Here is a 116,127-nt window from a genome sequence, read left to right on the forward strand (position 1 = left end):
ATTGATATTTCTCTCCCTGTCTTTCTCCCTCCCTTATCTTCTCTCTAAAAACAAATAAATAAAATATTTTTTTAAAAAAAGGAAAGAAAGCAGTCCTTGACATCCAGGAGCTGACCTGGTGCTACCAGCTGGTGGGCCTTGGAGTTGCTGGGAGCTGGCCTGGCACTCACAGCTGGGTCTCCATGTTCCAGCAACACCAGACATGGCCAGTCTGTGACCACGGTGGATTAAGAAAAGAATAAACTCGTTCCAATTATATCTGAAAACAGACAAAACAAGAACACTGTCCAAGCTGTAAAATACCAACTATCCCCCTAAACCAGCCAGTATGAGTGACTGGTGCTGTTTAACTAATTATAGCTTTAGGCTTGCTTTGGTTTGCCCTCCCCGTGAATAAGATTTATTGAGATACTCATAGAATTCTCTCCACTTTCTGACAACACCTAACCTATAGTGAACCCTCTCGTTCTATACCTTCTCCAAAATCACTCAATCAAATCTCAATTCCTGTAAGTCCTTTCTAATACTTTTTGCTGAGCTGCCCCACAGTTCCCCATGGTATATGTTCTCTCCTACTGCAATGAGTTATAAACTAAACTTGTTCAGACTACAGGAGTGTTCCTGGTGGCCTTTGGCTGGAAAACACTTCAAATGCTAAAGATTATGAAATATAAATTTGTGTCCAACTGAATTGAATCATTATACTGACAAAGTTTTTATTTCAATAGTAATTACATTTATGGTACGCATGTTTTGTAGTAATCTGGGATTAATTTCCAAATTCTTTACCATAAAACATTGGATTGATATTGATAATTAATGGATAATCACTGAATACCTAGTTCACTTCTAAGTAATGTTGAATATTGAATTGCTGATTATTACTAAGCATGGTTTTAAGTGTATATAGTTTTAATTTTATTTTCATATGCTATAGAGAGGCGATAACTTTGGGTCATGTTAATAAACATGTTCACTTTTGCTACTTTAAAGGAAGTTGAATAAAAGATATATGGCCATAGAAAATTGCATGTATGTATTCATGAGCTTTGCTAGTCTGCTAGCATCTTAATGCTCCTGTACAACAGGCAATTCTCTTTTACCCACCCCTCCAGTTTTCTCTGGGCAATAGAAGTTAATTATTTTGGTTAAAAGTTAGTCAATATAGCCCTGGCTAGTGTGGCTCAGTGGATTGAGCACAGGCTTGCGAACCAAAGGGTCACCAGTTCAAAGCCCAGTCAGGGCACATGCCTGGGTTGTGGGCCAGGTTCCCAGTGGGAGGTGTGTGAGGGGCAACCACACATTGATGTTTCCCTATTTCTCCTTCCTTTGCCCTCTCTCTAAAAATGAATAAGTAAAATCTTTTAAAAAAGTTAGTCAGTATAAATACTGGAGACCATTCTAGGAGCAATAGTAACAGAGAAATACAACTGTGTATGTCTTTTTGTTTTTCAAGAAAAGAAAAATAATTTTTGTCCAAAGCAGAATTTCTCAGGTTTTTGGTCTTCAGATTCCTTTACACTTAAACTTCTATGTTGGAAATTGAAACAAGAAAACTTTAAAGACTTTTTTATTGATTTATTTAAAGTTAGCAATGATGAATCCATTGCATGTTAACATAAATAACATCTTGGTATTATTATAAGATAATTTTGGTCTCATTTACCCAAGAGAGAACCACTGCCCTAAACATTTGTAAGGTGTTAGTTTGTTCCAAAATATTAAAGAGCACAGTACAGGATAAAAACAAAAAATTAATTTTATTTGACTTGTATTTTCTTAGTCCATTTTGGCTACCATAACAAAATACCACAGACTGGGTAGCTTATAAATAACACTTATTGCCTACAGTTCTGGAGGTTGGAAAGTCCAAGGTCAAGATACCAGAGTGTTAGTTCCTTTTATCTTTGAATTTTGATTGTACTCTGTGGTTTGACTTAGCTCATGATTTCACTTAAAGGCTAATTCCATAGCGAAGGAAAATGCCAATCCAATTCATAGTCCCGGAACCCACATCTAAGATGAGACCTGTTGATCAGTTCAAGCATGTCAGTTCAGAAACCGGCTACAGTTCAGTCAGAATCCCAGCCAGTACCATCTCGGTAATATGCGGTAACCAAAAGCTGAATTGACACAGATAGACAGACATGTTGTCTTCAGTGAAAAGACTGACCCAACTCAGCACATGGTTATGTGCCAGTCCAGCTCATCATAGAAACAAAACCTCTTCTGACTCACCCAGGTTATAACCAAAGGCTGGTTTAGGTTGGCTTGGAGCCCAGAATATGCTAGCCTATTCCCAGACCCACTCAGTCCTTAATTTATTCAACAAATATAATATTTCTTGGAGGCCTTCTAGGTTCCAGGCACTGTAGTAGATGTGAATGCTTATCTGAATATGGGAGGATTCCCCAGGCTTGTGTCACCCTAGTGACCCATTTTAAATGCAGGTCCAGCTTCTCTTCCTATTATAGTCAATACTTTCAGGCTAGTGTCATTAGATAGATTTTCGAAGATTTTTCTCATGACAACATAATCTGTTCTATCCCCTTGAGACAACTTTTTATTGCATCACAGCATATCCTGTCATAGCCCCACCCCATAACCATTTGACTTGGCCCATTTCTGTACCTGCTTATGACCATTCATGCAACAAATATTCATTGCAGGCCCTGGATGCACAAAAATGCTGCCTTTAAGAAACTCACATTCTTGAATTCTACCAAAGGAGGTTAGTAAATTAAAAAAGAAAACCTACTGCAGTTTTGTAATAAAGGTATGCATATGAGTTCTGTAATAAACATATATTTAAAATTTTATGAGCCTAGTGGAGGAGTTGTTTGAAATTGGGAAGGTGAGGCATGGGGTTATGCTGTGTTTGGTCAAAAACTGCTGAACACTCAGAGTGGTGTGGGCTCATAACTCACCCTTCATGAAGTGGGCAAATGGATTGAAAGAGTCTTAAAAAAAAATTCACTGAAGCCTAATGCAGCCTCTCACATCAGTGCCAGTTGGTACACTGATATAGATGGGTTTCTAGAGCAGCCCCCCCAGAGGGGGAAGCTTGTACTATAGGGGACTCACCCTCCAGAAGATAATTCCAGTGGTTTTTTTTGGATCCCTCCTGTTCACACATACACACACATACTAATTATTAGGGAAAATAATGGAAAGGAGTGGAGACAAATGACAGCAGATTGAGTGGGTTTTTCTTAAGCAATGGCACTGAGTTCTAACGAATTTCCCAGCCATGTAAAATACAGGGGAAATGGTGTCTACTGAAGTAAGCACAGCTTGGGCAAAGGCCTTGGCTGAGGATAGTTTCTAAGAAGCTGTAAGGAGAAGCGTGGTTTTTTTTAAGGTTTATTTTATTCTCCTTTTTAAAGGTCTATTTTAAAGGTTTATTTGAGAGAGAGAGGAATAGGGAAAGAGAGAGAAAGGGAGAAACATTAGTCAGTTGCCTCCTGCATGTGTCGGAACAGGGTGGCACCTGCATCCTACACATGTGCGCCCTGACCAGGAAGTGAAACTAAGAAGTGAAATGGTGAGGTGTACGGGATGATGCACCAACCAACTGAGCCATGCCAGGCAGGGCAAGCCAGGGAGAGCCAGGGCAAGCCAGAGTGAGCAGGGTGGTTGATGCGGACCCCAGCTCATGGGGTCTGCGACATTGTGGATGGGGGAGAAACATTCACATGGACTACCGAGTCCTGTGGAGGAAAAGGGCAGGTGGCTTCACTCTCAAGAGGAGCCAAAATCCGTGGCCTCTGCCATGACAGGCCTTTATTTCTTTTTCTGGGCACATTACATGATGGTCCTCATATACTATGCACAGGTCCACTTTAGGTGGTTACCTTTTACAGAAAAACAAAGGAACTGATGCCACTAATCACATCATAGAAGGATATTTGCAAATGGAAAGGGAAAAGTAGTTGAACCGGTTACACTCATCCTTGGAAGGTATAGCATGGATTTTAGGGGGTTACTTTGCAGTAAGTGTCGTCAATTCAGGGTGAGGGAGATTTTTAGCAAGAGCAAGACTCAAAGCAGCCTAGGCACATTGCAGGCCTGATTCCCCACAGAGAACCTATCCGTGGGCATGGGTCCTGTGCATCTCCAAGTGGGAGGTGGGCTCATGCCATGTAGAACAGTCTCCTACAGGTGGTATTTTAAAGATTTATTTGTAGAGAGAGAGGGAGGGAGGGAAATATCCATGGGCTGCCATTTGCATATGCCCCAACTGGAGCCCTGCCACAACCCAGGCAAGTGCCATGACCGGAAATCGAGCCAGCAACCTTTTGGTTTGCAGGATGATGCTCAACCAAGCCACATATGTTAGCGCTGAGGAGGGTGGTATTTCAATCCTCATATTAGAGACAAGGAAACCAAGGTACGGAGTTGGTTTGCAATAGAGTCCAGTTTTGCAACACAGGCAGTCTGGTTCCAAAATGGTGCACTGGGCTACTACTACTTTCTATTATTTCTTGATGAGAAGCTACCATTACTAACATATGCAACAGGTTCTGCACTGGTTTTTCTGGAATATTATCTCATGTAATCTTCAATAACAACTGTGAAATAGATGATACCATTTCACAAAGGAGAAAACTAAGGCTCAGAGAAGTGCTATTATTTAGCAGACTTAATCTTTGATACCAGCCTCAGGGCTCCGAAAGTTTCTCGAACCCTCAAGCCACTGAAATCTTTGAGCCTCAATTTCCCCATCTTTAAAATGAGGGTTGTGGAGTAGATGTTTCAGTTCTATGAGGGTGTAGAGATAAGAGCTATGTCCGCAGATGGGTGTGAAAGAAGGTGGAAGGCATCTGTGCCTTTTATTAATGCCAAAAATTGTCAAGCCACAGTGGCCGAAGGCGTAAAGGGGGCGAGTGTGGAAGAGGTCTGGGGCATTAGACCCAAACAGGGCCTGTGGGCGAAAATGGGCCTGAGAGCCCGTCTCTGACCTGTTTGGACGCTGCCGGCGCGAGTCAGCACCAAGGGAGGCCCGCAGAGAACAGCACCTTACCCGCCCAAATCTTGCTCAAAATAGCCAACGAAGGAAGGGGCGCGGCCTCCCCGCTGGAGTAGCAGAGCGCCACGTCCCTCTTGGCTGAACCTCCCCCGGGCTCCAAGGCAGCTCGGCCGCCTCCAGCCCAATCTTTTCTTCGTCTCCGCCAATGAACGCCTTCCGAGATCCAGTATAACCAATCAGCGGCTTCCTGGGGGCGGGGGCTGTCGCCATGGCAGCGAGGAGGCGGGAGCGCATCTTGGGCAAGGGTACTAAGCTGAGCTGAGAATTGGGAGCTGGCTAGACAGGTCTGTGTGCTGCAGGCCCTGCAGACTTTCGGCGGGCGGAACCTCACGCGTCGAGACTGGGACTCAGGAAGGCCGGTGACCTCGAGGTGGGTGCAGATCAGTACTGCGGGAGGTTGGGGCCGGTCCTGAGATCAAGGCTTAGATCTGCTCTGTTTGCCCGGGCAGTGAAGGTGGCTGGGGCTGTACTGTGGGCGGGCATGTGTTGGAGGGGGTTCCAGCTCCATCCCGAGGGCGGGGGGGCGGTCCTTTCTTTCACTCGCTGCGGGGCACCCAAGCTTTCTCAGGGGTCGGTGAGAATGACTGGCTCTAGGCGAGGAGCTGGCGAGGGTGAGTGCAGAACTGAGACCCGGGTGGGGTTACAGCCTGGTTTTGGCAGGTCGATGGGCAAAGGAGTTGCCAACTGTTGAGGAGGGCGTACCCACCAATTCCTGGCTGATATTCACCCCCTCACCCCTTATCCCCCACCCGCGCTGCCAAGCAAAGCTCGGCTGGTGAATCCTGCTTTGCTCATTCTGTTAAGCTGGCAAGCCCTGACACTGAGAAGAGGTGAAAGTTCGTGCCAGCTGTTATTGTTTTCCCTTAAGTAACAAATCATTGAGTGTGAATGTGAGCTTTTTCGATTTCAGAGTTTAAGAAACGGAAAGAGCTCATCTATTTGCAACTGCTAAATGGTAACTCAGTGAGCAATTGTGGTTATTGTGGCTGGTGCTGCCCACTAAACCCCTACATTGGGTAATGTACGTTTTACACAACTGAATAAGTAAGTGCTGCTTGCCATCTGTGCCTTTTATTAAGGCTGTTAAATTCATGGGTGAATATGAACACCAAATGATAAATACCTTGTTTTAAAAAACATGGAGGGACTACAGCATTTGAGATCTTGCTTCCTGGTTATGGCACTCAGTTTAGCTCAAAAAAATTCATAAACATGTTAAAAACTGTGGAGGGAGTGCAAGTTTAAATGCCAATATTTCTGATGGGTTGGAAGGAGATTGTGGATTTAGAATTGATGAGACAGTTGCTTAAAGGAATTCTTAAAGTAATATGACCAGTGGTATTACAGATTTACATCAGAATATCTATAGTTTCTTTTACAACTTACATAAATTATTTGTTTCTTAAGGCCTTCTCTGGTCAATTCGGTTGAACGGAGTCAGGCAATATCCAGATTCTAGCATCTTGCCTCTCATAGAAATTGTCTCAGGATTCATCCTACTTTAAGCTAAGTGTGAGTTCTTGTTTTATAAAATTTGAACAAGTTCAACAAAGTTGAACAAAAACAAATGTTTCAACAAACATTCCTCAATTAATAGGGTAGACAATGGAAAAAATGGACATTTAGAATTAGAAATGAAATCTCAAATAACATCACTCTTATTATTAGGATACACATTAAACTTATATTTCTCATTTTGGTCTTTAAACTCTCAGTGATCTGGTCCAACTTTGTAATATGAGTGAAAAATTTATTTCTGTCTCCTTGTGCTTACTCATGCTGTCCTCCAGCATCTATACTAATGTTACCCATCTTGCAAGGGTTGGGCCCATGCTGTGTTTACATTTCTCTGATTTCCTTGAGATAGGTATTATTCATATCACACATTTTGTGTATACCTATTCAATATGCTTTTTGCCAAGATTGTTTGTGGTCTTCAAAGACTAGTTAAAATGTAACACACAATTAAAGCAATGAGGGTCCCTTTCAAAACACTAGTTATTGATTATGGGCGTTAATATAGAGTATCAGTAACATGATTAACAACAGTGGTTTTTTGTTTTGGGATATGTTTGTATATTTCTATACTAAACCAATTTTGTGTTATTTAGAATAATATCTAAATTGCTTTCAACTTTTTGAGGATCCTTTGGATGACTTAGGTGTGTATAATACCCTTCTAAGTATTGGGTAACTACAGGAATCAAGTGTAGGATTTAAAAATGTATTTAAAATAATCCGTAAAGTAGGTAATCTTTTAAGTATTTTGAGTAATTAAGTTGACTATATTTAGCATGATAGATGATTAACTTTTTCTAAATAATGAAAGGTCTAGAAGGGGGAAGTTTGTTATTTTTATGTTTAATACATGCAACTAGTTTATAGACTTAAAAAAAAACAGGCTCCTAACAATTTCAGATAATTTATTAGGAAAAATAAAAATGTCAATCACTTTAATATTTTCATTGTAAAAAAAAAAGCTTAAAAAAGCCACCATGATATGGCAAAAGTATACTTAATTAGAATTCTATGGCCAGATTTCAATCCTGGCTCTACCAAATGATCTTGGCCAAATCAGTTAACTTCCCTGTGTTTTATAAACTTTTATAAAAGTAGGGTCTCAACCAAGCTACCTCTAAGATCGTTTTTGGTCCCAGAATTCTCTTGTTTTAAAAATTTCAAAGCAACCTAAGGGAAACTGAGAATGCAGTTGCATGCCTCTTGTATTTTTGGCAGAGCTTTTTGACATGTTGTATTTTAGTTATCTGAAGTAAGTATATATAAATAATGAAGACATTGTGATTTTTTAAAAAGATTTTATTTATTTTTAGAGAGAAGGGAAGGGAGGGAGAAAGAGGGAGAGAAACATCAGTGTGTGGTTGCCACTTGTGTGGCCCCTACAGGAGACCTGGCCTGCAACCCAGGCACATGCCCTGACTGGAAATCAAACCAGTGACCCTTTGGCTCATAGGTGAGCACTCAATCCACTGAGCTACACCAGCCAGGGCTGAAGACATTGTAATTTTAATAAATTTGTTTATTGAGTGATACAGATGAACAACAGTATCTGCTTTTCTTAAGCCTATTACTGGTTTTGCCATTTACTGGTTTTCTTGACTGATGTTTTTTTCTACCGATATAAGCATCAGAGACACTAACATCCATACTGATGTCTTAATACAGGGAGGGGTTGAAGTTCAACTCAGCTGGTATTCTATTTTGAATCTCACTTTCCCATTGACTCTCATTTTCACAGGGAAAAATGAACTGGCGTGTCAGGTTACCAGTTGTTGTTACCACTGCAGTTGAGAAACCTGGAAGTGGTTATTTTTCTCCACCCCACTCCTTTTTACTGTTAGGATTATGACACCAACAGCACGAAGCAGCAACCCATGTTTCTTGGCTCAGGGCAATGCCTTGGAGAAAGAAACCTGAGCCTCTTGGAAAAGATCTGTCTTATTGCCAGGGTGGAAGAGACTGTATTCCTCTTTGGTTGGATGTATTCTTTTCATTGGCCTGTAGCTGCATGAGGACTTTGGTTGTGGCTGTGCTCAGAGAAGAGCTCTAATGTGGCCCTTCATAAAATGAAATTTAGCCCTGGCGGGGTTGCTCAGTTGGTTGGAGCGGCGTCCCCGTACACCAAAAGGTTGCAGGTTGTATCCCGGGCCAGAGCACGTATGAGAGGCAGCCAGCTGATGTTTCTCTCTCACATCCACTTCTCTCTCTCTCTCTCTCAAGTCAATAAAAGATCAATAAAAGCATATCCTCAGGTAAAGTTTTTTTAAAAAAGCTATTAAAAAGACATTTAAAGGTTGTATGTCAAACTGGTTTATTGCTTTCTAACTTGGGGTTTACTGAACAGATTTTCATTATTTCGATATTTATAGCTATTTCATTTTCAAGACAGGAAGGACATGACTTTATCGAGCATTTACTATTGCCATGCACTGTGTTACTCACATTCTATTCATTCTTATTTTCATCTAATGAGAAACTTATGAGGAAGTATTAGTTTAATTTTACAGGTAGGGAAATTGAGACTCAGAGAGGCAAGTAAGGTTCTAATAAACAGGTGTGGTTAGGACTCAAGCTGATGTTTACTTTTGGCCATGCTCTGTTAATAAAAGTCATATGCCTTTCCTGCATATAACATGTATACAATCACTCTCCTACTATTTTTTATGTTAAATATACAATAAAAGGAAATAAATAAATCTGTTCTTAAAATTTGAAGATATTTTATTTGCTTATTTCCTTACAGACTGCTTAGAAATACTGGTAATTGATTACATTCACCAGTGAGTTTGGACATGAGCTAACTGCCATGTATTTTATACTGAGGTAGTGGGCTTTCAAAAAAGAATCTGAGATGCTTTGCTTTATTACTAATCTCTGAGACTGAAACTGAGACTGATGTGACAGACTGGGGCCAAGGTTAATTTATTTTTTTCATCCTTACCTGAGAATATTGATTTTAGAGAGAGAGGAAGGGGGATGGAGACAGAGAGAGAGATTCACTGGGTGCTTCCTGTACATACCTTGACCTGGGATTGCACCTACAACCTTTAGATGTATGCGCCAATGCTCCAAGCGAGCCACCCAGCAGCCAGGGTGCCAAGGTTAATTTTTAAAAGTAGTGGTACCGGCGAAGAAAGATTCCAGTTAAGGATTTAATGGGAAGCCCTGATTGGTGTGGCTCAGTGGATTGAGTGCTGGACTGTGAACCAAAAAGTCGCTGGTTTGATCCCTAGCCAGGGCACGTGCCTGGGATGCAGGCCAAGTGCAACCGATCAATGTCTCACACATCGATGTTACTCTCCCTCTCTTTCTCCTTCCCTTCCCCTTCTCTCTAGAAATAAATAAATAAAATCTTTAAGAAAAAAGGACTTAATGGGACATTTCACCCTATATCTTGAAGTCTTATTGTTGAGCAAAATAAGTGTTTAGTTGGAGTTCTTCTTATTTACTTAAAAGGGGAGCAACAATAAAACCTGGGTACAACAATCAATATCTTTGTCTGTTCTGGCTTTTTTTTTTTTTTTTTAAGATTTTATTTATTTATTTTAGAGAGGGGAGGGAGGGAGAAAGAGAGAGAGAGAGAGAAACATCCATGTGCGGTTGCTGGGGGTCATGGCCTGCAACCCAGGCATGTGCCCTGGCTGGGAATCGAACCTGCGATGCTTTGGTTCGCAGCCGGCGCTCAATCCACTGAGCTATGCCAGCCAGGGCATGTTCTGGCTTTTTACTCTGTTTATTTAATGTATCTCTCTCCCCTCACTACTAGAATATGATGTAATTTTGTTTTCTTCCACATCATAAAAACTCGGTAGTTTTTCACAGGATGTGACAAATTCATACACTGTCATGTGCCATTACCAATATAATAAGCTTACATTTATGTTTATATTTAACGTTTTTATTTTTGTTTACATTTAGAACCCATTAAGAGTCCAGTTTTTAGTGAAAAAGCATTGAGCTCAGAGCCAAGACCTACCTCCTTATCAATTTGATATTGTGCAAGTCATCTTACCTCTCTGGATCTCAGCTGCCTCATCTGTAAAAAGAAGATAAAAAATTTTAACCTATCTGAAGGTAAGTAATTAGGTAAGAAAGAACAAAACAACTTAATGATGGCTTAAACACACAATATTTATTTTCTCAGGTGAAATAATTCCTGAAATAGGCAGTCTCAGTTAGGTGTGGTAGCTTCATAAAGTCATCATGGACCTGAGCTTTTTTTAGCTCTTTGCTCTGTTATCCGTAAGGTGTGCCCCTGGTCCTTGTAGTCCAAGATAGCACCAGAGCTCTAACCATCACAGCCAAGTTGCAGGCAGCAAGGCAAAGATAAAGGATGTATTCTCTCCTTTCAGGGAGATGTCCTGACCCAAAGTTCAGGTTACCGGGGAAGCAGGAAAATGTAACTGGAGGCATGGTTGCCCTGAATAAAACTGAGCTTTTGTTATTGAGGAGGAAGAGAAGATTTGGATGTTGGCAAACAGAATTCTCTGTCACAGTACAGATATTTTTCTCTGTCCTCTCTGAGAACTCTATGCCATGATAACCACTCATAGAAGCTTCCCTACTTTTCCAATAGTAGAGCTTTACGTCTGATCACGTCTATAGAAGAAAATAACTTTCATTTAATAAAAGGGTTTTTTTTTTACCTTTATCCCATGATTCATTATACAAGCCTTTCTGTCTTGATTGGTTATTCTGGTTATTTTTAAAATTACTCATAAATGCTAATAGATTTTATTGTACAATTTATGGATATATTAAAATAGAGCTACTTTTTTTTTTTAAGCCACTTGCTTTATGCTAGGGACTAAAAAGACAGATAAGTTATCCCGGAGTATTATGTAATAAATCATCAGGAAGTAAAATTTTAATGACAAGTATAATCCATCTCAAGATAATTGAAGTTCAGTATGCTCATACGAGCCACACTTTTCCTTCCTTATAAGTCAGAAGTTGTGGGGTTTTTTTTCACCAGTTAACTGTTACTTGTCTTGAAATTTCTTTTTACTTAACAACTAGTCCTTGCTTAACTTACTTAGGTATATCAATATTTTATTTCATTCCAGACTTTTACTTGCAAATATTATATGAATATACCCTCTACTTGTTGTGTGAAATGGTTCAGCTGCCTATTCTGTCTGCGAAGAAAGTAATCTGAAACAATGTTTGAGAAAAGAAAACGGAAATTCAGGGAATGTAAATTGGACGGGGGCAGAATCAAAAGATTCAGTCAGTCTTTTAGGGATGTTAGAAGGAAGATTAGAAGCAAATTCACATTTTCTTCTACAAAGTATATATGTGTTTTTGCAAGGTTTTGAATTTTTCCTTGTATCGCTCAGGGACAAAGTATAATGATTCTGTTGCTACTAGTACTTTGGTTCTCTTTTTTTCCAGTTGAGAACCATTGACCTCAAATAAACAAAATGATCAGGAGCCTTATGAGTTTTTCAGAGCTATTTAGTGTTATGAGTTAGCTGACTGAAGTATCTCTTTGCTGAATACCATGTTAATGCCTTTAAAGATTTTTTAATTAACAGAGAAAGAATCATGCTCTATGCAATATTTCGTAAGCAGCTTTTATCAAGTTGCAGTTGTTTATTTCACAGGCTGCCTTGAACACTACACTGAGAGTCCTGTGAGGGTGTGAGGGCAGGGACTATGTCCTTCTCACTTAACTTCGTGTCCTGCCTAATAGCTGGTACACCATGGATGTGTACTAAACATGTGTTAAATGAACAAGTATATAACGTAGATGAAAGGAAACATACTTTAATTTTAAATTTAAAAGGAAGAGGAGTCAAAGAACAGGAATGAAGGAGGGAGTAAAAGATAGATGCGGGAGGAATAGAAACTATGGCAAGGAGGGATGAACTACCGTATTTGGCCGTGTGTAAAGTGCATTTTGTTGCCCAGGTTTTTGAGGGAAAAATAAGGATGCGCATTACATGTGGGCAGTGCCCGAAATACATTGTATCTGTTCTTGTGCTTTGTAATTATTTGTTCCATAAAGTTTCCTGTACCATAATATGTTCCAAATTAAATGCTAAAATTCCCTTATACTACAAAAAACAGTATATAAATATAAATAAATAGAAAATTGAATTAAAGTAAAATGAAAGATTTTCCCTGAAAGCTTGGCCCAAAAACTCAGGTGTACATTATACACAGGAGCACATTATACATAGCAAAATATGGTAGTTTCAGTTTTCTATACTCCATTTTTCTCACCCATGACCATTCTATTTTTTTTTTGAAGATTTTATTTATTTATTTTTAGAGAGAGGGGAAGAGAGGGAGAAAGAGAGGGAGAGCAACATCGATTGGTTGCCTCTCACACCCTGCCCAATGGGGACCTGGCCTACAACCCAGGCACCTGCGCGGACTGGAGACGGAACCCATGACCTTCGGGTTTGGAGGCCAGAGCTCAAACCGCTGAGCCAACACCAGCCCCAGCGACCTTTCTTTTTAACCACTTCCAGGATATCTCTCTCTACAGTCAAAACAGGAAACTGATAAACACACCCACCCATGCACCTTCCCACCAAGTAAAAACTTAATCTGGGTAACTCTTGGTATGAATCAATAATTAAGAAATCTGCCTTTGTGTGTAAGTGGGGGTTTTGATTTGGTGGAGACAGGGGAAAAGAGATAAACTTCCTCTGGGACTTGGAAATTATTGTGTACCTATGGAATGCTAGGAAAGGCTAAGAACTCGGCTTACTTTGTAATTTTGCCTGAAGCTCCGAGGCCCTTGGGATCAGTGATTTCCATGTAGTCTTGGGATCGTTGCCTGATTTAGAATTTCAGACATCCTAGTTAGGATCAGAATACTGTTTCAGCCAAGTTCAGCCCAGTGTCTCCTCTTTAGGTCTCTGTTCTTATGGAAGAAGAGGGTGATAAAAGAAAGAAGGCCATTCTTATTGACCCCATTATGGAAGAAAAGTAAGCTAGTCTTCCCTTTGCCTTATCCCCCTGCTTCCTTTTGTATGGATATTTATTTTTATATTCCTGGGCTTATGAAAACCTATAAACCTTTGACACATTTGACATATCTTGTTTTTTTTTTTATATCTTGGTATTTGAAGAGATTTTTATGTCATTACTTTTCTACCTAATGTGCTAGAACCTTTCCATTTCTTTTATAAGTTAACTTTTATTGAGGCCTTATTAAGGAGTAGAGTAACTGTTTTACTTAACTTTAGACTTCAGTAAGTTGTTTTAATTATTTCTAGAACAAACAATAAAAGATTAGAAACAAGTAGAGGGGGAAATATGTTTTAAAAATTCTCCATCAATCAAAAAATGAAACAAAAAAAGGCAAGAAAGGAGAGGAAGTAAATATAAAAAAGGCAGGATAAAGAGAAAGCCCAAACAAAGATGGTACATTTAAAACTCAGTGTAAGGTATTTCACTGACTCTAAAGACTTCAGATTTTTTACACTCTGACCTTAAGACACATCATTATATACCACACAGAAAAAAATACTGCCAATTAAACTATGACACTATGCTTAAACTTACAGTTTCATTTTGTGTTTACTGAAAGTGCTTTTTAAGATGCATTTAGACATACAGATTTTTCTCACATCACTTTTGTGCATACATAAATGAATTACAAGTAAAATAAATTCATTAAGGTATTTCTAAAAATGAGAAAACAAGCAGGAAAAGTCAGCTGATTTGTAGTCACATAGCAAGGGAATGGTGAAATGAAAATGTAGAGCTAAATTTAATTTTGCCTTATTCTTAGGTATGACACTTGTTTTCTTTTCCTTGAGGATTTCAATTTACTTTTCAGATAAGCATTCTTTTTGTCTCTTATTGTGTAGAGGACGTTCATGAATAATAGAGCAAAGGGAGACATGTTTTCAAGTGTTAGCGTGCATCAGAGTCACCTACAGCGCTGGTTAGTACAGATCATGCCCCCATCCCCCCTGCACCCCAAAGAGACTCTGATTTAGAAGGTCTGGAGGAAGCCTTGAGAATTAGCGTTTCCACCACATTTCCAGGGGATGCTGAGGCTGCTGGCCCAGGGACCACACTTGGAGAACCACTGCTTAAACACAGACACAGGCTTTGGGTTGTCACTCCCAGGACCGAACTCTGGCTTTGCGACCCGGATCAAGTTTTTTAACTGTGATGCCTCAATTTCCTGTGCTTTAAATTGGAGATAATAATATGTGTTTCACAGAATTAAAAATTAAATTAGTTAATATATAAAAGCAGGTTTAGCATGCTGCTTACTTCATAGTAAACACTCAATAGATCTCTTCTATTGTTATTGATAATAAACCGGGGGCCCAGTTAAAAGTGTATGAGCCATAAATTTAGCCCGTGTTTTAGAGTAGACATCCGGAGACTTTTTGTAACTTTGTTACTTGGACCTGCTGTCGGGACCCACACACATGCACACTCGTGATTCTTTCTTGACCTGCCTTCCTGTTTATGGCGGGCATGGCAGAAGAGTGAGAGAGTGAAGCAACAAATTAGTAAAGCAATTCCACTTCCAAAATTGGATTTAACTGTACTAGTTTACTTTTATTGATCCCAGGCTTCTATTGTGTACTGAAGGAGAGGTGGACCCTGTAAGAAAGCATATTTTAAAATATGTGACATAGCTGCCAATGGCTGAGACAGAATGCCTATTAATTGCCCTACATATGTGTGTTGTCTGGTGCAAGGAGAGCTGAAGGGACATTGGAGATAACTCGGGATGGAGGGGAGGACGCTATGTGAAAGATTCTCTGAATCTCTGGATGGCCCATTTCAAGGGATAGTCACAGTTTCTGATGAGGTCTGCCGTGAAGTTACAGAGGTACATCCCTGGGCTGACCTTCTGTGTGCACATTGTAGAAAGACTGTTCAAATCATTTTAACACTTATTCATTTTCTAACCACATGTGTACCACAGTAGGAGCCTGGAAGGAAACACAATCTACAGAAGTATGTATAGAAGACATCAAAAGTGATTTGAACAGTTGTCATAACTTGGGCTTTTTGGCCATGGCTACACTTAAAACTATTATCCTTCATGGGCATGAAGCATGAATGAGTAATAAATGTTTGCTGTCATAAAAAATAGTTGTGCAACAGGAGGTGATTCACGATAGGAAGACATTCTGTGCACAAACAATGCATTAGAGATTCATAATGCGTAGTAGCCCACCACAAGTGCAGGAAGTCTTGCAAAAATGAAAACCTACTTAGCGTCATCGAGCCATTGTCTCTTGTACACATATTTCATCCTGAGAAGCATTTAACAACAACCAGGGTGAGGAACCACTGTCCTAGAGAAGAGCGAACCTTGGGCTTGAGCTTATGTAGGTGGGACCCACCTGGAAAGTTTATTAAAACAGGTTCCTGGGCTCCACCTTGGAGATTCTCTGATTCAAGAGGTCTTGGGTGCAGCCTGAGAATTTGTATTTTGGATAAGCCGTCAGGTGATTTGGTTCTTTAGGTTTGAGAACTAAACTCTGAAAACTATCTTTACAGAATAGACACATCCTCTACCTTCATTAGGTGAATTTTACACAAGTTATATCTCAAAAAAAGTGTTAAAATTTTGATAGGTTAGAAATAGCACTAAAATGTGAGTTCTAGTGATTTTGTTAATGCATGAAAATGCTCTGTGAGTGAACTATTTTGATTAAAAATTTCTTCATCTGTAAAATGTATCACTGAACCATATACTGTCTAGGGTTGTGTTAAAAATGAGGGAGTGTACTTTTTTCCAAATTGTGTTCTGGGGATAAAAACATTATTTTAAAAAAAAAAGTTCATGGTCAGGTAAGTTGGGGAGATGCTGAATTAAATAATGTGTTTTCCAGGTTGATGGTCAGACTATTATTCTTTTTTTTTAATTTATTAATTTATAAAGACTTCATTTATTTATTTTTAGAGAGAGGGGAGGGAGGGAGAAAGAGAGGGAGAGACACATCAATGTGTGGTTGTCTCTTGCATACCCTCTACTGGGGACCAGGCATGTGCCCTAGACTGGGAATTAAACCAGTGACCCTTTGGTGTGAAGGCTGGCTCTCCATCCACTGAGCCACACCAGCCAGGGCTCAGATCATTATTCTTGATGTGGACCCTAACATGAGTCCATATGCATAAAATCAATTAAACATGAGGTTTTTATTCATGTCAGTTCTTGTAGTAGATCCTCTGGTGCTACTAGTATCCGTATGGAGTGGAAATTGCATAGGCAAAGTTGAATCATACTGTGGTTGGGAGCAGGGGTAGTTGCTCCTTGTTTGTTTCAACCCTGTTACATCCTGCGTGATATTTATTGACCTATTTGTTTGAAAAATCATTGACCCCCAAAATTTTGGCAAATGACTATTGGCTATGATAATGTTTAATAAGTTAAGAGAATATTTGTAGCTAGTCATTTCTCTCTTTTAATCAACTTTTATCCATAGAACACCTTATTTTCAAAATTAAGTTGAAGCTAATTAAATATTATATCTGGAAGTAATTTTGGCTCTCTGATATTTTAATTGAGAAAAAATACATAGTTTTTTTCTTATTCTCCATTTCTTAAACTTGGGCCATTTATTTAAAAAAATTTTGAGTCCTTCATTGTCATCCTTATTTGAAGTTCTTATGATAAACCAAATATTTTCTTATACTATACAAACTTTTAAATTTTATTTCCTTGTCTTTTTAATGTTAGCTAAACAGGATTTCTCCCCTGCTTTTCTCTTTGTTTAAAAAATATATAGTCTTTATTATATTTTTTCCATTACTATTTAGTCCCTTTATGCCCCCCTCCCCTCAGCAATCACCACCCCCTCCTGATTTTCTTCAGTGATACATTGTTTCTGTGTTATGATCTACTTTAACTCTTTTCCTAGAATTCTTTTGTTGTATTAAACTTCCTGAAATTTAATATATTATTAATGTGGCTTTGGGAATGCATATATGTATAGTTTGATAAAATCTTTTCAGTACTTCGCTATAATGCTACCTTTGTTTCAGATGAGGTGGAGGACTGTGCTACTGCGGCATTGTTTTCTCTTGGTTACGTGTCTACTCACTGCTCTCGAAGCTGTGCCTATAGACATAGACAAGACAAAAGTAAAAAATCCTCACCCTGTGGATAGTGCAAAGATAGAGCCACCAGTAAGTCCAATGGGGAATATAATGTTGTGGGAAGAATTTTAACTAAAATATTGCTAATATTTATTATTATAAAATTGGACATTTCAAAATTATTTCTGAAATAGCAGTGAAAATAATGTAGTGTAAGCATATGTTGTTTAATATTAGACAATATGTATTTAATGTAGTTAGTGTACTAGATAGTATATAGAAGAATTGATCACAATACATTTCCAGTGTAGAGCTAACCAGCACCGCCTCCCCACCACCCCAAAATTGTATTATATTCAAAGGAGAGAGAGATAGTAATGAGGAGAAACAGGTAACAATGGGGTAAAACCAATTAATATTTTTAAAGTCTTCATTGTCTAAGCCATATAGAAAATCTACCTACTTTTGTGTAACAGTAAAACAGGACTTCGGTGTGATCCCTAAACCATGATTTCTACAATACAGCCCTTCATTTGAGCTTTTTAACTTTGACAGTCTAAACTATCAAAGTAGGTATGTCTCAATACCATTTTGCTAGATATTTTACTTTTTTAAGAATTGAGATCTTTAGATGCAGGGAAGGAAAAACGATCAGAAGCTTTACTGTTTGTTTCTTAATTTGAAGGACACTGGACTTTATTATGATGAATATCTCAAGCAAGTGATTGATGTGTTGGAAACAGATAATCATTTCAGAGAAAAGCTCCAGAAAGCAGACATAGAGGAAATAAAGGTAATAAAATTAAATTATTTAAAAAAACACTTGAGCATGCCAGACACTGATCTCTCAAGGGAGATTAACCCCCAGAAGAAGATTATTAACATGCACATACGGTGACTAATATATTTTGGATATACAGAGGGTGGACTCGTAATTTGGTAAGAAGCAGTGGGGGAAGGTGGGAAGTTGTTCTTTTTGGTAGAGATTATGTCAGTGCTTGATGATGTGACTGAGAAAAGGAGAGAGACTGGGAGGCATCTGAGGTGACTGTGCGAGGGTTCCGAGACAAGAGATATACAGGAAACTGGAATTAGTAACTGTTGCTGGAACCTAGACTGGGAAGTGGAGGCCATGACTGGCTAAAGGATGGGGTTGGAAAGAGCCATGGGGATGGAGGGCCTGGATCATGATGTGAGGACAGAAGGAAGCTACTCAGAGGTTTAGAACAGGTTATGTTCTGGTGTTTTAACCAGGTCTGGATGAACAGAAGAGGTAAAAGGCCGTATCTTATGTGAATCAGAGAGATTTAACTATTTGCCTTTGTCTTAAGAGCTCCGTAGATATATAATCTTAGTCATAGACATCTCCTCCGTCCTCATGATAAAGAAAGGGATTTGTGAACGATCTGACCAGAGAGATCTTTTACCATTCACCGTTGAAGGGTAATGCATCAGTTTAGCTGGGTTTTTCCACAGTCAGTGGTAAAAATTTCCAATGAGTTAATTTTAAAATTTTAGTTCTACCTCTCAAGATACTATTATTTGCTTATGCTATTTTTGTTTATTGTTTAAACTTTTCCTAAAAAATTTCTCACCCATTTCTAGAATCAGAATTAGAGAGCTTTGTTAGAAAGAACCTTTCTGGGTCAAGCAGCCTTATTTTAGTCTCTGTCCCTCATGTGGGCCTTTTTGAAAGACTGACCGCATCGCATTGAGGCAACTCTCAGAGCCTGTGTGTCTTTTAGTTCACAGTTCTCTGGGAGGCAGTGACCTGTTTTGGGCCAGTAATTTCCCTGAATTGTCTTGAGGATAGTCATGCCTTTACTTTGAAGAATTAATTAGTTAATTTTTAAAACAATTTTTATTTGCTGATTTTTGACACAGAGAGAGAGAAAGAAACAGAAGCACCGTTTTGTTGTTCTACTTATTATGCATTCATTGGTTGATTCTTGTATGTGCCTTGACTAGGGATCAAACCCACAACTTTGGCGTATCGGGACAATGCTCTAACCAACTGAGCTACCTGTCCAGGGCTCCTTTAAATAATTAATTTAATCTTTGGAACTAATTTCCTGGGGTGAATGGTTTTTAATATAGAACTTTGTCTCTTATCTACTTAAATTAATATTAAGAGCGTTATTTGGGGGTGACAGAAAATGTGGATAATGGGAGATACCATACAGGGCAGGCCAAAAGTAGGTTTGCAGTTGTTTTTATGGAAAACAATACAATAATTAATAAATAATAATATGAGAATATACTGTGTGTTTTGCATACTCATAACTGTAAAGCTACTTTTGCCCACCCTGAACAGAGATAATTAGGGAAAAGAAGACAGCAGCTTCCTGGTTTGGCATAGGGAACACCTTTGTAACTGTCTTCCTTTCACAGCCCCTTCCTATTCCCTATTGGGGGTGTAGAAAGTCAAATTGAAGTAAGTTACACAGTTATTCAATGAAAAAGAGGAAAATAGACAATAAAACCCATTTTTCGAAAGAGCTTAGCAAAGACTCTTTTCTCAGATAGAGCTGGAAAAAAAAGTTAGAATTTATCCTTTCCTTGTCAGGCAAGCATGTTGAAAGAGGAATCATGCTACATCTTTTTACTAAGACTTGTCTTTTTTAATTTTATTTTTTGATCACAGTTTATATTTAACACATTTTGTATTAGTTTCATGGGTACAGTAGATATTCCTATAGGTTGTAAAGTGTTCCTTCTAATAATTCAAGTGCCCACCTGGCCCCATACATAGTTTTTACAAAACTGTTGGCTCTATTCCCCATGCTTTACCTCCCATGTCCATGCCTATTCTGTAACTACCAGTTAGTACCCCTTAATCCCATCACCTTTCCCACCCTGCCCCCAGCAATCCTCCCCTCTGGCATTCATCGGTCTCTCTGTATCTATAAGTCTATTTCTGCTTTGTTTCCTCATTTATTTTCTTCTTTAGATTCCACATAGAAGTGAGATCATATGGTATTCACCTCTCTCTGTCTGACTTACTTCATTTAGCATAATGCCCTCTAGTCCATCCATGCTGTTGCAAATAGTAAGATTTCATTCTTTTTTATAGCTGAGTAATATTCCATTGTATGGTCCATTGAGAAATTAGCTGACCGCCTACGGAAGCTCCCTTGTAGGTAACTAACTGTTTTTCTCTTGCTGCTTTTAAATTTTCTCTCTCTTCAACCTTGTCATTTTAATTATGATATGTGTTGGTGTGGACCTCTTAGGGTTCATCTTGTTTGGGACTCACTCTGTGGGCTTCCTGGACTTGTGTGTCTTTTTCCTTGACCAGGTTAGGGAAGTTTTCCATCATTATTTCTTCAAATATTATCTCAATCCCTGCTCTCTCTTCTTCTGGCACCCTTAGCATGTGGATGTTGTTATGCTTGATGTTGTCCCTAATGTCCCTTAAACTATCCCCAGTTTTGAAATTCCTTTTATCTGGGGATTTGTCCTCTTCTTTCATTTGGGGCATGTGTCTTTGTCTCCATACTTTGGCAGCCTCTGTATATTTGTTTCTGTGTATCAGGTACCTTTGCTCTGTTTCTCAGTCTTGGTAGGGTGGTTGTATGTAGAAGGTGTCCTGTGGGGCTCAGTAGTGCAGTCTCCCCGATCCCCTGAGCTAGGTGCTCCAGGAATGTCCCTTGTGTTTGTTATGTGAGCCCTACTGTTGCATTTGCGTATAGATGGCTGTTGGCCCATCTTTGTGTGGGATTGACCCTGAGGCTGGCTGACTATGAGGATTGACTCCAACCATAGTGTGTGAGCTCCTGTGTGGGGGCTGACCCCACAAAGCAGAATTCGCCCCGGCATGGTCGGGTGACTGTCAGGATCTCCCTTTGGGCATGCTGCTTGTGGAGCTAATTGGGTCATGTTCCTACGTGGTCTGAAGTCTGCTACCAAATGTGATGTTTTGGGGCCCCTTGTGAGAGATTCCAGGGAAGGTCAATGTCAGAGGCTGCCTGTGACTGGCCCTGGGCTACCTATTTGGAGCTACAAAGTGATCTGCTATTTGTGGCTACCTCTGCTGGGCCTGGGTATGTATAGCAGGGGACAAGCTGCACACCAAGTCTGTCTTTCACCAGTACCTGTCTTGGGACAGGTCAGCACAAGTCCCAAGACACCCTGAGGGCTGCCTCCACCTGCTGGCTGCCTGTTAAGTTTAGTCACTGAAAGAGCCTCTGGCCATATACATGTTGTGTGAGGTAAGTTCTCAGTGGGTTACCAGGTAGCGGGGAGTGCTGTTCACCAGGCTGATACAGATTGAAACTCAGTGCCAGTGCTGAGTCTGAGGCCATTCAGCAAAAGTCTCAGGGTACACCAGGCCCAGCCCCACCTGCCTGGGGAGCCTTCAGAACTTTGCGGTGGGGTGTGTTCTCAGGGTGTCATCAGAGCAAGGCCAGCAGAGTCATCAGGCCAGCAGAGTCATCAGGCTAAAACAGACCAAATTTGGCTGTGTGGAGGGATGGCTCTGCATAGCAGCAGTGGTGCTGGTCCAGAGTGTGAGAGAAAAGTGGCCCTCACCCTAGAACCACACAGCTCAGTCTCTTCCTTTGCATTTCTGCCATGCCCTGAGTCTCTCCAGGCCTCCTGGAGAGCCCTCCATAAAAGTCTGTACCATGGACCCAGGGTGGAAGGGATGACAGACTACACCACCAGGAGTGGTCCTGGCCGGGCAGGGCCTGCAGGAGTCAGCAGGGAGGGACCAGTGCCACTCCCAGGCTGATGCCTTATGCAGGGGAATGCTTGGCCCAGGAATGATGGCATCTATGGGCAGTGTGGAAGAGAGACCTAGCAGAGGGACACTGCTGCCTCACAGCCATGCCATTCAATCTGTTCCTGCATGACTCTGTTCCCCTCTAAACTGCTGACCCTCCACTAGATCCCAGGGTGAATGCTGTGAATGAGATTTTGAGCACTGGCTCTTTAAGAGAGTGTTTGACCCAGGTGGGTAAAATCCCTGCTGGATATTCATAGCCAGATGCTGTGTAGGCTCATGTTCCTGAATCTGGTTCTGCAGGTTAGGGAGCCTGGCATAGGGCTGAGGCCCCTTGTTCCTCCAGGAGGATCTTCTCAGCTGTAATATCCCTCTGGATTCTTTACTGTCCCCTCCAACCCCCTCAACAATGTGGGTGTGGAGCCAGCCCTTTTGCATCTCTGTTCCTCCTACCAGTCTCAATGTGGGTATCTCTCTATATATCCTTAGTTTTATGACTTCTGTTCATTCGGTCTTTACATGTTTATTCAGGTTGATTGTTCTCTGCTTTGGCTGCAATTCTGATGTGGTCCTGAGAGGCAGTGAGTGTAACTTCCACCTACTCTACTGCCATCTTGCTCTGAATTCAGTGACTTGCCCTCCTCCTCCTCCCTCTTCTTCTTTTACAGATTTCATCTGAATACATATTTAATAGATAAATATTAGAAGTTGTCATATCATCTAACTACATACAACTTTGCATCAGTGACTTCTGAATTGTCAAATCCAGTAAACACTTTTTATTCCTCTTCTTACTGAACTCTCTTACTTTGTCCCAGTGGTTCTCAGACTTCAGGGCTCGTTAAAACACAGACTTAGGGCCCCACCTCCAGACGTCCTGATACAGTAAGTCTGGGGCCTACACTTCCAAAGTTCCCAGGTGACGTGGATGCTTCTACTTGGGGAGCACAGTTTGAGAACTATTGTTTTTTATCTAATAATAATGATCATGCTCTCCTTAAAAGAGACTGCTCTTTCTGCTTCTATAACAGCATATTTTCTTAGCTCTCCTTCTCTTTCAGTCTCCCTTGCAGGGTTTCTTTTCCTTCTCTTCTCTGGCAGGCCCCATTGACTCAGTCCTAAATGGTCTGCCTGCATGAATGTTAGTTAGACTTGCCGTCTGTGAATGCAAATGCATTTAGACACAAGAGAAAGGAAACCACTAGCTGTTTTGTTTCCTTAATCTTGGAACATGTATCTCATTACTCATCTATGAAAAATGTTATCAAAGGAGACACCCTAAAAAAGATGAATTTTGAAGTTACTTATATATGGGATAACTATAGCTAAAGTAGGCCAAGCTACTTAAAAAAAACTTTATGGAAGTATAATTCACAACCATAAAATTTGCCCCTTTATTTATTTATTTAAAAATTTTCCCCTTTAAAGCATACAATTCAGTGGTGTTTAGTATATACACCAAGTCTTATAACCATTACCACAAATTTCATTTGCTCCCAAAAGAAACCCCATATCCATTAAGCAATCACTACCCGCTTCCTTCTCTCCTTGGCCCCTGCAACTAGTAATCTACTTTCTATCTTTATGGATTTGCTTATTCTGGACATTTCACATGGATGCAATCATATAATATGTATCCTTTAGTGTCTGGCTTCTTTGACTTAGCATAATGAATGAAAGCATGTTTTCAAGGTTCATCATATTGTAGAATGTATTAGTACATTGATTCCTTTTTATGGCTGAGTAATTTTATGGTATGGATATTCCATATTTTGTTTATTAATTCACCAGTTGATGGACATTTGAGTTATTTCCACTTTTTTGGCTAGTATGAACAATGCTACTATGACCATTCATGTACAAGTTTCTTGTACATGTGAACATATGTTTCAATTCTTTAGGTATACACCTAGAAATGGAACTGTTGGGTCTTATGGTAACTGTGTGTTTAACTTTTGTTTATAAGAGAAAATTTATTTAGAAAGTCACAGAGATAGGAGAAGTGAGCTGTAGAAGAAATGAGCTTAGGAAACCAGTTACAGAGGCCAAAAGAAAGGTTTGGAGTTTAGGGGAGAGAGAGGGAGGCAAGGAAAATGCCCCTGGGTGAAGGGAGTGGGGAAAGGTCGGGTTTGCTCCAGAGAGAGAGCCACTGTGTTCAACTTTCCGAAGAACTGCCAAATGTTTTCCAAAGTGGATGCACCATTATTACAGTGCGTCATAATACAGTGAATTATTTTGTAACTCATCACTTTTTGAGTTTCTCCTTTGTGCTTTAATTATGCTTTTATAAATTTTATGGATTTTAGATATCTTGATTTTAGACTTACAAATTAAATATCTTCTGAAAGAAATGCTTTTGTAATATCAAATTTATCTAAGTTAGTCAAAAGTATCTAACACTACTTTATTGTAATCCTATTTTTAATGTATGGTATCTGTCCTAAAAATGCAGGGTAATAGATAAAACTAACTTTTTATTTTGTCAACAGAGTGGGAGGCTAAGCAAAGAGCTGGATTTAGTAAGTCACCATGTGAGGACAAAACTTGATGAACTGAAAAGGCAAGAAGTTGGAAGGCTAAGAATGCTAATTAAAGCTAAATTAGATTCCCATCAAGGTAAGTGTTAAATAAAAGGTAGGAAGATTTCAATATCTGGTGTTGTAGTCAATTTACATTAGTACATGCCATGCTCTTCTAGTCAAAATTTAATGTTAGTATTAATTTGGCTTCTCTTAATTATTAATATTTAATATTTGAATAGGCAATACCTTCACAGCATTCAAAATTCAAATGATTAAATTTAAATAATTATATCAATAACAAGGAACAATGAAAAGTAATGAATGAAACCACTGATTTAAAAGAGGAACAGTAAACTGTCAGAAAATTGAAATGTATGAAAGTCCCACAACCGAGGAAATAAGTCACATTCATTCAAATGGGGAGGTGGGATGGAAATGCAGAGAGATGGAGCTGGCTAGTCCCACACCCACATGTGTTGGATAAAAACCAGGAGTGATATCTCAGGAGTGAGGGATCCCTGCTCCACATCAGACCACCCAGCCCAAGGTTCCAGTACCAGGAATATAAGTCCCAAAACTACCGGCTGTAAAAACCAGTGGGGTTTGGGGCAGTGGAAGAAACGGTGGGATTCTCAGGCATCTCCTCTTAAAGGGCCCACAACAGAGTTAGGGCTTACTCAGACTCACTCCCTCTGGGCTCCAGCACAGGGGCAGCAGTTGGAACACCTGTAACATACAGGGAGGAACTGAAGTATCTGGCATTGGGGTAAGTGCCAGGAGACAGCTTCCTCCCAGACAAAACTCCAGAGGCCAGGCAGTGGCGATTGTTCCTTTTCTGAGTCCTCCCCCACACAGAGCCACATATCTGAGACTCCATCAACCTGGTTCACACCTGGTTGCTCCTCTCTGGCAGTTGCCTAAGGCTCTTCCCTATCCAACTTAACGGAATTCATCTTTACCAAGCCATTATTATGTGCAATGGTAAAGGGACTTATTTAAGAAAAAGATAAAAATTATTATCACTACAATGGCAATAAATTCACTACAAATGAATCTAAAAAACAAACTGAGCAAACAAGCAAAACAGAAACAGAACCATAGACATGCAAATCATTTGGAGGGTTACCAGCTGGGAGGAGGAAGGGGGAGAATGGGGGAAAAGGTTCAGGGATTAAGGAGTACAAATTGGTAGCTACAGAATAGTCAGGAGGATGTTAAGAACAGTATAGGAAATGGAGTTGCCAAAGAACTTATATGCATGACCCATGGACATGAACTAAGAGGGGGGGATTGCCCGAGGGAATGGGGCGTTGCTGTGCAGAGGGGGAGCAAAGGGGAAAATTTAGGACAACTGTAATAGCATAATCAATAAAATATATTTGAAAAAAATAAAAGAGGAAAAATAGCATCAAAACTAACCAAAAGAAAACAGAGGGAGAAAATCTAATTGGAACAATTTCCATAGATGAAATAGAAAATTTGTCAGAGAGTTAGGTCAACAAAAAACAGCAGGCCCAGAGAGTGTCAAAGGCAATTCTGTCAAACCATGAAAGAGAAGATTGTGAATGCTGTTTAAACTATTGTAGAACACAGAAAGAAGATAACCTTCCATAATCTTGTTATGTGTTGATGTCAAACGCAAAATTATTGTATGTCAAAAGAATTCTGTATCCTAGCAAGTGGATTTATTTCAAGAGTGTAAAAAAATCTAGTACTATAAATCCTCATATGACTAGAAATAAGGAAAAAAAATTTTAGCCTGACAAGAAATCATAAAGTCAAAGGACAAATGATAAATTGGGATAGTACTTTGAAGCTTGTATTTTTTAAAATTTAAGATTTTTTTAAAGCCCAATATAAGATTTCACAGCAGAATTGAGGGGAAGTACAGAGATTTATCATATTCCTTCTTTCCCTAAACATGCATGGCTTCCCCCATTAGTAACATCTTCCACCGACTCCAGTAACACCGGCATTGTTACAACTGATGAACCTACACTGATGCATCATAATCATCCAAAGTCCATACTTTAGAGTTCACCCTAGGTGTTGTACATTCTATGGGTTTAGACAAATTTATAATGACATATCTACCATGATAGTATCATACAGAGTAGTTTCATTGCCCCAAGTCTTCTGTACTCTGCCAATTCATCCCCCTGCCCCCACATTCTTTTAATTTTAGACTGTGGGAAGAGTAAATAGCTATGAAGTAGATTTTTAATTTATTTTTATTTTTTAACTTTTTTTTGCCGATTTTTAAATTAATTATGCTCTTTCAGTTGTCTCAATTTTTCCCCTTTGACAATCTCCACCCTGTACCCCGACTCCCTCAGGCAATCCCCACACCATTATTCATTTTCATGGGTCATGCATATACATTTTTTAAAAAATTTAATCTTTATTGAATTTTTTCCATTACCAATTAGTCCCCTTGTACCCCTCTCTACTGAGGAATCACCATACTGTTGTCCATGTCCATGAGTCCTTTTCCTTTTGTCTCAATCCCTCTACCCTCTAAACCCTGCCCCCTACTAGCTGTATCGGCTCTCCATCTATGAGTCTGTCTTTTTTATGATTGTTACATCAGTTTGTTCATTAAATTCTACATATGAGTGAAATCATATAGTATTTGTCTTTTTCTGACTGTCTTCTTTCACTCAGCATAATGTTCTCCAGGTATATTCATATTGTTGCAAAGGGTGAGATTTTCTCCTTTTTTATAGCCAAGGCATATAAGTTCTTTGGCTACTCCATTTCCTATACTGTACTTTACATTCCCATAGCTATTCTGTAACAACATATTTGTACTTCTTATCCCCTCACTTTTTCACCCATTCTCCCCTCCCCCCTCCCATCTGGCAACCTTCTGTTAACTAACTTCTTTTCTATTGCTGCTTTTAAGACTTTCTCTTTACCTTTAAACTTTGGCCTTTTCATAATGAGGTGTCTTGGAGTGGCCCTTTTTGCATCCATCATAATTGGGACCCTCTGTGCTTCTTGGACTTGCGTGTCTATTTCTTTCACCAAATTAGGGAAGTTGTCTTTCATTATTTTTTCAAATAGATTTCCAATTTCTTGCTCTTTCTCTTTTCCTTCTGGCACCCCTATGATGTGAATGTTGGACCTCTTAAAGTTTTCCCAGAGGCTGCTTATACTATCCTTATTTTTTTTGGATTCTTTTTTCTTCTTGTTTTTCTGATTGGTTGTTTTTTGCTTCCTTCTGTTCAAAATCATTGATTTGATTCTCAGCTTCATCCACACCACTGTTGTTTCTCTGTAAATTGTTCTTTATTTCAATTAGTGTACACTTCATTTCTGACTGGAGCTTTTTTATGCCATTGAGGTTCTTCCTAAGTTCCTTGAGCATCCTTATAACCAGTGTTTTGACCTCTGCATCTGATTGCTTATCTCCATTTTGTTCAGTTATTTTTCTGGAGTTTTGATCTGTTCTTTCATTTGGGCCATATTTCTTTGTCTCCCTATTTTGGCAGCCTCCCTGTGTTTGTTTCTATGTATTAGGTAGGGCTGCTATGACTCCTTGTCTTGGTAGTGTGGCTTAATGTAGTAGGTGTGTCCTGTAGGGTCCAGTGGCATAACTTCCCCTATCACCCAAGTTGGGTACTCAAGATGTGCCCTTTGTGTGAGCTGACAACACCCTCTTCTTATAGTTGAGCCTTGGTTGCTGTTGGCAGGTCAATGGGAGGGATTTACCCAGACCAGTCAGTTGCAAGGACTGGCTGTGATCACTGAACACCAACCTCTGCCCTCATGGAGGATCAGCTGTGCAGGGACAGGGTGGTAGTGCTCCAACATGGTCTGTAGCTGTCCACTGAGTGCACAGGTTCTGGGGTATCCTGGGTCATGCAGACAAAGGTCAGCCAGGACCTGTGTTCTGCCAGGGATCACCCTGCATGAGCTGTAAAGCCATCTGAGATGGCTGCTACTTGTGCTGGGCTTGGAGATCCAAGGCAAAGCCTAGGTGTGGATCTAGGCTGGCTGCTGCTAGTTTCAAGCCTGGGACCACGTAGCAAGAGGTATTGGGGCTGGGAGCTTACTAAGATCAGCTGTTGCTTGTTTGATAAGATTTAGGGAGTCGTACAGCATGAGCCAAGACCAGCCATTTATATGGAAGAGTCACAGTTAACAGCTTGGATGAGTCAATTTGGGTAAGACAGAATCTCAGGGGATCTCCAAGGTGGGCCAGGTTGATGGAGTTTCAGTTATGTCACCCACCTGCTGGCTCTGTAGCTCTGTTGGGGAGGGCTCAGAAAAGGGACAATGGCCTCTTCCTACCTTTCTGTCTGGGAGAAAACTGTCTCTCAGTTTCCACCTTGATGCCAGCCAATTCAATTCCTCCCTGTATGCTACTGATGCCTTTCAAACTGCTATCCCAGTGCTGGAGCTCAGAGGGAGTGAGTTTGAGTAAGTTCCTGTGTGGGTTCTTTAAGGGGAACTGTTTGGAGTTCCAGAAGTTTTTTCCACTGACTTAATCCCCACTGGTTTTTGCAGTCAGAAATTATGGGCACTTATATTCCTGGCACTGGAACCCTGGGCTGAGGAGCCAAGTGTGGGGCTGGGTCTCCTTGCTCCTGAGATGTCCCTCCTGAATTCTTATCACCACACATGGACGTGGGACAAGCCTGTTCTGTGTCTCTGTCCCTCCTACCAGTCTGGATGTATGTGGTTTCTTTAATTCTGTAGTTATCAGAATTCCATTCAACTTGATTTCTGATGGTTTTGAGTGATGGTTGTTCTATATTTTAGTTGTAGTTTTGATGTGGTTGTGAGAGGAGATGAGCCATATTTACCTATGCCACCATCTTCACCAAAGCCTAAGAAGTAGATTTTTTTAAATGAGGATATTTTAAAGAAAGTAATCACAAAGTTCAAATGATCCTCTTCATATATACAGAAAAAGCATTTGACAAAATTTAATACCCTTTCTTAATTTGAAAAAAGTAGTAAGATAGCAATCAATAGATACTTCTATAACATAATCAGATATTTTCAACTCAGCTACATTATACTTAACAGGGAAACACAAGTCTGTGTCATAACTAAAATTGGGAACAAGACAACTGATGCTCACTATTGCCACTACTAGTTAACATTATGTTGGAGGTACTAGCCAAAGCAATTAGACAAGTGACAAAAAAATATTGAGGAGAAGTAACTGGAAAGAAAGTGAAGAAACCCATCTCTATTTGTAGATGATGTGGTTTGGAAAACCCAAAATAGTTGGCTGAAAACTTAGTATAAACAGCAGGAAAATTCATCAAGATAAACTTGTTGTACAGAAATTAATATATTTCATGTGTACAACCAACAGCCAGTTAGAAGATATAAAGGAAGAAAAGACTCCATTTGTAATATCAACCAAGATAAAGTACCCAGAATAAACCAGTTAAGAAATGTACACGACTTACATACAAAAAATTTAAAATACTCTTGAAGGACACAAAAGTAGACTTAAAAAATGGGAAGACATACAAAGACTGAACATTAAAAACATATCAATTTCCCCGGCTGGCATAGTTCAGTGGATTGAGCTCAGGCTGCGAACCAGTGTCGCAGGTTCAATTCCCAGCCAGGGTTCATGCCTGGGTTGCAGGACATAACCCCCAGCAACCCCACATTGATGTTTCTCTCTCTCTTTCTATCTCCCTCCCTTCCCTCTCTAAAAATAAATAAATAAATAAATGAATGAATAAATAAATAGAGTTCCATTAAAAAAATATCAATTTTCCATAGGTTAATTTATAAATTTAACATAATCCAAATAAAAATGTGTACTTTGTTTTCTGGGACAGTACTAGCCAAGTTAATTTTAAGACTCATATGAAAAAGGAAACAAAAAAGGACAGCTCCATACCTCTGAAAAAGAACAATGAAGAAGGACTAGATATATTAGCTATTAAAATATGTCACTAAGCCTCAGTCATAGAACTGTATGTTTTTGACATATCAGTGGAACAGAATAGAAATTCCAGAAGTAAAATTAAATATACATGGAATCCAGTTTGAATTAAAGATGGTATCTCATTTTTATTGGGATAGATTTTTAAAGATTTTATTTATTTATTTTTACAGAGAGGGGAAGGGAGGAAGAAAGTGAGGGGGAGAAACATCAATTGGTTGCCTCTCGTACCCATCCCAACCAGGAACTGAACCTTCATCCCAGGCATGTGCCCTGAGTGGGAACTGAACCAGCAACCTTTTGCTTTGTGGAAGGATGCCCAACCAACTGAACGACACCAATCAGGGCTGGCATAGTAGTTCTTAATCTTCATGTTGCATGAGAACCACCTGGGGAGCCAGCTAAAAATGCAGATTATTAGATCTCACCTCCAGATTCTGATTCTGTGTATGAATAGTCTGCATTTCAAACATGTACGCCTGGTCAGTGGATTGCATGGGGGAAGGGATGCTTATGTAAAGCATTAAACTCCCTGCTGGTGAACAGACTTAAAAAACTAGAACCAAATACTCATTATCCTGAAATTAAGGATATCAATGAGATGTAAGTTGAGCTCACACCATACTATTTAGGTCACCAGGCATACAAGTTAATTTTTCCATCCTGGAAAACAGGCCCTAAGTTGTTTTGAGATTTCCTTCCCCTTAGACAACCTCCATTTCCTCATTCTTAGCAATATTTTCTTTATTTCTAGATAGAGACTGAATTTCATTATCTAAAGAAAGCAGTCTGATATGTTTAGAAAACTTCTGACTATTTTGTCATTGATTCACAATTTATGAATTGAAATTTCTGATAATTTGAAGGGTTTTAAGTACTTTAGTGAGGGGGGGATAATTTTTAAAGTATGTTTGATGTTTACATCAAATACAGGTAATACATTCACGTGGTTTAAACCCAGAAAGTATAAGAAGGAATATAACAAATCCCCCTAATATTTTGGAACCTGACAGTTCCCACTGCCCCAACACTGTACTTCCTGAGTTTCTTTATTCTTATATGAGCAAGTACAAATAAAAGTTCTTTTTCCTCACTCTTTTTCTATGAACGCTAGCATACAATACATAGTTTTGCCTTGTTTTCTTCCTTTAACAATGTATTTTGGAGATCTTTCTGTATTTAATACACAGACATCATCTGCATTTTTTAAAAACAGCTGCATAAATTTTCATGATATGGAGATATTACAATTTATTTAACCAGGTCTCTGTTAGTGGACATTTGGGTTTTTTCTAGCAAATGTTCTTGTTTATATGACAAGGTCTGTCCAGAAAGTATCAAGCCACATACTATGAAAAACACAGACATTTATTGAAGAAGATACAAGAAACATTGTACATAGGACAATGACACTTCAGTCCCCTTCAAATGACACCTGAGTCCCCTTGGGACCTCACACAGTTCTCCCAATTACCATCAGCTGCCCTGTCATGTTTTCCTGAATTTCACTAATAGTCTGAAATCTCTTCCTTTTCAAAGGTGATTTTAGTTTTGGGAAAAGCCAGAAGTCTCAGGGTGCCAAATGTGGGGTGTAGGGAGGCTGAGTCATCTGGGTGATTTGACATTTCACCCACAATCTCTGCTGGACACAGGATGAGTAACCAGGCACACTGCTCTGATGAAGCTGCCAGTCACTGGTTGAAGCCTTCTGAAGCATCTGGATAATTACTGCAGAGCAGTGCTCAAGCTTAATGCAAAATCTGATGCAGATTCATTGCTTCACTCACTCAGTACACATTCTCATCAACAGCATGTAGTGCCCCCACTGACTAGTACAGTGAAGTCATCATTGTTCACACATACACATTCCAGTCCACTCTCCTTGGCTGCCAGGTTACATCGATGTTGTGCAAACCATTCTCTATATTTTTAAAAAATATTTTATCTATTTTTAGAGAGGGTGGGTGGAGAAAGAGAGGGAGAGAAATGTTGGTGTGTGAGAGAATCTACCAGTTGCTTTTGTCATGTCCCCAGCTGGGAACCCAGCCCACAACTCAGGACTGAGGTGCCTCTTCCCTGGCCTGGAATTGAAGGAGCAACCCTTAGGGCCATTCCACTGAGCCACACCAGCCAGGGCTGAACCGTTCTCTTCATGTTAACAATGGCAGGACTTTTTCTGGACAGACCTTGCATATAACCATACATCTGATTAAGATTACTGGAAGGATATGTCCCATGCAGTGAAACTGTTAAACTAAAAGATACATGTATATATTTGTAATTTGGATAGATCCTGCCACCTCCACAAATGTTGTATCCATACTCATTCCCACTGGCAATAATTTCTCTCACAGTCTTGCTAATAGTATGCATCTTCAAACATCAGGAGGGTTTTTTTTTTAATACTTGTTAATTTTAACTAGTAATGCTTTAAAATATTTTGTTTATTTATTTTTAGAGAAAAGAAGGGAAAAAGAGAGGGACAGTAACATCAATGTGTGGTTGCCTCTTGCATGCCCCCAACTGGAGACCTGGCCCACAACTCATGCATGTGCCCTGACTAGGAATTGAACTGGTGACCCTTTGGTTTGCAGGCCAGCACTCAACCCAGTGAGCCACACGAGCCAGTCCCAAATGTTAGGAGTTTTGCCCTGGCCAGGTAGCTCAGTGGATTAGAACATATATGTTCTACATATGCCAAGATTGCAGGTTCGATACCCAATTGGGTTACATAGAAAAATCAACAAATGAATGCATAAATAACTGGAATGACAAATCGATAACACATCGATGTTTCTCTCTCTTTCTGTTGCTCTCCCTCTCTTTGTCTCTGTCTCTCTCCTCCTTTCTCTCTGTCTCTAAAAATCAATAAAATAAAAACTTAGGCATTTTATCATTCGTTACATGGTATACTAGTGAAGTTTTAATATTTATTTCTCTTATCTTGAGTGAGGTTAAGTATCTTTTCATGTATTTCACTGTCTGGTCATATCCTTTAGGACTAAGTCATATAACAGATCTTTAATTGTAAGTAAAACTCCCAGTACACTGTCATAGCAAGTATTCAGTGAAAACTTGGTTGAACTCACTTTAGCAGTCCCTTCTTAGCACAACCAAATGCCCTGGGCTTATCCTGTACCTCCCTGCCAGCCCAGGAGCTAGTCATTTATGGGACCAGTTCTTTTCTTAGGTGGGGGGTGGTATTACAGCCCAAGGGCTGGCACTAGCTGTGCTCACTGCTCCTGGAATATATATTCTTCTCAGCATTTTCATCAGATAGAGTTAGGAAATATGTACATGTCTATACACACATACATGTATGCACATTTGTGTGTGTGAATGTGTTACGCATACACACATGCATACGCACCTGAAATATATGTGTACATATACAAGTTTTGTAAATGGTAAGTTCACACTGATAGCACTAATTCCTGTCCATTTCCATTGGTTTCTTGCCTTCTTTCATTCCAAATTTGTATATTCATTTTTTCCTAAGTGGGAAACCTGATTTCCAACAGATCAGCACACATACTTCTCTTGTTCAATCCTATAATAAGACACAGTGCAGAATCACTTCACCCTTTCATTTACACTACAATACTTACTGTAGCTTGGTTTTTAAAAATGTTTTACAGAGGAAAATAATTGATTTTTTAATATTTCTTTAAAAATCAGTTATTATTTAAATGAATTTATTGGAATTAGACTTTTATTTTCTAAAAGATTCATTGGAGCATCAAAGAAAGATTTTTTTTTTAAATTTGAGTACAGGGGTGGGCTTTACTTGACAACGTTTGCTTGCCTTTTCAGCTCAACTTTTCCAAATTCCAGTTTTACATGGGTCAGTAATAGTTGTGACATACATGTGAACAGCTATAAAAAACTCAAAACATGGTTTCAGCTGTTAGAAAATATGTCACCTTCTTAACACACACTTGGTCAGCGTCACATTGGGTTGAGTACCACGTGGGATTCCAAGTTGTCTTAGGAGGGGATGGAGTTAGAAGTATACACTTGACCAGCCAAAAAGGACAAGTCAAAAACTTACCTCACGAAAATCCCTGAAGTACAAAGAATCTTTCATATAAGCTTTAGAGCACTTCTTTTCAGAAGTTCTACTTAGACCTTTCATGAGGATAGACTATTAGAATTTATCTAATGAAACATAGGACATTTGGTAGTAGTTTCAAACTAGTAAAAAGTTTTTGCTATTATACTGGTCAGCTAGTCTCTCTAGAAGTAACATTAAAATGTGCACATTATATAGTATTCCACTCTATAGTCAAGGACATTGCTTTTGCCTAGAATAACAACATGTAAAATATCCTACAAGAAAATATGGACCCTTAATCTAAAACTTTGAATTTTGTTGTAAATACCAGTAGGAATCAGTATGAATGCTTATTGTTGTGTGTTATTTATATTAATGTTTTTAGCTTCTAGTAATTGATCATTCATAGTTTTCTCTTTTCTGTCAGACACAGGCATAGACCACCATGCTCTGCTGAAGCAGTTCGAGCACCTGAACCACCTGAATCCTGACAAGTTTGAATCTACAGACTTAGATATGCTGATCAAAGCAGTAAGAATAATTCCAAAAATAGTGGCTTGGAGGTTTTGTAATTTAATACACATATGTAATGGTTACACAGATCTTTAATTTCACAAGTCAATTTCGATGAGGTGGTAATGTAACTACTCTCTTGTGTCTCTTTAAAGGGAGGTGGCTTAACCTTTTATAGTACAGATAAAAATTTGTACATGCAGGTCTTGTAATCTAAACACAATGGCAAAATCCACGCCCCCTCTGCCCCCACCCCCAAAAAAAACAACCAACTGTAAAACCTGAAACCTACCTTGATTTAGAGTAGGGCTACTTACATTTTTTATTTAGCCTACTTAGTGTGAGTATTCATAGATTTTGCTACAGAAGCACTATTCTTTTTTATTACAAATTCTGCAGGGATGTTACATAATGTGGCATATGTGCCACATTTCTTTTCTTAAAAAACTTTAGAAAATCCTTTTTTTTGTTTTGCTTTCAGTTTTATTGAGATAATTGGCATGTGACAGTGTGTAACTCTAGGTATACTGCATAATGCCTTGACATTGCAGAATGATTACTGAAATAAGTTTAGTTAACATCCATCACCTCATACAGTTACCAAAAATTTTTTTTCTTGTGATGAGAGATTTTATGGTTTATTCTCTTAGCAACTCTCAGATATACCACACAACACTGCTAACTCTGGCCACCGTGCTGTACCGCCATCCCCAGGACTCACCCACCTTATAACTGGAAGTTTGTGCCCTTTGGCCATGGCCACCCAAGTGCCCACCCTCTGCTCTGGCACCCATAACTCCCATCTCTTTTCCAGTGAAATAAGTTTTTTTTTAAAAAAAGATTCCATATCTAAGTGAGATTATACAGTGTTTGTTTTGGTCTGACTTATTTCACTTAGCATGAGGCCCTCCAGGTCCACTCATGTCATCACAGACGGCAGCATTTCCTTCTTTCTGTGGTCGCATTGATGGACACAGGTTGTTTCCATCTCTTAGCTATTGTACATAGTGCTGCAGTGGACATGGGGATGCAGATACCCCTTTGCCACAGTGCTTTTGTTTCCTTGGGATGTACACCCAGAAGTGGAACTGCTGGATTTAGGGTAGTTCTGTCTTAAACTTTTGGGGGAACCTCCTTACTGTTTTCCACAGTGGCTGCACTGATTTACAGTCCCACCAGCAGTGCACAGAGGTTCCCTTTTCTCCACGTTCTCACCAGCATTTAGCTCTTGTCTTTCTGATGACAGCCATTCCAAAAGGCATGAGGTACTATCTCACTGTGGTTTGGATTTGCATTTCCCTAATTATTGATGTTGAGCACCTTTTCATGTACCTGTCGGCCATTTGAGTATCGTCTTTGGAAAAATATCTATTCAAGTCCTTTGCCCATGTTTATATTGGATTATTTGTTTTTTTGCTCCTTCCCATGTTGTTTTTGACCATGGGTCCTTTATACATGTTCCTCGATGATCCTTCCCCTTCTTTCCCCTGTTATTCCCCCACCACCCCGGTAGCTGTCAGTTTGTTCTTTATTTCCATGTCTCTGGTTCTATTTTGCTTATTTGTTTGTTTTGTTGATTAGGTTCCACTTATAGGTGAGATCATATGGCATTTGTCTTTCAGGGCCTGGCTTACTTCCCTTAACATCATGCTCTCTAGGTCCATCCAGGCTGTAAAAGTCATTGCTGAAACCCATGTCATGAGGCTTTTTCCCTATGTTTTCTTCTAGGAGTTTTATGGTTTCAGGTCCTATATTTAATCTTTAACCCACTAAGAGTTACCTTTTATATGTGGTGTAAGGGGTTTAGTTTTGTTCTTTACCTGTGAATATCCAACGTTTCCAGCACCATTTATTGAAGAGTATCCTTGGCTGCCTCGTCAAATATTAGTTGATAGAAAATTCTGAAACTCATCTAGCCTCAAGGATTCCATCTAACGGTTTATCTATCTATCTTCTATTTATGCAATTAGAAACTTTTGAATTGTTTATTCCTGGAATTTTCCTTTTTTTAACTTTAATTTTATTGTGGACACTGTTACAGATGTCCCCATTTTTCCTCCCTTGCCCGCCTCCCCCAGCCTCCCACCCCTTGCCCCCAGCCTCAGGGATTTTAGATAAGAGTTAGCATACCCTTCATGCTGTGCTGTACAAGCTACCAAACTAACAGTTCTTGCCTGGATGTTATGACACTGAGTTAAGTGGTTAGAAACTTATCTAGTTTTCTCCTGTCAATTTGAGACAGTCCCTTCCTTCTTCTTTTTTAAATCAATGTATTTATTACTTATGAGGAACTTGCTAAACTTTTAGTTTCTTTGAATGCCTGCATTTCTGATAATAATAATGACTGAAATAAAGTGGTAGAATCAAAAAAGAAGGGTCCACTATATATTTTTTGGCCCTTCTATAGTGTATTCTGTTAGAAAAGATGCTATGTGTAAGAATGGCTTTATTTGTATTTTTCAAAGCATACCTTTTCATTTAATTTAAATTTTACATTATAGGCTACTAGTGATCTGGAACACTATGATAAGACTCGACATGAAGAATTTAAAAAATATGAAATGATGAAGGAACATGAAAGGAGAGAATATTTAAAAACGCTGAATGAAGAGAAGAGAAAAGAAGAAGAATCCAAATTTGAAGAAATGAAGAAAAAGCATGAAAATCACCCCAAAGTTAACCATCCAGTAAGGACCATGACTTTTTGAAATCATAATTAGAGGAAAATATTTTGTTCCAAATAGAATTTCCTCCTAAGTTACTGGTACTTAACTCTTGCTTCTTAATTCTGAAAAGTTCCACAAATTTCTGTTTTATTTTGAGTCTATAGTCACGTAGTCTGTGTTTTGTTTTGAGCAGCTTTTTTGTTTCTTCAAAACCGACTCACAGGGCAGCAAAGACCAGCTGAAAGAGGTGTGGGAACAGACTGACGGCCTGGACCCCAATGACTTCGACCCCAAGACGTTTTTCAAATTACACGGTAACATGTTTATACACGTATTCATACTTCTGTCTGCCACTTGAAAACTTACAGGTTCCTTTGCTCTTCATATTTCTGCCATGGTCTGCTGTTGAGGCCTATCTACAGTAAATGTTAAGAGCTTTTCTCTAGGGTAGTTTAATGGTCTTTGTTGCTGATATGCAGTATAAAATGTTTACATCAGTAGTTTTGCCTTTATACCTACTTTATTAAAATTTTTTTTTCAAGATTTTATTAATTTATTTTTAGAGACAGGGGAAGGGAAGGAGAAAGAGAGGGAGAGAAACATCAATGTGTGGTTGCCTCTCACACACCCCCATCTGGGAACCTGGCCTGCAACCCAGGCATGTGCCCTGACTGGGAATAGAACTGGTGGCCCTTTGGTTGGCAGACCCATGCTCAATGCACTGAGCTACACTAGCCAGGGCTTTAGACCTACTTTTGCTCTTAAGTCATTATCTGTAAAATGAAGTGTTTCTGTGAGTAGGTAGGTTATATCTAACAGTAATTTTGTTACCATATTAAAATTTACTTTTATAGCACATTGCTTTACTTTATATTTTTTGAAAAAAGTTGTTTGAGTTTTCTAAAAAAACTATGGTAAACTATAAATAACTGAATTGTTATCACTTAGACTGATCTGCGGCTTCATAAAGAAGGCTTTTCTGCAGTGTATTGATGCTTCATGTCAGCACTACTTTTGCAAACCATTTGTAAATAGTTGTATTTTAATTATTTATTTTCTAAGGCATTAAAATCAGTTTTTTGCATTGGGAACTTTAGATGTCAATAATGATGGCTTCCTCGATGAACAAGAATTAGAAGCCCTATTTACCAAGGAGGTAATGAGTTCATTAAGTATTTGGTTGTTTGCTCTCTCTTTCTCCTTCTAGTTTCTTTGTTTTATGGTGTTCTAAAATTTTTCTTTTTAGTTGGAGAAAGTATATGACCCCAAAAATGAAGAGGATGATATGGTAGAAATGGAGGAAGAAAGGCTTAGAATGAGGGAACATGTAATGAATGAGGTATGGTTTTAAAGTTTTAAGATATATTCCTTGTATGGATTATCAAGTTGTTGTAATAAATTTTAAAAATATATTTTATAGATTATGCTATTACAGTTGTCCCATTTCCCCCCTTCACTCCCCTCCACCCTGTACACCCTCTCCCACTCACATTCCCCCCCTTTAGTTCATGTCCATGTGTCATAAGTTCTTTAGCTTGTACATTTCCTATACTATTCTTACCCTCCCCCTGTCTATTTTCTACCTACCATCTATACCACTTATTCTCTGTACCTTTTCCCCCTCTTTCCTCCTCCCACTCCCCTGTTGCTAACCCTCCATGTGATCTCCATTTCTCTGGTTCTGTTCCTCTTCTAGTTGTTTGCTTAGTTTTGGTTTGTTTTGGGTGTGGTTGTTAATAATTGTGAGTTTCCTGTCATTTTACTATACATGTTTTTTTATCTGCTTTTTCTAAGATAAGCCCCTTTAACATTTCATAAAATAAGGGCTTGGTGATGATGAACTCCTTTAACTTGACCTTATCTGAGAAGCACTTTATCTGCCCTTCCATTTTAAATGAAAGCTTTGCTGGATAGAGCAATCTGGGATGTGGGTCCTTGCCTTTCCTGACTTGGAATACTTCTTTCCAGCCCCTTCTTGCCTGTAAGGTCTCTTTTGAGAAATCAGCTGGAAGTCTGATGGGAAGTCCTTTGTAGGTGACTGTCTCCTTATCTCTTCCTACTTCTAGGATTCTCTACTTCATTTTTACCTTGGCTAATGTAATTATGATGTGCCTTGGTGGGTTCCTTGTCGTGTCCAACTTCTTTGGGACTCTCTGAGCTTCCTGGAGTTCCTGGAAGTCCATTTCCTTTGCCAGAATGGGCAAGTTCTCCTTCATTATTTGTTCAAATAACTTTTCCACTTGTTGTTCTTCCTCTTCTCCTTCTGCTACCCCTATAATTCGGATGTGGGAACGTTTATAGATGTCCTGGAGGTTCTAAAGCTTTTCCTCGTTTTTTGAAATTCTTATTTCTCCATTCTTTTCTGCTTGGTTGTTTCTTTCTTCCTTCTGGTCCACTCTATTGTTTTGAGTCCCAGTTTCCTTCCAATCACTATTGGTTTCCTGTGCATTTTCCTTCATTTCTCTTATTGTAGCCTGCATTTGTTCATCTAATTTGAGACCAAAATCAACCAATTCTGTGAGCTTCCTGATCACCAGTGTTTTGAACTGTGCATCTTTTAGGTTGGCTATCTCTCGGTCGCTTAAAAGGATGGTGCTTTGATTTGTCCTTCTGTTTGAGCCATCTCTCTCTCTCTCTCCTTTTTTTTTGGTCTGGTTGCACCTGTTATAGTAAGGGGTGGAGCCTTAGGTGTTCACCAGGGCTGGGCACCCCAATCTCTGGGTTATGGGGTTGTATGTGGGAGCGAAGTCAAGAGGGTACAATGGCGCTTGCTTCGCTCTCCGTGTGACCTCAGTCCCTTCTGCTGCTTCCCCAGAGCAAACTGGGCCCCTCTCATGCCAATTCCTGGGTGGGTGGGCTTGTGCACACCGTGGGACCCTCCAAGGACCTCTCCTGTGAGGCTGGGTGTCTCTCCGTGCACCTCAGCTCCCACAGGTGTCCTCAAATCAGTGTTCCGAGGCTCTGTTTCCCAGCGCTGGGATCCTGGGTTGTGAGCACTGCCTTGCTTTACAATTGCTGCCTCACAGGGTCTGCTGTTTCACACCCCTAGGCAGGGGTCTGCTAGCTGCTTTTTTTTGTGCGCAGGGTCCACCCTCTCCTGTCTTGCCCACCCTGATTGCCTTACGTGCCCCCAGATGCCTTACTTGCTGGGTCCCAACTCTGTCTGCTCTCCAGGCAGCGAGCGGTGCCTGGCTGCCTGACTCCACCCCTCCTACCGGTCTGGATGAACCGGGTGTATTTCAACTTCTTGGTTGTCCGACTTCCATTCAGATCAATATTCTGTCAGTTCTGGCTGTTTTTCTGTTTTTAAATTGTTGTTGTCCCTATTTGGGTTGTACGTGGAGGCACAGTGCATCCACCTATGCCTCCATCTTGGCTGGAAGTCCAAGTGTAATAAATTTTACCACAAAATTGAAGGCAAATTTACAGAATTTGTTTTTACTTGGATTTTGCATTTATGATCCAAAATATTCAGTAGGTTCCCCATACTATAAATACGTTATTTGTAGCTCCTTTAAAATATATTTTTTAACTTTATTGATTTTTGAAAGAAATAGGGTGGGAGGGAGAGAGACCGAGTGAGAGACAGACAGACAGGCAGACATTGATTTGTTGTTCCACTTATTTATGCATTCATTGGTTGATTCTTGTGTTTGCCCTGACCAGGGATTGAACCCGTAACCTTGGTGTATAGGGATGGCACTATAACCAACTAAGCAACCCAGCCAAGGCTTAAAAGATTAAGATGCTGTTGCATATCAGCTATAAACATCCTTTTGGAAATAAAAAAATAATGTAGTCTAATATTTGGTATATTAAATGGCTGTTTTAGTTTTTGGTAAGAAAATCCAAATACCCAGTACCTAAGTGGTTTATAACAAATATTTACTTCTTGTTTACATCACTAAGCTGAAAAATCTCATAGAGACATCAAAAGCAGGGTTTTGCTTGAGTGATTTTCACCTGATATTGATGAGTTGGGATTTCTGTTGACTACTGGCATCCCAGGTAGCAAATGAATTCCTTTTTTTTAGATTGCATTTACTTATTTTTAGAGAGAGTAGAAGTGAGAAAGAAAGAGAAGTAGAGAAATATCAGTGTGTGAGAGAAACATTGATGGGTTGCCTCTCAGGCTGCAACCTAGGCATGTGCTCTGACTGGGATTTGAACCAGTGACCCTTTGGTTCACAGGCTGATTTGTGATAGTTTACAAGAGCCACTGGAGGGTTTGGAGAGGTTGTAAACTTTTGTTTTGATTTACTTAGTTGTTTGTTGTTAAGAGAAAATGTTGACAGCATTTTCACTTGACTCTGGCTAAACAGTCCTCTTACTGGAAAGGTTATTTTTCTTGCCCAAACACTTGGCTTCAACAGAGATTATACATGGTGTAGTGAGGGAGGAAGACAGAAGTTGCCTTACCAGTCACATCAGCAAGTTCAACTTAGTGATCTAATGGGCTATCAGGGATACAGATATTTCATAGTGTTTTTAAATTTGAAGTATATAGAAGAGAAAAATAGATATTTTCTGATTCTAGTATAATGCCGAGTGTTCTGTTCTGTTTTTTGTTTTCCCCTCAGTGATTTGTGGACGTGAGGCTAACCCTAACTACTGTATGTTTATGTAGTAACATCTACTGGAAGACAGTTTCCAGTGTCTTAAGAAATATGAGAAAGAGTTATTTGATTTTACTACATTTTCCTTTAACAGGTTGATTCAAACAAAGACCGATTGGTGACTCTTGAAGAGTTTTTGAAAGCTACAGAGAAAAAGGAATTCTTGGAGCCAGATAGCTGGGAGGTAATAGAACCAACTTGAAATGGGCTGTATGGTTCAAGAAATTCTACATCAGTCCTTTCTACTTTTCACTTTTATTCCCCATTTATGTATGCATGTATCATCTTATTATTTTGGCTTTTCATATAAAATGTCACTTGAAAATAAGGAACTTGAGTTCTTAGAAAGCTTGTAGCAATTGATCTCTTATTTGTAATAACATTGCATATTAATAGAAGTCTTTCAGGAGGGGAGATTTCTTTCTTCTTTTTGCTTTCCTTTTTAGATTTATTTAAAAGCATTTTTTTCTTTACCATAAATATCTGATTGTTTGGGGAGGGGAGATTTCTTTAGAAGTGTTTTAAAAATTGTAAAATAATGTTCATCCTTAAAAATTAGAAATACAAATACATTTAAAGAATAATTTAGAAGCTACCTAGAGGTAGACACTAAAATTAGATATTGTGTCATGCCAATATAGAAATAGTGTATGTATTTAGTATATGCCTTTATACCATACAATGTATAAATAGTGTGCAGTCTCATCTTTAATTTACATATACAATAAATTCATAACTATATACTGTGTCCATAAAGTATCCAGCCACGTACTATGAAAAAGAGGTATTTATTGAAAAAGGTACAAGATACAAGAAACATTGTACATAGGACAGTGATGCTTCAGTTGCCTTCAAATTAGGTTTCCTGGGACCTTACACAGTTCTGTTGATCATCATCAGCTGCCCCATCATATTTTCCTGAATCTCATTGACAGACTAAAATCTCTTCCCTTTCAAAGGTTATTTGAGTTTGGGGAAAGGGGAGAAGTCATAGGCTGCCAAATCTGGGCTGTAGTGGGGCTGAGTCATGTGAGTTGATGTTTCTCTAAAAACCTCTAAACAAGAGGTGATGCCTGATGGGTACATTGTCATAACAAAACGTGAGAGAAAGAGAGAGGAAAGGACAGGGAGAGAAACATTGCTTTGTTGTTCCACTTATTGATGCATTCATGGATTGATTCTTCTGTGTGCCTTGGCAGGGGTTGGGGGCTTGAACCCACAACCTTGGCACATGGGGATGATGTCCTAACCAACTAACCCACCCAGCCAGGGCCTTAGGTTATATTTCTAAGATGTTTTTTCTTCCTTTTTGTTTCTTTTTAGACATTAGATCAGCAACAGTTATTCACAGAGGAAGAACTGAAAGAATATGAAAGTCTAATCTCCCTACAAGAAAACGAACTCAAGAAAAAAGCAGATGAGCTTCAGAAACAGAGAGAAGAGCTACAGCGCCAGCATGACCAGCTGGAGGCGCAGAAGCAGGAGTACCATCAGGTTGTGTCGCGTAACAGGACTGTGGCGTGAGGGCCTTTCCCAAAAGCCCACGTCGTCGTAATATTTCAGCGTAGGATTAGCTATACTATTCTGAATGCTGGTATTTTTAAAAATTGCTATGTTGAATATTAACCTAAATTGTAGATTTGAAAATCCCATTTTGGAAAATAATGTTCTTTGTGTTGTGATTTATCAAAAGTCACACGTATAAGAGAAAAATCAAATAATACTGCCCTTTAAAACATTCTTTTTCCACTCCCCAGGTTGTACAGCAGATGGAACAAAAAAAATTACAACAAGAAATTTCTCCATCAGGGCCTGGTGGACACTCTCAGTTCGAGCCACGTATGTGATTTTTTTTTTGCTTATTTCTTTGCTTAAGGAAATAAAAATGCTGAATAAACTGAAACCCACATTTGTTATGAATATAATTTCAAATTATTAATATCTATGCTATTTTCTATACATTTGTGGAAATAAAGCACCTTATATTACAAAAAAATGAAAAGGCTTCTATAATATTTTTATGTATCTGTACATTTATTCCAACAGCTGTATAATTTGATATCCATATTTATGTGAACTGATGTATTTCAACATTGTTTATAATTCTTTATCATGTATTGATATCAGAGAACGTTTCTTTCCTATTTATTTAGTTATTTATTTTACTATAGCCTCCATTCTGACTTTATTAACAGTTTTAGTTTTACAACACTTGGTACTGTAAGCTTTCTCCAGGCAGACAGAGTATCCATTTCCATAAAAGATGCAGGTAAAGAAAACACAGGTTATTTGCATAAGCCTGTTTAAACATTCCAATGTGCATAATCCCATCACCCATTTTGGTGGGCAAACAAGTTTTCTGATCTCTCAGTCTAATCGTAGCCCACACCAAGCAATCACCAGTGGGGCTCTCATGTCAAAACGTCCAGAAACTTCTATTCTGCACCTCCTGACCATCTTACCCACTCTGGTGCACTCCTCCTCAAGGAGGGGTCGGGCCAGGGCACCCTGGTTCTTTGGTCGGCCTTCATCTATATTCACCCCCCTAACCATTGCTCAACACAGTTTCAGGACACATGGCTCATCATCATCTTTGAAGCGTGGCTTTCAAAATGCCTCTCAATCAGGATAAGTAGAGCAGCCTTGTTTGGGGCCCTGGAGGTCCTGCAGGAAAACCGAGGCAGGGCCGTGAAGCCACTCTTCATTACTGACCCATCCAGCTGAGCAGCTGCAGTTAAGCTCTGCTGGGTCCCCCAGGGTGGGGGTGTGGTCTTCACAGACGCATCTTGCAGTCTTCTAAGCTGTTCGTCCCACTCTCAAAGTTGTGTGGCATTGGCGAGCAGACCTTGCCTTTTCTGATCCATTTAATATGGAAGATTTATGTCGGAGGCCCTTTTCCTTCACACAGATACATGCTCAAAAAGTCCAGCCTGCTGTCTAGTCACCCAAAATGTGAAGAGAGGAGGTCAAACACCCAGATTTCACTTAGTTTTTCAGCGTCTGCCATAATATCTTTCAGAAGTAGAATGATCTGCTGTGTGTGTTTCTGAGCTCCTAAATTGGGTTTGTGTTCAACATGGTTTTTTTAATCATGATCTATCATTAGCTAAGTGTATTAAAAACCAAATATTATTTATAAAAGGACATTCAGAACCAAGGAAGATACCTTTAAAGTGAGAGTATATGTTTTTTTTTAACAGTCATTTAACGTCCGAGGTCTACCAGAACTTGTAAGAAAAGTGTAACATCAACATCTGTGTCATCTACTTACCTCTCTTCCTCTTTCTCTACTCAATAAATATTTTGAAGCATATATGGAATAAAGGAGGACACGTTTTGTAGGAGAACGCATGTTGTTTTGGATGCACATATTTAAAGGTTGAAGTCCGTCAGAACCAGGAAGGAAACTCCGTATCTGCTCTCACTTTCATACCTCCCCCTTTTTCCTTTGTTCTCCTTTGGCGCTTTAGTTAAGGGGCCTTCTGCCATAATGTAATGGAACTCTCAGTAACTGTTTAAGTGAGAAAGCTCTGTCTCTTGCTTTGGGAAGAGATTGCCCTCACTCATGAAAATAGATATTCTTTTATCAGTGCTTATCATCCCCTCTCTTAATAAAAGTCTCTTGGATGTTCATAATTCTCCTGAGAAGGCCGTCACATCCCCCAGTGTTTCCTGGTAACTTCCTTCTGACTTCCTCAGCTAGAAATTCTTCTACGGAGTGGCGCTTGCTACCACTTCAAATCATTTTTCATTCACAGTTTTGCTTCATACTCTACCAGTTAAGATCAAGTTTGCTACATATAACCAAAACCCAAAGATAACAGTGGTTTAAACTAAGTAGGAATTTTTCCTTTTTATATAAAAGAAATCTGTAGGTAGGTGGTATCCAAGTTCCTGCCTTTCTGCTCTGCTCTCTTCCGCCCATGGGTTTTATCCTGTAGTTACCCCATCCGCACTCTCCAGCATTGCTCTGGGAGGCAGTCGAGGAGGAGGGCAGGAAAGGAACTTTCTCCAGCTGAACCAGCTTCCTGATGCAGTTTTCTGGGGAACCAGGCAGCATTTGAACTTCCATCTCATTGGCCCAAACTGAGTCACATGGCCACCTCACTGCTAGGGAAGCTAAGAAATCCTTGTGGCAATGTGACCAGCCAAAAGTTTGGATTTTTTGACTGAAAAAGATGGGAAGGGAATATTTGGTAGGCAACTTTTAGTTCTAACCTAGACAGCCTTATTGACTACCTAAATATCTGTGTACACTCCTCTGAAACATAGGAAATGCTTCCCCCACCTCAAAAGGAAACCACCAAAACCCAGCCCATTATTACACACAGCTCAAAGACTAGGATATCTCTGGTCATCTACAAAACTGAACAGCAAGGTGCCTGCCTCATGAGTGCCCTCTGCATCATGGCGGGATAGTTACAGGACAGCTGCCATCAAATGAAGCCTTTTGAAAAGGGGAAGGTGGCAAACGTGCAATCACTGATCCATAGTAAGGTCTCTCTGCTCTGTCTGTAAACACATTCCCTGGCTTTCCCATGAGGCAACTCCTGATTCACCTTCCTGGGAGGAACTCCCTTGTCTGATGTCCTCAGGGGGCCGAGGCATTGCACTCTTGGAAGTCTTTATTGCCCGTCAGTTTTTAAATGCACATCTGAGTGGGCGTTGGCAAGAGCGCCTTTCTTGGAGGCTAGACAGTTCTACTTCCAAATAACTTCCCGTTTTTTGTGTTTGGGGGCTTGGGGATTGCTTTCAATAGTTCGAGGCTCTTGTAGGCTAGGTTTAAGGTTTTTATTTTGATTTTTGACAAAACTTGGCCCTAATAAGGTAGTAAGTTTTTGGTCTGTTTTCTTCACTTATTACCATGAGTAACCACCAAGATGGTGTAAAGGCATAGTTTTTTAACAAGAAACCATGTTTACTTGCTGCCTTCTGTGCTCTCTCTCTCTTCAGGGGTCTTAAATGAATGGCCCCTACTGGCGACCATTTACATGACAGAGTTGGATGGGAGGACAACAGGCTTTATTTGATCTTTTTCCTCAGGATGGCTCTCCTTACTGGGCAGGAAATTCTTAAGGGAGGGTCTTGAAAAGTTTAAGGAAGTTTTAGCTGCTTCCTCAGCACCTTTACTTATGGAGTATGGTAGTCCTTGGCTTTATCAGTTCTTCAGGGCTCCAGATTTGGGAGTCTGTCCATTTGTCTTGTAGACAGACAAGTCCCTCAGCAAAGCTCTATGCCTTCCCATCTCTGCAGACTGGTTAGCCTTAGCCTGCCTGGCATCTGCCTGGTAGGACTGTGCGGAAAGAGGCTGAGGCAGCTCCCTCATGCCAGCGTTCTACCGCCACCTTCTCTGGTACCTTGACTTAGGTTGGCATGAGGTCTCACGGCCCAAAGCCCGACCTTCTCAACTCAGCATGCTTCATGTGTCAGATCCTTTTGCTTGCCGCACCCTCCTCCTAGCTACCAAGTTCTGTATCAGTCTAGATTCTGGGTGGTGGGTAAGGGAATCTTCCTTAGCTGTTAAACCGAATGGCATTGGTGAAAGCAGTGGCGGAGGGGGGCAGGGGGATAGGTAGCTCACAGCGTCTTCAAGAGGGCTGACGAAACAGAACCTAGGCTGAGCTTCTAGGAAGTACAAGTGCAAGAGAGGGCTCCCAAAGAACCTACTGCTTTTGGAACAATCGAGAAGCTGCCTGCCATCTTGGAAAGCTGCCTGCTGCATGAGGAAGATGTGCGCAGTGGGCAGCTCCTGAGCCGTCACACCACGGCCGCCCTGCTTCGTGTGGGCAAAAGCAGACACCTTGTGTGCCGCCTCTCTCCCCGTGACTCTGTTCCGGGTGAAAGTCTCGAGTGAGTGCATCCGACTGTTGGGCCAGTCAGGCCTGGAGCCCTAGCTGCAAGGCAGGTTGGAAAATAATAGTGGTTAATTTTCCTACCTCTGTAGTACAGGAGCACATGTTTCAAGTTTTGAAGTGAGCTAATCCACTGCAACACCTCATAAGGATACATTGTTTCAATTCACATTAATAATGTTTAAACTTAGTCCTCATTTCACAGTGTTTTTTGATAATTATTGCATATTCCTCCAAACATATTTCAGACTTTTTCCTTCGATCATGGATCCTAAAATTGAGTATAGCAATCTAGAAAAGTTCTGCTTATATTCAGCTAAAAAAAAACCCCACAGAAGTCACTCAGCCAAGTAATGCTACTATTTTTTGTTTGTTTTTTTTTGAAATGAAGAATTCCTATCTTTATTGTTTAAATTGTAGGAAATATTAAAAAATGGTCTGGAATGTCCTCGTATTGACTACTGTATCTCCTGCGGTACACTCTTTTAGATGGCAGACTGTGGTGAAATTGGAAAGTTGTTGAAGAAGAACTTAGAGAAATTTCTCAGAATGCATTTTTCACATGAATAAATGATGGATATTAACCTAGCCATACCTCACAGTTTTCCAGCAGATTACTATAATTTATATTATTTTAAAAAGAATTGTTAGCTAAAATTACTTATACACTTAAGGAATTGTAGTTCTGTGAGTCCTGGGCATTTGTGAGTGAATATTATTTCTTAGAAAGTAACTAATGGTACTCTCTCTGGTCCTGTTAGAAAACATTGGTTCTGTGTTTAATTTATACCATTCTCCTTCATACCTTATTAGATATTAGTCTTTGCTTTAGCTGATTTAGTGGTATGTAGAAGCAATTTGGGTTTTGCTTCATATATGAATTTTCATGAAACATGTAAATTTTATAGTATACTTAGGTCTATATAATTAAAATTTCATTTTAAAAGATGATGGTCCACTATAATTTTTAACACTCACTAAAGACAACTGCAGTGTAGAAAGAACAGTAAAAATCCTTTGAGATGTGTCTATACATTTATTTTAACCAAGACTTGTTCACAAGAGCATAATTTGAAATCACTAAATGTGTTTGTAGAGTTAGGCAGAAAAACAGCTCCATTTCATTTTTCCTGACATCCACAGTTTTCCTCGCAGAGCTTTTAGCATTCAACTGATGTCAGGCATGCTCTTGACCATGAACGTCACCTACCTGCCTGGTCATCACCGCCCCTTGCCTGTACTCACCTTTCGTGCTCGCCCTTCTGATGGCCTTCAAAGCTCTGCGTGCTCGTGAACGAGTTTTCCATTGTTTGTAATTTGTATGCAATCTATTGTAGACAATAGCTTTGACTTTTCCTGTGCACATTTTCTTACCTCCTTTTGTTTTATCCTTAGTGATATTTCCCAAGACTTTCCAGGATTGTGAGAATGTATTTTGTAATTAAAATGTTAAAATGTTTTATTTTTATAATTCTTAACAATTTTGCCATGCCAAGGAATTTTAAAATGAGAAATGATTTATCTTCCCCGTGATTTTAAAGTTACGACTTTTTGAGTGCTTTAAAATTGAGAGAAAAATAAAACTTCATTGAGTTCTCTTTGCCATCCCCCTGTGAACCACTGTCTTAAAATATTATTTTTGTTCAATTTTGGTCCATTGTAATGTCCCCTTTTAGCGACATGAGAGGATCTGTCACTTCCTGCAGCCCCCAGCCTCACTTGGGACCCCCTGGGTGTGGAGTGGGAGACCCGTGTGCGGCCCAGCCCCTGTCTGTTCTGTGTCACTCTTGTCACCTGTTTCGCTGTCTGCTCCTGCCCCCCTGCACTTGTTCAAGGGATCCGAGTTTGTTTTACTTGTGCATTTTACTCTTTCTGCTTAGGGGTTTGATACTTTGTAAATATTTCCTCTCTAGAGTATTGGTCTTGGAGATACTTTCCTTTAAGAAAATATTGATAATTTCCTTAACAAAGATGCCAGCCCTTTGATGTTTTAAACATTTTGTAACCTTGAAGCCTGTTTGTCACATGCAACAATCAGAAACTGTCATTTTTGTGTAGTGATTGCTTCTTATGCTATGGAATTGAGTAACGTTAAATAGTTTAACAAATACATTGTGTACCCCAGAAGAGGTTTTCTATCTCATAGATGTTAATAAAATTTTTTTTTAATAGACCAGAACATGAATCCAGCAGTCTTTTATTAGAAGAGAAGGGGCATAATTTGTTATTCTTTCAATACTCTTGCCTGGATGATCTGAGTTTCCACTAAGTTCTTTCCTTTCTGTGTACTCTCCCATTTTCCTACTTCCATACTGACTTCTCCATGATTGTATTTTTTTAACGTATTTTTTGAGAGAGAGGGGAAGGGAGAAGAGAGGGAGAGGAGCATGGATCAGTTGCCTCTCACACTCCCCCAACTGGGGACCTGGCCCCACAACTCAGACCTGTGCCCTGAATGGAACCCCTGACCTTTTAGTTTGCAGGATGATGCCCAGCCCACTGAGCCACACCAGTCAGGGCTCCATTATCGCATTTGTAACGCACTGCCCTGGTCACTGGAGAAAGCTCTGAGGGTGTAGGATGTTGTAGCTCCCTTGCTGGCTGTCTTGAAGTTCCATGGCCACCAGCTTCGTGGGGCTTATTTTCAGGTCTTTCCAATGAATTTTCCCCATCCTTCATAATCCCGAACTATCCGCCTTTTCTCTAAGAGGGTCTGTTGTACTACTAATGATTACTAATTGAGATATTGATGCAACATTATTAAAATAGCATTAATTTCCAAAAGGTTTCTGTCAAAGATACAAAAAGAGGCTAAGTGCTTTACCTGAAGGACATTTGGAAGCCAGTTAATGCCCCAAGTGCCTGTTTCACTCTTTTGGGATGGCTGCGGTGACGTCTGGGTAGTCCTGTCGGCACCCCTGTTTAGTTTCAGGGTCCCAGGATGGAGGCTGGAATCCTGCCGTCAGGGTGGATGAAGGAGCCCCTTCTCAGGGAAGGTTCTTCTTTCTCTGAAGCTGTTAGTCCAGCATCCACTAGCCCCCACGGAAGTCATAATAAACTCTTTCCAATTTCAAAGTGTGTATCTGTGTTCCAATTAATATAGACTCTAAGTAAAATATATTTTTGGAAGGCATGTGTGTGTGTGTGTTTGTATGTAAGCTGGTGCCTAAAATAGGTCTGGAGGGAAGACTTAGTTATTGCATGTCTTCTGGAATGTAAACATGAAAAATCTTTTTTATCATTATTGCTTTTCCTTTTCATGAAGCAGACCAATGCTGTTTAATCCATATTGTACCGATAGTTACTATGTCATAAAAACCATCTAATAATGATGATTTATGCCTTTTTATCCTATTTTAAAGTCAGGATTGTGCCCTGGCTGGTGTAGCTCAGTGGATTAAGTGCAGGCTGTGAACCACACAGTGGCTGGTTGGATTCCTGGCCAGGGCACATGCCTGGGTTGCAGGCCAGGTCCCTAGCGGGGGCCACATGAGAGGCAACCACGCATGATGTTTCTCTTCCTCTTTCTCCCTCCCTTCCCCTCTCTCTAAAAATAAAAAAAAAAAATTAAGTCAGGATTGTAAAGACCTCTTACTGTGTTGTTACTAATTTGAGGGGATTTCAAAAAATTTTAAATTTAAACGTTGAATTAAAATTTAACCTTTTGTAAATATGTGGCCAAAAATATTCTGTTAATTTTAAACTTTGGAAAAATTTTAGCAGTCTAAAAGTGTACATAATTCTTCGTGGCTTATTCAGATAAGTGGACTATTTTTGGAACTACAACGAAATGACTGGATTTTAGTTTGATCAGGAAGGCACAGACTTACGCAGGTTTGTCATATTTGAATTCATTTGTTGACTGTATGTTGTGAAAATTCTTTCAGTGCAATATTTGTCAGAAAGTACTCTCATTATTTGTATAGGCTCGTTTTTAACTATGTTAAATGTAACATCAGAACAAGGTGTAATATTTGTTGTAATTTTGGGGGAAAAAGACAAATTCAGTAACTGTTGAAAGAATGCATTGTTTGCAGAACACTAACATTACAGAGTGATGGAGTCTCCGGCCTCGGAGACCGTGCATCCAGGAAGGAGCCCCTCACGCAGGGCTTCCCAGGAGACTCCTCGGTCGTGCCCTGCTTCCATTCTTCCAGTGACAGCACGGACATGTAGTCACAGTGGTTCCCAGGTACGTCTGCATAAGGGGATCACCTGAGAGCTTCGAAACATATGGGTGTCTTTGTCCCATCTCCAGGGATTGTGGCTCCATTCCTCTGTAGCGTGGCCTGGGCTTTGGAAGTTGCCAAAGGTCTCCAGGTGATGCTGATGTGAGGATGAATTTGGCAGCTGCTGACTAATCATGTGGAAAACCACATCCACTTTTTCCAACATCAGAGAATCTATCCTGGAAACCTGGGTAGAGGAAACCCGACTAATGTTGTGAAGGTTCTTCTACCAGCATTTAGGTGGCACTCCAGAGGACGTGTAGCTACACACATGCACACTCCAGTGTTTGTATGATATGGAGAAAACATGTATTTCCACTTACATTCAAGAACCATTTAATATGGGACTAGGTGTTAGGACCCTGGCTCTGTCATTTTCTAACTACAGTTGACCCTTTGAACAATGTGATTTTGAACTGTACAGTCCAATTAGGTGTGGGTTTTTTTTCTCAATAAATACTGTAAATGTATGTTTTCTTCCTTGTGATTTCCTTAATGTTTTCTTTTCTCTAGCTGCCTTAATTGTAATAATATGGCACATATAACATAGAAAATATGTGCTAATGTATTGTTTATATTATTGGTAAGGCCTCCAGCCAAGAGAAGGTTGTCAGTAGTTAAGCTGACAGGGAGTCAAAAGTCACACATGATTTTCACCTGTGCAGGAGGTCAGCACCCCTAACCCTTGCATGGTTCAAGAGTCAACTGTGTATGATGTTTTTCCTTATAAAGTCTAGAGGGAGAAGTCTAGGAGTTTTAGAATGTGAGTGTTCAATTTTTTCTCTAAGTTTTCAATTTGAAATCATTTCAGACTCGAACAACTTGCAAAAATGGTACAGATAATTCCCATATCCCCTTCATGCAGTTTGTCCAAATGGTAACATCTTACAGTGTTAATAAACTTAGGCAATTGAAATGAATACAATTCTACCAACTCATCTGCAAATTTTGCCAACTTTCCCACTAAGATATTTTTTTTTCTAGGCCAAGAGCTAATCCAGGATCACACATTGCTTTTAGTTGTGTGTGTGCTTGTGAGTGTTAACTTTGAAGAAGAAACCACACCTAACCAAAAAAATTACAGGAGTACAAATAATCCTACTATGCACATTTCTATATTTATCAGGTGTTAGCATCCTGCCACATTTGTGCTCAAGCTTTCTCTCTTTGTGGAATTCTTTTTTCTTTTACTGAAGGACTTCAGAATTAAGTTGCAGACATTGTGATCCTATACCCTAAATAGGTGAGTATTTCCTAAGAACAAAGACTTTGGCCCTGGCTGGGTAGCTCAGTTGGTTAGAATGTTGTGCCGATATACCAAAGTTGTGGGTTCAATCCCTCGTCAGGGAAGGTACACAAGTAAGAGTAACAACAAATCCATGTTTCTCTCTCTCTGCCCCCTTTCCTCTCTCTCTGCAGAATCAATTAAAAAAAAAAGAACAAAGACATTATTTTGTAATAACCATCTTATAATGATGAAATTCAGGAAATTTAACATTGTTACAATACTATTAATCTAACATATATTAATAGTATCCACCATTTGTCTTAATACTATCCTTCATAGGAACCTTTTTCACGATTTAGGATTTCATTCAGGATTAAGCTTTGCATTTAGTTGACGTGTCTCTTTCATTTCCCCTGATCTGGGACAGCTCTTCAGCCTTTTTTTTGTCTTTCATGACATGGATATTTTTGAAGAGTACAGTCAGTTGTTTTATAAAACCAAGGCTTTTCAAAAATATTTTATTTTATTTAGTTTCAGATAGAGGGTAAGGGAGGGAGGAAGAGGAGGAGAGAAACATCAATGTGTGGTTGACTCTTGTGCACCCCTGACTGGGGATCTGGCCCACAACCCAGGCATGTTCCCCGATTGGGAATCAAAAGGAAGACATGCCCTTTGGTTCACACACTGGCGCTCAATCCACTGAGCCACACCAGCTGGGGCAAAAACAAAGTAATGAGAAAATCAGTCCTAAAAGGGTTGGACATTTCGTTCACAAGGGTTGTTTGTCACAGCTGCTTTCAACGGTACTGGTCTTGATTAGATTTGTGAGGCTATGAAATCTAAAGCATAGTCAAAAGGACGATGCTTTACTCACCCCCGAGAGACCATAGCAGGCAGAGTGCAGCAGATGGTGGCTGTGGGATGACTTGAGGCAGACCAGCACGGAGAGAGCAGGAGCAGGGCAGAGCTGTCTAGCTGGGGAGGCTGCCTTCAGGCACTGGACTGAAGCATCCTGGAGATATATACATTGAGCTGCTGGTTTAAGTAATGGGAGCTTTAAAAAAAAATAAGTTTATCAGGTGAGGCAGGAGAGTAAGAAGCTAGGAAAATTCCTTGGCAAGTGGAATGCAGAAACTGAGACAAGATAATCAAGGCCAAACAATTTGACCAGTTTACAGCCAGCTAGTAAATTATAAGACCTTATTGTTTCTAACCAAGAACACCTGAGAACAAATGGTTTCTACCTCTCCTCCCTGACCACAGAAAAGTTTCAGTCACCCTGCTCAGGGAGAAAGAGCACAGAGACCCACTTAGTGCCATTTGTGCCAGCCAAACCCAAGGATGGATGGAGTCAGGGGAACAAATAACAACTCGACTACAGCCAGACAGACCCAAGATAAAGCGGTGTAGCTGACCAAAGAATAATGCCAAACTCCTCTACAGCTCCATTTTGATGCATCAGCATATTCACTCAGCTGGAAAGCTGATGAATATTCTACTGAACCTCTCCCCTAAGATTCTCATCCACAGAAGATCAAAACCCTCAAGACAAAGGATGCCAGCGGGTCCTCACTCTCTAACACGCCGTGTCTTTTCTTTGGGCAATGAACTTTTTACTTTCTCCTGAACTCTAAGAGTCCCTATGAGACTTGCAACCAGGGGAGAAGTGGGCAGCTACAGCTATCCCAGGCTTATCCCTGAACGTGTCTCCAAGGTAAACTCTTTTCTACTTCTACCTAGTGAACTAACTTCAGCCTGCCTTGGATCCCTTCTTTACTTTGCGATTTTGGTAGGGAGCCAAAGCAGAACCACCGGGCCTCTCTTGTTGCTCCCTCTACCCTAAGCCCTCCCTTATTTCACCGTCCCCAGCTTTCAAATAAAGGAGCTCTCAAACTCACGTGGGGTCAAGTATGAAATCTTTCCTCCAGGAAGAGTCCATATGTTACATGCCAGCCTGGGGAATACCAACTCTAGCAGTTTGTTAATCGCAGCGCAGCACAGCCGCTTGGTTTTGCAATCTGGAGGGGGGCGCGGGGCGGGGCCAGTGATGTCACCGGCAATGGCGCGGCGGGGGGGGGGGGGGGGGGGCAGAACCTCACGTTTTTTTCTAGAAGGAGGTGTGACTTGGCAAAGCTCAGCTGGAGGCTGCTCCGGCAGTGGCGTCGACGTGACCGCCCATCCTTTGAAGGCTGCCCGGCCGGTCCCGGCCAGGGCGGTCCCAGCATGCGATTGCGAAGGTGCCGCTCTCCACAGCGCCCAGCGAGAGGAGATTTCTTCCCCCGCTGCGTACTGCTCATTGCCTATTAGGATCGGGCGTTTCGTTCTTCAGGAAAAACTTGTGAGGCGGCCACCTAGGCAGGGATTCCGGCTGGGGTCCCCGCAGACCCAAACCAAGACCCAAACCAGGCAACCGAGGCCCAAACCAGGCATGGCCGCGGACGCGGAGGCGGCGGCAGCCCGCACACTGTGCGGCTTCGTGCGGACGCTTCTGGTCCTGGTTTTGGAGCTACCGGCGCTCATCGCAGGTACGACTAAGCGAGGTTGGGGAGGGGGCTGGAGGGTTGGAGGATGGGAAAGGTGCGGGGTGGTTGTCGCTAGCTCCTTCCTCTCTGGTCGACCCCTTCCGGAGTCCCTGAGTCTGGACTCTACTTTTTGAAGTTAGATTCATTTATTAATTCAACAATTAGATAATGATGTCGTCCGCGCTTGTAGGACCCTGTGACTGCCTCCTTCTGATTGAGTGCTTTGTGGATTTTTAATTTATTTTTTAAGTATGTTTTATCGATTATGCTTTTACAGTTTTCCCAATTTTCTCCCCTTTATCTCCCCTCCGCCCTGCACCCCCCACCCCTCCAGCATCCCCCCCCCCCCCTTAATTCATATCCATGGGGTGTAAGTTCTTTGACTTCTCCATTTCCTATGCCATTCTTAACTTGTCCCCGTGTATTTTATGCCTACCGATTATGCTTGCTATTCTCTGTACCTTTCTCCCTCCAGCTTTCCCGTCCCCGTCCCCACTGAAACCCTCTATGTGATCTCCGTTTCTCTGTGAATTTTAGTTCCTCTATTACATCATCCTAGATGCTAGAACTCTGTGGGTCAATGAGACATCTAGCGTTTTACTAAAGTCTATACTGAGAGTGAGTGGTGATATTCAGATATTTTTCCTGGAAAAAAAATGCTTCTCCAGACTGTTTTCTTCTTGATTTTTCATTTCTTTTTCTTTTATTTTTTTTATTTTTTTTTATTTCAATCATTGTTCAAGTACAGTTTTCTCCCCCCTATTCCCGTTCCAGCCCCTCCACCCAACACTCCCCCCTTCCCCCCATTACCCCCCACCCCTAGTTTTTGTCCATGTGTCCTCCAAATTTGTTCCTGTAATCCCTACCCATTCCCCCCTGAAATTCCCTCTTCTCTCCCCTCTGGCCACTGTGAGACTATCCCCTATTTCAGTGTCTTTGGTTATATTTTGCTAGTTTTTTGTTTTGTTTTGTTTTGTTTTGTTTTGTTGTTTAGGTTCCTGTTAAAGGTGAGATCATATGGTATTTGTCTTTCACTGCCTGGCTTGTTTCACTTAGCATAATGTTTTCCAGCTCCATCCATGCTGTTGCAAAGGGTATGAGCTCCTTCTTTCTTTCTGCTGCATAGAATTCCATTGTGTAAATGTACCATAGTTTTTTGATCCATTCATTTACTGATGGGCATCTAGGTTGCTTCCAGCACTTGGCTATTGTAAATTGTGCTGCTATGAACATTGGGGTGCAAAGGTTCTTTTGTATTGGTGTTTTAGTGTTCTTAGGATAGAGTCCCAGCAATGGAATTGCTGGGTCAAAAGGCAGATCCATTTTTAGTTTTCTGAGGAAGTTCCAAACTGCTTTCCATAATGGTTGTACCAGTCTGCAGTCCCACCAACAGTGCACTAGGGACCCCCTTTCTCCACATCCTCACCAGCACTTGTTGTTTGTTGATTTGTTTATGATGGCCATTCTGACTGGTGTGAAGTGGTATCTCATTGTGGTTATAATTTGCATCTCTCTGATGGCTAGCGATATTGAGCATCGCTTCATGTGTCTTTGGATTTTCTGTATGTCCTCCTTGGAGAAGTGTCTGTTCAAGTCCTTTGCCCATTTTTTAATTGGGTTCCTTGTCTTCTTAGAGTGGAGTCGTGTAAGTTCTTTATATATTTTGGAGATTAAACCCTTGTCTGAGGTATCATTAGCAAATATGTTTTCCCATACAGTTGATTCTCTTTTTATTTTGATACTGTTTTCCTTAGCTGTGCAAAAGCTTTTAATTTTGATGAGGTCCCATTTGTTTATTCTTTCCTTTATGTCCCTTGCTCTAGGAGACAAGTCAGTAAAAAAGTTTCTGCGTGAAATATCTGAGATTTTCCTACCTACGTTCTCTTCTAGGACTTTAATGGTGTCACGCTTTATATTTAAGTCTTTTATCCACTTTGAATCTATTTTTGTATAAGGTGTAAGTTGGTGCTCGAGTTTCATTTTTTTGCACGTAGCTGTCCAGTTCTCCCAACACCATTTGTTGAAGAGGCTATTTTTATTCCATTTTATGTTGCTGCTTCCTTTGTCAAATATTAATTGACCGTAGAGGCTTGGGTTTATTTCTGGGCTCTCTGTTCTGTTCCATTGGTCCATGTGCCTGTTTTTATGCCAGTACCAGGCTGTTTTGATTACAGTGGCCTTGTAGTATAGTTTAGTGTCAGGTATTGTGATTCCTCCTACTTTACTCTTCTTTCTCAAAATTGCAGCAGCTATTCGTGGTCGTTTATAATTCCATATAAATTGTTGAAGTGTTCGTTCTATGTCTGTGAAATATGCCATTGGTACTTTAATAGGTATTGCATTGAGTGTGTAAATTGCTTTTGGTAGTATGGACATTTTAATGATATTAATTCTTCCAATCCATGAACACGGTATATGTTTCCATTTGTTTGTGTCTTCCTTGATTTCTCTCCTCAGTGTTATGTAGTTTTCTGAATACAGGTCTTTTACCTCTTTGGTTAGGTTTATTCCTAGGTATTTTATTTTCCTTTTTGCTATTTCAAATGGGATTTTTTTCTTGATTTCTGCTTCTGCTGTTTCATTGTTGGTGTACAGAAATGCCTTTGATTTCTGGATATTGACTTTGTATCCCGCTGTTTTACCAAATTCATTTATTAGGTCAAGCAGTTTTTTGGTGGAGTCTATAGGATTTTCTATGTACACTATCATGTCATCTGCAAACAGTGACAGTTTTGTTTCCTCCTTTCTGATTTGGATTCCTTTTATTTCTTTTTCTTGTCTGATTGCTGTGGCTAGAACTTCCAGTACTATATTGAATAGAAGTGGTGAAAGTGGACATCCTTGTCTTGTTCCTGTTCTTAGTGGAAAAGATTTTAATTTTTGCCCATTGAGTATAATGTTGGCTGTAGGTTTCTCATATATGGCCTTTATTATGTTGAGGAATGCTCCCTCTATTCCCACTTTACTGAGTGTTTTTATCATAAATGGGTGCTGCACCTTATCAAATGCTTTTTCTGCATCTATTGATATGATCATGTGGTTTTTGTCTTTGCTTTTGTTTATGTGATGTATTACATTTACTGATTTGCGTATATTGTACCATCCTTGCATACCTGGAATGAATCCAACTTGGTCATGGTGTATGATCTTCTTAATGTACTGTTGGATGCGGTTTGCCAGTATCTTGTTGAGGATTTTAGCGTCAATGTTCATCAGCGATATTGGCCTGTAGTTTTGTTTCTTTGTTGTGTCTTTATCTGGTTTTGGGATTAAGATGATGTTGGCCTCATAAAAAGAGTTTGGTAGTCTTCCATCTTTTTGGATTTTTTGAAATAGTCTGTGAAGGATAGGTGTTAGTTCTTCCTTAAATGCTTTGTAGAATTCTCCTGTGAAACCATCTGGTCCAGGGCTTTTGTGTGTTGGGAGTTTTTGGATTACTGCTTCAATTTCTTTTGCTGTTATTGGTTTGTTCAGGCTTTCTGCTTCCATTTTATTGAGTTTTGGAAGGTTATATTTTTCTAGAAATTTGTCCATTTCATCTAGGTTTTCAAATTTCTTGGCATACAGCTCTTTGTAGTAATTTGTTACAATCCTTTGTATTTCTGTGGTATCTGTTGTAACCTCTCCTCTTTCATTTTTGATTGTGTTTATTTGGGTTTTCTCTCTTTTTTTCTTGATGAGTCTGCTTAAAGGCTTGTCGATTTTGTTTATCTTTTCAAAGAACCAGCTCTTGGATTCATTGATCTTTAGAATTGTGCTTTTAGTCTCTATGTCATTTAATTCTGCTCTGATCTTGGTTATTTCCTTCCTTCTGCTTGCTCTGGGCTGTCTTTGTTGTTGTTCCTCGAGTTCTTGTAGACGTAGGGTTAGGCTGTTTGTTTGAAATGTTTCTAACTTTTTTAGGTGGGCCTGTATCGCTATGATCTTCCCTCTCAGGACTGCCTTGGCTGTGTCCCATAAGTTTTGGGTTGTTGTGAGTTCGTTTTCATTTGTTTCCAAAAACCGTTTGATTTCTTCCCTAATATCATTCTTGACCCATTCATTGTTTAATAGCATGCTGTTTAATCTCCATGAATTTGAGTGTTTTGGGTTTTTTTCCTTGTGGTTGGTTTCTAGTTTCAGTCCCTTGTGATCCGAGAAATTGCTTGGTATGATTTCAATTTTTTTGAAATTGTTGAGGCTTGTTTTGTGTCCTATCATGTGGTCAATCTTTGAAAATGTTCGATGTACATTTGAAAAAAATGTGTATTTAGCTTCTTTGGGATGGAGGGTTCTGTAAATACCAGTAAAGCCCAGTTCGTCTAGGGTATTGTTCAATGCCACAATATCTTTGTTGATGTTTTGTTTGGAAGATCTGTCCATTTTTGATAGAGGGGTGTTAAAATCCCCCACAATAATTGTGTTGCTGTCCATATCTTTCTTGAAGTCCTCTAAGATTTTCTTTATGTATTTAGGTGCTCCTATGTTGGGTGCATATATATTTACTATGTTTATGTCTTCTTGGTGAATTCTTCCCTTGAGTATTATGAAATGACCTTCTGGGTCTCTCTTTATGGATCTTCTTTGGAAGTCTATTTTGTCAGATATGAGTATTGCTACCCCGGCTTTTTTCTCCTGTCCATTTGCTTGGAAAATTTGTTTCCAGCCCTTCACTTTCAACCTGTGCAGATCTTTTATCCTGAGGTGGGTCTCTTGTAGACAGCATATGTGTGGGTCATGTTTTCTTATCCAATCAGCTATTCTATGTCTTTTGATTGGAGCGTTTAGTCCATTTACGTTTAAGGTTATTATTGATAGGTACTTATTCATTGCCTTTTATGTACGTGTGATCCTCTCTCACTCTCTCTTTTCCTTTCTTCCCTTAAAGCAGTCCCTTCAGCATCTCTTGCAGAGTTGGTTTAGTGGAGGTGTATTCTTTTAGACTTCTTTTGTCTGAGAAGCTTCTTATTTGGCCTTCTATCTTAATTGAGAGCCTTGCTGGGTAAAGTAGTCGTGGTTGCAGGCCTCTGGTTCTCATTACTTGGATTATTTCTTGCCATTCTCTTCTGGCTTGGAGTGTTTCCATTGAGAAGTCAGCTGTTAGCCTTATTGGGGCCCCCTTGTATGTTACTTCCTTCTTCACCCTTGCTGCCTTTAAGATTCTCTCTTTGTCTTGAAATTTTGCCATTTTAATTATGATGTGTCTTGAGGTGGGCCTCCTTGGGTTCCTCTTGATTGGGACTCTCTGTGTTTCCTGGATTTGTGTGACTTTTTGTCTCATCAAATTAGGGAAGTTTTCCATCATCACTTGTTCAACTAGGTTTTCTATCCCTTGTTCTTCTTCTTCTCCTTCTGGTATCCCTATTATACGGATATTATTACGTTTCATATTGTCTTGCATTTCTCTTAATCCCTCTTCATTCTTTCTGAGCCTCTTTTCCCTTTCTTGCTCTTTCTGGGTGTTTTCTTCTATTTTGTCCTCTAGCTCGCTGATCCGATCTTCTGCTTCATCGATCCTGCTTTTCATTCCTTCTACTGTGTTCTTCATTTCAGAGATTGTATTCTTCATTTCCTCTTGGCCCTTGTTGAGAGTTTCTATTTCCTTTTTTATGCTGATGTAGTTTTCATTGAGTTCATTGTAGCTTCCCTGTAGTTTCTCGTAGCTCATTGTGAGCTCATTGAGCTTCCTGACAATCACTGCTTTGAATTCAATATCTGATAGTTGAATTGCCTCTGTTTCATTTAGCATTCTTTTTGAGGCTTCCTCCTTTCCTTTCATTTGGGGAGTATTTCTTTGTCTTCCCATTGTTTGTGAGACTCTTCTTGTTCACCTCAGCTTCTTATATTGATCTGTTCTGGCTCCCTCGGTTTATGATGTGAACTTCTTTAGTAGAGTAGCAGTGAGTTTCAGTGGTGCTGTTTCCTTGACCCCCCAAGCTCGCTGGTCTTGGGCTGTTGTTTAAGTTGGGTTTGTGTTTGCCTTTGGGTTCTGATTGTTGTTGAGTCTTTCTTTGGTGGTTCCTTCCCGCCAGCTGGTTAGATGTGGGTCACTCTGTCCACCACCTTCTATAATTTGTTGTGCTGGTGAGGGCAGGTTGTGTTGAGGCTAGTTCTTCTGTGTGTACAAGGTTTAAAGAAATCTTGTTCAGTTGCTTGTATTGGGTACTGTCTCTACTGTTTAGTTGTATTTCCAGATAAGCCCTGGATTGAGGTTTGTGTGGCTACTACTCCCTCCTTCACCTTCTTCTGCTGTTATCTGTTAGTGGTTCCTTAGTTGTTGGGTTTCCTCTTCCAGTGGGTATCCTGGTGTTCACCTCCTCCACCTATTCTTTTTTGTCATCTTGATGCAGCGATCCGTTCTTTGTTCTTTCAGTTCTGCCACAATCCTTAGTCCTCCGTTCTCAAAAATGCTGAAATATGTTGGTTGCTTGCCTTTCCACTCCAAAGATCGGTCAGTACTCTCTCCCCTGAGCAGAGGAAAGCCAAATCTGCTCCTTCCTACTCCGACGCCATCTTAGATCCCCCGATTTTTCATTTCACCATAAACATTACTCCATGCAAACGATGAAAATCTGCTACTGCCTTTTTTCTCCCCATCTCTGCAAAGATTTAGGAGTTATTTCTGGCTTTCCTTGAAAGCTTGAATATACTTTCCAGCACTGCTGAATATGTTCACTAGTGTCACATAATAAGATGGAGCCTTTTAAACAAAGGTCTTCATTAAAAATAAAAAAAGAAGAAAGTAAGAAAATAAAATCTGCTTCTGAAACATAGAGAGCTCCAGCTGGATAATGAAAATGACAAAGGAATGTACTGGGCTGGCCAAAAAGTTTGTTACATTTTTTCTGGAAAATAACATTTTTCATTTTCACCAATAACTTTATTGTTGGATATTTTGAGTATGTTGGCTATCTCTCAGTCTTGGCTTCTAGTGGGTAGAGGCCAAGGGTGCTGCTAAACATCTTCCAATGCATAAAACAGCCCCACAGCAAAGAATTATTTGGCCAAAATGTCAATAGTATCAAGAAACTTTGCAAATCACTTTTAACACATCCGATCAGTCATAGCACCTTCTCCATATACTGCACAAATCTTTTTTTGTGTTCCAGTTGTGTTTTTTACCTTTATTGAAATAATGAAGCATAATACGCCTAAAATGTTGCATGTCTTCTACCATCTTAAGTATTAAAATGGCTGCACAAAAATTCACCAATTTTGACGTTCTTTTAAAATGCACATTGATATGACAGCTGTCACAATACAATCTAATAAAAATGATTCGAATGAAATTGAAGACAACTAAGTACTAGTAGAGCCATCATACAGAAAAAAACAAAATGAACTTTTTGGCCAACACAACATTAGCATAAGATTAAAGCCCTGGCCTGGCAAATGCCTGTCATGGGCACTGCACAAAAGGAATGTCTACCAAGTCCCTTTGTGGTGCCCTACAGCCACCCCTAAGTTACTTTGGGCCCCTGAGTGGAAGGGGTCCTGTAAACATTCTTGCATTCACATCCTCCTCCCTCACCCCATTTCCGTCTGGTTGTCTTCACTTCACCCTCTACCCTAGCCATCTTGTCAAATCCTCCTATCACTTTCTCATTACTCAAATGAATGTCATGTGTGGCCTCTTTGTATTCCTTGAATCTCAGACATTCCTTCATTTTCACTGTAGAGTTTTCCACCTTGAGGTGTTGCCACCTTTTCCTGTGCTGCAGGAGTTCTGGACAGGTCCCTCTAGCCTAGCCAGGTGCTGAGAACAGCAGACTCCCAGACCTTTTCCCTTTCCATGCCCCGGACTTCTTGCCCATTCCAGTGTTCTGCAGGCAGCGAGGAAGACCCTCACGCTGACCTGAAAGAACCGGGAGCAACAGTTAGGAGTTTGCAGACAGTGCAGCGTCCAACTGCAGTGAAGGAGTCTCTTTGCTTTTCCTGTGAACACTGCTGGACACGTTTCTGTTTAATTATTGAACAAGAAACCAAAAGCCTGAAAGGCATATGAGGAGATATTTTAAGTGATTACCAATGAGAGAACAAAAGTTAAAACAGTAGTAAGAAATCATTTGACATTTATTAGACTGGCCCAAACAGGCTGGGGGATGCCAAGTGCTGGTGGCGGTGGTGATACGGGATTCTAGACCGTGTGGGTGTCCATCAGTGGGGCTATAGAGGAGCCAGATGTGGATGCCCACCATGGAGAAATGGGCAGCCACTTCAGGCAAAGGACTAGCTGTGCACCCAGCAGTGTGGACCAGTCTGGAAAGCCTAGTGCCAAAAGGAGAACCAGGCCTGGCCAGTGTGGCTCAGTTGATTGGAGCATCATCCTGTACCTGAATGCTTGAGGGTTTGGTTCTAAAAACAAAGAAAAAAAAAACAAGTCTTGGGGTGAGGATGAAAAAAATAATCATAAAAAGGAGAAACAAAACATATAACTTAATACCATTTCTGTAAGTTTGAGAAACAGAATATGACAGTATTTTTTTAATCCTCACCCAAGGATATGATTTTATTGATTTTAGAGAGAGAGGAAAGGGGAGTGGAAGGGGGAGAGAGAGGGAGAGAGAGAAAGAGAAACAGAGAGAAACATCTATATGAGAGAGAAGCATTGATAGGTTGCCTCCCATATGTCTCCTGACTGGGGATCAAACCCACAACCCTTTGGTGTATGAAATGACAGTACAATCAATTGAGCCACCTGGTCAGAGCTGAACAAGACAGTTTTAAAGAGAACAAAAATATAGATTTTAAACATCTTAGATTGGTTGCCTGTTGGGGAAGGGGAATGGAAATAAAAAAGAATAAATATTTCTATAAACATGTGATGAGAAATCTGAAAATAAGATTGATAACATAATTTTACATATAGTATCACCAAAAAGAATAAAATACTTAGGAATAAATTTAACAAGAAAACCATAAAACTTATACTCTGAAACCTGTAAAACTATTATTGAAAGAAATGTAAGAAGAGCTAAATAAGTGATACAGAAAACCATCTTGTCTTAGTCTTCTCAGGCTACCAAAGCAAATACCTTGGGCCGAGTGGCTTAAAGAACAGAAATTTATTTTTCACTGTTCTGGAGGCTGGGAAGTCCAAGATCAAGGTGTTGACTGCTTTGTTTCTGGTGAGAGGCCTATTTCTGGCTGGTTCCTGAGCACCTTACTCTGTCCCCAGGTGTGGAGAGATAATTTCTTTCCTCCCTCTCCTGCCTCTTGTGAGGGCACTGATCCCACTCAGGAGGGCTCCACCCTTACGATCTAATTCCTTCCCAAAGGCCCCTCCTCAAACACCTCTACACCGAGGATTGTGAATTTTGGAGGGATGCAAACACTTGGTCCATAGTGCATCCCAGAAACACATTCATGGGTTAGAAGACAACCTTTTTAAGACGTCAGTACTCCCCAAAACTGATCTACAGATGCAGTGCGATTCCTATTAGACTTCTTTAGAGGAATTAATAAACTGCTTTGAAAATTTCGATGAAATTGCAAGAGACCCAGGATAGCCAAAACAGTCTTGAACAAAAAGAACAAAGTTGGAGGATCTTATGTGGATCAACGAGAGGTCATGAACTGAGGGCCTCTGTGTGGGAGACCCCCGGCCCAGAAAAGGAGTTTGCTTCCAAGTACATGGTAGTATATGAGAGTACCAGCCCTGTGTTTTCCCCCCAAGGTTCTCCCATAACTGAGTTTTCTTGTTGCCACAGAGTCCTTGAGAGTGGAGATGGCAGGGAAGACTCAGACTGTGTTGCTGAATCACAATGCCATCATCTCCTGCAAGGTCCTTGGTTCTTTACCCCTGAACATCAAAAATGTGGGTGTTATCTGGTCTCGGAAGAACCCAGTGGATGGAACAGATGTCACAGTGTTTGAGCTTTATGGAGACCACCGAGAAGCATTCCGATCAGGAGCCAGCGTGTCTCTTCAGGGGCTGGCGAAGGGGGACGCCTCCCTGCAGCTCCCTGAGGTCCAGCTGTCTGAAGCAGGAGAGTACCGATGTAAGGTGGTGAATACCCCTGACAGGGGCCAGGGGACAGTCCTTCTGAAGGTTGTAGGTGAGTGCCTGGTGGTGGTGTCCTGTGGTTCCCACAGTGGATGGGCCAAGTGGAGCAGAGGTTTGGGGCGTGGGCCTAAGAGTCAGATAGACATGGGTTTGATCCTGGGCTTTCACAGACACCTGGTCAACTTAAGGCAAGTTATTACTCAAGGTGAACCTCAATGTCCTTTGCTCTAAACAAATGTAATGGTACCTACCTAAGAGGATTGAAAAACGCTTAGTGCAGTGCCTGGCCCAGTAGAGGTGCTCGGTGGAGGAAGTCCCTAGTAATGATCACACAGTTCACCTAGTGTGCGGACAGTCAGTCAGGGCTCACTGAAGAGGTGCCTCTGGAAGGCAGCTGGGAGCAGATGTGAATCCTGCTCCAGCTGGGCTGCTTCCAAACTGGGCGATGAGGCCAGCCATTCAATGTTTTTGGACCTGAAATTTTCCCACGTGCAAAATGGGGTGATGATCATACCTGCCTCTTAGTCTTCTGAGGACTGCATGAGACATTGTATGAAAAAGGTGAGCCGAGTGCTGTTCTGAGTCAGGTGCTGGGACAAGACGTGTAACAACAGCAATGTCCTCTAAACGCTAACTTGAGGCCCACTTTACTCTGTTATAAATCGGTCTGGAAATGCTTCATGGATGAGCTCGAGGGGAGGGTGTATTAGTTTGCTAGAGCAGCCATAACAAAATACCACTGATTGGGTGGCCTAAATGACAGAAATTTATTGTCTCAGTTCTGCAGTTTAGATGTCTGAGGGGGAGGTGTCAGCAGGGCCGGTTCTGCTGCCACCTCCCTCCTTGGCTCTCAGACGTCCGTCTTCTCCCCGTGTCTTGGCAGGGTCTGCCCCTGCGCCTGTGTCTGTGTCCTCATCTCCATTTCCTATAAAGACATGAGTTAGATTAGATCAGGGGCCAACCTGATGACCTTGTTTTAACTTAACAACCTCGATAAAGACCCTCCCTTCAAATACAGCCTCGGTCTGAGGGACTGGGGTTAGGACTTCAGCACGGGAGTTTGGGGCTGGGAGACACAATTCAGGCTGTGACAGGGCGGCCGCACCTATGAGCCTTTTGAAATTATACTTAAGACTTTGAGTGTTTTATACATATTAACTTGGGGGATGGGAATGTGTATTAGAATTCATTTCCCCTGCAACTGACAGAAAGCCTAAAATAAAAAACTTTTAAAAAACAATAGATGTCATTTTTTAGAACAGTTGTAGATTTCCAGCACAGTTGCCAAGATAGTGCAGGGGTCCAGTCTCTGCACACCACTTCCCCTACTGCTAACATCTTGCATGAGTAAGGTATATTTGTTATAATTAATGAACCAATATTGATACATGTTTATTAATTAAAGTCCATGGTTTATTCACTTGTCCCTGATAGTTTTTCTTGTTCTGAAGGCTACTTTGAAATTCATAGAACTACTCCAGTTTTCTTTGGATTAGTGTTGGTGTGGTGTGTCTTTTTTAATCCCTTTACTTTTAAATCTATGTGGGTCTTCATATTTTATTTATTTATTTATATTTTAAATCTTATTGTTTTTTTTTAAAAAATTTTATGTATTTTTAGAGAGAGGAGAAGAGAGGGAGAAAAAGAGGGAGAGAAACATCAATGTGTGTTTGCCTCTCGCACACCCCCAACCAGGTTCCTGACCTGCAACCCAGGCACGTGCTCTGACTGGGAATCAAACCACTAGCCTTGAGGTTTGCAGGCCAGTGCTCAATCCACTGAGCCACACAGCCAAGGCTGGGTCTTCATATTTAAAGTGTATTTCTTTTTGTATTGAGTTTATTGGGGGGACATTGGTTAGTAAAATTATAGAGGTTTCAGATGTACAATTCTGTAACACACCATCTGTACACTGTATTGTGTGTGTACCCAAAGTCAAGTCTCCTTCCATCCCCATTCATCCCCCCTGTATAAAGTGGGTTTCTTGTAGAAACATATATTTGAGACTTTTGTTTTAATCCCCTCTGATGGTCTCTGTGTCTTAGTTGATGTCCTTAGAGAGGAGAAAGGAGGGAGAAAGAGGGGAGAGAAACATGGATGTAAGAGAGAAACATTGATCAGTTGCCTCTCATGTGCACCCTGGCCTGGGACCAGACCCACAACCCAGGCATGTGCCCTGACCTTTCACCTGGCTGGATGACGCCAACCAACTGAGCCACACTGGTCAGAGCTGACACTCTTCCTTCCTTCAGGTGGATTCTAGTTTCTGACCCATGCCATTTTCCTCCTTTCTGGAGAACTTCTTTTAACATTTTGTAAGGCAGGTCTATTGGCGACACGGTCCCTCAGTTTGTGTTTGTTTGAGATATATTTATACTTTACTTTTGAAGGATAATTTTTCTGGAAACAGGACTCTAGATTGGTGGATTACTTTCTTTTGACACTTAAAATATTTCATGTCCCTTTCTTCTTGCTTGTATCTAAGGAGTCCAGTGTCATTCTTATCCATGTTCTTCTCTGAGTAACCTATTTTTTTCTGGACTTTTTGGAAGGTTTTCTGTTTTGTTGTATTTTTTACCAAAACAATATATTACTTGGGTTTTGAATATGGTGTGGTGTTTTCCTACTTGGTGTTCTCTGAGCTTCCTGGATCTGTGCTTTGGTGTCTGTCATTAATTCCGGAACATCCTCAGCCATTATTTTTCAAAGTATTTCTCCTCCTTTCTCCTTACTTTCGTTGGTATTCCTGTTACATGTACATTACACCTTTTGCATTTGTCCTCAGTTTTTGGATATTTCTTTTCCTCCTGGGTTTCCCTGAGCATTCTTTTGGCTCTTTGAATTTCAGTTTCAGAATTTTAATGGACATATTTAAGCTAGCGATTCTCTCCTTAAGTTAAGTCTACTGATGAGCCTGTCAAAGACACTCTCCCATCTTTTGTAGTGTTTTTAGTTTCTGGCATTTCCTTTGAATTCTTTCTTAGAGAGCGTCCTTCTCTCTGCTCACATAATCCACCTGTTCTTGCTTTTTCCATTAGTGCTCTCAACGTTTTAGTCACAGTAATTTTAACTTCCCTACCTGATTATTCCAAAATCTGTATCATGCCCGAGCCTGATTCTGATGATTGCTTTGTCTGTGCACACTTTTTGGCATGTCTAGTAGTCTTTTTTTTGTTGTTGAAAGCCAGATAGTATGTACCAGGGAATAGGAACTCAGGTAAATTGGCTTTTAGTGTGAGATTCTATGGCTGGGACCTGAGCTGTGTTTAATGTCAACACCACAGCTGTTGGTGTCAGAGATTTCAGATTTCTTCTAGTGTCTTTTCCACTTCCTTGTTGTCTTTGAGTTTCTCTGTGAAGTCCTTACATAGAGTTATGTCTTGCAGCTTTCTCAGTTGTAATCTACTGTTATTATGCTGGAGCCCTGCTGATGGGCTGGTACAGAGGTGATCAGTAGGATTGAATCTCACCCTTTGAGTGGCCTGAGACCCTAGGCTATGACCTTCAAAGTGTTCTCAGGTGAGACAGGAGGGCATAGATTGCTGGAGAGCTCATCTTTGTTCTGCTAGGTCAGCCAGGGCTGTGGAAAAGTCTTCTACTTGAGAGCATTCTTTGTTTTGGAGGATGCACTGGGTATATTTTTAGATAGTTGCTTTTCCTCTCCTCCCCAAAACGGAAGGCCCTTTTCTTGCAGCTGCAAGAACCTGGTGGGGTTTCTGGAGGTGAAACCCATGAAAACCTCCTAACATCTGCTTCCAGAAGTTCTTACTTTCCAACAAGTCCACCCACGTCCTTTAGCAATTTGTCAAAGTTTTGAGCCCAGCACCTTCTGTGTAAGGCGCCCCAGTCTTGGCCGAGGTCCTCTCAGTCTGCCTGTCTCTCTAGTTTTCAGGTTGGCAGTTTGCCCTGTCACCTCACTTCTCTGATGGAGCTAAGGAAAGTTGTTGATTTGCAGTTGGTTTGGTTCAGCCCTTTTTCCTATTAGGAGTGGGGGATGGTGATGACTTCTAAAGTCTTTAGGTGTCTGAGGGGAACCCAGAAGTCAGCAGGGAATTTTCAAAAGGTAGTTGATTTTCCTTACACAAAAGTGTAGCCAGCCCAGGGCAGGTAGGGCAGTTCTGTGATCATGTGATACCCAGGGGACTTTGGTCTTGCCACTTTGCGGTCCTCAACATGCAGCTTGTGTTTGGAAATGGCTTTTCCGTCACACGGTATTCCAGCTGTTCTGCGGGAAGGGAGAAGGGCAGAGCCCTTTTCTTTAAGATACCCTTGTTCTTTAAGGATATTTCCTTGAGGTTGCTCTCCCTACTTGTGATTCTACTCGAACTCCTGGACCTTGAGTTCACATGGCTACCCCAGCTACGGCAGAGGGTGGGAGATGCAGCTTTAACTGAGATGTATCACTGAAGGATGGAATGGGCAGCAATTAGCAGTCTCTTCCACAACAATGTCCAGAGCTTTCCTCAGATTGTCAGTGTTGTCTGTGACACAGAGTGGCTTGAGAAACTCTGCTGTGCAGAGCGGCCGAGAGTCAGGGTCATGGAGCGTCAGCACCCAGAGCACTTAGCTTAAGCAGAATCCCCCGTGCTTCACTCACCCTTCCTGAAGGCTTGCTCTGGGTCAGACACTGAACTGATAGTAACCTGGTCCCAACCTACCCTCAAAGTATGACTCTTCTCCCCCCACAGCTTGCCCAGTCAGCAGCTTGTCTGTGGAGGAAGCCAAGCAACGTCTTCTGTGTGAGGCAAGTGGGTTCTACCCAAAGAACATTAACATAACGTGGTGTAAATGGAGCCAGGAGAATTCCCAGTGTGTGAACATTTCTGAGAACGTCACCACTAATGCTGCCATTGCGAATGAAGACAACACATTTAATGTCACTAGCTCTTTGAAGCTGAAGCGCTCTCTGGAACACAATGTGACCTACCAATGTAGGGTAGAGCACGTGTTCTTGTGCACCCCCGGGAGGAGGAACATCACCATGCCTGAGAATGGTAAGGATCTTCCTGGAGGTGTCCCCCACTCTTCACCTGGAGGGGGTATAATGTAAAACTGAGGTTCCCAGTCAGTCTAGGCCAAGATGGGCGCCACTGGGGAAGGAGAAGAAGGCTGGTTTGGCCTAGCATAGCCCCAGAGTGAGCAGTGCCGACTAACTTCCCTGAGCCAGGGTGGCGGTCTTGCAGGTGGAAAGCAGTGACAGCAGTCTTCAGGGTTAGCTTACAGCAGCTTAAGTGATCTGTGTGGTCTGTCTACATGACCTAGAGTGGGAAGCTGCTAGGAGAAAGGGGGTGGCACCCTGCCCATGTCCCCTGAGGAGAAGGGTCTGTCAGGGGCCAGAGACCCAGCTCTGCCAGCAACTCTTCTGTTTGGGCTCTGGGCTCACCACAGACTGTTGTGTGGCAGAGGCTGCATCAGTAGTTCTGTGCCCAGGATGGGGAGTCCTGCAATTGTCAAGGGCTTTCCCCAGGCACACTAGACCCTTTGCCCAAGATAATACAGCTCCCTACAGTGCCCCTCCTGCTGGCGGGGTGGGGTTAATTGAGCTCATATCCCAGCTTCTGTGGTCCTGGCTCTGGTCCCAAGGGAGGAACCCTGCTGGTCCAATGCATCAGCCTGGAGCTGGGAGGGGTTAGGAGGGCAGGGGCTGACTGGGTGTGCCGGGTGGGGCCTGGCATGGCCCTGGAGGGAGAGAAGGGCCAGGATGTGCATGTGTGGTGTGTGCAGGGATGTGTGCAAGGTATGTGTGGCACATGGGGAGTGTGGAATTGCAATACGCCTTGTGCACATAAGAGGTCTGTCTGGGTGAGTTGTGCATGACTCTGGGCTGCTGTAACAGGCCCCACAGACTGGGGGGCTTGTAAACAACAGGTTTCATTTCTCTCAGTTCCGGAGGCTGGAAGCCAGAGATCAGTGTGGCAGCATGGCGGGTGGGGGCTTTCTTCTGGGGCACAGATTTCTTGTGTTTCCTCACTTGGTGGGAGGGGTGAGGGATCTCCCTAAGACCTGTTTTATAAGGGCATTCATTTCATTTCTGAGGGCTCCATCCTCATGACCTGAGACCTCCCAGAAATCGCACCTCCAAATACCATTACATGGGGTATTAGGATTCCAACCTATGAATTTTTTGCAGGGGCCGGGGGTTGGGGGCACAGACATTCAATACAGAGCAGTGAGGTAAGGTAGTGTAGTGGTGTGGAAGCTCTGAACACGTGTGTGGCATATTTGTGGTACGTGGTGCTCGACATTGCCGTGTGTGTCTGGCAGGTGCTGCACACACTGATGTGTGGAAGAGTATGTGATAGGAATGAAAACACGTGTGCCGGAAGAGTGACCGGTGGTGATATCTCTGACAGAGAAATGATACACAACCACACAGACCTTAGCAGCAGTGGTGAGGGCACTTTGGCCCCTGCCAGTGGTTTTCTCTTAAGTTTGGCCTCTTCTTTCTCTCTGCAGGATCCGAGCCAAAAGGTGACTCAATCAAGACTCTCTACACTCCTTTTTCCTTTTTGGCAGTAGTTCTACTGATTGTAGTAATTGTCTTTTTGAACAGGTAAGGGGGTGCTCAAGCAAAGTTGAGCCCTGTGTTTTGGAATTGGCTCTGGGAGTTCAGGGAGCACGGCCAGCGGAGGGTGTTGGAGAGTTCTCAGGTCGATGCCGGGGGATCCCGTGTGGTGTGCTTGTGGTGTGTGGCTGATGTTTTCTGATGTTGTGTTGGGGAAGAACTTTCCCATCAGACCTGCGTGTGGTGGCTTGTGACTCTGGGGAGGTGCATGGTGAAGGCCCTCTGCCTCCTCACAACACAACTCTCCTCACAACACAACTCTCCTCACAACACAACTCTCAGTGTGAGCCAGCCCTCCCTATGTCAGTGCGCATTAGGCCTTTGAACCACGTGTGGGCTGCATCGCTGTCCTCACACGTGGAAATCACAGCTCAGTGATGGGTATTCCTTCCCCCAGGTGCTTGTATTTTATTAGTAGCTCATAGGGATAACTTACCACCAGATTTCACCTTTAAACCAAGAATTTCTAAGTTTCAGTGGTGTCTATAAACATGTTTATTCCTAACTGTGGTTCAGATGGCAAATAAAGCAGCTCAAGAGACTCAAGAGACCAATGTAAACATGTTGGTTAATTGGTTGTATTTTTTTTCCTTAAGATTTTATATATTTATTTTTAGAGAGAATGAAAAGGAGGGAGAAAGAAAGGGAGAGAAACATCAATGTGTGGTAGAAATCTCAGTCAGTTGCCTCCTGCAAGCCCCCAGCTGGGGACCTGGCTTACAACCCAGGCATGTGCCCTTACCAGAATCCACCTAGCAACTTTTTGGTCCCCAGGCTGGTGCTTAATCCACAGAGCCATACTGGCCAAGGCTAAAATGCTTCTAGATAATAAAATTTCCCTGTTATTTAGGGGCCTGCCAAGGCAGAATCTGTGCAACAGCTAATGCATCTCATTATAAAGCTTTAGGAAAATTAGAACAATCAATTGATTAAGAGAAAAGAGTGTCTTTCTTTGTGTAAACTTGGCCAGTTGATTCCTGGGACATAGTCTCTCCTGATTGGACTTTAGTCAATGTGAAAACTGAATATAAAGTGGTTTTCAAATGTGTTGACATTTCTGAATGTTCTCATGTTCCTTGCCTTCCTCTAGGTTCTGCTGTCCAGGAGCTGTTGCTGTAAGAGGACACTTCACAAAGATAGTTAGTGAAGAAGACTCCTAAGGCCTTCATTCACGATCGCCCTGGATTCTCAGGTGGTGTGAGTGATGGCCCCAGTCACCCACCCCGCACTATATCTTCGTCCTTTGCTGTGTGACTTGGCAGTGCCCTCCCGTCATGGGCTGCCCCTGGACACTGGGCTCAACCTGGGGACTTGCTCTGACCAACAGAGGGAGACAAGTGAAAGAGGCCTTGTGTATTCCCATTTGCTTTCTTTTCTGCTTCTGACCTTGGTGAGAGGAAGACATGTCCAGGCTGTCCTGCTGGAGGATGACAGACAACGGAGGCTGGAGGGAGCGCCTCTGGAGGAGGCCAGTCTATAGTGAGTCCTCAACAGCGTGTATAGATTCTGGGACTTTAAACAAGACAGTGCATAATGAAACTAATTTCACTATAGGCTAATGAGAGAAACAACAGTCAGGTTCCTACGGCATCTCGTCAACAGTATAATGAGAACGTTGACCAAAACCCTGTTATTTGAGGACCATCAGCTGTGAATTGGACAGCAGCCGCCCAGCGTCCAGACGTGTGAGCTGAGACCATCAGTGTCAACAGAGTCAACTCTTGAATGTTTTTTAAAAGCCACCATGTGTTTATGCTGGCTTGTTACAACCTAGGTTGGCTTCTTACATAGCAAAAGCTAACCAATATAGCTCCTCAGGAACTTGAATTTTGAACAAAAAAGTGTGGTTGCCACGGATGCGTGCTGCAGAGACCCCCTTTTCTATGAAGACTGTAGCAGCCAACACATTCCAGCTGTGTCATCTCTGGGACCCGCTGCAGTATTCTAGCCCCGGCCGTGCTCCAGCCAGCAGCTGGACAAAGCAGGCATCTCGGGAGCTCCCTGCCAGAGTGCCTTAGTGTTTCTCAGGGTTGCACTGTCGTCTGAAGCTCTTGCTACCCAATCCTCCCTCCTTCCTCCCTTCCCAGATGTCAGACCTGCTGCAACATCATCCAAAGACTTTCCTCACCTACTCCTCAGGCGTGTTTCATGGACACTGCTTCTAGTAACTCTCATACATCTAATGCATCTTGAAAGCTGCTTCTCAGAAGATCCAACCTAACACGAGAAGGGACTCAAGAACTATAAGGAGAGGTGCTTTCATTATGGCACACTCATGGTGGATGCAGGTGGAGGGGCCGCCAGAACACTGAGGGTTCTCACACAGTGAACGGCAACAGAAACCACAAACTTTCTCAGGGAATGTGTGAGGAACCAAAATGAGTTTCCTGATGACGCACACAGTTTACTCAAGAGCAGCCTGTTCAAATGGCCCTCTTGGATACCCTCTGGGCAGTGAGCTTTTTCCAAGAAAAGGGAAAAAAGCAACACTTTCCAAAGAAAGTATACAGATGGCCAACAGGTACATAAAAAGGTGCTCGACATCATTACTCACCAGGAAAACGCAAACCAGAAAGATGAGACATCGCCTCACCCCTGTTGGAGTGGCTACTATCAAAAAATAGACAAGAAATGAAAAGTATTGGCCTGGATTCGGAGAAAAGGGAAGACGTACTGGTGCACTGGGGGTGGGAATGAACAGTGGTGCAGCCATTATAGAATGTAGCATGGAAGTTCCTCCAAAAAGTCAAAGACAGAACTAACACATGATCCAGACAATCCACCTCTGGGAATTTGCCTGAAGGAAAGACAAACAATAAAGTTAGTGTAATTTTATGTTCATTGTAGCATTACTTACAATAGCCAATACATGTATGCAACTTAAGTGTCCATCAGTGGATGAATGGATAAAGAAACTAATGTGCACACCCACACCCACACAGTTATGTACCACTTGACAAAGGGGCTCCATTCTGCAGGATGTGTTGTTAGGCAATTTCATCATTGTGTTAACATCACTGAATGCACTTACACAAACCTAGATGGTGTTACAGCCTTCCACGCACATAGGCTGTATGGTGCAGCCCGTTGCTCCTGGGCTACAAGCCTGTACAGCATGTTTACTATCCTGAATACTGGAGGCAGTTGTAATGCAATGTTCAGTATTTACGTATCTCAGCATAGAAAAAGTACACTAAAACTATGGTATAAAAGATCAGAAGTAGTACACCGGTACAGGGCACTGACCATGGATGGAGCTTGCAGAACTGGAAGTTGCTCTGGGTGAGCCAGTGAATGTGGAGGCCAGGACGGGGTACTGGCGTAGACTTCACTGCACACTCAGGCTGCACTAAACTTATAAAACAGTATGAGACTGAATGAAGCACATGAGAATATGATACAATCAAGAGATGCAATCAACACGATTTGAGGTTGCTGCTGGTATGGGGTTATACCACATACTGTTTACAGCAAACTTATTTTTGTAATTTATTTTTAGGTTGAGGGGACAGGAGGGAGGAAGAGAGGGAGAGGGAAAACAATGTGAAAGAGGAGTATAACTGGTTGCCTGTGGTATCTTTCTGACCAGGGACTGAACCTGCAACCCAGGCATGTGCCCTGACCGGGAATCAACTGGTGACCCTTTGTTTTGCTGGACAAGGCCCAACCGAGTCACTCTGTCGGGGTACAAACTCATTTTCATAGCTAGAAAAAGGATACTCTAAAATAGCAATAAAATTATAGCATAGGAAATCTATGAGCCCATTAACAGTATTGTTATGAAGTATTATATACTATACATAAATACATATATTTCTACATATTTTTATATGACTGGCCGGGCAGTAGGTTTGTTTACACCAGCACCACCACTAACACATGAGCCATGCACTGTGCTAGGACACTAGGGTGCCTGTGACTTCACTAGGTGATTGGAATTTTTAGCTCCACTGTGATCTCATGGCACTGCCATTGTCAAAGGATACGTGGTGACCAGAATTGTTGATACTGCATGGAATATTTGAAAGTTGCTAAAAGGCAATGTTAAAAGTTATCACAAGAAAAACTTTTGGAACTGTAGAGACATGAATTTTAATTAGACTCTTTGTGGTGATTATTTTGCAATATATACAAACATCAAATCTTATGTCATACATGTGAAACTAATATATGCCAGTTATACCTTAATTTAAAAAAGGGCTGGGGGGGAGGTAGAGAAACCAACAGTTATTGACATGTTTCCATTTCAAATTCTATTTCTTCATTCATTACAATCAATCTGAACATGCCAATACACGAATACAAGTATTGACGTTTTATTTATACCTGACTTATTCTTTGGTAGAAGATAAGTGACTTGCCCCCACCCCCACCCTGCATAACATGACTAGAAAAGGGTGGAGCTTGGATTTGTAATCAGTGTCCCATACCAACAAGGGAGGTCTGGGGTGGGGTCGGGCTGGGAGTGATGAGTTTGGTCACTAATTCGGCCTAGAGGAGAGGCTGGCTCAGTACAGCTCCAGTCAAAATACTTATTTTGTGGCCAGAGTGACAAACAGTTTTTGCTGTATCGCAGAATTTTAGTATTTAGTTGATGTGTGCCTTGAGATGAGAAAAGTTGAAGCTCATTTAAAGGGATGAATAGAACACTCCCCACTGCTGAGCTTCCCACCAGAGGGTGTTAAGAGTGGCCTCTAGTGGTGGCATGCGGGGATTGCAGCACCAGTGTGGCAGGAGCCTATTTCAAGATAATCAGAGGACCCAATACATTTCCAAGTGGAGGGTTCAGTAAATCTCCAAGTGGAAGCAGGCAAATGGCAACAGTGGGACTAGGGAACAAATGGAGCAGTCCAAGCTGTTTACTGTGGCTGAAAGGGAATGACACTCTTTCAAAAAAGTAGTAAAGCAGATGCGACTTTATAAATTTAGTAAAAGACAATTTTTTAGAGAATCTGATAGAACAGTAAAATAATACAAGGGAAAAATACAAATAGACAGGAAATCACAGATGAGGTATCGTTAGAGGAAAATGAAAATATCAGATGTGAAATGTGGGAATGGTAAATGGACAGGGCTGACTGGGAGGGAATCCATGCTGTAGATAAAAGGCATCAAAGAGTCACTAAACGGAGGAACAAGTATGCTGGTCAGACCAGAGGAGAGGCTCAAAAGAGGCAGGATTATGGGATGATTTTCCTTCTTCCCCTTCCAAGATGGATGGGAAACCAAGGACCTAGGAGTTTAACAAAAGAGTCTTAGTCAGAACTGAGCATTTACTTGTCTCTGGGTTACTCTGGAGTGACTCCTGTTCCCCAATAATAATGGCCTTATGAGAAAATCTGGACTTGATGAAATAAAGAAAATACAGAGGCAGGGCCCTCCAAAGTCTGGCTTGCTCCACTTGGGTGCTGGTGGTCTGTGGAGGGGTAGTTTGGGGTGTATTTGTGCTGTGAGGAATGTCACCCCTTCAGGAAGGGGAGATGTGTGGCTGAAGGAAGCTCCCAGGTACCGCCGACCCGGCCCACACTGGGTACACCCTTGCTTCTGCCAGGCGAGGGCCTACATCTGTGTAGTCGCACAGGCCCTTTGCATTAGTTTCCCACTCATTGGCATCCTGTGCCCAAGCAGGCCAGCCTGAGTGGCCTGTCTTTCACGTCACTGCAGAGGTGGGCCTGCCCAGAGCGGAAATAGAGTAGGGTGTAGGTAGCACCTGCTGCCCTTGCCATGGAGATACACCATGCCCCAGGCAGGGGGACCTGGAAGAGAAGTTGCCAATAATTTAGATTCCAGCACAATAAACCCACTGTCTGGAATGCAGTTCTGATCTGAGTGCCACTGTTCTGTCTTTCCCCAGCTTCTCTGAAGCTGGAACACACCACAGATCTGTCGTTCTTCACGCCTGCCTAGTCTGGAGGCAACATGACTTTGTCATGCAAAATTCACCCCGTCCCCAAAGTCTTCTGCATGTCTTGGTACAAGATAAGGTGACTGACACCTGGACTTGGAGGAGACCTCAGAGATGAGCCCAGAGACATGCAGGGAGCCACGACTCCTCTACTCCCAGTGGAAAGCTCCTTAGGAAAGTTCTCCCTAAGGAAAACTCTGGGGTAGGAGCTCACAAGCAGGATGGAGCCGAGAGGGCACCATCTGTGGAGAGTGGGTTCTGTAGAAGCTGGGCTAGTCCCATCCGCAGAACGGCCATGCCCAGGCATGGTGGTGACTGGCTGGAGATGCCAAATCCATAGACGTTTCCACAGCTGAGCTTGTCAGCAGTCTCAAATCTGGGACTCAGGGAGGCCCAGGGGCTTCCCGAGTTACACTGTCCCTCTTGCTCTTGATCTAGAGGCCACTGTCTGTGGTGGATTTGACACTTTGGAAAGGCAGTACCCTGACTCAAAGTTGGAGATCAGGTCACTGGGACTGTGCAGGAGTGTGAGACAGACTCGGGACCAAATCTTGGGGCTGCCACATCAAAAGCTGTGAGACTTTGGGAACTTAATGTCACTTCTGATCTTGTTTCCTCATCTACAAACTTGGAGAACTGCATCTGCATCAGCACTGGACCACAGTGACCTGAGGTGCCGCCCTCCAATCTCCAGGGGCCTGGGGGACAGCCGAGTCTGCATGCAGGTTGTGGAGTCACATGGACTGCTCTGTCTGCTCTTGTGTGATGTTCAATGCTGTGCGGGGGCAGAATATCGGACACCAAACTCTCACAGAAATTCCTGCTGGGCTCTGTGGAGCTCAGGGGAGCTTCCTTGGGTTAGTCCAGTGCTTTCAAGCAGGGGTGCTTCTGGATGAAAGGGGCACTATCAGTGGGCAACAACATTCACAAGGGTCAGAGAAGGCTTGGTCCAGCTTCCCCTCCATGCCTGACTCTTTCCAGCTCCTCCCTGAGCTAAACCTTAAGCCTAGGATCAGAGTCCTGATATTCTGGGATCAAGTATGTCTTCCCTGTGGCCAGCAGGTAGGGCTCAGCCCTGAGTTCTGCCAGTTCACTGTCACAACAGCTTAAGGTTTGAGGGGCTGGAGGAAGGTTACTCTGGATGTGATCCCAAGGATGGTGCTGCCAAAGGGTTTCACAGGGAGTCTGGCCCTTCCTCTGGCCTCCAGAACAGGCAGTCTAAGTCCCAGAAAGTCTGGGCTGACTCTGAGTAGCTTTTCATTTGTTCCCTTTCAGTCAGAAATGGGTCAGCTGAGGAAGGAAGGGAACCAATGCTGGGGGACTGTGTGGTGCAGGGAGAGGGCAGCTCAGAGCTTGGAACAGAAGCAGCAGCTTCCTGGCTCTCAGCCCTGCCTCTGGAGTCTCCAGGGACAAACTATCACTGACCCAGCAAAAAGCCCTCTGGAGGCCTCAAAGTGTAGCAATAACCCTGGATTGTTGTTCTGTACACCATCCACCCATCCCTCCATCCACCCATCCACCCATCCTTCATTGATTCAGCAGTAACTCAGTGCCAGGCACATGCTAAATCAGACACAGTCCCTCTCCTCAAGGAGCCACGGGCTTGAAGAAGGGGAGACAGACCCACAAACGTAGGCCAAAGTAGAATGCGCACACACACAGAAAAGGAGGGGGGGCGTGTCTTTCCAGAACAATCAGGGAAGCCTTTGAAAAGGTGTCCTTTGTTCTGTACTTTTATGGATTTCAGCAGGCAGAGATGACACCTGGGCAGTCCAAGCAAAGGGAGTAAGACAGGCAAAGGCTTGGAGGTTGGAGGTCAATGTTATATGCAAAGAGGGCACAGGAAGGCAGCCAGAGGAGGGGGAGGGGGCACTGGAAGGCTGGAAAGCAGGCAAAGCCTGAAATGGCTGGCTACAGGTCTGCCCTTGACCCAAAAGGTGACAGGGAACCACTGCTGGTAGTTGACGTGGGACAGGATGGTCACAAGCCTTTTCAAAAGAGCCCTGATGGCGGCATTGCAGATGGGCTGAGGGGTGAGATGGAGACAAGAAGACCAGGTAACAGGCCCTGCCACAGCCCCTGGGATTAGCTCAGACAGGACACAGGGAAGAGACAGGACCAGGCCCAGACACTCATCGCCCTCTCTCTCAATGTCTGCTTGGTCGGTCTTCTCATCGTGTGGCTGATACATCCACAGTCATGACAGTTAGCATTTCCTGAGCACTTACTATGGACCAGGCACTTCAGCATTTTACATGCATTTTTTACTTACTCCCACCAGAGTTCTATGATATAGGCATGATTAATAGCCCTACATTTTAGATGAGGCAACTGAGGCAAAGAGAGGTGAAGTTACTTGACCAAGGTTGTAGAGTGAGGGCCAGGATCTGAACCCAGGCAGCTAGCCTGACAGCTTATGCTCCAGTCACTTGGCTAATTCATATCATGTCCCCGTCTCTCTCCTTGAGCACCCCAGCTTTCCAGCAGATTCCTCAGTGGAGGCAGGGCTATAAGCCGAGTGGGTGTCCAAAGTTGCAATGGCCAGATAGGCTGACAGGGCTGGGCTGCCTGAGGCGAACAGGGAAATGTCTCCTTGAACTGGGGAAGACCACCAGCCTCAGGGGTCTTCGTGGGCCTCTGGACTGAGGTCCATGGCACCTCTGGAATGAGAGGTGGCTGCTCTAGCTCCTGCCCTCCCTGCCCACCAGCATATCTCCTAGCTCCCTAGCAAGAACAGTCCAGAGTTCAGGCCATGAAGGAGGGAGGCTTTATTGACAAGGGAGAAGGCAGAATTATGAGCAGGTACACGCAACACTGCTCAAGAGTCCAGGCTTGGGGTCAGGCCCACGAGGGCCAATGCCCTCTTTGCCTCAGGAACCTTGCTCACCCCCACCCTGACCTTTCCAACATTTCCTTTTCTAGCAACCCATGGACCCTCCACAGTCACCCTCTGGACAAAGTGAGTGGCAGCCACTGGTGGGGAACCAACACCAGAGTTTGGTCTGAGGTCCGCTGAGCGTGGTGGGCCCATGACACCCCTGTCCTCGGCCTCTTTCTGTGTGGCATGCCCGTGTCTGCCCCAGCCTACCCCAGCTGAGAGTGCGAGACAGAATGGGAGTAGGCAGGCTCAGCAGCCTCAGCCCATGGAGTCCTCACAGTAGGAGGCTTGGTGTTGAGGCAAAGGGCAGGGGCAGAGGGCCCATCTCCCTGTCCCTGTGCCTGAGCAAGACTCAGCAAAGCTCAGCATCCTCATGCCTTTTCCTCCCTGCTGGAGCCCGCCCCATGGAGGAGGCTCCTGTCCACCTCAGCCTGTCCCTGTCCATGCAAGCCCCACACCCCGGATCTCCCAGCTGGAATGTGCTCCCTCACTGGCTGTCTCCCAAGCTGGCCAGGCCTACTCTGTAGCTCATCGCGTTCTCAGGGACCAAGGGTGGCTGAGGCCTGACCACAGGCAAGTCTTGGAGCCACAGAAACACAGCAGTAGGCCCCCAACCCGTGGACTGTTCTTCCCCAGTCATCTGCCCAGCTTGTGACCAGTTGACCACAGGACCCCAATTAATTTTAACTGTAAAAGCAGCTGCATAAATTTCCATTATATGGAGATACTGTAGTTTTTTTAACCAGACCTCTGTTGGTGGACATTTGGGTTTTTTCAAGTGAATGCTGTTGGTGATATGACAAGGTCTATCCAGAATGTATCAAGCCATATACTATGAAAAATACAGACATTTATTGAAGAAGATGCAAGAAACATTGTACATAGGACAGTGACACCTCAGTCCCCTTCAAAGTAGGCACCTTGAAACCTCACACAGTTCTCCCAATCACCATCAGCTGCCCTGTCATATTTTCCTGAATTTCATTGGTAGTCTGAAATCTCTTCCTTTTCGAAGGTGATTTTAGTTTGGGGAAAAGCCAGAAGTCTCAGGGTGCCAAATGTGGGGTGTAGGGAGGCTGAGTCATCTGGGTGATTTGACATTTCACCCACAATCTCTGCCGGACACAGGATGAGTAACCAGGCACATTGCTCTGATGAAGCTGCCAGTCACTGGTTGAGGCCTTCTGAAGCATCTGAATAGTTACTGCAGAGCAGTGCTCAAGCTTAATGCAAAATCTGATGCAGATTCATTGCTTCACTCACTCAGTACACATTCTCATCAACAGCATGTAGTGCCCCCACTGACTAGTACAGTGAAGTCATCATTGTTCACACATGCACATTCCATCCACCCTCCTTGGCTGCCAGGTTACATCGATGTTGTGCACACCATTCTCTATATTTAAAAAAAATATTTTATCTATTTTTAGAGAGGGTGGGTAGAGAAAGAGAGGGAGAGAAATGTTGGTGTGTGAGAGAATCTACCAGTTGCTTCTGTCATGTCCCCAGCTGGGAACCCAGCCTACAACTCAGGACTGAGGTGCCTCTTCCCTGGTCTGGAATTGAAGGAGCAACCCTTAGGGTCATTCCACTGAGCCACACCAGCCAGGGCTGAACCATTCTCTTTATGTTAACAATGGCTGGACTTTTTCTGGACAGACCCTGGGTATCACTATACATCTGATTAAGATTACTGGAAGGATATGTCCCGTGCAGTGAAACTGTTAAACTAAAAGATACATGTATGTATTTGTAATTTGGATGGATACTGCCACCTCCACAAATGTTGTATCTGTACTCATTCCCACCAGCAATAACTTTTCTCACATTCTGGCTAATAGTATGCATCTTCAAACATCAGGAGGATTTTTAAAAAATAATTCTTAATTTTAAGTAATAATGCTTTAAAAATATTTTATTTATTTATTTTTAGAGAAAAGAAGGTAAAAAGAGAGGGAGAGTAACATCAATGTGTGGTTGCCTCTTGTGTGCCCCCAACTGGAGACCTGGCCCACAACCCATGCATGTGCCCTGACTAGGAATCCAACCAGTGACCCCTTGGTTTGCAGGCCAGCACTCAACCCACTGAGCCATACCAGCCAGTCCCAAATGTTAGGAGTTTTGCCCTGGCCCAGTAGCTCAGTGGATTAGAACATATATGTTCTACATATGCCAAGGTTGCAGGTTCCATACCCAGTCAGGGCACATAGAAGAAGCAACAAGTGAATGCATAAATAACTGGAATGACAAATCCATAACACATCCATGTTTCTCTCCCTCTCTTTGTCTCTGCCTCTCTCCCCCTTTCTCTCTCTCTCTCTCTAAACATCAATAAAATAAGAAACTTTAGGAATTTTGCCATTCTGTTACATGGTATACTAGTGAAGTTTTAATATGTATTTCTCTTACCTTGAGTGAGGTTAAGTGTCTTTTCAGGTATTTCACTGTCTGGTCATATCCTTTGGGACTAAGTCATATAACAGATCTTTAACTGTAAGTAAAACTCCCAGTACACTGTCATAGCAAGAATTCACTGAAAGCTTGGTTGAACTCACTTTAGCAGTCCCTTCTTAGCACAACCAAATGCCCTGGGCTTATCCTGTACCTACCTGCCAGCCCAGGAGCTAGTCATTTATGGGACCAGTTCTTTTCTTAGGTGGGGGGTGGTATTACAGCCCAAGGGCTGGCACTAGCTGTGCTCACTGCTCCTGGAATATATATTCTTCTCGGCATTTTCATCAGATAGAGTTAGGAAATATGTGCATGTCTATACACATATACATGTATGCACATTTGAGTGTGTGTATATATGTGTATGCATACACACAGGCATACGCACCTGAAATATATGTGTACATATACAAGTTTTATAAATGATCAGTTCACACTGATAGCACTAATTCCTGTCCATTTCCATGGGTTTCTTGCCTTCTTTCATCCCACATCTGTATATTCATTTTTCCTAAATGGGAAGCCTGATTTACAACAGATCAATGCACATACTTGTCTTGTTCAATCCTATAATACGACACAGTGCAGAATAACTTCGCCCTTTCAACTACACAACAATACTTACTGTAGCTTGGTTTTTAAAAATTTTTTTTGTTAAAGATTTTATTTATTTGTTTTTAGAGAGGGAAGGGAGGGGGAGAGAGAGATAGAGAGAGAGAGAGCAAGTGAGAGAGAGAGAAACATCAATGTGCGGTTGCTGGGGGTCATGGCGTTCAACCCAGGCATGTACCCTGACTGGGAATTGAACCTGTGACACTTTGGTTTGCAGCCTGCACTCAATCCACTGAGCTACACCAGCCAGGTAAAAATGTTTTACAGAGGAAAACAATTGATGTTTCCTTAAAAATCAATCATTATTCAAATGAATTTGTTGGAGTTAGACTTTTATTTTCTAACAGATTCACTGGAGCATCAAAGAAAGAATTTTTTTTTTTTTTTTACATTTTAAGTAATGGGTTGGGGTTTACTTGGCAATGTTTGCTTGCCTTTTCAGTTCAACTTTTCCAAATTCCAGATTTACGTGGGTCGGTAATAGTTGTGATATACATGTGAACAGCTAAAGAGATCAAAACATGGTTTCAGCTGTTAGAAAATGTGTCACCCTCTTAACACACAGTTTGGCAGTGTCACATTGGGTTGAGTGCCACGTGGGATTGCAAGTTGTCTTAGGAGGGGATGGGGTTAGAAGTATGCACTTGGCCAGCCAAAAAGGACAAGTCAAAAACTTACCTCACGAAAATCCCTGAAGTACAAAGAGTCTTTCATATAAGTTTTAGAGCACTTCTTTTCAGAAGTTCTACTTAGACCTTTGATGAGGGTAAAGGATTAGAATTTATCTAATGAAACATAGGAAATTTAGTAGTAGTTTCAAACTAGTGAAAAGTTTTTGCTATTATACTGGTCAGCTAGTCTCTCTAGAAATAACATTAAAATGTGCACATTACATTGTATTCCACTCTATAGTCAAGGACATTGCCTTTGCCTAGAATAAGAACATGTAAAATATCCTCCAAGAAAACATGGACCCTTAATATAAAACTTTCCATTTTGTTATAAATACCAATAGGAATCAGTATGAATGCTTATTCTTGTGTGTTATTTATATTAATGTTTCCAGCTTCTAGTCATTGATCATTCATAGTTTTCTCTTTTGTGTCAGACACGGGCATAGACCACCATGCTCTGCTGGAGCAGTTCGAGCACCTGAACCACCTGAATCCTGACAAGTTTGAATCTACAGACTTAGATATGCTGATCAAAGCAGTAAGAATAATTCCAAAAAAGAGTGACTTGGAGGTTTTGTAATTTAATACACATATGTAATGGTTACACAGATCTGGAATTTGACAAGTCAATTTCAATGAAGTGGTAATGTGACTACTCTCTTGTGTACCTTTAAGGGGAGGTGGCTTAACCTTTTTTAGAACAGATAATAATTTGTACATACAGGTCTTATGATCTCTTAAACACAATGGCAAAAATCCACCCTCCCCCCTAAAAAATAAATAAAAACCAACTGTAAAACCTGAAACCTAGCTTGACTTAGAGTAGGGCTACTTATATTTTTTGTTTAGTCTACTTAGTGTGAGTATTCATAGATTTTGCTAGAGAAGCACTGTTCTTTTTGACTAAAATTCTGCAGGGATGTTACATAATGTGGCATATGTGCCATATTCCCTTTCTTAAAAAACTTTAGAAAATTCTTTTTTTCTGTTTTGCTTCCAGTTTTATTGAGATATAGTTGGCGTGTGACAGTGTGTAAGTCTAGGTGTACTGCATAATGCCTTGACATTGCAGAATGATTACCGAAATAAGTTTAGTTAACATCCATCACCTCATACAGTTACCAAAATTTATTTTCTTGTGATGAGAGATTTTATGGTTTATTCTCTTAGCAACTCTTAGATATACCACACAACGCTGCTAACTCTGGTCACTGTGCTGTACCGCCATCCCCAGGACTCACCCACCTTATAACTGGAAGTTTGTGCCCTTTGGCCACGGCCACCCAAGTGCCCACCCTCTGCTCTGGTACCCATAACTCCCATCTCTTTTCCAGTGAAATAAGTTTTTTTTTTAAAAAAGATTCCACATCTAAGTGAGATTATACAGTGTTTGTTTTGGTCTGACTTATTTCACTTAGCATGAGGCCCTCCAGGTCCACTCATGTGGTCACAGACGGCAGCATTTCCTTCTTTCTGTGGTCGCATTGATGGACACAGGTTGTTTCCATCTCTTAGCTATTGTACATAGTGCTGCAGTGGACATGGGGATGCAGATACCCCTTTGCCACAGTGCTTTTGTTTCCTTGGGATGTACACCCAGAAGTGGAACTGCTGGATTTAGGGTAGTTCTGTCTTAAACTTTTGGGGGAACCTCCTTACTGTTTCCCATGGTGGCTGCACTGATTTACAGTCCCACCAGCAGTGCACAGAGGTTCCCTTTTCTCCACGTTCTCACCAGCATTTAGCTCTTGTCTTTCTGATGACAGCCATTCTAAAAGGCATGAGGTACTATCTCAGTGTGGTTTGGATTTGCATTTCCCTAATTATTGATGTTGAGCACCTTTTCATGTAACTGTCGACCATCTGAGTATTGTCTTTGGAAAAATGTCTATTCAAGCCCTTTTCCCATTTTTATATTGGATTATTTGCTTTTTTGCTCCTTCCCTTGTTGTTTTTTTTGTTTGTTTGTTTTTTGCCATGTTTTTTTTGACCATGGGTCCTTTATACACGTACCTCGATTATCCTTCCCCTGCATTCCTGTTACCCCTTTTGCCCCTGCCACCCCGGTCACTGTCAGTTTGTTCTTTATTTCATTGTCTCTGGTTCTATTTTGCTCATTTGTTTGTTTTGTTGATTAGGTTCCACTTATAGGTGAGGACATATGATATTTGTCTTTCACCGCCTGGCTTACTTCCCTTAGCATCATGCTGTCCAGGTCCATTCAGGCTATAAAAGTCATTGCCGAAACCCATGTCAAGAAGCATTTTTTTTGCCCTGGCTGGCATAGCTCAGTGGATTGAGCGTGGGCTGTGAACCAAAGCATCACAGGTTCGATTTCCAGTCAGGGCACATGCCTGGGTTGCAGGCCATGGCCCCCAGCAACTGCACATTGATGTTTCTCTCCCTCTCTCTCTCTTTCTCCCTCCCTTCCTTCTCTAAAAAATCAATCAATCAATCTTTTTTTTTTTTTTTTTTTTAAAGAAGCTCTTTCCCTCTGTTTTCTTTTAGGAGTTTTATGGTTTCAGGCCTTATATTGAATCTTTAATCCACTAAGAGTTACTTTTTATATGTGGTGTAAGGGGTTTAGTTTTGTTCTTGTACCTGTGAATATCCAATGTTTCCAGCACCATTTATTGAAGAGTATCCTTGGCTCCCTTGTCAAGTATTAGTTGATATAAAATTCTGAAACTCATCTGGCCTTAGGGATTCTGTCTGTCTGTCTGTCTATCTCTCATCTATTTATGCAATTAGAAACTTATGAATTGTTTATTGCTGGCATTTTCTTTTTTTTAATTTTAATTTTGTTGTGGACACTATTACAGATGTCCCCATTTTTCCTCCCTTGCCCGCCTCCTCCAGCCTCCTACCCCTTGCCCCCAGCCTCAGGGATTTTAGATAAGAGTTAGCATACCCCTCATGTTGTGCTGTACAAGCTACCAAACTAACAGTTCTTGCCTGGGTGTCATGAGATTCAGTTAAGTGGTTAGAAACTTATCTAGTTTTCTCCTGTCAATTTGAGATAATCCCTTCCTTCTTCTTTATTAAATCAATTTATATATTATTTATGAGGAACTTCCTAAACTTTTAGTTTCTTGGAATGCCAACATTTCTGATACAATAATGACTGAAATAAAGTGGTAGAATTGAAAAAGAAGGGTCCACTATATATTTTTTGGCCCTTCTATAGTGTATTCTGTTAGAAAAGATGCTATGTGTAAGAATGGCTTTATTTGTATTTTTCAAAGCATACCTTTTCATTTAATTTAAATGTTACATTATAGGCTACTAGTGATCTGGAACACTATGATAAGACTCGACATGAAGAATTTAGAAAATATGAAATGATGAAGGAACATGAAAAGAGAGAATATTTAAAAAACGCTGAATGAAGAAAAAAGAAGAATCCAAATTTGAAGAAATGAAGACAAAGCATGAAAATCACCCCAAAGTTAATCATCCAGTAAGGACCATGACTTTATGAATCATAATTAGAGGAAAATACCTTGTTCCAAATAGAATTTCCTCTTAAGTTACTGGTACTTAACTCTTGATTCTTAATTCTGAAAAGTTCCTCAAATTTGTGTTTTATTTTGAGTCTATAGTCACGTAGTCTGTGTTTCGTTTTGAGCAGCTTTTTGTTTCTTCAAAACCAACTCACAGGGCAGCAAAGACCAGCCAAAAGAAGTTTGGGAGCTGACTGACGGCCTGGACCCCAACGACTTCGGCCCCAAGACGTTTTTCAAATTACACGGTAACATGTTTATACACGTATTCATACTTCTGTCTGCCACTTGAAAACTTACAGGTTGCTTTACTCTTCATATTTCTGCCATGGTCTGCTATTGAGGCCTATCGACAATAAATGTTAAGAGCTTTTCCCTAGGGTAGTATAATACTCTTTGTTACTGATATGCAGTATAAAATATTTTAGATCAGAAGCTTTGTCTTTATATCTACCTTTTTTTCATTAAAAATTTTTTTCAAGATTTTATTTATTTATTTTTAGAGACAGGGGAAGGGAAGGAGAAAGAGAGGGAGAGAAACATCAATATGTGGTTGCCTCTCACGCACCCCCATCCGGGTACCTGGCCTGCAACCCAGGCATGTGCCCAGAATGGGAATCAAACTGGTGGCCCTTTGGTTGGCAGGCCCATGTTCAATGCACTGAGATATACTAGCCAGGGCTTTAGACCTACTTTTCCTCTTAAGTCATTATATGTAAAATGAAGTATTATCTGTAAAATGAAGTATTTCAGTGAGTAGGTAGGTTGTATCTAACAGTATTTATGTTATATTAAAATTTACTTTTATAGCACATTGCTTTACTTTATATTTTTTGAAAAAAATTGTTTGAGTTTTCCAAAAAACTGTGATAAACTATAAATAAGTGAATTATTATGAGTTGGATTGATCTGAGGCTCCATAAAGAAAGAAGGCTTTTCTGCAGTGTATTGATGCTTCATGTCAGCACTACTTTTGCAAACCATTTGTAAATAGTTGTATTTTAATTATTTTCTAAGGCATTAAAATCAGTTTTTTTTGCATTGGGAACTTCAGATGTCAGTAATGATGGCTTCCTCGATGAACAAGAATTAGAAGCCTTGTTTACCAAGGAGGTAAATGAGTTCATTAAATATTTGGTTGTTTTGCGCTCTCTCTTTCTCCTTCTAGTTTCTTTGTTTTATGGTGTTTTAAAATTTTTCTTTTCAGTTGGAGAAAGTATATGACCCCAGAAATGAAGACGATGATATGGTAGAAATGGAGGAAGAAAGGCTTAGAATGAGGGAACATGCAATGAATGAGGAATGTTTTACAAGTTTTAAGATATATTCCTTGTATGGATTATCAAGTTGTTGCAATAAATTTTACCACAACATGGAAGGCAAATTTACAGAATTGGCTTTTACTTGGAGTTTTGCATTTTTGATCCAGAATATTCAGTAGGTTCCCCTTACTCTAAATAAATTATTTGTAACTCCTTTAAAATATATTCTTTAAGTTTATTTTTGAAAGAAACAGGGTGGGAGGGAGATAGAGCGAGAGAGAGAGAGAGACAAACAGGCATCGATTTGTTGTTCCACTTATTTATGCATTCATTGGTTGATTCTTGTGTTTGCCCTGACCAGGGATTGAACCTGTAACCTTGGTGTACAGGGGTGATGCTCTAACCAACTAAGCAACCCAGCCAAGGCTTAAAAGACTAAGATGCTATTGGATATCAGCTATAAACATCCTTCTGGAAGTAAAAAAACACCGTAGTCTAATATTTGGCATATTAAATGGCTGTTTTAGTTTTTGGTAAGAAAATCCAAATACCCAGTACCTAAGTGGTTTATACCAAATATTTATTTCTTGTTTACATCACTAAGCTGAAAAATCTCATAGAGACATCAAAAGCAGGGTTTTGCTTGAGTGATTTTCACCTGATATTGATGAGTTGGGATTTCTGTTGACTACTGGTATCCCAGGTAGCAAATGAATTTCTTTTTTTTTTAGATTTTATTTATTTATTTTTAGAGAGAGTGGAAGTGGGAAAGAAAGAGAAATATCAGTGTGTGAGAGAAACATTGATGGGTTGCCTCTTAGGCTGCAACCTAGGCATGTACTCTGACTGGGATTTCAACCAGTGACCCTTTGCTTCACAAGCTGGTGCTCAATCCACTGAGCCACACCAGCCAGGGCACAAATGGATTTCTTTTCAGGCATTACTTTTGTAACTGAATTTGTGATAGTTTACAAGAGCCATTGGAGGGTTTAGAGAGGTTGTAAACTTTTGTTTTGATTTACTTAGTTGTTTGCTGTTCAGAAAAAATGTTGACAGCATTTTCACTTGACTCTGGCTAAACAGACTTCTTACTGGAAAGGTTATTTTTCTTGCCCAAACACTTGGCTTCAACAGAGATTGATTATACATGGTGTAGTGAGGGAGGAAGACAGTAGTAGCCTTACCAGTCACATCAGCAACTTCGACTTAGTGATCTAATGGGGTATCAGGGATATAGATATTTCATAGTGTTTTCAAATTTGAATTATATAGAAGAGAAAAGTATCTATTTTCTGATTCTAGTATAATGCTGAGTGTTCTGTTTTGTGTTTTTTTTGTTTTCCCCTCAGTGGTTTGTGGACGTGAGGCTAGCCCTAACTGCTATATGTTTATGTAGTAGCATCTATTGGAAGACAGTTTCCAGTGTCTTAAGAAATACGAGAAAGAGTTATTTGATTTTACTACATTTTCCTTTTATCAGGTTGATTCAAACAAAGACCAATTGGTGACTCTAGAAGAGTTTTTGAAAGCTACAGAAAAAAAGGAATTCTTGGAGCTGGATAGCTGGGAGGTAATAGGACCAACTTGAAATGGGCCATATGGTTCAAGAAATTCCACACCAGTCCTTTCTACTTTTAACTTTTATTCCCCATTATGTGTGCATGTATCATCTTACTATTTTGGCTTTTCATATAAAATGTCACTTTAAAATAATGAACTTTCTTCTTAGAAAGCAGGTGGCAATTGATCTCTTATTTGTAATAATATTACATATTAATAGAAGTCTTTTAGGAGGGGAGATTTCTTTTTTTCTTTTGGCCTTATTTTTTAGATTTTTTTAAAAAGTACTTTTTTTCTTTACCATAAATATCTGATTGTTTGGGGAGGGGAGATTTCTTTAGAAGTCTTTTAAAAATTGTGAAATAATGTTCATTCTTAAAAGTTAGAAATATAAATACATTTAAAAAATAAATTAGAGGTTACCTAGAGGTAGACACTAAAATTATATATTGTGTTATGCCAATATAGAAATAGTGTATGTATTTAGTATATGCCTTTATACCATACAATGTATAAACAGTGTACAGTCCCATCTTTAATTTACATATACAATAAATTCATAAGTATATACTATGTCCAGAAGGTATCCAGCTATTTACTATGAAAGAGGCATTTATTGAAAAAGATACAAGATACAAGAAACATTGTACATAAGACAATGATGCTTCAGTATTCTTCAAATTAGGTATCTTGGGACCTCACACAGTTCTGTTGATCATCATCAGCTGCCCCACCATATTTTCTTGAATCTCACTGACAGACTAAAATCTCTTCCCTTTCAAAGGTCATTTGAGTTTCGGGAAAAGTGAGAAGTCGTAGGCTGCCAAATCTGGGCTATAGTGGGGCTGAGTTATCTGGGTAAGTTGATATTTCTCTAAAAACCTCTAAGCAAGAGGTGATGCCTGAGTGGGGACATTGTCATAACCAAACGTGAGAGAAAGAGATAGGAAATGACAGGGAGAGAGAGAGGAACATTGCTTTGTTGTTCTGCTTACTGATGCATTCATGGATTGATTCTTGTATGTGCTCTGGCAGGGGGTGGGGGTTTGAACCCACAACTTTGGCACATGGGGATGATGCCCTAACCAACTGACCCACCCGGTCAGGGCCTTAGGCTATATTTCTAAGGTGTCTTTTCTTCCTTTTTGTTTCTTTTTAGACATTAGATCAGCAACAGTTCCTCACAGAGGAAGAACTGAAAGAATATGCAAATCTAATCTCCCTACAAGAAAACGAACTCAAGAAAAAAGCAGATGAGCTTCAGAAACAGAGAGAAGAGCTACAGCGCCAGCATGACCAGCTGGAGGCGCAGAAGCTGGAGTACCATCAGGTTGTGTCGCGTAACAGGACTGTGGCGTGAGGGCCTTTCCCAAAAGCCCGCGTCGTCGTAATATTTCAGTGTAGGATTAGCTATAGTATTCTGAATGTTGGTATTTTAAAAAATTGCTGTGTTGAATATTAATCTAAATTTTAGATTTGAAAATCGCATTTTGGAAAATAATGTTCTTTGAGTGTGTTTTGATTGGTGAAAGGTCACATGTATAAGAGAAAATCAAATAATACTGCCTTTTAAAACATTCTTTTTCCACTCCCCAGGTTGTACAGCAGATGGAACACACAAAGCTAGAACAAGAAATTTCTCCATCAGGGCCTGGTGGACACTCTCAGTTCGAGCCACGTATGTCATTTTTTTTTGCTTATTTCTTTGCTTAAGGAAATAAAAATGCTGAATAAACTGAAATCCACATTTGTTATGAATATAATTTCAAATTATTAATATCTATGCTATTTTCTAAACATTTGTGGAAATAAAGTACCTTGTATTACAAAAAAATGAAAAGGCTTCTATACTATTTTTATGTATCTGTACATTTTAACAGCTGTGTAATTTGATACCCATATTTATGATGAGGTGATATATTTCAACATTTTTTATAATTCTTTCTTATCATTTATTGGTATCAGAGAACGTTTCTTTCCTATTTATTTATTTAGTTATTTATTTTACTATAGCCTCCATTCTGACTTTATTAACAGTTTTAGTTTTACAACACTTGCTACTGTAAGCTTTCTGCAGCCAGACAGAGTATCCATTTCCATAAAAGATGCAGGTAAAGAAAACACAGGTTATTTGCATAAGCCTGTTGAAACATTCCAATGTGCATAATCCCATCACCCTTTTTGGTGGGCAAACAAGTTTTCTGATCTCTCAGTCTAATCGTAGCCCACACCAAGCCGTCACTGGTGGGGCTCTCATGTCAAAAAGTCCAGAAACTTCTATTCTCCACCTCCTGACCATCTTACTCACTCTGGTGCAAAGGCTTTGGCCCTTCCTCAGGGAGGGGTCGGGTCAGGGCACCCGGGTCCTTTGCTGGGCCTTCATCTATATTCACCCCCCTAACCATTGCTCCACACAGTTTCAGGACACATGGCTCATCATCATCTTTGAAGCGTGGCTTTCAAAATGTCTCTCCAGCAGGTTAAGTAGAGCAGCCTTGTTTGGGGCCCTGGAGGTCCTGCAGGAAAACCGAGCCGGGGCCGTGAAGCCACTCTTCATTACTGACCCATCCAGCTGAGCAGCTGCAGTTAAGCTCTGCTGGGTCCCCCAGGGTGGGGGTGTGGTCTTCACAGATGCATCTTCCAGTGTTCTAAGCTGTTCGTCCCACTCTCAAAGTTGTGTGGCATTGGCGAGCAGACCTTGCCTTTCTGGTCCATTTGACGTGGAAGATTTATGTCGGAGGCCCTTTTCCTTCACACAGATACATGCTCAAAAAGTCCAGCCTGCTGTCTAGTCACCCAAAATGTGAAGACAGGAGGTCAAACACCCAGATTTCACTTAGTTTTTCAGCGTCTGCCATAATATCTTTCAGAAGTAGAATGATCCGCTGTGTGTGTTTCTGTAGAACTGTAAGAAAACTGTAACATCAACATCTGTGTCATCTTCTTACCTCCCTTCCTCTTTCTCTACTCAATAAATATTTTAAAGCACAAATGGAATAAAGGAGGACATGTTTTGTAGGAGAACGCATGCTGTTTTGGACACAAATATTTAAAGATTGACGTCCGTCAGAACCAGGAAGGAAACTCTGTATCTGCTCTCACGTTCATACCTCCCCTTTTTCCTTTGTTCTCCTTTGGCGCTTTAGTTAAGGGGCCTTGTGCCATAATGTAATGGAACTCTCAGTAACTCTTTAGGTGAGAAAGCTCTGTCTCTTGCTTTGGAAATAGATTGCCCTCACTCATGAAAATAGATATTCTTTTATCAGTGCTTATCATCCCCTCTCTTAATAAAAGTCTCTTGGATGTTCATAATTCTCCTGAGAAGGCCGTCACATCCCCCAGTGTTTCCTGGTAACTTCCTCCTGACTTCCTCAGCTACAAATTCTTCTACAGAGTGGCTCTTGCTACCACTTCAAATCATTTTTCATTCACAGTTTTGCTTCATACTCTACCATTTAAAATCAGGTTTTCTATCAAAAACCAATGATAACAGTGGTTTAAACTAAGTAGGAGTTTTTCCTTTTATATAAAAGAAACCTGTAGGTAGGTGGTGTCCAAGCTCCTGCCTTTCTGCTCTGCTCTCTTCAGGGCATGGGTTTTATCCTCAACTTACCCCATCTTCACTCTCCAGCATTGCTTTGGGAGGCAGTAGAGGAGGAAGGCAGGAAAGAAACTTTCTCCAGCTGAACCAGCCTCCTGATGCAGTTTTCTGAGGAACCAGGCAGCATTTGAACTTCCATCTCATTGGCCCAAACTGAGTCACATGGCCACCTCGCTGCTAGGGAAGCTAAGAAATCCTTGTGGCAATGTTAGCAGCTAAAAGTTATGATTTTTTGACTGAAAAAGATGGGAAGAGACAATATTTGGTAGGCAACTTTTAGTTCTAACCTAGACAGCCTTATTGACTACCTAAATATCTGTGTACACTCTTCTGAAACATAGGAAATGCTTCCCCCACCTCAAAAGGAAACCACCAAAACCCAGCCCATTATTACACACAGCTCAAAGACTAGGATATCTCTGGTTGTCTACAAAACTGAACAGCAAGGTGCCTGCCTCATGAGTGCCCTCTGCATCATGGCAGGATAGGGACAGGACAGCTGCCATCAAATGAAGCTTTTTGAAAAGGGGAAGGTGGCAAACGTGCAATCACTGATCCATAGTAAGGTCTCTCTGCTCTGTCTGTAAACACAATCCCTGGCTTTCCCATGAGGCAACTCCTGATTCACCTTCCTGGGAGGAACTCCCTTGTCTGATGTCCTCAGGGGGCCGAGGCATTGCACTCTTGGAAGTCTTTATTGCCCGTTAGTTTTTAAATGCACATCTGAGTGGGCGTTGGCAAGGGCACCTTTCTTGGAGGCTGGGCAGTTCTACTTCCAAATAACTTCCCGTTTTTTGGGTTTGGGGGCTTGGGGATTGCTTTCAATAGTTAGAGGCTGTTGTAGGCTAGCTTTAAGGTTTTTATTTTGATTTTTGGCAAAACTTGGCCCTAATAAGGTAGTAAGTTTTTGGTCTGTTTTCTTCAGCTATTACCATGAGTAACCACCAAGATGGTGTGAAGGCATAGCTTTTAACAAGAAACCATGTTTACTTGCTGGCTTCTGTGCCCTCCCTCTCTTCAGGGGTCTTAAATGAATGGCCCCTACTGGGGACCATCTACAGGACAGGCTTGGATGGGATGACAACAGGCTTTATTTGATCTTTTTCCTCAGAATGGCTCCCCTTACTGGGCAGGAAATTCTTAAGGGAGGGTCTTGAAAAGGTTAAGGAAGTTTTAGCTGCTTCCTTAGAACCTGTACTTATGGAGTATGGTAGTCCTTGACTTTATCAGTTCTTCAGGGCTCCAGATTTGGGAGTCTGTCCATTTGTCTTGTAGACAGACAAGTCCCTCAGCAAAGCTCTATGCCTTCCCATCTCTGCAGACTGGTTAGCCTTAGCCTGCCTGGCATCTGCCTGGTAGGACTATGCAGAAAGAGGCCGAGGCAGCTCCCTCGTGCCAGCGTTCTACCGCCACCTTCTCTGGTACCTTGACTGAGGTTGGTGTGAGGTCTCATGGCCCAAAGCCCGACCTTCTCAACTCAGCATGCTTCATGTGTCAGATCCTTTTGCTTGCTGCACCTTCCTCCTAGCTACCAAGTTCTGTATCGGTCTAGATTCTGGGTGGTGGGTAAGGGAATCTTCCTTAGCTGTTAAACCAAATGGCATTGGTGAAAGCAGTGGCGGAGGGGGGCAGGGGGATAGGTAGCCACAGCATCTTCAAGAGGGCTGAAGAAACAGAACCTAGGCTGAGCTTCTAGGAAGTACAAGTGCAAGAGAGGGCTCCCAAAGAACCTACTGCTTTTGGAACAATCGAGAAGCTGCCTGCCATCTTGGAAAGCTGCCTGCTGCATGAGGAAGATGTGCGCAGTGGGCAGCTCCTGAGCTGTCACACTACAGCCGCCCTGCTTCGTGTGGGCAAAAGCAGACACCTTGTGTGCCGCCTCTCTCCCCGTGACTCTGTTCCGGGTGAAAGTCTGGAGTGAGTGCATCCAACTGTTGGGACAGTCAGGCCTGGAGCCCTAGCTGCAAGGCAGGTTGGGAAATAATAGTGGTTAATTTTCCTACCTCTGTAGTACAGGAGCGCATGTTTCAAGTTTTGAAGTGAGCCAATCCACTGCAACACCTCATAAGTATACATTGTTTCTCTTCACATTAATAATGTTTAAACTCTTAGTCCTCATTTCACAATGTTTTTTGATAATTATTGCATATTCCTCCAAACATGCTTCAGACTTTTTCCTTCCATCATGGATCCCAAAATTAAGTATAGCAATCTAGAAAAGTTCTGCTTATATTTAGCTTAAAAAAAAAACCCCTACAGAAGTCACTCAGCCAAGTAATGCTACTTTTTTTGTTTTGGTCTCTTTCTCTTTTTCTTTCTTTCTTTCTTTCTTTCTTTCTTTCTTTCTTTCTTTCTTTCTTTCTTTCTTTCTTTCTTTCTGATGAAGAATTCCTATCTCTATTGTTTAAACTGTAGGAAATAATAAAAAATGGTCTGGAATATCCTTGTATTGACTATAGTATCTCCTGAGGTATACTCTTTTAGATGGTAGACTGTGGTTAAATTGGAAAGTAATTGAAGAACTTACAAAAATTTCATAAAATGCTTTTTACACATGAATAAATGATGGATATTAACCTAGAGGTAATTCATAGTTTCCAGCAAGTTATTATAATTTATATTATTTTAAAAAGAATCATTAGCTAAAATTACATATAGACTTAAGGAATTGTAGTTCTGTGAGTCCTGGGCATTTGTGAGTGAATATTATTTCTTAGAAAGTAACTAATAGTACTTACTCTCTCTGGTCCTGTTAGAAAACATTGGTTCTGTGTTTAATTTCTGCCATTCTCTTTCATACCTTATTAGATATAAGTGTTTGCTTAGTCTTAGTGGTATGTATAAGCAATTTGGGTTTTGCTTCATATATGAATTTTTATGAAACATGTAAATTTTATAGTATACTTAGGTCTATATAATGAAAATTTCATTTTAAAAGATGATGGTCCACTATAATTTTTAACACTCACTAAAGAGAAGTGCAGTGTAGGAACAACAGTAAAAATCCTTTGAGATGTGCCTATACATTTATTTTAACCAAGACTTGTTCACAAGAGCATAATTTGGAATCACTAAATGTGTTCGTAGGGTTAGGTGGAAACGCAGCTCCATTTCATTTTTACTGACTTCTACAGTTTTCCTCTCAGAGCTTTTAGCATTCATTTCAACCAACGTCAGGCATGCTCTTGACCATGAATGTCACCTACCTGCCTGGTCATCGCCACCCCTTGCCTGTACTTACCTTTTGTGCTCGTGAACAAAGCTCTTGTTCACAAAGCTCTGCATGCTCGTGAACGAATTTTCCTTTGTTTGTAATTTGTATGCAATCTATTGTAGACAATAGCTTTGACTTTTCTTACTTCCTTTTGTTTTATCCTAAGTGATATTTTCCAAGACTTTCCAGGATTATGAAAATGTATTTTATAATTAAAATGTTAAAGTTTCATTTTTATAATTCTTAACAATTTTGCCATGCCCAGGAATTTTAAAATGAGTAATGATTTATCTTCCCCGTGATTTTAAAGTTACGACTTTCTGAGTGCTTTACAAGTGAGAGGGAAGAAGTAAAGCTTCATTGAGTTCTCTTTGCCATCCCCCTGTGAACCGCTGTCTTAAAATATTATTTTTGTTCAATTTTGGTCCATTGTAATGTCCCCTTTTAGCGACATGAGAGGATCTGTCACTTCCTGCAGCCCCCAGCCTCACTTGGGACCCCCTGGGTGTGGAGTGGGAGACCCGCGTGCGGCCTGGCCCCTGTCTGTTCTGTGTCACGCTCGTCACCTGTTTCGCTGTCTGCTCCTGCCCCCCTGCACTTGTTCAAGGGATCCGAGTTTGTTTTACTTGTGCATTTTACTCTTTCTGCTTAGGGGTTTGACACTTTGTAAATATTTCCTTTCTAGAGTATTGGTCTTGGAGATAATTTCCTTTAAGAACATATTGATAATTTCCTTAACAAACATGTCAGCCCTTTGATGTTTTAAACATTTTATAACCTTGAAGCATGTTTGTCACATGCAGCAATCAGAAACTGTCATTTTTGTGTAGTGATTCCTTCTTATGCTTTCACAATGAGTAATGTTCAATAATGGTTTAAAAAATACATTGTGTATCCCAGAAGAGGTTTTCTATCTCACAGTTGTTAGTAAAGGAAAAAAGAAATTTGAGTACACCAGAACATGAATCCGGCAATCTTTGATTACAAGCGAAGGGGCATCATTTATTGTTCCTTCATGACTCTTGCCGGGATGATCTGAGTTTTAACTAAGTTCTTTCCTTTCTGTGTACTCTCCCATTTTCCTACTTCCGTACTGACTTCTCCACAATTGTATTTTTATTTAATGTATTTTTTTAGAGAGAGGGGAAGAGAGGGGGAGGAGCATGGATCAGTTGCCTCTCACACTCCCCCAACCAGGGACCTGGCCCCACAGACTGTGCCCTGAATGGAACTCATGACCTTCTGGTTTGCAGGACGATGCCCAACCCACCAAGCCAGGACGCTCAGGGCTCCATTATCACATTTCTAATGCACTGCCCTGGTCACTGGAGAAAGCTCTGAGGGTGTAGGATGTTGTAGCTCCCTTGCTGGCTATCTTGAAGTTCCATGGCCACCAGCTTTGTGGGGCTTATTTTCAGGTCTTTCCAATGAATTTTTCCCTTCCCTCACAATCCCGAACTATCTGCCTTTTCTCTAAGAGGGTCTGTTGTACTACTAATGATTACTAATTGAGATATTGATGAGACATTATTAAAATAGGATTAATTTCCAAAAGGTTTCTGTCAAAGATACAAAAAGAGGCTAAGTGCTTTACCTGAAGGACATTTGGAAGCCAGTTAATGCCCCAAGTGCCTGTTTCACTCTTTTGGGATGGCTGCGGTGACGTCTGGGTAGTCCTGTCGGCACCCCTGTTTAGTTTCAGGGCCCCAGGATGGAGGCTGGAATCCTGCCGTCAGGGTGGACGAAGGAGCCCCTTCTCAGGGAAGGTTCTTCTTTCTCTGAAGCTGTTAGTCCAGCATCCACTAGCCCCCACGGAAGTCATAATAAGCCCTTGCCAATTTCAAAGTGTCATCTGTGTTCCAATTAATATAGGCTCTAAATGAAATATATTTTTGGAAGACATGCGTGTGTGTTTGTATGTAAGCTGGTGCCTAAAATAGGTCTGGAGGGAAAACTGTTGGTTATTCCATGTCTTCTGGAATTTAAACATCAAAAATCCTTTTTATCATTATTGCTTTTCCTTTTTATGAAGGAGACCAATGCTGCTTAATCCATATTGTTCTGATAGTTATTATGTTATAAAAACCATCTAATAATGGTGATTTATGCCTTTTTATCCTATTTTAAAGTCAGGATTGTGCCCTGGCTGGTGTAGCTTAGTAGACAGAGTAAGTGCGGGCTGTGAACCAAAGGGTCGCTGGTTGGATTCCTGGCCAGGTCGCATGCCTGGGTTGCAGGCCAGGTCCCTAGTGGGGTCACGTGACAGGCAACCGTGTATGAGGTTTCTCTTCCTCTCTTTCTCCTTCCCTTCCCCTCTCTCTAAAAATAAATAAATAAAAAATTACATCAGGATTGTGAAGACCTTTTACTGTGTTGTTACTAATTTGAGGGGATTTCAAAGATTTTTCCATTTAAATGTTGAATGAAAATTTACCCTTTTGTAAATATGTGGCCAAAAATATTCTGTTAATTTTAAACTTTGGAAAAATTTTAGCAGTCTAAAAGTGTACATAATTCTTCGTGGCTTATTCAGATAAGTGGACTATTTTTGAAACTACAATGAAATGACTGGATTTTAGTTTGATCAGGAAGGCACAGACTTATGCAGGTTTGTCATATTTGAATTCATTTGTTGACTGTATGTTGTGAAAATTCTTTCAGTGCAATATTTGTCAGAAAGTACTCTCATTATTTGTATAGGTCCGTTTTTAACTATGTTAAATGTAACATCAGAACAAGGTGTAATATTTCTTGTAATTTTTTGGGACAAAGACATTTGATAACTGTTGAAAGAATGCATTGTTTGCAGAACACTAACATTACAGAGTGATGGAGCCTCGGGCCTCGGAGACCTTGCACCCAGGAAGGAGCCCCTCACGCAGGGCTTCCCAGGTGACTCCTCGTTTGTGCCCTGCTTCCATTCTTCCAGTGATAGCACAGACGTGTAGTCACAGTGGTTCCCAGGTACGTCTGCATAAGGGAATCACCTGAGAGCTTCGAAACATATGGGTGCCTTTGTCCCATCTCCAGGGATTGTGGCTCCATTCTTCTGTAGTGTGGCCTGGGCTTTGGAAGTTTCCAAAGGTCTCCAGGTGATGCTGATGCGAGGATGAATTTGGCAACTGCTGACCAAGCATGTGGAAAACCACATCCACTTTTTCCAACATCAGAGAATCTAGCCTGGAAACCTGGGTGGAGGAAACCCGACTAATGTTGTGAAGGTTCTTCTACCAGCATTTAGGTGGCACTCCAGAGGACGTGTAGCTACACACATGCACACTCCAGTGTTTGTATGATATGGAGAAAACATGTATTTCCACTTACATTCAAGAACCATTTAATATGGGACTAGGTGTTAGGACCCTGGCTCTGTCATTTTCTAACTACAGTTGACCCTTGAACAATGTGATTTGGAACTGTGCACGTCCACTTAGATGTGGGGTTTTTTCCTCAATAAATACTGTAAATGTATTTTTCTTCCTTGTGATTTCCTTAATGTTTTCTTTTCTCTAGCTGCCTTAATTGTAATAATATAGCACATATAACATAGAAAATATGTGTTAGTCCATTGTTTATGTTATTGGTAAGGCTTCCAGTCAACAGAAGGTTGTCAGTAGTAAGCCTGACGGGGAGTCAAAAGTCACACATGATTTTCAGCTGTGCAGAAGGTCAGCACCCCTCACCCTTACATGGTTCAAGAGTCAAGTGTGTATGATGTTTTTCCTCCTAAAGTCCAGAGGGAAATGTCTAGGAGTTTTAGAATGTGAGTGTTCAATTTTTTCTCTAACTTTTCAATTTGAAATCATTTCAGACTCGAACAACTTGCAAAAATGGTACAGATAACTCCCATATCCCCTTCATGCAGCTTGTCCAAATGGTAACATCTTACAGTGTTTAAACTCAGGCAATTGAAAGTAATACAATTCTACCAACTCATCTGCAAATTTCGCCAACTTTCCCACTAACATATTTTTTTCTAGGCCAAGAGCTAATCCAGGATCACACATTGCTTTTAGTTGTGTGTGTGCTTGTGAGTGTTAACTTTGAAGAAGAAACCACACCTAACCAAAAAAATTACAGGAGTACAAATAATCCTACTATGCCCAGTTCTATATTTATCAGGTGTTAGCATCCTGCACATTTGTGCTCAAGCTTTCTCTCTTTGTGGAATTCTTTTTTCTTTTACTGAAGGACTTCAGAATTAAGTTGCAGACATTGTGATCCTATACCCTAAATAGGAGAGTATTTCCTAAGAACAAAGACTTTGGCCCTGGCTGGGTAGCTCAGTTGGTTAGAGTGTTGTGCCGATATACCAAAGTTGTGGGTTCAATCCCTCGTCAGGGAAGGTACACAAGTAAGTGGAACAACAATCCATGTTTCTCTCTCTCTGCCCCTTTTCTTTTCTCTCCAAAACCAGTAAAAAAAAGAACAAAGACATTATTTTGTAAACCATCTTATAATGATTAAATTCAGGACATTTAATATCATTACAATACTATCAATCTAACATATATTAATAGTATCCACCATTTGTCTCAATACTATCCTTCATAGGAACTTTTTTCACGATTTAGGATTTCATCCAGGATTAGGCTTTGCATTTAGTTGACGTGTCTCTTTCATTTCCCCTAACCTGGAACAGCTCTTCAGTCTTCCTTTGTCTTTCATGACATGGATATTTTTGAAGAGTACAGTCAGTTGTTTTATAAAACCAAGGCTTTTTAAATAGATTTTATTTTATTTAGTTTCAGATAGAGGGGAAGGGAGGGAGGAAGAGGAGGAAAGAAACATCAATGTGTAGTTGACTCTTGTGCACCCCTGACTGGGGATCTGACCCACAACCCAGGCATGTTCCCTGATTGGGAATCAAAAGGAAGAAATGTCCTTTGGTTCACAAACTGGTGTTCAATCCACTGAGCCACACCAGCTGGGGCAAAAACAAAGTAATGAGAAAACCAGTCCTAAAAGGGTTGGACATTTCGTTCACAAGGGTTGTTTGTCACAGCTGCTTTCAACGGTACTGGTTTTGATTAGATTTGTGAGGCTATGAAATCTAAAGCATAGTCAAAAGGATGATGCTTTACTCGCCCCCGACAGACCATAGCAGGCAGAGTGCAGCAGATGGTGGCTGTGGGATGACTTGAGGCAGACCAGCACGGAGAGAGCAGGAGCAAGGCAGAGCTGTCTAGCTGGGGAGGCTGCCTTCAGGCACTGGACTGAAGCATCCTGGAGAGATACATTGAGCTGCTGGTTTAAGTAATGGAAGCTTTAAAAAAAGTTTATCCAGGTCAGGCAGGAGAGTAAGAAGCTAGGAAAATTCCTTGGCAAGTGGAATGCAGAAACTGAGACAAGATAATCAAGGCCAAACAATTTGACCGGCTCACAGGCAACTAGTAAATTATAAGACCTTATTGTCCCTAACCAAGGACACCTGGGAACAAATGGTTTCTGCCTCTCCTCCCTGACCACAGAAAAGTTTAAGTCACCCTGCTCAGGGAGAAGAACAGAGACCCAGTTCATGCCATTTGTGCCAGCCAAACCCAAGGATGGATGGAGTCAGGGGAACAAATAACAACTCGACTACAGCCAGACAGACCCAAGATAAAGCGGTGTAGCTGACCAAAGAATAATGCCAAACTCCCCTACAGCTTCATTTTGATGCATCAGCATATTCACTCAGCTGGAAAGCTGATGAATATTCTACTGAACCTCCTCCCTAGATTCTCACCCACAGAAGATCAAAACCCTCAAGACAAAGGATGCCAGAGGGTCCTCACTCTCTGACAGGCCTGTGCCTTTTCTTTGGGCAATGAACTTTTTACTTTCTCCTGAACTCTGAGTCCCCATGAGACTTTCAACCAGGGGAGAAGTGGGCAGCTACAGCTGTCCTGGGCTTATCCCTGAACCTGTCTCCAAGGTCATCTCTTTTCTATTTCTATCTAGTGAACTAACTTCAGCCTGCCTTGGATCCCTTCTTTGCTTTGCAACTTTGGTAGGGAGCCAAAGCAGAACCACCGGGCCTCTCTTGTTGCTCCCTCTACCCTAAGCCCTTCCTTATTTCACCGTCCCCAGCTTTCAAATAAAGGAGCTCTCAAACTCACGTGGGGTCAAGAGTCCATATATTACAGGGCAGCCTTGGGAACACCCACTGTAGCAATTTCTTAATCACAGGGCACCATGCCCTCTTGGTTTTACCCAGGAGTGGCGGGGGGCGGGGCCAGTGATGTCACCCGCAATGGCGTCGGGGTTGGCCCGAACGTCACGTTTTTTTCTAGAAGGAGGTGTGATCCTTGGAGGTGTGACCCTTGGAGGTGGCTTGACCACGGATCCCCTGAAAGTTGCGGGCGGGGCCGGGCCAGCGCTTTCCAGCTTCCGATTGCAGAGGGTTGCGTCACTCCACATCGCCCCGGGAAGGGAGATTTCTCGCCCGCCGCGTACTGCCCATTGCTTATTAGGATCGGGCGCTTCATTCTTCAGGAAAAAACTTGTGAGGCGCCCAGCTAGGCTGGGACCCCGCTGGGGCCCCCCCGCAGACCCAAACCAAGGCCCAAACCAGGCAACCGAGGCCCAAACCAGGCATGGCCCCGGACGCGGAGGCGGCGGCAGCCCCCACACTATGCGGCTTCGTGCGGACGCTTCTGGTCCTGGTTTTGGAGCTACCGGCGCTCATCCCAGGTACCACCTGGGCGAGGTTGGGGGAGGGAGCTGGGGGGTTGGAGGATGGGAAAGGTGCGGGGTGGTTGTCGCTAGCTCCTTCCTCTCTGGTCGACCCCTTCCGGAGTCCCTGAGTCTGAGCTCTACTTTTTGAAGTTAGATTCATTTATTAATTCGACAATTAGATAATGATGTCGTCAGCGCTTGTAGGACCCTGTGACTGTCTCCTTCAGGCTGAGTGCTCTGTGGATTTTTAATTTATTTTTAAGTATGTTTTATTGATTATGCTTTTATAGTTTTCCCAATTTTCTCCCCTTTATCTCCCCTCTGCCTGCAACCCCCAACCCTCCAGCATCCCCCCCCCCCTTAGTTCATATCCATGGGGTGTAAGTTCTTTGAGTTCTCCGTTTCCTATGCCATTCTTAACTTCTCCCTGTCTATTTTATGCCTACCGATTATGCTTCTTATTCTCTGTACCTTTCTCCCTCCATCTTTCCCCTCCCCGTCCCCACTGAAAACCCTCCATGTGATCTCCGTTTCTCTGCTGTGGATTTTAGCGCCTCTATTGCATCATCCTAGATGCTGGAACTTGGCTAGATGAGGCATCTGGCGTTTTACTAAAGTCTGTAAAGAGAGTGAGTGGTGATATTCAAACATTTTTATTAAAAAGTGCTGCTCCAGACTGTTTTCTTTTTTATTTTTTATTGTACCACAAACATTATTCCATGCAAAGGATGAAAATCTGCTATTGCCTTTTTCCCCCCATCTCTGCAAAGATTTAGGAGTCATTTCTGCCTTTCCTTGAAAGCTTGAATATACTTTCCAGCACTGCTGAACATGTTCACTAGTGTCACATGAGATGGAGCCTATTAAACAAAGGTCTTCATTAAAAATAAAAAAAGAAGAAAGAAAATGAAATCTGCTTCTGAAACACAGAGAGCTCCAAATGGATAATGAAAATGACAATTAAAGGAGTATGTTGGGCTGACCAAAAAGTTTGTTACATTGTTTCTGGAAAATAACATATTTTTCATTTCACCAATAACTTTATTGTTGGATATTTTGAGTATGTTAGCTATCTGTCACTATTGGCTTCTAGTGGGTAGAGGCCAAGGGTGCTGCTAAACATCTTCCAATGCATAGACAGCCCCAGAAGAAAGAATTATTTGGCCAAAATGTCAATAGCATCAAGAAACTTTGCAAATCACTTTTAACACATCCGATCAGTCACAGCACCTTCTCCATACACTGCACAAATCTTTCTTTGTGTTCCAGTTGTGTTTTTTACCTTTATTGAAATAATGAAGCATAATATGCCACTAATGTTGCGTATCTTCTTCCATCTTCAGTATTAAAATGAGTGCACAAAAATTCACCAAGTTTGCTAAGTTTTTTTAAAATGCACACTCATATGACAGCTGTCACAATACATTCTAACAAAATTGCTCTGAATGAAGTTAAAGACAGCTAAGTACTAGTCGAGCCATCATACAGAAAAAACCGAAATGAACTTTTTGGCCAACACAACATTAGCAGAAGATTAAAGCCCTGGCCTGGCAAATGCCTGTCATGGGCACTGCACAAAAGGAATGTCTACCAAGTCCCTTTGTGGTGCCCTACAGCCACCCCTAAGTTACTTTGGGCCCCTGAGTGGAAGGGGTCCTGTAAACATTCTTGCATTCACATCATCCCTCCCTCACCCCCTTTCCGTCTGGTTGTCTTCACCTCACCCTCTACCCTAGCCATCTTCTCAAATCCTCCTATCACTTTCTCATTGCTCAAATGCATGTCATGTGTGGCCTCTTTGTATTCCTTGAATCTCAGACATTCCTTCATTTTCACTGTAGAGTTTTCCACCTTGAGGTGTCGCTGCCTTTTCCTGTGCTGCAGGAGTTCTGGACAGGTCCCTCCTTGTCTAGCCTAGCCAGGTGCTGAGAACAACAGACACACAGACCTTTTCCCTTTCCATGCCCCGGCCTTCCTGCCCGTTCCAGTGTTCTGCAGGCAGCGAGGAAGACCCTCACGCTGACCTGAAAGAACCGGGAGCAACAGTTAGGAGTTTGCAGACAGTGCAGCGTCCAACTGCAGTGAAGGAGTCTCTTTGCTTTTCCTGTGAACACTGCTGGACACGTTTCTGTTTAATTATTGAACAAGAATCCAAAAGCCTGAAAGGCATATGAGGAGATATTTTAAGTGATTACCAACGAGAGAACAAAAGTTAAAACAGTAGTAAGAAATCATTTGACATTTATTAGACTTGTCCAAACAGGCTGGGGGATGCCAAGTGGTTGTTGGTGGTGGTGATACGGGACTCTAGACCGTGTGGGTGTCCATCAGTGGGGCTATAGAGGAGCCAGATGTGGATGCCCACCATGGAGAAATGGGCAGCCACTTCAGGCAAAGGACTAGCTGTGCACCCAGCAGTGTGGACCAGTCTGGAAAGCCTAGTGCCAAAAGGAGAACCAGCCCTGGCCATTGTGGCTCAGTTGGTTGGAGCATCATCCTATACCTGAAAGCTTGAGTGTTTGGTCCTAAAAGCAATGCAAAAAAACCAAATCTTGGGGTGAGGATCAAAAAAAAAATAATAAACGGTAGAAACAAGATATATAACATAATACCATTTCTGTAAGTTTGAGAAACAGAATGTGACAGTTTTTTTAATCTTCACCCAAGGACATGTTTTTATTGGTTTCAGAGAGAGAGGAAAGGGGAGTGGAAGGGGGAGAGAGAGGGAGAGAGAGAAAGAGAAACAGAGAGAAACATCTATATGAGAGAGAAGCATTGATTGGTTGCCTCCCATATGTGCCCTGACTGGCGATCAAACCCACAACCTTTTGGTGTATGAAATGACACTACAATCAAGTGAGCCACCCGGGTAGAGCTGAACAAGACAGTTTTAAAGAGAACAAAAGTATAGATTTTAAACATCTTAGATTGGTTGCCTGTTGGGGGAGGGGAATGGAAATTAAAAAGAATAAATATTTCTATAAACATGTGATGAGAAATCTGAAAATAAGATTGATAACATAATTTTACATATAGTATCACCAAAAAGAATAAAATACTTAGGAATACATTTAATAAGAAAACCACAAAACTTATACTCTGAAACCTGTAAAACTATTGTTGAAAGAAATTTAAGAAGAGCAAAATAAGTGATATAGGAAACCATCTTGTCTTAGTCTTCTCAGGCTGCCAAAGCAAATACCTTGGGCCGAGTGGCTTAAAGAATAGAAATTTATTTTTCACTGTTCTGGAGGCTGGGAAGTCCAAGATCAAGGTGTTGACTGCTTTGTTTCCGGTGAGAGGCCTATTTCTGGCTGGTTCCTGAGCACCTTACTCTGTCCCCAGGTGAGGAGAGATGATTTCTTTCCTCCCTCTCCTGCCTCTTGTGAGGGCACTGATCCCACTCAGGAGGGCTCCACCCTCATGACCTAATTCCCTCCCATAGGCCCCTCCTCAAACACCTCCACACCGAGGATTGTGAATTTCGGAGGGACGCAAACATTTGGTCCATAGCGCATCCCAGACACACATTCACGGGTTAGAAGACAACATTGTTAAGATGGCAGTACTCCCCACACTGATCTACAGATGCAGTGCGATTCCTATTAGAATCTCTGCTGACTTCTTTGGAGAAATTAATAAACTGCTTTGAAAATTTCCATGAAATTGCAAGAGACCCAGGATAGCCAAAACAGTCTTGAACAAAAAGAACAAAGTTGGAAGATCTTATGTGGATCAACGAGAGGTCATGAACTGAGGGCCTCTGTGTGGGAGACCCCCGGCCCAGAAAAGGAATTTGTTTCCAAGTACATGGTAGTGTTTGAGAGTACCAGCCCTGTGTTTTTCTTCAAGGTTCTCCCATAACTGAGTTTTCTTGTTGCCACAGAGTCCTTGAGAGTGGAGATGGCAGGGAAGACTCAGACTGTGTTGCGGAATCACAATGCCATCATCTCCTGCAAGGTCCTTGGTTCTTCACCCCTGAACATCAAAAATGTGGGTGTTATCTGGTCTCGGAAGAACCCAGTGGATGGAACAGATGTCACAGTGTTTGAGTTTTATGGAGACCACCGAGAGGCGTTCCGATCAGGAGCCAGTGTGTCTCTTCAGGGGCTGGTGAAGGGGGATGCCTCCCTGCAGCTGCCTGAGGTCCAGCTGTCTGAAGCAGGAGAGTACCGATGTAAGGTGGTGAATACCCCTGACAGGGGCCAGGGGACAGTCCTTCTGAAGGTTGTAGGTGAGTGCCTGGTGGCGGTGTCCTGTGGTTCCCACAGTGGATGGGCCAAGTGGAGCAGAAGTTTGGGGTGTGGGCCTAAGAGTCAGGTAGACAGGGGTTTGATCCTGGGCTTTCATGGACACCTGGTCAACTTAAGGCAAGTTGTTGCTCAAGGTGAATCTCAATGTCCTTTGCTCTAAACAAATGTAATGGTACCTACCTAAGAGGATTGAAAAACGCTTAGTGTAGTGCCTGGCCCAGTAGAGGTGCTCGGTGGAGGAAGTCCCTAGTAATGATCACACAGTTCACCTAGTGTGCGGACAGTCAGTCAGGGCTCACTGAAGAGGTGCCTCTGGAAGGCAGCTGGGAGCAGACGTGAATCCTGCTCCAGCTGGGCTGCTTCCAAACTGGGCGATGAGGACAGCCATTCATTGTTTTTGGACCTGAAATTTTCCCACGTGCAAAATGGGGTCATAAATCATACCTGCCTCTTAGTGTTCTGAGGACTACATAAGACATTGTATGAAAAAGGTGAGCCGAGTGCTGTTCTGAGTCAGGTGCTGGGACAAGACATGTAACAACAGCAATGTCCCCTAAACGCTAACTTGAGGCCCACTTTCCTCTGTTATAAATCGGTCTGGAAATGCTTCGTGGATGAGCTCGCGGGGAGGGTGTATTAGTTTGCTAGAGCAGCCATAACAAAATACCACTGATTGGGTGGCCTAAATGACAGAAATTTATTGTCTCAGTTCTGCAGTTTAGACGTCTGAGGGGGAGGTGTCAGCAGGGCCGGTTCTGCTGCCGCCTCCCTCCTTGGCTCTCAGACGTCCGTCTTCTCCCCCTGTCTTGGCATGGTCTGCCCCTGCGCCTGTGTCTGTGTCCTCATCTCCTTTTCCTATAAAGACAGGAGTTAGATTAGATTGGGGCCAACCTGATGACCTCATTTTCACTTAACAACCTCAATACAGACCCTCCCTTCAAATACAGCCTGGGTCTGAGGGACTGGGGTTAGGACTTCAATCCAGGAGTTTGGGGCTGGGAGACACAATTCAGGCTATGACAGGGCGGCCCCACCTGTGAGCCTCCAAAATTGTACTTAAGACTTTGAGTGTGTTATACGTATTAACTTGGGGGATGGGAATGTATATTAGGATTCATTTCCCCTGCAACTGACAGAAAGCCTAAGATAAAAGATTTTTTAAAATAAATAGACTTCATTTTTTAGAACAGTTGCAGATTTACAGAAAAGTTGCAAAGATAGTGCAGGGGTCCTATCTCTGCACACCACTTCCCGAGTTGCTAACATCTTGCATGAGTACAGTATATTTGTTATAATTACTGAACCAGTATTGATACATTTTTATTAATTAAAGTCCATGGTTTGTTCACATGTCCCTGATAGTTTTTCTTGTTCTGAAGGCTACTTTGAAATTCACAGAGCTAATCCAGTTTTCTCTGGATTACTCTTGGTGTGGTGTGTCTTTTTTAATCCCTTTACTTTTAAATCTATGTGGGTCTTTATATTTAAAGTGGATTTTTTATTGAGTTTATTGGGGGTGACATTGGTTAATAAAGTTATAGATTTCAGATGTACAATTCTGTAACACACCATCTGTACACTGTATTGTGTGTGCACCCAAAGTCAAGTCTCCTTCCATCCCCATTTATCCCCCCGTATAAAGTGGGTTTCTTGTAGAAACATATATTTGAGACTTTTGTTTTAATCCCCTCTGATGGTCTCTGTGTCTTAGTTGATGTACTAGAGAGGGGAAGGGAAGGAGAAAGAGGGGAGAGAAACATTCATCAGTTGTCTCTCATATGTACCCTGGCCTGGGACCAGACCCACAACCCAGGCATGTGCCCTGACCTTTCACCTGGCGGGATGACGCCAACCAGCTGAGCCACACTGGTCAGAGCTGACACTCTTCCTTCCTTCATGTGGATTCTAGTTTCTGACCCATGCCATTTTCCTTCTTTCTGCAGAACTTCCTTTAACATTTTGTAAGGCAGGTCTATTGGCGACATGATCCCTCAGTTTGTGTTTGTTTGAGATATATTTATACTTTATTTTTGAAGGATAATTTTTCTGGATATAGGATTCTAGATTGGTAGATTATTTTCTTTCGACACTTAAAATATTTCATGTCCTTCTCTTCTTGCTTGTATCTAAGAAGTCCAGTGTCATTCTTATCCTGGTTCCCCTCTGAATAAGTTATTTTTTTTTTCTAGATTCTTTGGAAGGTTTTCTGTTTGTTTTTTGACAAAAAAAAAATTTCCTGCGTTTTGAATATGCTGTGGTGTTTTCCTACTTGGTGTTCTCTGGGCTTCCTGGATCTGTGCTTTGGTGTCTGTCATTAATTCTGGAAAATCCTCAGCCATTATTTTTCAAAGTATTTCTCCCCTTTCTTTTTACTTTCGTTGGTATTCCTGTTACATGTATGTTATGCCTTCTGCATTTGTCCACAGTTTTTGGATATTTCTTTTCCTTCTGGGTTTCCCCCAGCATTCTTTTGGCTGTTTGAATTTCAGTTTGGGAATTTTAATGGAGATATTTAAGCTAGCTGATTCTCTCCTTAAGTTAAGTCTACTGCTGAGGCTGTCAAAGGCATTCTCCTATCTTTTATAGTGTTTTTAGTTTCTGGCATTTCCTTTGAATTCTTTCTTAGAGAGCATCCTTCTCTCTGCTCACATTATCTACCTGTTCTTGCTTTTTCCGTTAGTGCTCTCAATGGGTTAGTCACAGTAGTTTTAAATTCCCTGTTTCTGATTATTCTAAAATCTGTATCATGCCCGAGCCTGGTTCTGATGATTGCTTTGTCTGTGCACACTTTTCGGCCTTCACGGTAGTTTTTTATTGTTGAAAGCCAGATAGTACGTACCAGAGAATAGGAACTCAGGTAAATTGGCTTTTAGTGTGAGATTCTATGTCTGGAACCTGAGCTGTGTTTAATGTCAACACCACAGCTGTAGGTGTCAGAGATTTCAGATTTCTTCTAGTGTCTTTTCCCCCTTCCCTGTTGTCTTTGAGTTTCTCTGTGAAGTCCTTACATAGAGTTATGTCTTGCAGCTTTCTCAGTTGTAATCTACTGTTATTATGCTGGAGCCCTGCTGATGGGCTGGTACAGAGGTGATCAATAGGATTGAATCTCACCCTTTGAGTGGCCTGAGACCCTAGGCTATGACCTTTAAAGTGTTCTCAGGTGAGACAGGAGGGTATGGATTGCTGGAAAGCCCATCTTTGTTCTGCTGGGTCAGCCAGGGCTCTGGAAAAGTCTTCTACTTGAGAGCATTCTTTGTTTTGGAGGATGCACTGCGTATATTTTTAGATGGTTGCTTTTCCTCTCTTCCCCAAAACAGAAAGGGCCTTTTCTTTCAGCTGCAAGAACCTGATGGTGTTTCTGGAGGTGAAACCCAGGAAAATCTCCTAACACCAGCTTCCAGAAGTTCCTACTCTCCAAGTCCACCCACGTCCTTTAGCAATTTGTCAAAGTTTTGAGCCCAGCACCTTCTGTGTAAGGCGCCCCAGTCTTGGCCGTGGTCCTCTCAGTCTGCCTGTCTCTCTAGTTTTCAGGTTGGTGGTTTGCCCTGTCACCTCACTTCTCTGATGGAGCTAAGGAAAGTTGTTGATTTGCAGTTGGTTTTGTTTAGCTCTTTTTCCTATTAGGAGTGGGGGATGGTGATGACTTCTAAGGTCTTCAGGTGTCTGAGGGGAACCCAGAAGTCAGCAGGGAATTTTCAAAAGGTAGTTTATTTTCCTTACACAAAAGTGTAGCCAGCTCAGGGCAGGTAGGGCAGTTCTGTGATCATGTGATACCCAGGGGACTTTGGTCTTGCCACTTTGCGGCCCTCAACATGCAGCTTGTGTTTGGAAATGGCTTTTCCATCACACAGTATTCCAGCTGTTCTGCGGGAAGGGAGAAGGGCAGAGCCCTTTTCTTTAAGATACCCTTGTTCTTTAAGGATATTTCCTTGAGGTTGCTCTCCCCACTTGTGATTCTACTCGAACTCCTGGACCTTGAGTTCACATGGCTACCCCGGCTGCAGCAGAGGGTGGGAGATGCAGCTTTAACTGAGATGTATCACTGAAGGATGGAATGGGCAGCAATTAGCAGTCTCTTCCACAACAATGTCCAGAGCTTTCCTCAGATTGTCAGTGTTGTCTGTGACACAGAGTGGCTTGAGAAACTCTGCTGTGCAGAGCAGCCGAGAGTCAGGGTCACGGAGCGTCAGCACCCAGAGCACTTAGCTTAAGCAGAATCCCCCGTGCTTCACTCACCCTTCCTGAAGGCTTGCTCTGGGTCAGACACTGAACTGATAGTAACCTGGTCCCAACCTACCCTCAAAGTATGACTCTTCTCCCCCCGCAGCTTGCCCAGTCAGCAGCTTGTCTGTGGAGGAAGCCAAGCAACGTCTTCTGTGTGAGGCAAGTGGGTTCTACCCAAAGAACATTAACATAACGTGGTGTAAATGGAGCCAGGAGAATTCCCAGTGTGTGAACATTTCTGAGAACGTCACCACTAATGCTGCCATTACGAATGAAGACAACACATTTAATGTCACTAGCTCTTTGAAGCTGAAGCGCTCTCTGGAACACAATGCGACCTACCAATGTAGGGTAGAGCACGTGTTCTTGTGCACCCCCTGGAGGAGGAACATCACCATGCCTGACAATGGTAAGCATCTTCCTGGAGGTTTCCCCCACTCTTCACCTGGAGGGGGTATAATGTAAAACTGAGGTTCCCAGCCAGTCTAGGCCAAGATGGGGGCCACTGGGGAAGGAGAAGGCTGGTTTGGCCTAGCATAGCCCCAGAGTGAGCAGTGCAGACTAGGTTCCCTGAGCCAGGGTGGCGGTCTTGCAGGTGGAGAGCAGTGACAGTAGTCTTCAGGATTAGCTTACAGCAGCTTAAGTGATCTGTGTGGTCTGTCTACATGACCTGGAGTGGGAAGCTACTAGGAGAAAGGGGATGGCACCCTCTCCATGTCCCCTGAGGAGAAGGGTCTGTCAGGGGCCAGAGACCCAGCTCTGCCAGCAACTGTTCTGGTCAGTCTCCGGGCTCACCACAGACTGTTGTGTGGCAGAAGCTGCATCAGTAATTCTGTGCCCAGGATGGGGAGTCCTGCAACTATCAAGGGCTTTCCCCAGGCACACTAGACCCTTTGCCCAAGATAATACAGCTGCCTACAGAGCCCCTCCTGCTGGTGGGGTGGGGTTAATTGAGCTTCTGTGGTCCTGGCTCTGGTCCCAGGGGAGGAAGACCCTGCTGGTCCAGTGCATCAGCCTGGAGCTGGGAGGGGTTAGGAGAGCAGGGGCTGACCGTGTGTGCTGGGTGGGGCCTGGGGTGGCCCTGGAGGGTGAGAAGGGCCAGGATGTGTGTGGGTGGTGTGTGCAGGGATGTGTGCATGTATGTGTGGCACATGGGGAGTGTGGAATTGAAATACGCCTTGTGCACGCAAGACGTCTGTCTGGATGATTTGTGCATGCCTCTGGGTTGCTGTAACAGACCCCACAGACTGGGGGGCTTGTTAACAACAGCTTTCATTTGTCACAGTTCCGGAGGCTGGAAGTCAGAGATCAGGGTAGCAGCATGGTGGGTGGGGGCTTTCTTCTGGGGCACAGATTTCTTTTTTTTTTTTTTAAGAGAGAGACAAAAGAGGGCAAGACTGTTTTTTTTAGATTTATTTATTTATTTGTTTGTTTGTTTGTTTGTTTTTAGCGAGGGAAGGTAGGGAGAGAGAGAGAGAGAAACATCGATGTGGGGTTGCTGGGGGTCATGGCCTGAAACCCAGGCATGTACCCTGACTGGGAACCGAACCTGCAACACTTTTGTTCACAGCCCAAGCTCAATCCACTGAGCTATTCCAGCCAGGGGGCACAGATTTCTTGTGTGTCCTCACGTGGTAGGAAGGGTGAGGGATCTCTCTAAGGCCTCTTTTATAAGGGCATTCATTTCATTCATGAGGGCTCCATTCTCATGACCTGAGACCTCCCAGAAATCCTACCTCCAAATACCATTACATGGGGTATTAGGATTTCAATGTGTGAATTTTGGGGGGGCACAGACATTCAATACATAGCAGTGAGGTAAGGTGGTATAGTGGTGTGGAAGCTCTGAACACGTGTGTGGCATATTTGTGGTAGGAGGTGCTCGACATTGCCGTGTGTTTCTGGCAGGTGCTGCACACACTAATGTGTGGAAGAGTATGTGATAGGAATTAAAACACGTGTGCCAGAGGAGTGATTGGCGGTCATATCTCTGACAGAGAAATGATGCACAACCACACTGACCTTAGTAGCAGTTGTGAGGGCACTTTGGCCCCTGCCAGTTGGTTTTCTCTTAAGTTTGGCCTCTTCTTTCTCTCTGCAGGGTCTGAGCCAAAAAGTGATTCATGGAACCCTCTCTGGATCTTTGCTCCCTGTTTGGCAGTACCTGTACTACTGATTGTCCCTTGGAAGAGGTGAGGAGGTGCTAAAGCAAAGTTGAGCCCTGTGTTTTGGAATTGGCTCTGGGAGTTCAGGGAGCACGGCCAGCGGAGGATGTTGGAGAATTCCCAGGATCGATGCCGGGGGATCCCGTGTGGTGTGCTTGTAGTGTGTGGCTGATGTTTTTGATGTTGTGT

At 41.8% G+C, this 116,127-nt stretch overlaps 4 protein-coding genes across 7 annotated transcripts; all 4 read left to right on the plus strand.

Annotated features, from left to right (window-relative positions):
- The first annotated feature begins 5,225 nt into the window (after positions 1-5,225).
- LOC114500643 (nucleobindin-2) lies at positions 5,226-45,933 on the plus strand. 4 transcript variants are annotated; one of them, XM_036029101.1, is made up of 15 exons: positions 5,247-5,399; positions 10,466-10,621; positions 13,416-13,489; positions 17,528-17,671; positions 18,267-18,374; positions 24,794-24,920; positions 35,228-35,331; positions 37,815-38,000; positions 38,203-38,293; positions 39,077-39,135; positions 39,226-39,318; positions 42,690-42,779; positions 43,919-44,089; positions 44,353-44,434; positions 45,796-45,933. In XM_036029101.1, the coding sequence occupies exons 4-15, from the start codon at positions 17,528-17,530 to the stop codon at positions 45,801-45,803; spliced, it is 1,263 nt and encodes a 420-aa protein (XP_035884994.1). In that variant the 5' UTR covers positions 5,247-5,399; positions 10,466-10,621; positions 13,416-13,489; the 3' UTR covers positions 45,804-45,933. The 4 variants fall into 4 exon arrangements, with proteins under 4 accessions (XP_028373178.1, XP_035884993.1, XP_035884994.1 ...); XM_036029100.1 differs by lacking the exon at positions 13,416-13,489 and having other exon boundaries at positions 5,231-5,399; XM_036029102.1 differs by lacking the exons at positions 5,247-5,399; positions 13,416-13,489 and adding an exon at positions 5,583-5,640.
- A 10,198-nt stretch (positions 45,934-56,131) lies between these two features.
- On the plus strand, positions 56,132-71,527 carry LOC118501307 (natural cytotoxicity triggering receptor 3 ligand 1-like). Its single transcript, XM_036029103.1, has 3 exons — positions 56,132-56,429; positions 66,116-66,463; positions 71,100-71,527. The coding sequence occupies exons 1-3, from the start codon at positions 56,333-56,335 to the stop codon at positions 71,459-71,461; spliced, it is 807 nt and encodes a 268-aa protein (XP_035884996.1). The 5' UTR covers positions 56,132-56,332; the 3' UTR covers positions 71,462-71,527.
- A 9,257-nt stretch (positions 71,528-80,784) lies between these two features.
- LOC114498973 (nucleobindin-2-like) lies at positions 80,785-93,747 on the plus strand. Its single transcript, XM_036029996.1, is given in 10 exon segments — positions 80,785-80,914; positions 85,913-86,034; positions 88,778-88,880; positions 88,883-88,956; positions 89,157-89,247; positions 90,054-90,112; positions 90,207-90,299; positions 91,742-91,831; positions 92,981-93,151; positions 93,418-93,747. Coding segments are annotated over 10 exon segments (1,050 nt in total). The 3' UTR covers positions 93,535-93,747.
- Positions 93,748-108,742: 14,995 nt separating this feature from the next.
- LOC114498548 (natural cytotoxicity triggering receptor 3 ligand 1) lies at positions 108,743-114,382 on the plus strand. Its single transcript, XM_036029997.1, has 3 exons — positions 108,743-109,530; positions 113,877-114,182; positions 114,369-114,382. The coding sequence occupies exons 1-3, from the start codon at positions 109,200-109,202 to the stop codon at positions 114,380-114,382; spliced, it is 651 nt and encodes a 216-aa protein (XP_035885890.1). The 5' UTR covers positions 108,743-109,199.
- The last annotated feature ends 1,745 nt before the right edge of the window (positions 114,383-116,127 follow it).

The sequence above is a fragment of the Phyllostomus discolor genome, chromosome 6 (genome assembly GCF_004126475.2).
Source record: "Phyllostomus discolor isolate MPI-MPIP mPhyDis1 chromosome 6, mPhyDis1.pri.v3, whole genome shotgun sequence".
Classification (NCBI taxonomy): domain Eukaryota; kingdom Metazoa; phylum Chordata; class Mammalia; order Chiroptera; family Phyllostomidae; genus Phyllostomus; species Phyllostomus discolor.

What these genes read in the sequence shown, in the direction of transcription:
- LOC118501307 (XM_036029103.1), top strand. Translation starts at nt 56,333, where the DNA reads ATGGCCGCGGACGCGGAGGCGGCGGCAGCCCGCACACTGTGCGGCTTC. An exon ending in GCTACCGGCGCTCATCGCAG is followed by an intron (nt 56,430 to 66,115) that starts GTACGACTAAGC and finishes TTGTTGCCACAG; the next exon opens with AGTCCTTGAGAGTGGAGATG. An exon ending in AGTCCTTCTGAAGGTTGTAG is followed by an intron (nt 66,464 to 71,099) that starts GTGAGTGCCTGG and finishes CTCCCCCCACAG; the next exon opens with CTTGCCCAGTCAGCAGCTTG.
- LOC114500643 (XM_028517377.2), top strand. Translation starts at nt 17,528, where the DNA reads ATGAGGTGGAGGACTGTGCTACTGCGGCATTGTTTTCTCTTGGTTACG. An exon ending in GACGTTTTTCAAATTACACG is followed by an intron (nt 38,294 to 39,076) that starts GTAACATGTTTA and finishes TGGGAACTTTAG; the next exon opens with ATGTCAATAATGATGGCTTC. An exon ending in GGGAACATGTAATGAATGAG is followed by an intron (nt 39,319 to 42,689) that starts GTATGGTTTTAA and finishes TTCCTTTAACAG; the next exon opens with GTTGATTCAAACAAAGACCG.
- LOC114498548 (XM_036029997.1), top strand. Translation starts at nt 109,200, where the DNA reads ATGGCAGGGAAGACTCAGACTGTGTTGCGGAATCACAATGCCATCATC. An exon ending in AGTCCTTCTGAAGGTTGTAG is followed by an intron (nt 109,531 to 113,876) that starts GTGAGTGCCTGG and finishes CTCCCCCCGCAG; the next exon opens with CTTGCCCAGTCAGCAGCTTG.